At 44.3% G+C, this 118,531-nt stretch overlaps 1 protein-coding gene and 1 long non-coding RNA gene across 5 annotated transcripts; one reads left to right on the top strand and one right to left on the bottom strand.

Moving 5' to 3' along the window:
- Nucleotides 1–2,163: 2,163 nt before the first annotated feature.
- MTCL2 (microtubule crosslinking factor 2) lies at nt 2,164–92,691 on the top strand. Of its 4 annotated transcripts, none has more exons than XM_079978834.1 (15): nt 2,164–2,590; nt 30,218–30,442; nt 40,559–40,717; nt 53,815–53,877; nt 61,358–62,587; nt 63,585–63,755; nt 64,189–64,314; nt 65,756–65,986; nt 67,184–67,291; nt 69,006–69,176; nt 81,888–82,139; nt 83,465–83,536; nt 84,753–84,823; nt 86,781–88,233; nt 89,773–92,691. In XM_079978834.1, the coding sequence occupies exons 1-15, from the start codon at nt 2,168–2,170 to the stop codon at nt 89,920–89,922; spliced, it is 4,905 nt and encodes a 1,634-aa protein (XP_079834960.1). In that variant the 5' UTR covers nt 2,164–2,167; the 3' UTR covers nt 89,923–92,691. The 4 variants fall into 4 exon arrangements, with proteins under 4 accessions (XP_079834960.1, XP_079834961.1, XP_079834962.1 ...); XM_079978835.1 differs by having other exon boundaries at nt 63,582–63,755; nt 69,009–69,176; XM_079978836.1 differs by having other exon boundaries at nt 63,582–63,755; nt 83,471–83,536.
- A 3,749-nt stretch (nt 92,692–96,440) lies between these two features.
- Nucleotides 96,441–102,799, bottom strand: LOC307218148. The gene is made up of 2 exons (XR_013839824.1): nt 98,321–102,799; nt 96,441–98,266 (listed from the first exon to the last, which is right to left on the bottom strand). It is a non-coding gene; the product is annotated as an uncharacterized lncRNA (long non-coding RNA).
- Between the last annotated feature and the right edge of the window lie 15,732 nt (nt 102,800–118,531).

Below are 118,531 nucleotides of genomic sequence, written 5' to 3'. Positions count from 1 at the left end.
TCCCACAGTGGTGTAGTTGGCCTTTGAACTATTTGAAAAATATATATATTTGGATTTGTAGTATAATAATGCGCGCGCGCACACACACACGTGTTCAGTTTGATGGAAGTCTAGCTTAGGAAAGCCCAGGAGGCAGATTTATTTACACAGTGGTAACACAGCAGGATGCTTTTGAATTGATGCTTTTGAATTATGGTGCTGGAGGAGACTCTTGAGAGTCCCATGGACTGCAAGAAGAACAAACCTATCCATTCTTAAGGAAATCAGCCCTGAGTGCTCACTGGAAGGACAGATCCTGAAGCTGAGGCTCCAATACTTTAGCCACCTCATGAGAAGAGAAGACTCCCTGGAAAAGACCCTGATGTTGGGAAAGATGGAGGGCACAAGGAGAAGGGGACGACAGAGGACGAGATGTTTGGATAGTGTTCTTGAAGCTACCAGAATGAGTCTGACAAACTGCGGGAGGCAGTGGAAGACAAGAGTGCCTGGTGTGCTCTGGTCTATGGGGTCACGAAGAGTTGGACACGACTAAAAACAACAACAACCACACAGCAGGACATAGGAAGAAATGTGCGAAGCATGGAGACTTGGATATGAAAAGAGTTTAGAAGCCAGTTCTGATGTGGCTGGTTGCTTCTTTCCCCTTACTTTGCAAGCTACTACTTTCAGAAGCGAAAGAAAATCTGTCATAAAGGCTGCTTCCGCAGAAACAAAGGCAAACCGTATTAAATTACTCATGTTTTCTCTCCCTCCCCCATCTGTTCTGTGGTTCACCTGCAGGGTCTGCCTCTTGTCCGTTCTCCCGAATGCAACAATTGCAGGGCTATTTCCTGATTTTTTGCAATGATGGGCCAGATCCGAGATATTTCCAACCTGCTGGTCCTTTGGCTTTTTATAGGAAAAAAATCTAGCGGGGTTTGCAGAGACGGGGACATGGGTGTAGCCAAAATTTATTTTGGGGGGCATTATGTGGGGGGCCCCTAAAACCGACAATTAGTTAATTATTTCTATTTATTTACTTGACGGGGGGGGGTAGCTAAGCCAATGGACAGGGAGCAGCATTTTCCAGCCTAGTAGTTAGTTAAAAATACAGATGTGTCGAGGGCGCTCCGGCATATCCGGAAACTACAAATCCTGCAGTCTGGAAGGAAGGCGTGCCTCTTAATCCCAGATACAATACGAAGCGCCACTGTAGTGAAGCGAATGTACTCTGCGTGTGCTCAGAAGCACTCATTACCCTGCATGTTCCTCCAGGGCTGAACCCCGGTGTAAAATAAAAGCTAAGGGCTGAGAGCTCTGCTTGTCCCGCTTCTGCCCAGTCTGCAGGATCCCGGGAGAAATACGAAACAGGCCGGCACGCCATATTTCTCTCTCTCTCTCTCTCTCTCTCTCTCTCTCTCTCTCTCTCTCTCTGTTTTCCACCCACAGAGGGGAGAAAACTGCCTCGGCGCTCAGCCGTCCGGAGAAGGAGGTCGCTGTTGCCTCGAGGATCCGAGCGCCCCCCTCGGGCGCCTCTCTCCGCCTTTTGTTCCCAGACCGCGCGCGCGTCACCGGCTTAGCGGCTGGGCGGAGAAAGCAGAGGAGGGGAGGCAGGCGGAGGAGCTTGCTGCTGCTGCTGCTTTCGGCGAAGGAAGCACCGTCGCGGCGTGGCGGCAGCAGCGGTTTAGCGGCCAAGCTGACCCTGTTTCGCTCCGCAGAGACCTGTCCGGGGAGCGCGCAGCTCCGGAGAGAAGACGGAGCGGGTTTCCTCGGGCGCGAGGATGATAAGCGACTGTGACCCCAGAGCGCTCCGGGGGCCCCAGTGAGGAACCGGCAGCGCGCCTCCAGCCCGCCGGGGATGGCAGCGCCGGCTGAGGCGGAGTCCAGCCAGCCCCTCGCCTCGGCTGCGCCGCCGCCGCCGCCGCCTCCCGAGAAGAAGAAGCTCCAGCGAGCGCCGTCCCCGGCCAGACCCAAGGATGTCCCCGGCTGGTCGCTGGCCAAGAGCCGTCGCGGCAGCCACCCGGGCTCGCCCGCCTCGTTCTCCTCCGGGAAGCCGGGCGCGGGGGGCGGGCACTCGCGCCGGGCTGGGGGCGCCAAGGATGGCCGCGGCGACAAGAAGGGCAAGGCCACGCCGCCGGCGGGGGCCAGGGGCGTCGGGAAGGGCTCGGCAGGCCGCGCCGGGGCCCGCATGAAGGGGCGGAACCGCCTGGCCGCGGCGGGGGGCGAGGGGGCCGCGACCTCCGGCGGCTCCGCCAAAGGGTCGTCGCGCCCTCAGCTGCCGCTCGCCCTCACGGACAGCAGCTCGGAGGTGTCGGACTGCAGCGCCTCGGAGGAGGCCAAGCTGCTGTCGCTGCTGGAGCTGGGCGGGCTGAGCGGCGGCGGCAGCGACACCGAGTCGCCCCCGAGCAGCAGCGCCCCGGCCCAGCCCGCCAGCGCCTCCGCCGACGGCGCGTCCCCGCTGCCCGAGGACCCGTCGACGGCCGCCTCGCTGGCCAGCAGCCGCCTCCCTCTCAGCGCCTCGCTGGCCTTCTCCGACCTCACCGAGGAGCTGCTGGACGCGGGCGTCGCCCGGGAGCTGGAGGAACTGCGCTCCGAAAACGACTATCTCAAGGTGAGGGGCGCTGGGTTCGCTTCAGGGCAGCTCGGCGGGGAGAGAACGAGCTCTCGGGAGCTGCGCTTCCCCACAAAACACCCGCCGGTTTCCCCATAGCAGCATCGTGCAGCAGATCCCCTCCCCGACCCCAATCTCCGAGCCTCGTGGGACAAGGGAGCGGGCACCAAGCGGACCCAGGAGGGGCAGGCGTGTCCTCCTCCGAAAATAAGACACGCCCCTCCTCTCCAACACCCCTCCCTCCCCCAAAAGGAGGAACCCCCCTTAACTAAATTTTAAATTAAACAGGTGTTTTTCAGCAAAGCGAAACAGTGACACTCCCCTGCACAGGGAAGACATATTTTAAGCTTGCAGGCCGTTATCCCTGGGGAACATGTTGCGCATCCTCAAACATGACATCTCCCTGCAGCCCTGGTCTGCATGCCGAAAGTGCATAAGACAGCTTCATGTGTTCCTAAAAACAGCAAACGTCTCGCTGTGTACCACTGGGAGATCATTTCTTGCCTTCCCCTCTGTGCCTTGCATTGCATTACCGAAAAAGGCTTCTCCATCTTGCTGTGTGGTAGGATTAATGCCCCCTTTGTAACAAATCTTACGTGCCAGATATATTGTGACCTTAGGCAAGACCTGTTGCCACCCAGAATTTCAGAATGCTTCCTTGGAACTGGCGCTCTGTAATGAAAGATGATCTCCACGGCCCAGCATCTACAGGATGCTGGTTATGTGGAACATGCCCACATCTTCAGAGGCAGCACCTGCTGGCTTTCTAAAGCTCCTTGTAATTGGCATTCCTCTGCCTCATGGGGCAGTTCCTCCCCCAGCCCAGCATCAGTTCCTTGGAGCAGGCGCTCCATAGTGTCAATTACTTCTCTACTCTAGAATCAAATGGAATAGCTGCCCCTCGGTCATATGTAACTGAGGCTTTGCATCACCTTCTAGCACAACAGAGCCCCAACATATATAGAACCAGATGCCTCCTAGTGACATTAAGACCTTCTCTGGTATCAGAGAAAGCCATGTTAGTACTGATGCCTCTCATTCCTAAAGGAGGTATTGTATAGCATCATAAAGCCCCAAGGAGAAATATTCTTCATCTCATCAAACAGAACTTACATATCCTTAGAGGAAGATATCTTCTATCTTGAAATCAAAGCTAATTCCTCACATCCCAGCATTTATTTCAAATTTTTTTGCTGCCAGAATCAAATTCATAGTTGTCAGCATCATGCTCTTGTAATAAATAGCTTGACTCTCTAGCACAAGTCTTAGCCACATCAGGAAGGAAGGCGGACTTTGGGGCCTAATTAAGCAAATACTTCCAGGGGCTATGTGCAATTTCTTAGGGCTGGTTGCAGGTTATTTTATCATGGGAGACTACTTCCCTGTGGTGACTTGGTATCCAAGTTGTAATGTAAAGCACAGCCCCTGATTGCTGAAGAGTTTCCGCTGCAATACTGGGTGTTTCTAGGAATGCCTGGCTGTAGCATAGAGCAGTGTTTCCCAACCTTGGGCCTCCAGCTGTTTTTGAACTACAATTCCCATAATCCCTGACCACTGGTCTTGCTAGCTAGGGATGATGGGAGTTGTAGTCCAAAAACAGCTGGAGGCCCAAGGTTGGGAAACACTGGCATAGAGGGTCTGTGTAGAATCTGAGGAATCTGTATGATGAGTGTTACTGGTTATGACAGCTGGGACACAGAGTTGTGCAGAAGCCAGGTGAATGTGTTGAAGTACATCCTTTGACAGATGTTCCCAAATCTACATTTGCAAATGCCTGGTGTATATGGCATTTCCTGGGGAGAAATGGTGAAAAGGGATGTTTTAACCACTCACATGTCTGCAGATTTTTCTTTGTAAATTCCCACTGGAGACATTTTCCCATCCTCCTTTTTCTGCTAAGCTTACTTCTGATTTCAGAGCCTGTCTGGACAAAAATTGGTGAAAAATGACCAGAGAGTGGAGGGATTTGTATGGAAAAATTGACTGGTAGGGAAGACAGTGTTTGATCCTTGTGGGAGCTGGGGGTTATTTGCAGGGAAGAACCAGTGATTCTCTCCTGCAAGCACGCTCTCTTTCCACTTGCCAATTCTGTATTGTGAATGCCCTCCTACAATAGCATGATGAGTGAATTGTGAACCCAATGCTTCTATTGTAATGTGTGGTTCTCTTCTTAATTACACTTGATGGTGCACCTCTCAGTTCCATAATACTTAGTAGTTTTGAAATTCCCAATCTGGCAAACAGATGTCCCAATGAGGGGCAGCATTTGTATTCATCTCTATGTATCAGAATTTCCCATTTTGGAGGTAATTAAGTTTTTGCAGGGTTTATTTAGTCTCAGACACACACTTGGTCCTGTTGGGTGTGCGCCTCTTCCCCACCCATAAAGATGCAGTATATTTATACAGCTCTATAAACACTTTCAGGGCCCATCCACATGGAAATTTCTAAAAGTTTTAGAAGCACTTTTAGTATGCTTCTGGACTCTCCCGTACATCCACATGTTGTTGTTGTTGAAACTTCAGCATTCTCTAATATTCCTGGCTGTCCATGTGCAGATGGGCTGATCTGTCAGATATTTGCATCAGTCATGCATTCTACAATGTCAGTGCATTTTCCATCTTCAAAGTGGGGGAAATGTACCTGCTTTCTTGGAGGATGTTTTCCATGCTTCTGGTTTTTAGCTAAATTAATAGCATGGAAAGCTACTTTGCAGATGTGCAAATAGAGTGACTTGAAGGAATTGTTTCAGTAGTGTTTGGATAATGTAAGAATATTGCTTGACATGTATCCCTGTGGTTTCTGGAATGGTAGGGAGTGAAGGAGTCTTTGGGCTGTTGCCAAGCTCAGCTTTTGCCTTGCTTCTCTTGGTAGTACTACTGAGCAGTGATGGGTTTATTTTGCAGGATGATGTTGGCATGGCAACGGTAGTAGGTGTTTATTGAATGGCTGCATATAACAACCAGCTCAGATAGTGGATTAGGTTGCTGGCTGAAGCACAGGCTCTTAGTGCCTCTGAGAGGTCTGGCAGGGTGGAGAGCAAGAGTCCCTTAAGTGTAAGATTATATTATATAGTATTTGGAAAAAAGCAACCAATATGCTGGTCTAATCTGATTTATATAAAACTAGCTAGGAAAAAAATCATTAGGTATAGAAGATGGTTGCGCAACCATTTTTCTGGGGGATGCTTTATCTACCCAGGTCTCATTCTTGCCCTTCAGAACAGTTGTTCTCCACTCTTTTAGCTAGAAGAGCCAGCAGTGGAATCCGGCATTCGGTGGGCGTGCATCCATGTGTGGCATATCGCACCTGAGAAAGTAATCTTTTGCAACATCCATGGCTGAGAGTCCTTACTGACCCACTTGGTGACTCAGCCCTCCCCCATTTAATTACTGTGTTGGTCATTCCAACCCGCATATACTTTCAATCTGTGTCCTGGGTTTGCAATGTGCTTGATTTCTAACTACTGTGTTCAAGTAAGTGTTGGCTCCTATTTTTCCTACAGGCATTCCTTGTCATTAAACAAGTGCTGTGTCTGTTCAGGTCAACCTTACCTTTTGGGGGGGGGGGCAAGGGAGGAGTAGAACAAGGGTTGTTTTGATGGTTTAAATACAAAACACCTGACTTCACTTTCCTTGCAATTATTATCTGCATTCTAACTGTTGAAAGCATAATAAATAAATAAATAAATAATTTGTCCAGTAGCACCTTAGAGACCTGTTGAAAGTATGTTATTGCCACAACATTGGGGGTGATATTAAATTGCTTTACCCTGAGAAGACCCATTGGAATTAATGAACTTAACATAGCCGTGTTGATTAATTTAAATGGGCTTATGCTATGTAAAACATAGTTGAACACCACCCACACTCAGCTTTTCCATAGGATTAGGCAACTACACCCGGTGGCAGGATTCAAGGGACAGCCACATTAGAAGTTCCAGCATACAAATATTGGCTCCTGATTTGCCCCTTGCAGTTCTGACACTCTTAGTTCATGGATGCCCTTTCTCTGCCTCAAGGCTACCACTATGTTCTCCCTGCTTTTATTTGGAAGTTATGAATCTGAATATTTTTTACGCTAGAATTACACAGGCTTATAGTGTAAACCCATCTCACCCACACATTTTATATGCGTGCAGCTCATTCTGATTTCAGAGGCTGGTGAACTTCTGAGCTATAGGGCTGGGGACTGCTTATGTAGAGTCAGTTCATACAAAGCCAAATAAAGTAGTTGGTAATTTTCTTCCCTTCTAAGCAAACGGGAAACTGGCAGGAAGTCAAGACTCAATTTAGACTGGCCCTTCTTAGTATTCTGATATAAAACGGCTGTGCAGATTCAAAGTTGCCATGGTAATGTAATAACATGCCATGCTAATTAGAAATACACAAGGACATTCATTCTAAAAACTGTGGGCATGATTAACAGGGCAATCCTATATATGATTCCTTAAAAGTAAATTTTAAGGAGTTTAACTGAAGTTTCTTTCCAGTAAATGTGCTTAGGACTGTAGCAGAACACTGCAGTTCTATACATGTCTACTTAAAACTAAGTCCCATAGGGTTTAATGGAGTATAGGATTGCAGCTTAAGTCTCACTTGATTTTAGTTTGATATAATTAAGCATGCACTTCACACACTCACTAAAATCTTAGGGACATTTACTGTTGTTCGAGACTTGGCATTTCTACATGTTTGGCGATACGTCTGCTACTATAAGGGTTGATTTTATCAGCCTTTGAAACTTATCACCTTGTAGTTTGTTTTCACTCTAGTCAATTTCAGCTAAATTATTTTTTCTCTATAAATATTTATTTTGGTAATATGATTGGTGACTAAGATAAGAAAGACAAACTTTGCAAGAGCTGATCTACTTCAAAGCAGACCTATTTGCAAAATCTCAGTTTCTATTTGATTAATTGACATGATCAAGATAAGCTTTTCAAATTTACTAGAGCATAAAAACAGAGTAGTACAAAGACCGCACGTTCAATTCACAGTAGTCTTAAAATACTGTATGGCAATACAAAGTGTCACAATGGTTTTTTCCCCTGTCTAACATCTCAAGAGATCTGAATGAATACAAACTATTAGATTTACTTTCAGGAAGGCTAGCATTTCCAAGTCAAGTATGCTTGAGCTGCCAGTCTTGGCACTCAAAGCTGACCTTACAAAGAATTAAAAACAGACTCAAAAGTTAGTTGAATTGTAGCCTGTCATCTGCTCCAGTGTTGTATACAGATGTGATCCTGTTTGTTGCAGCAACAAAGCTTAGACTGGAGCCTCTATCCACTTACCATACTTAGGATTCACTTGACAGTGCTGCCCTCATTTGAGGGAACAGATTTCCCAAGTCATTTATTTTCCACATTCACCCTTTCTCGTGTATATGGTAAACACAGTATTATATATCCATCCTCTATAGCTGTTTTGCAGGTTGCTGTCTTAGCTGTCCAGTATACCTTTTGTGAAGGGATTGCTTGGTGGGTATGGAATTAGAGGCAGAACTCTTGACTTGTGGGGTGGAGACTTGATGGCACAGAACAAAGGTGGACATCGTTTTAGTGTTTGATTTCGTGCAAACTGGATGAGAATGCTGCAGTGTTTCCCCCCCATGATAAATTGTTGAGAAGTGAATTTTATGAGGCATCTATGCACAATTCAGATGCAATAGTAAATCTGGGGCAGTGTCTAGGTCATGGGTAGGCAAAATAAGGCCTGGGGGCCGGATCTGCCCCAATCACCTTCTCAATCCACCCCGCGGATGGTCAGGGAATCAGCGTGTTTCTATATGAGTAGAATGTGTTCTTTTATTTAAAATGCATCTCTGGGTTATTTGTGGGGCATAGGAATTCGTTCATCCCCCCCCCAAAAAAAGAAATAGTCTGGCCCCCCACAAGGTCTGAGGGACAGTGGACCGGCCCCCTGCTGAAAAAGTTTGCTGACCCCTGGTCTAGGTAGCCACAACTATACAAATCTGATGGGGAGCAAGGCCTAGATAGGATTTCCTAGTAAAGACAATAAGTATGGTGGAGATGCCAGTAAGTATTTATGCCACCTGGGGCACTAACAAAGATAGAATTTTGGAATATTTAATAGCTGTAAAAATAATGCATCTGCCCTTTTTAAAAAACACACAGACTCCACTTTCATCTGAAACCTGCTGTTACTTGGAGTGTACTCCTTCCTTGAGGATATTCTGAGCACCATTGCAGCTGCATCTAATCTAAGTATGCAGAACGGTGGGAGAAACCTGTCTTATGGGGCGGGCAATTTTTTTGTCACTTACTGCTCAAGAGCTGCATGGTGTCAGTGTGTGGGGATGCCTTTGTTGTTGTTGAGTAAATTTCTCCACCCACACACACTATACACAGCCTCCAAGCTTCATTATTACACACTCACTCATACATAGAGGCACACAGAGTTGAGATCCCATCATGTCTCCTCCTGTTCCCCCTCCTTCCCTCCCTCCCTCTGCTGATTGGTGCTGGGAACAGTTGAGGATTATGCAGATTAGGATGCTCCTCAACACTTCCCCCCCCCCCTTCAACTGGGAGGAACCTATACATCCCATTGTGTAGCTGATTGGCATTGGAAACAGCTGTGGAGAGAGCTAATTAGTGGCCTCATCAGCTTTCCCCAGTGCTAGCTATCTGGATCTCATCCTGCACCACCTCTTGTTTCCCTACTGATTGGTGCTGGAAACAGCTGAGTGCTGATTCTTATAGTCTTCAGCTGTTTCCAGAACCAATCAGTTGTGTTGCAGGCCACATGTGGCTCTTGAGCTGCAGATTGTCTCTATGTGAACTAATGCAACAAGGGCTAGAAGCTTATATGTATTTTGTTGCATAGTTCATTCAAAGTAATGGACAGTCTCTTCTGTTTAGTTGCTTACTTTCGAGTTCTCATGCATAGTCAAGTGTTTCCGAAGTCATAGTAGTGAAATGGCACAGTAGTTCTAAACTGTTTACACAGGGGGACCCATGGGCAAAAAAAATATTCCTTGGAACCTATTCTTATGACTTACACCTGGTACTGAGAAATCAGTCCCTGGTTGACTCCAAGGCGAGGGAATGAGTAGTAGCCTACCAAAAAGCATATGCTGTCTGATTATTCCTTTCCATCTTCATTTTTGGAGAAACCTAGTTTCAGAATTGTAGGTTTAGCTAATTTTCCAAAGACCTAAGCATTATTTTGCTGCCTCCTCCAGCTGGTCAGAAGCCCCAGATGGACAGAAATGCTCCACTGTAAACTGAAAAGGAAAGTAAGCAAAATGAAGACTATTGCTTGGTTGTTTCAAAGAAAGTGAAAAAGCTCCTGGGATGTGGTTGGTAAGCTGCTGTCTGCAAGACAGAGGGAGGGCTGGAGGTGAATTTTCTTGCCTTTAAAGGTCATCCCCCCATTAATGCTTTTGATAAATCACCCTGTCATGTCCAGCTTATTATCTGGGGCTTATGAAATATTTCCAAAGCCCAAGCACTTTGCTTTTGCAATGGCTCTTACTAAATATATAAATGAAAATATATAACAATCCCTGTGATTTAAAAAAAACACTCTTTCAGGTCACAAAAAGCTGCTTGTGTTTGAGAACATTTAAGCACAACAATTATTTCTTTTTGGATACAATGTTTATTTTAAAAACATGTTTCTCTAGGAGGAAACTGTTAGAGTTCACTCTTGATTGGTTTGCAGTAGGGGTTTGAAAATGTATGGTCTCCCTTGCTCTAGCTTCCTTATCTTGCAAGTGAGTAGCATGATTGTGCATGCACCATTATTCACAGAACCCTGGAGTTCTAGTGCACCCTGCCCACCGCGACCTGCGCTATCACTGCAGACGTTGCCTATAATGTGGAATTCTGCCTACAGTTGCTTCTCTTTAGAGAACTTTTTATAGGAAAGGATGGTTAGTGTAAACGTTTTTCAGGCTGCTTTTTAAACAACTGAACTCTTAAGCTTTTCGCTGGTGTCAACCTCTGAGTATAGTGAGGTGAGTGAAGATTCCCTCATGGAGTTAATAGCAGCTTTCAGTGATCATGGTGGGGAGCAGTTTTTGCCTGGATTGCAGCAGGAGAAGAAACTGTTGACTTAATAAATAAATAAAATTCTTGATACTGATTACCTGCCCTGGGGCCTGCTATTTCCAGAAGAAGAAAAGGGAATAACAATGCAACTTCAGATTATGTACATTTGAACTTTGGCAAAAAAGTGATTATCATTATTATTTTCCTTCTCCAAACCCAAGCTGCAAAAATGTGGACAAAGTCAAGATTACTCGGTGGGTTTTGGTTTCAAAGACTAGCCCTTGTTCCTTCTCGTGTCTAAATCCGTTGCTGGATTTTTAGTTGTATTTTTTGGGGGGAAATGCACAAATTTGTCAGAAACGTCTGTCTCAAAAATATCTCTATATGTTTGCTTCAATTCTATTGATCCGAGGAGCACAGTTTAGTCGTGTGTGGAAGCTCTGTCTAAGCTCTGTAGCTGAAGTTTTCCTTCCTGTTTCTGAGGAGTTATACTGATAAGGGAGGAGCAAGCTACTCCATTTGACTAGTAGAATAGACATGCAAGGACCAGCCACCTGCTTCTCCTTTTCTTTCTGGCTTCAAAGACCTGTTAAGAAAAGGAGATGGGAACATTTTCATGCTTGAGAGGCACTGTGCCTTTAAGAAGCACAGCAGCCAGCCATGAGCCACCGCCTTGTCATCCCAGTGTGGGGGGAACAAGAGCTCCGAGTCCCTGTTCAGCAGAATGGAAAATGTGAGATGTGATATGCCGGCAGCTGCAGAGGGATGTGAAGACAAAGAATGGCACTGGAGATTCCATTTGCAGCAAGGGGAGGAGAAATCTTCCAAGCCAATCACGTTTCAAAATAACAGGCATATGCCTTAGATAACTGACAGATGGGATTCGGAGTGGCCTTAGCCCAGGGGGTCCCAACTGGCCTTCTGCTCATCTTCCGATTCAGGCTTTTCCTGCTTGCCTTGTCTTCATACACCCCACATTAACGTTGATCACCTCATGCCTTTCCCTCAACCCTCCCTTCTTAGTAAAAAACAAAACTTGGCTATGAGTCTGCTTTGCTTTTTCTGTCTTCCCCAAATGTGGTAGGGATATACGCCAGAAGCCAGCAAGAGGAAATGTTGGTTCTCAAACAGCCAGTGCTTTCTTATATTATTTATGTATATCCAACCTTTAATCCATGGAAAGCTGCACTGCAAGAATCTCATAAACTCTAAGCTCCTAATTTATGCTTGCTTTTCCTCTTAATTTTAATAATAATAATAATGGAGCTATGGAGCCCAGAAGGCATGATAGGTGATTCAGAAAGTGTGATCCGCAGTTAGAACTACCACTTCTATAAACAATCTGGAAAGTTGCGTTTTAGAATTTTCTCATCAGTTTGCATTGCTTCTCATTGCATTGGTGCAAAAAACTAATAACATTTGAGTTATTTGTGTCCCTAATGCAGCATGTAATAAGAAAAGCAACTTGTGGCACCTTTTAGTTTTCAGATAGAGCATATTTGCAGTAGCATTGCTTGAAAGCTTGTGGTTGTTTGGTTGTTAATTTATACAGGAAGGTGTAAATCTGTGACATGATTTCCTCCCATCTCTCCCCTCCCCCACCTGCTGCTCCTTCTCATTACAGTGGTACCTCGGGTTAAGAACTTAATTCGTTCTGGAGGTACTATTTCTGGGTTAGCGGAGTGTAACCTGAAGCGTCTGTAACCTGAGGTACCACTGTATAACTTCTGAGCTGTCTGCTGTTTGTTGGCAAGATGTGGGCACAGTGTTATTGTAGGGTTACCATATTTCAAAAAGTAAAAAACCTTTTAGGAAGACCTCAAAATTGTTGAGCTCTTTTTAGACAAAGCCCAAAGTAGTTGTTGTAGTTTATACATTGGATTACATTTCTGGAGATGGGAGACAGACTCAACTTGGAAATTGCTGCATAGGATTGGATTGGAAAATCAAATCTGTGGTGGTAAAATTGAAGAAAGGTGGTCTATATTCTTTATACTGAGTCAGTTCGTATTTCTGCTAATTCAGTATTGTCTACACTGACAGTAGTAGCTTTTCTGGGTTTCAAGCAGCGTCTCCCCCCTCCTTCAGATTCAGTCTGGGACATTTTGCATATAAAGCATGTGTGCTGCCACTAAGCTGCATCCTTGTTGTTTAATAGGTCATAAAGTCCTTTGTAGCAGTTGCTGTTTGGGAAACGAGTCTTTTTTCACTTCATCACGTTAATCCACCTAACCTGGAGACCCTAAAACTACTGCAGTCATATGGTGGCCCATTTTAAGACTTCCCTGTGGAAATCTTTTCTTATCTTTGCCTTGCGTGAATTACAGTACTGTTCCTTCTGTCAGTCTGTGGCTGGCAGTTAATTGAAAACTGCTGCTTTTGTTCCCTTTAATCTCTAAGGAAATGTTTGCTTGTTATCCCTTGATACCAATTTCCATGTTGCAGTGCGAGATCATAAGAATATGAGTTCAGCCCTTGCCATACTAGGTCAGATCAATGCAGCATTCCAGCTTCCATGTTTTTCAAAATGTGGGCTCCCTGAATTAATACTGACTTGTGGTGGTGAGGGGGGAGAACCGTACAAGATTATTCAACAATACTATAGTTACTTCTCAGTGTTTCCTTAATGTTACTAGGTATATGTAATTTTCACTGACATTATGGATGTAATAGGCAATTTAACATCAGTACAAAATACTTTCTGATTAAGACCAAAATCATTCATTTGAATCAGAAGAGAGGGTTTCAGATTATGGAGAACAGAAGCATTTATTGAAACAGTGAGTAGCCGAGATCACTTCTTCCTAGTGTTAGAAACTGAGATATGAAAGCTAGGAGCTAAATGGCATCTTAAACCTAGGTTATGGGCGCAACAATGGAATGTCTAGGTGTGTTTTTATAACAAGAATAGAAAGCTGAAAATGAATGAACTGCAGTTAAAATATTATGTTCATTTTTCACATGGTCTCCTCCTTCCCCTGCCCACCCTTCTAATATTCTTAAGAGGGTCTCTTCTTCAGTCTTCAGAGAGTAGCTGGAAGTGGGGAGGTGGAAAAAGGTCCCCCTTTCCTTCCACTGCAGTTTTTATCTGAAATCTTAGGTGCAGTACTGCGCCAGGAGCTTAGAAACTGCTCGCACTAATGAAATTCCCTTTTGTAAAATGCACCTAGAACAATGGGAGTTTCTAACACTGCTTCTTCCATTTAGTTGGTCATAGAATCATAGAATTGTAGAGTTGGAAGGGATTCCAAGGATCATCTAGTCCAACCCCCTGCAAAGCAGGAGTCTCAACCATGAAAGATGGTGTACAGGAATCCATGGAAGATGGTGTACAGTTCCTCCAGTTGCTTCGGACTACAGCTTTCATCAGTACCAGGCAGCATGGCCAGTGGTACCAGGTATGGGAAGCCTGTCAACAGAGCCAGTGTGGTGTAGTGGTTAAGAGCGGTAGATTCGTAATCTGGGGAACTGGGTTTGCGTCTTACAACCTCCTCCACATGCAGCTGCTGGGTGACCTTGGGCCAGTCACACTTCTCTGAAGTCTCTCAGCCCCACTCACCTCACAGAGTGTTTGTTGTGGGGGAGGAAGGGAAAGGAGAATGTTAGCCACTTTGATACTCCTTCGGGTAGTGATAAAGCGGGCTATCAAATCCAAACTCTCAAACTCAAACCCACATGTGCTTTTGGGCCTGACGCCTTCTCCCAGGTTCCACTCTCTTCTTGAGGAGTAGACAAACTGAAAGCGGTTGTGGGTAGTAGCACTGGACACTGGGTTTCATATTGCTATTCTGTTCTTGTTGGAGAGAGACAATATTAAGTTCCTGTTTAGCTTCCTGGCTGGTGTGTCCTCTAATTGGGATCACCAATGGGCCTTGGGCCACTTCCAGGTGGGTCTTGGTGCAATAGACTTCCCAGTGTCTCTTGCCTCCTCCCTGCCCCAGTTTGGCTGGATCACTGCCAGCACCAGACCCCCCCCCCCATACTGTATAACACTCCTCTGTTAACTCCTGCCTAGCATGTTGCCTGCAGTGGTGAAGAATACATCAGGGAGCTTCTTGCCATTGATGTGGTGGGGCTGGTCCCTCAGAGGAATCTGATTTGAAGGATGCTGTCTTGGAAGGGGGTAGTTCAGGCGTCACTCTGGTTCAGCAGGCTTCAGGTTGAGGCATTGACTCTGCATTAGAATTTGGATCCAGGTTCAGCACTTCTGCTGCTGGTGTCTCTGACTCTTCTGATCTGGTTGGTTCCTCCTCCGAGCCAGATTCTATCTAGGCTGCTGCTCAGTCTAAACATTGTCATGGTTCAGGGTATTTAGGACTGGTTTATTTATTAGCTCATTCAATGCAGTGTTGTTTTTAACTGGCAGTGCTTTTCTTCTAGAAAAATAGGTGCTGGTATTCATCACAAAGTTGCTACAGTAGGTGTCACAATTTTTAACCCCTCCCCAAAAAAGCAGTGCCAGAACTTTTTAATCAGCTAATAAGTGTGGAAAGCTGCTAGCATGGCAGCTGAAGAAAAGACAAAAATTAAACACGGTGACTAATCTTGAAGTAAATGGAAGGAATATACAAAACCCAAAGGAGATTAAAGATTGTTTCCAGAGATATTTTAAACAATTGTATGCACAAGGGCCACAGAATGAGACCAAGATTGACGAATTTTTAGAAACAAATGGATTACAAAATATTTCGCAAGAGAACAAACTAATATTGAATGATAAAATTTCTGAACAGGAGGTTGAAGGTGCCATAAAGAATCTGCAACTCGGCAAGTCTCCAGGCCCAGACGGGCTTTCCTCCAAATATTATAAAGTGATGAAAGACTATTTAATTCAACCACTAATGGAGGTTTGCAATGAAATTATGGAGGGGAAAAGAGCGCCGGAGTCGTGGAAAGATGCTTATATCACTCTTATACCGAAAAATGAAGCGGAAAAGACACAGCTTAAGAACTACCGCCCCATTTCCCTACTTAATGTGGATTATAAAATTTTTGCAGATATTTTAGCTAAAAGATTAAAAAAAGTTTTGGCAGGAATTATACATAAAGACCAAGCAGGCTTTCTTCCAGGTAGACATATGTCAAATAACACAAGGAATTTAATTGATATTTTGGAAAAATTACAAGTTAATATCAATACAAAAGCAGTATTGATATTTATTGATGCTGAGAAAGCCTTTGATAATATCTCTTGGAGTTTTATGAAGAAAAATTTGCAAGGGATGGGGGTGGGAGAAAGGTTTGGAAACGGTATAGGGGCGATTTATTCTGAACAAAAGGCAAAGTTAATTGTGAATAATGCGGTTACAGAAGAAGTCAAGATAGAGAAAGGGACACGACAAGGCTGCCCAATTTCCCCTCTACTTTTTATTTCAGTCCTGGAGATATTGCTGAACATGATTAGAAGGGACCAACAGATTCAGGGTATACAGGTCGGAGTGAAACATTATAAATTAAAAGCCTATGCAGATGACCTAGTTTTGACATTACAGGAGCCAATCCCTAGTACTAGAAGAGCTTTGGAATTAATACAAGAGTTTGGTCAGGTGGCAGGGTTTAAACTCAACAAATCAAAAACTATGGTTTTAGAGAAGAATTTAACACAAATGGAGAAGGATAGGTTTCAGAGAGAAACAGGTTTAACAGTGGTGAAAAATACAAAATACCTAGGGGTGAACATGACTTCAAAGAATGTTAACTTATTTAAAGATAACTATGAAAAATGTTGGTCTGAAGTGAAAAAAGATCTTGAAATATGGACAAATTTAAAATTATCCTTACTGGGTAGAATAGCAGTTATTAAAATGAATGTATTGCCAAGATTATTGTTTCTGTTTCAATCGTTACAGATAATTGACAAGATGGATTGTTTCAAGAAGTGGCAAAAAGAAATTTCTAGATTTGTCTGGCAGGGCAAAAAGCCCAGAATTAAATATAAAATTCTTACTGATGTGAAGGAGAGAGGGGGGTTTGCCCTGCCGGACTTTAAACTATATTATGAGGCGGCAGCTTTTTGCTGGCTGAAGGAATGGCTACTTCTTGAGAACACAGACATTCTTGATCTGGAAGGGTATGATAATGCTTTTGGATGGCATGCATATTTGTGGTATGGCAAGGATAAAGTACAAAGGTCGTTCAAAAACCATATTGTCAGGAAAGCGTTGTTTAATGTCTGGGTCAGATATAAAGATCTTTTAGAGAATAAAACCCCAAGGTGGCTCTCTCCAATGGAGGCCAAGGCCTTGAAAAAACTTAACATGGAATCTAAATGGCCAAAATATTGTGAAATTTTGGAGCAGGAGGGAGATAAATGGAAATTGCAGAGTTATGAGAAACTTAAAGATAAGGTGCGTGACTGGTTACATTACTTTCAAATAAGAGAGGCCTGTAATTTGGACAGGAAAAATGGTTTTCAGGTGGAAAAATCGAAGCTGGAAACAGAATTACTAGAACCCAGGGCTAAGGTATTGTCGAGAATGTATAACTTGCTGCTGAAATGGAATACTGAGGATGAAATCGTTAAATCTGCTATGATAAAATGGGCACAAGATATTGGTCATAACATTATGTTCGCTGACTGGGAACGGTTGTGGACCACCGGTTTGAAATTTATGGCATGTAATGCCTTAAGAGAGAATATTATGAAAATGATGTATAGGTGGTACATGACCCCAGTCAAGCTTGCAAAAATCTATCACTTGCCCGATAATAAATGCTGGAAATGTAAAGAGATTGAAGGTACATTCTTTCACCTTTGGTGGACGTGCCCAAGGATCAAGGCTTTCTGGGAGATGATTTATAATGAAATGAAAAAGGTATTTAAGTACACTTTCCTAAAGAAACCAGAGGCCTTTCTCCTGGGCATGGTCGGCCAATTGGTGCTAAAGAAGGATAGAACCTTTTTTATGTATGCTACTGCAGCAGCAAGAATACTCATCGCAAAACACTGGAAGACACAAGACCTACCCACCCTGGAAGAATGGCAGATACAAGTAATAGACTATATGGAATTGGCAGAAATGACCGGCAGAATCCGAGATCAAGGAGAAGAGTTGGTGGAAGAAGATTGGAAGAAGTTCAAAGTTTACCTACAAAATCATTGTAAAATCTATGAGTGCTAAGGGCAGTGTAAATGAAATGATGGGGTTCTAGTGATTAGGATAAGGAAGAGTATAAAGGGAAAGATAAAGGATGAAAACGAATATGAATGAGCTTGCTGAAAAAACTTTTAAAGTGGAATACAAGAAGGGAAGGCGGGAGGAAGCAAGGAAAATAAGGTTTTGAAGACTATTAGAATGAACCAGAGTTTTCTTTTAAATTTTTCTTTTATTATTATGTTGAATCCTTTTTATGTTTTCCTTTTATGATTCTTGATATTGTTTGTATTTCTGATGTTTGTTGTTTGTTGTTTCGAAGTTTGTTATATTTTGTGAAACTTAATAAATATCATTAAAAAAAAAAAAAAGCAGTGCCAGTATTGTGTACCCTTGAGTACCCCCTGAAAGTACCCTCTCTTTTAGAAGCAGGTAGATTTCTGGGTTTTTATAATATTGTTGCTTGTCTGTTGCTTAACAAGGTTGTGGTATATATACTGGGGCAGCAGCTGTTGATGCAAGCCAGATATTGTAGCCCAATTGATGTTTGTAGAACTTACCTACTTCCTTTGCTCCTGTCCATTTCTTTCCAAATAGCTTGTGCATATAAAGTTTATTGTGGTCCATTTATTTGCCAAAAAGTGCATTGGATGTAGCGATTTACAGATTAGAATTATAGGGCTGTCTAGCTGGGGTTGTAGACAGGTTGATGGATTTATTATTGGCATTTTGGATGGCACCCAATCTCACAGTCAATCTAAGGCTGCTGTACTAACCCTTCCTAGCGTGTCCTCCTATTGACCCCTTTGGCAGCACATGCTAGGGCAAAACAAGCTTTGTCTAGTGGAGAAGGACTCAGGATTCTGGGTAGGTCTCTTGTATACAGCTGTTTCAGGATCTGATTAGTAGATTGATATTCCCTGCAGCAGTAGTTTAATATGTTAAAATACCTTTAGGGGCATGCATCCATAAATAGGTTTTAATATTTGCAACACCAATATGAGAGTTTCTGCTGTAAACTCTTAAATAAGGAAGTCTTGTTATAAATGTTTCTTAAGGGTTAAGCACAATTGTTAATGGCAATAAGGTTCTTGAATAAATTTGCTGCTCTCTGCATAGGGTGCAGTGAGAAGTATCACTTAATATCATTTGAGAATAAAATACTGGGTGCTAAAAATATGAGACAGGCAGAATTGAAGTACTTTTGAAATTTTTCTTTGCAATTGGGAGCCATGGTTGAGCATTAGAACACAAGTTTCATATTCATAGCGTCCAAAATCCAATCCTTGGCATCTCTACCTAAAAGGATCTCAGGATACAGGACTGAGAGAGACTTGTGCCTGAGATTCAGGACAGCCACAAGTAATCAGTTTTAAGTTTAGAAAAAAGGTGAGTCAGGGGAACATGACAGAGATGTATAAAATTATTCATGGTGTGGAGAAAGTGGATGGCCGCCAACTTGGATGGCTTTGAAAGAGGGTTAGATAGATCCATGGAGAGTAAGGCTACCAGTCATGATGCCTATGTTTTACCTCCACTGTGGGTGGCTGTATACCTCTGAACACCAGTTGTTGGGGATCACAAGTGGGAGATGACTGTTGCACTTAGGTCCTGCTTGTGGGCTTCCCATAGGTAGCAACCCCTATTCTCTGCCTTGGTCAGACCACCCATGGAGTACCATGTCCAGTTCTGGGTACCACGATTTAAGAATGATATTGACAAGCTGGAAGGTGTGAAGAGGAGGGTGACTAGGTTGACCAAGGGTCTGGAGATAATAGAAATCAATGTGAGGAAGCAGATATATGTCTAAGAAAAGTTCATCTGGATGATGATGATGATGATGATGATGATGATTTTCTGAATTCTAATGTCAGGCTTTGACATACTTCTTTTAGAGGAAGTTACATAGTTTAAGTGAACTGTTTGTTTTTTTTTTTAAATGTCTTGGAGTGCTACTCAGAAATAAGTGCCACTGAATTCTATGATGTTTACTTCTGTTTAGTGGATATAGAAATTCAGCCTTACCGTGGTCTTTTTTATAATGGTTTTGAAAACAATTCTGTTGAGAAAATGTTTTTGGAAAGTGTCAGATGGCTGTTGCAGTTGCTCGAGAGTAACCAGGCAGGACTCCTGGTTACAGGCTTTATTTTGGTGCAAACTATTTACAGTGAAGAGCGTCATAAGTTCATGTCTAGCTCAATCGCTAGCAGAATCCAGGAGTGGTCTGTTTTTGTACCTCCCCCAACATAAAAGTTCCGTCACCCCCAGCCTTTTCCGCCCCTCCCTGCACCTCAAACTACTGCACATGATGGGCGTTGGCAGGGCCGTGCTTCCCTCCTCTCCGGCTTGCTCAGGCGCGGTGTTAAGGCTCTTTCTAGCATCTTCTGGTCCTTCCACCTCTTCTCCACTGGAGGTGGGGGTTTCCTCCTCACTGGAAGAGGAACTGCTTCGCAAGATTTTCGGAGGCTCTCTATAACACAGCTCCCCCTCTATCTCTCGCCTCTGAGCTGATGGCAGTTCCCTGACAGAAAGGTTCTTGGTAAAATTTTAAACAAACAACAATAGTAGTGCCGCCATTTAAAAAGTCCCTTCTCCTTTCCCCAAACACATTTTTTAAAAAATATTTTTCTTATTAGAGATTTTCTTGGGTCTCCCCTAACACATGTTGAGATTGTTGGTGGACTCTTGATTTAACTGGAGGAAACACCAGTCTTAGGAGTTATACTGAGGGTGGTTTGGGTTTTTTTGCCCCCTTCCAATGTATCATTGAAGGGCAATGGTATGCACAACAGTGGGTGTTAGCAATAGATATAAGATTCATTCTGGCATTGCTAGTACATGAAGTCATTAGCCTTCTGCATACAAGCATCCTTTATGAATGGTACTCCATGTACCATTCCTTGTGCCACCCACCGTCCTAAAATAGTGTGCATGTAAGCATACAGTCACCATTCAAAGGGAAATTACTAGTGGTGGTGTACAGCTGCATCGGATGTTGTATACAAATATGAAAAGTCCTTGTTCCATAGCAGCTGCAAAAGAAAATACAGTTACGGGGAGAAATTTATATCTAATTGTAGGCTGGTACTTGTATGGTTAATGAAGGCTGCAAGTGAACAGTATACTTTACAGCAGAAATGGGAAACCTGTGGCAGGCAGATGTTCTTGGGCTACAACTTCCATCATCCCTAACTATTCGTCATGCTGACGGGTGTTGGGAGTTCAACAATGTCTGGAGGCCCACAGGTTCTGCATCCCTGTTCTATTTGAAAGCTGAATATTCCCACTTTTCACTGAGAAGCAAGAATACATTTTGAACCAAGGTTAGCTCTTGTCCTAGACACCTCTACTCAAATTCATATGTAGCTGAGAGGGTTTCGAGTTCTTCGGCATCCATTCCAGTTTGCAATAACTGTTCATATAGGCCTCCAAAGTGCAGATCCAGTCAATATGTCTTATTTGCTCGCCAAATACTTCGTTACCTTTTCCAAAACAAGTCTTCTTTGTCTGCTGTGTATGTTCCTCATTACCCCATGTCTGACTACTTGCATGTGTACAGTATTATACTTTTAAGATTCTTCCATTTCATAAAAACTGGGCAAAGGGCTACAAAAATATCACCTACTAAAATGCAGCGGAGTTGCTTTCCTTTAATGGATTTGACCTGGTGGAAATTTTAATTTGATTAAATGGCACCTTGTAACAGATGCAGTTCCCAAGACTGTTCTTGGGCATCCACGTTTTGCCACCAGCAAGACTTGATATGATGAAGGGGAGGTAGTTGCACAACTGGGGTTGCACAGCTGAAAAAAAGTCCTCTTATTTCTGGCTGCCTACATAGTCTTTAATAGTTGCACTCCTAGACTTCTCCCTGAATCCTTGGAGAACAGTTGCCAGTGTAGCTAGATGAACCAATACTCTGGCTTAGTAGAAGGCAGATTCCTATGTCCCTATCTTATTGCTCAGGCAACCTGTTTTAACTAATCGTTTGGCAGGGGTGTTTTTTTTGTTTTTGTTTTTTGCTATAGTCCTGGCTCTTTTTGAGGTTTGTCTGGCTTCTGGAGTTCTCTTTGCATGTTCAGGCTGAACTCTGCCCAGTAACAATTTCCTCCCCTCTTTTGTTGTTCATTGCAGCTGTCCGAACAGAGCTTTCTCCACCCACTTCCTCCCTAGAAATAAATACCTGGGTGCAATGCTTTGATGCTGAGGCTTCTAGAATGATGAGTTGAATTGCTCTGCTTATTAGTGTGGGGTTTTTTTTGGTTTTTTTTACAGTACCAGACTCTGCTTTGATATAAGTATCATTTATAATAGTGTCTTTCAAAGGAAGGTAAGCATCATTACAGACAGTATGGCCTTTAATTATACTTGCCGATTGAAACCTGATCATGGTTCATGCAAGGCATTTTTGCTGAGAGAGGCTTTGTGCAATAGCAGTGATCCCCAGACAATGTAGGTTTCTTTTCAGAAGCAATCTTCTTTCTGAAGTGTTTTTCAACAATGGACACCACTCACACTGTGTGCTTAGACATCCTGCCCCCTGGAATTCTTTGATCCAAATGTGCATTCTTTTCCCTGACCATTAGGTCCAGTCGTGACCGACTCTGGGGTTGCGGTGCTCATCTCGCTTTATTGGCCAAGGGAGCCGGCGTACAGCTTCCGGGTCATGTGGCCAGCATGATTAAGCCACCTCTGGCAAACCAGAGCAGTGCACGGAAACGCCGTTTACCTTCCCGCCAGAGCGGTACCTATTTATCTACGTGCTTTTGAACTGCTAGGTTGGCAGGAGCAGGGACTGAGCAACGGGAGCTCACCCCGTCATGGGATTCGAACCGCCAACCTTCTGATCGGCAAGTCCTAGGCTCTGTGGTTTAACCCACAGCACCACCCGCATCCCTTCTTGCTGAATGGTACTAATGCCTTAACTAAATAAGTTATCCAGTGGTGATTAACAAGATGAAATATGCATGTGGAACTGGTTTGTTTGTGTGTGTGTGCCTTTAACTAGTTTGGGATGCTGCTTTCAGGCAGCTTTCTTGTTCTTTTTCATATCTTAATTTAAAAGGAGTTGGGTGAGGAAGAGTGTTCTGTGATGGCAGTTTGCTAGGATATTGCAGAGAACTCTGAATCCTCTGGTGCCCTTGAATATAATGCCTCATTTCATCATTGGATGTGACATGCTGGCCGGGAGGCAGGTTTTCAAAGCCATTGTTTGTGTACCCTCTTTGCTTGCTCAATAGGAAGGCTTCCTAATGGGTGCCATTCTGTGATTGGCTTTCCTGTGTGGATCATCATAAGCAGATAAACCACTGATCCATGAAGTGCTAGAGGGGAATTATCTACCTGCTCTCACTCTCCAAATTCAAATGGACAAAAAGCCTGAAGGTCTCCCAGGGGGTGTAGGGAATGTGGCCAGCCAGAAGTGGCTAAGAGAGCTCAGCCCTCTTGTAGGAGAGCTACTGCCAGTGAAACAGGGAGCAACAGATGGCTTGAACCCCAGGGTATGAGCAACATTCCCTGTTGCTACTAGCAATAGGCAGAGGGGCTGGGGAGAGCACAAGCAAGAGGGAGTTGATACCATCCCTTAGCTTACAATATAGACTATCCCATGTACCATCTGGTCTTATTTTGTGATACCAGTATGTGGAAGTGATTTTGGATTTTCATTTCCTTTTATCTACATGAGCCATCAAATCTGATGCTCTGCCAGGCCACAGGCTCTATAGGACCAGGTCACTTGACTGGGTCTGTGCCATCTGGAGATGGTTCTAAATTGAACATGATACAGAATAAACCCATTGCTGTGTTGTTGGATTGGGGGTAGAGTGGCAAGCTGGTACGTTGGTCATCTGGAAGAAAATTGTTACTATATTGATATTAACTTTCTAAATAGTTCTTGTTTTGTGCATTTTGAGGGGAGAAAATTCCCATTCATAGACATACCTAGTGGTGTAACTAAAATTTAGTTTGGCTTGAGTAAACTACTTGGTTGGACCTCTAAATCAAGTCCCATTCATTTTTCTTAGTTGCAGTCCAGAGACAACTGGAGCAAGTCAGGTTTCTTCATGTTGTGCCTTCTGAATGAAATGCTGTGTCTTTACAGCTTATTCATCATACATCTGTCCAATAGGAAGAAAGGAGTTTCCCCCCTATAGCTGAACAACATTGTTTTGGTTTAGGTGTTCCTCCCACCTACTGAGGAGAATCCTATCCCCACCCACAGTTTCCTCTTTATCTCCCTGTAAAGTATTTATAGAAATAAGTCCTTTCTCTCTCAAGTGCCCTCGCTCTAGGCTCTTTGTGTTCAGCGTGTTCCCCTCTGATACTGGAGTTTTCACAGTTATTCTTCCAGGCTGTCAGGTCTGTTTTATGTTTTAATGGTTGATCCTCATGAGGGAAGGTGATGTGCTAGTTTTGCTGAACTGGTTGAAGTATGTCACTCCTGGGAGGCAGTAGGTTTAGTTGTGTATATGAAAAGGAGATGAATTATTGAACCAACTGATGGAGTTCAGAATTCATCCTTTAGTTTATAGGGACCATCTTCATAATTCAGCTCATGGCCCAGGATGAGGCCATGGTGAGGTGACTGATTGTCAACAATAGTCTCTGCAAGCCTCACTGAAATGAGCCAGAGCTTGAGAAAGAGCATTAATGCGCTCTTGTGCAGCTCTCATTCATTTCAAAGTGATTTCTATCCAAAATGAGGATTTTGTGGTGAAGTGTGACAGTGCTAAGTAGTGTGTGTGTGTGTGTGTGGGGTCATTTGGTTATTTCACTTTATGCCCCAAACTGTCTCAAGCCTGCTTTGATAGTGCCATACTTGCATAAAGAAGAGTAAAATTCTTCAATAGCTTTGGTAAACCTTTCTTTTGGTGAAACTATGTATGTGTGTATTCTTACTGGGTACCAGGACTCCTTGTAGGGATCCTGGGAGCTCTCACTAAATATCCAGTTGCGTTCATGAGGCATTTATTGTGGAAAAGGGTAGAGTTGTGCAGGCTGGGGTAGTGTGACATTTCAAAAATGTGACTTCTGAACCTACTCCTAAGGGAGCTTTGTTTACATCTGCACCAACATGTGAAAGTAGTCTGGTCAATTTTTAATGAAATGGTGCTCTGAAAACCACTTAGGGAATTGATAGGGAAACCACAGAATAGAATCCTTCAAACCAGTACAGTGGTACCTTGGGTTAAGAACTTAATTCGTTCTGGAGGTCCGTTCTTAACCTGAAACTGTTCTTAACCTGAGGTACCACTTTAGCTAATGGGGCTTGCTGCTCCGCCGCCGCCACACGATTTCTGTTCTCATCCTGAAGCAAAGTTCTTAACCTGATGTACTATTTCTGGGTTAGCGGAGTCTGTAACCTGAAGCGTCTGTAACCCAAGGTACTACTGTATTCTTTAGTAGGCAGTTGTTCACAGATAGGACAATATGAAAGAAAGCCATAAAAACATAGTCAGAAGCCCCTGACTAGTTTATGAATATGCAGATGTGGTGCCTGCTCTGGGCTGGAGGTTTTCCCCACATGCTTTAAAATGTGTATATGCACACACACTGAGTTGCATTTGATTGACCCATTGCACTAGAGGAAGCCTGTGCAATGGGTGTTCTCCTCTTTTCTCCCCACGCCCTGCATATGGCCCATGTTGTCCCCAGATAATGAATACAACCCACTGTGAACAGGCCTCAGTTGAAAGTTATGTATTAAAATGTTTGGCTATATTCTTCAGCCCCATTGTTGTTAGGGATCTGGGTACTAAGGCAATTGGATTTCCTGTCCCAGGCAGTCAGGAGAAAGGCTTTTGGCCAAGTAGGACTGTGTGCCTGGCACAGAGTCCTAGGGGATGTCAGGCTCCATATTGCTCACCAGTACCAGTTCAGGACCCAGGAAGCAGTCAGATTGGGCAAGAGTCAGATAGAGCAAGAGGGTAGGTCTTGCTAATTGAAGTTAAGCAAAGCAGAGGCCACAGTCCAAAAGGCAAACAAGCATAGTGGTTAGCATCCTGGATGGGTCCAAGTAGCACCTATATACTGGAAGTCAGGCAAGGCAGGCTTGGGTGTTGCTACAACAACCAGTAAACCCAGACTGAACCAGAACAAAATCTCCCTCTCACCAGCTAGCCCCACTGCTGATGAGTGAAGCCTCTTACTTTTCAAGGGTTCCAACCAGTTTTAGGAGGTATTTAGGAGTGGCATGGGCAAGGCTGAGGTTTCTAAGCTTGTAGTGCTTAGAGTCTGAGGAAAGTAATGGGACCTCTTCAGGCCACTGCCGTCATGGGCTTTTCTGGTGCTGGGACACCCGCCTGGGGAGGTAGGGATATTATAGGCTAATTCTGAGGGCAAATTAGGCTCCAAGGCCTATTTCCTTTAGGAGGAAGAGCCCTGACCATGACTCTTGGCAAGCTAGGAATTCAGGCTCTTTTGCCTTTTCAAGCATGCTTGGTATCAGATGCAGCCAGGAGCCAGTCCACTTCTGGAAGAATAGATCCATTATTAGCTATACCAGATGCATCACTGCCCAGGACACTGCATGCTGGTAGTATTTTTGACTAAATCTGAACTGAAAGAACTTTGTGCACTAGAGCTGCTGAAGTATTCTGAAGCTTTTATTTCATATTACTTTGCCAGAAGCAAACCTACTTTTAGCTACTCACAGGCTGCTCAGTCTTTCAACAGGGCTGTTCTGCTTCCCATTCCATTCCAGAACACTTGGAAAGGCTCCCATGAGGCCCTGGCATGCACCCATGTTCTCTGCCTCACTGACTTTGTTTACGTATATAATTCTTTGGGTGGATCTTCTGGGTTTTCCAGGATCAGGGAAGTACAACATTGTGGCAATTGGCTCTGACTCTGGAAACACAGTTACTGGAGAAATGTTTCCTATTCTGGTGCTTGATGTTTCTATACTCTTGAATGCCACTGCCACAATGCCACATCCCCAGTAGATGTGCTTCAGCATACAGTGGTACCTCGGGTTACATACGCTTCAGGTTACATATGCTTCAGGTTACAGACTCCGCTAACCCAGAAATAGTGCTTCAGGTTAAGAACTTTGCTTCAGGATGAGAACAGAAATCGTGCTCTGGCGGCGCGGCAGCAGCAGGAGGCCCCATTAGCTAAAGTGGTGCTTCAGGTTAAGAACAGTTTCAGGTTAAGTACGGACCTCCGGAACGAATTAAGTACTTAACCCGAGGTACCACTGTATTTCTGTAGCCTAGAAAGGGTATATTGGCTGAGTACAGTGCTCCAAAGGGACATAGGAAACTGTCTTGTACTAAGCCAGGCCATTGATACATCTAGTTCAATACTGTCTTTGCTCACTGGTAGTTTCTCTTCAGGATTTCAGACAGGGCATTCCCAGTCCTACCCGAAGATGTTGGGGATTCAGCTTGTGACCTTTTGTATGCAAAGTTCTACCACTGAGCTATTGCCCATTGCTTGAGTTTATGTCAGTGGCATTCAAGGTGTCATGTTGCTGTTTGGTATCTTTTGAATTCCCGGAGCTCTTAACCATACTTGTAAACACCACCTTCTTGGGGAAGTGGCTCTTTTCCCAAGAGCTTCTTTTTTCACTGCTTCAGGGTGCAGACTTCAGGAAATTTATTAACGTAACGGTTGTGGAGTTGATGGCTAAAGGTAAAGGTACCCCTGCCCGTACGGGCCAGTCATGTCCGACTCTAGGGTTGCGTGCTCATCTCGCTTAAGAGGCCGGGAGCCAGCGCTGTCCGGAGACACTTCCGGGTCACGTGGCCAGCGTGACGAAGCTGCTCTGGCGAGCCAGCGCAGCACACGGAAACGCCGTTTCCCTTCCCGCTATAAAGCGGTACCTATTTATCTACTTGCACTTAGGCGTGCTTTCGAACTGCGTCCCGGAGTTGATGGCTAGTCTTCACAAATTTCTGTTTATGTGTTAGTAAATCTGTAGTTTGAGCACCACCATCAGAATAATGCAGGAGCAGGCGTGGCAAAAGAAAAAAAAATGTAATACAATCAAATAGAATAGGGATCAGCAACCTTTTAAGATCAGTGGGCACATTTTGAATTTTGAGGGAGTGCTGAGGGCGCCAGTCACAAAATGGCCGCTGTGGGGCTATGGCATAACACAAAATGGCTGTTGGGGGACATGGCATAGCAGAAGATTAGAGAGTACAATCATTGCTAATTTCCTCTCTCCCACCCACCCTGACAATCTCATGGGAAATCGGCTATGTCTTGGTGGTCCTGACTGTGGAGGAAGAGCTATTAAAGGCACAAGAACACTGTTTTCCCAAGTGCAAATCCTAAACCAATGCCTCTGCTGCCATCCTGTAACCACTTACCTAGGAGTAAGCCCCAATAAATGAAAAGAGGTTTACTTTTGAAGTAGGCACGTATACCATTGTACTGAAGAGTTAACAGTTTCTCTGTGCTATCATTGACAATTATATAGCATGTCATGGGATTTGATTTAAAAAAACAAAACAATTCTGTGTGTGATAAGCAGCTGTACAATATATTAAACCCAGTTCTTATCATAAGATGAGTTCCAAGAAAAATTCATGATCTTGAGCATTGCAGGTAAGATGCTCAGGGGCAGACAGAGGAAGGAAATAACTTTGTGATCCATAAGGAAAAGTCTTTCCTCTCTAGGTAAGGTAAAGGTACCCCTGCCCGTACGGGCCAGTCTTGACAGACTCTGGGGTTGTGCGCCCATCTCACTTAAGAGGCCAGGGGCCAGCGCTGTCCGGAGACACTTCCGGGTCACGTGGCCAGCGTGACATCGCTGCTCTGGCCAGAGCCAGAGCCGCACACGGAAACGCCGTTTACCTTCCCGCTGGTAAGCGGTCCCTATTTATCTACTTGCACCCGGAGGTGCTTTCGAACTGCTAGGTTGGCAGGCGCTGGGACCGAGCAGCGGGAGCGCACCCCGCCGCAGGGATTCGAACCGCCGACCTTTCGATCGGCAAGCCCTAGGCGCTGAGGCTTTAACCCACAGCGCCACCTGCGTCCCTTTCCTCTCTACAGCACAATATATATTTTCTGATTTGTCATGTATTTTTTTTATAATGGCTGTTAATGACTTTATGAGCCATTTTGGAGTCAAGGTTTACAGTCTGCTAGCTGGGACAGAGCAGTTGAGACTTCCTATTAATTTGGGGAACCAGGAGCTCCAGAAAGGACAGAAGCCCTTTTGACGTTACTGTTGGTCTAAAGTCAGAAGTAAGGATGCTGCTGCAGGTATAAGGACAATTTCTCAGGGAGACAGCCTTGTGACTGGTGCTTTGTAGCTTTCCTCTTGCTGTGCAGTCTTTTATCCTTTTATGCATGTTACGCACTCAGTGCCTTTGCTTCTAACCTCCTAGGGCTAATTAGTTGGATTGGCATTGCTTGGCTGCACTCTAGTTCTGGGTGGTCTTACACAGGGAGTTCTCCCCCCCAACCCCCCAACCCCCCATTTTGCCTGTAAATGGTGGCTTTTTAGCTGTTAATCTCACCCGTTGCTTGGTGCCTAAATGTTCTGAATTATGTAGTGCAGACACGTGGAGGAATTTTTCTTAGTGCTGCAGTGGAAACATTTTCTGACATGTTCACAGTCCCATGTCAGGACGGCATTGGTTACTTCAATGCAGGTAGTTGTTTTATTTTTTATTTTTTTAAATCATATTTATTAAAGATTTTCAAATATAACAGAAAAAAGAAAAACATCCAAATTTAAGGCCTTATTTTCAATATCATCTTTCCAGGACTTCCCCCTCCCCACCCCCTCTTGTATTCCAATTCTTTCAAATAGATTCAACAAATTCTTACCCCAAATTTTAAAATTATTATCATTAACCCAATTTAAAAAATATTTTAAAGCATTCACAAATCGCTTATTTCCCCCCCACCCTTATAAATAGATGAAAAGGAAGTAACAGTAAACCAGTAGAATACTATTCTAATAATAGTATAAGAATAATTTACTGTTATATAGAAGTCCAGGGCAAAGCACTGTCCACATCCCTGGTAGTTTGGGTTGGAGGGAACTGCAGTTCTTCTTATTAACTCTTTCTCTTGCCCCTTCAGAATAGGGGTTTTAAAAATCAATTCTCCGTTGAAAGCTCCCAACCCACATTTTATCTATCTACTTACCATATTTATAATCAGGCCTTTAGCTAATTAAACCATCTATGGCCTTTTAAACTGTGAGGGGTATTGTTTTTGTTCGTTAATCTACTGGTTTTACCTCATAAGAAATAGCTTTGTAGAAGGACCTTGCTGTTCTGTTGGATCATACAGTAGTTTGTTTTAGGATTCTTAATGTGGTTGGTAACTAACTAACTAACTAACTAACTAAATAAATAAAGCAAGCAAGCAAGCAAGCAAGCTGCCTCAGGACTTTTTATAGTGGAGAAGCAGTGTAGAATATATAAACACACAGGTATTAACTGCCCTCCTCACTCCCTTGTCATATTCTTTTCTGATGTCCGTCACATGCAAGCTTTGTAACGCTTGCCCTGTCCATTCTTTGACCATTGTACTTTTCTTCTTTAGGATGAGATTGAGGAATTGCGGGCTGAGATGCTGGAGATGAGAGATGTCTACATGGAAGAAGATGTCTACCAGCTACAGGAGCTCCGGCAGCAACTGGACCAAGCCAGTAAGACCTGCCGCATCTTGCAATACCGTCTGCGAAAGGCAGAGCGGCGCAGCCTTCGTGTGGCACAGACTGGCCAGGTGGATGGAGAGCTCATCCACGGCCTTGAACAAGACGTCAAGGTAAGCCTGCAGTTACAAGAGAGAAGACATTTGAATGGTCCTGGGATTTTTAAAAAAACCCTGCTTTGTCCTGTTTCAGATTATTGGTCCATTGTGCTGTTTATTTTCACTACTGGTATCTCTCCAGGGCCTTGTGCAGAGGCCTTTCCTGGCTCAGATACCAAAAATCCTTTAACTTGGAGGTATTAGGGATTGAACTTTTGCTCTTCTACATGCGAAGCATGTGTTCAGCCAGTGCTGGGGTACAGGCTCTATTTGGTGTGCATTTAAGTTATGTTTTGCAAAAATAACTGCTTAGATATGACTTGCTTGAAAATGGATCTGTTGCCATACTGACCTAGAGGAGAACTTGGAAGATTTGTGAAATGCTGCTGTTGGGCACTGTAGCAATTTCCCAGAGGAAACCACGAGGCTTGGATTCCTTTGCACAAACGTAGTCCACCTCTTACTAAGTCAATAAGGGCAAGATAATGGCAAGTAAAGACAAACAGAGATTTGAGTTGTAGTAGAGTAGAGTCAATTCATCTACATGCCCTTTTGGATGCGAGTAAGAGGCAGCAGCAGATCAAGTCTTTTGTATTTTAACGCTTCCATAATTTTACTGTGCATACATTGAAATTTCCATTGGGTGCAGAATTAAGTATCCTGAGAATCTCAGCTTTTGAAAGAAGCATATTTCTGGCCCTTGTGACTGTGAAGATAGGCATGAAAGTGTGTGGGCAATGCTAAGTAAAATCTCAGAAGCCAAGGAGGTGGGGGAGAGAAAGGCCAGGGTTTCATTACCCGCCATGGCTCTATTCTCGTATGACCAACAGAAGCAGAATAGAATATGCAAAGTAAGCAACTATATGCAAGTGATTGCTAATTTGCATAGATGTCACGGAATTGATCATTTTCTTGCAGAATTTGAATTACTTGTGGTTTGTTGGTTTTTTTGATGTTTTTGGCGGTCCTGCACATATGCAATTCTGCGTAAGTTCTTTCTAGTTCAGGCCTTGGTGGTGAGAGTGGACTGCAGCTTGCTCTGCTTGAAATGATTCCTTTGAGGAGTGGGCCCCCTTTAGCTTTTAATTGCTGTCTAGTTTACTGTATAATGTTGAGTTGACCAATCCTGCAGAGAGCCAGGTTTAAGCTGGTGTTGCATTACACAAAGTGCAGGCTGAAATGGAGAGAAAACCCACCTCTTTGCTTTGGAGAACAGAGCTAGTGATGGGATCTATAGATTCCTGCACCTTTATCCCATACTTCCTTCATAGAGCTTAAGACCAAGCTAGATGTGACATTTGCTGTGTAATTGGTCTTCCTTGAACAAATAACCAGCACAGGGGCTCCTGAGCCAGATTGGGGCCATGGCATGGTGGGAGAGGGGATCCCCCCCCGTTTCCATTTTATTCCTGCTGTTTTCCTGATTGGACTTGACTGCTATTTATCTGTACTGGGAGGAAAGCTCCCATCAGGATTCTGATCAGGACTGTGGGTTAACCCTGCTCCAATTCCTCATGCTGTTATTACAATCTGGCTCATCGCATATCGCACGCAACCTTTGTGTGCATTGTCATAGCTGCATATCCCTTTGAACCTGGGCTCCCCAAACAATGTGGCATATTTTTAGCAGCAGCTGGACTCTTTGCTGTACTTCTGCTTCTACTTCACTCCCTTTTCCATTGCACAGACACTAGGCTTCTTGTGATGTGCAGACCTGGGAAGGGTTAGTGATAAGGATATGCTTTCTTGTCAGCTCAGTTTACAGTCATGGGAACTAAGCAGCTGACCAAAGAGGCTGAGCCCCTTCCCTGAGCTGCCCAAGGGCCTTAGCTAGCTCTTGATGATTGCACAGGCCAGCTGGGTGGTGCATATGCTGCTTAGGCATGGCACTTTATTGGCATTGCGCAGTAACACAATCTGCTGGAGGAATGCCTCCTTTCTTGCTGCCTCCAAGGCCTGTTCCATTGCTGTGGCCCTGTGAACAAAGCTGCATTGCCTAATGGCATAGGCCAGGGCTGAGGAACCTCAGGTCTGGGGGCCAAATACAGTCCTTAAAGCTTCTCTATCTGTTCCTTGAGCCTCTCCCTACACTGTACTCCCCCCCCCCCCAGCCATACCATTCACAGGATGCACTTCATATTCTCCTTGAGTGTTTTTTCCTGATGTGTCCTTGAACTCTGATAATGCCTCTCCCCTGCCTGGATGGAGGATAGAGAGAGGTTTGTGAGTGTGTGTAGAAACTAGCCTACTGTACATTTACATCTGTTGCTCCTCCCACTTTTGCCTCAGGCCCCACCCACCACTGTCACAAGGCCCCTGGAACATTGGCCCAAAGGGATTGTCTCTTGGGTTGCATTTGACAGGGAGTGGAAGCACAAGCAGCTGGGCTACCAAAGGGCAGGATGAGGGAGTCTGTAAAATGTTTAGGCATGTCGACGGCTACTAGCATGGTGTGGATGAGGGAAGAAAATGCTGGGAAGGTTGTGCTCTTTGCGGGGGGGGGGGGGGTGGCATTTCCCCCATGATTAACAAAAGCAGAAATGTTAGCTCCAAAGCTCCAACTCTTTGGATATTCTCGAAGGGCAACTTGGATGAACATCCTAAGCAAATAGCACTGGCTAGCCTTATTACTGTCTAAGCAGTAGAATTCGATTCTTTGAAAATACTTTGTTCTCCCCCTTTCCAATTAAAAATGAATCTGCAAGTTCACCTGCAGAGTTAGTTGTGCCACTGGCCCTTCCACGGGGCCTCTGTGTGAGTTCCCCTGTTGTGGTGCATAGATTTGTAAACAGGAGGCCTTTAGCTGGTACAATTATCATCTCCCTACTTATTCTGGTCACATATTCTGTGGTCTTTTATCCTCTGGGCTCACAGTGAGTGAAGGAAGGCAGGTTCCCTGGCAGTATGCTGTGTGAGAAGTTGGCCATCTCATGGCCCTACAGAGCTGGCAATTTGAGAAGCAACCCTTGTGCTGTCAATCCACATGGGCAAGCCCTTCAACTGGGCAGAAGTCCCAGACTCTGTGCATGGTCCCCCTTTCTAGTTGACTGGGGGAGAAAAGAGAAAACAGTAATAAAATGTAGAGGTAGTTTTTTTACTTGCATAGAGACATGGCAGGCAAAGTATGCAGCTCTTTCTGTGCAATCAACTGTTGAGCAATTTTAATTAACAAAATAGGTGTTTTTGAACCTACCCATCCAAGGAGAGAAGGGCAATCAATGCCCAGCACTGCTGGCCATTTCCCTGCGGGGGCAGCCTTTGCTTGTAACTCTTTCTGTAGCAGCACCTGTGCTTGTATTTCGTCATGACTCAGTGAGAGCAGCCTCTCCACTTACACTGGAATGCTGTTCTTCTTCAGCTACAAGACGCTTTTTCATTGTTGCAGTACCTTTTATCCCAGCTCAGCAAAGCCTGGGATTGAGCCAAATGGAAGCTTTTAAACAAAGAACTGAACCTGCTGCCAAGTGCCCCAAGCTCCAGAAAATGGCAGTTTCTGGAAATGAAGCCTGCCACAAGTGACGGATGACAATCTCCACCCAAGCATCCATCGCTAACTGCTCTGTAATTAAGAGGATATGCTTGTGCAGTTGTTTAAAAGTAAATGTAGCTACCACCTGGACCTGCTGGGGTCCAACAGAATGTATTCTCATCATGATACATGCACTGGAATGAGGTAGCAGATATCCTGCCCTACTAAACACTACTGTCCTCCCTGTTTCGATCCCAAGGGGCAATACTGCTTTGCTCAGTATTGTTGATTAGAGCTTTGGGCATTTGAAAATTTCCAGCTGCCATTATTGGGGGTGCTGGCAATGCTGAGTTCCATATGCCAATATCCGAGTCTGCAGTAGGATTTAATTTAGCAACTTGAGGAATGCAAGCTGAGGATTTAACCTGTATGCCACAACTCAGCTAGTTCGAAAAGAGAGAACTGCAGGGAACATGTCCTTAGAAGCTTATTTATGCAAATAGGCCAAAGCAAGGCAGGTGTTACTGCCTGATCACTGTAAAGGCTGCAGGTTTTGGGTTGCAGCCAACTAAGTTCTACTCAGAGTAGACTCATTGCAATCAATGGACCTAGGTTACTCATGCTCCTTAATTTCAGTGGGTCTACTTATGGACGCAACCCATTTCTTTATAAAGGGCCAGCAGTTCTGGTCCAAACAGCTCCTTTTCATGCGTTCTGCCCCTCAGTATTTATCTCACCATAGCTTTGAGAAGAGGCTTTGATACTCTGGAATGAGTGGGGCAATCCTAACCATTGATCCATACTGCTGGCAGGGATTAGAAATTGACACCACTGGCAGGGGAACGTGGACACCATGGAGGCCCTTTCTATGCCCACGGAAATGATGGAGGAGTATTTGCTGCCATTGGTGTTCCTGCCAGCAGTAGCTGGAATAAAACTCCGCAGTGGGGGTGTTTCAATGATAGGGTGGAAGCAGAGCAATGGCTCCTCTGGATCCAAAGCCAGTCCAGTTCCTGGTGAGGGACCTGATTTGGGTGTTTGTTGTGAGTTGGTGCAGCCGACATAGTTGGGAAAACTGCCTTCCATTTTTTCCTCCTAGCTAGCAGGAGCCAGTCAGGCTGCAAATGCCACGGAGAGTCCCTTGCTCCATGCCCCACCCCCACTCAGTTAGGGTTTCTGTCTTGGTGTGGGGAATGATAACATCTTGTTCCACAGCTTGTAGTTTTTTTTAATACATGGTTCTTCAAAGTATTTGAACATATGTTTTGACTATATGAAGCCACATGGTACTGAGACAGACCATCAGTGATCCATCTGGCCTAGTATGGTCTCCTCTGACTGCGAATGGCTCTCGGGGGTCTCAGGCAGAGGGTCTTTCCCCCCATCACCTCCTACTTGAACCTTTTTACCTGGAGATGTCAAGGTTTGATCTTTGACCTTCTGCATGCAAACTAGTAGTCATTCCAGAGCTTCTGAATGAGGACAAGGAGCACAGCCTAGGTCCCTGGAGGCAGAAAAACATCCCAGGTGTCCAAATGTTTAAGTGTAGCTATTGAAATGGGTTTTCTCAGTCTCAGGCCAACACCCTGCCAATTATGTAATATAGAGCTACCTTATACTGAGTTAAAAGGTGACAAAGGGCACCCCTTTGCTCCCTCAGCAGGCTGTCTGGGGAGGAACAGATTGCTCTTGCCAGAGGTCTGCAGCAACCTTATGAAATTGGGTTGAGAGCCATATGGAGACAGGTCAAGGGACACGTGCTCCCCCACTATAGTGTATGATGTCCAGTTTTATCAGGGATGGGGAACCTACAGCTTTCCAGATGTTGCTTGTCTGTAGCTCCCATCACTGCTGCCAGTTGGCTATGTGGGCTGGGACTGATGGGAGTCCCAGCAACATTTGGAGGACCACAGGTTCCCCACCCCTGAGTTCCATGCATGCTGTGTTCATCGAGTGTGATGCCTGGGGGCCGATTTCCTTAACTGGAAACATAGAAAAGTTACAAAAAACAACATTATAATACAGTGGTGCCTCGCAAGACGAAAAGAATCCGTTCCGCAATTCTCTTCGTCTAGCGGTTTTTTCGTCTTGCGAAGCAAGCCCATTGACGGATTAGCGCTTTTAGCGGCTTAGCAGATCAGCTGATAAGCGGCTTAGAAAAGGGGGGGGGAGGGAAAAAAAGTCGGAAAAACTCACAAGACATTTCGTCTTGTGAAGCAAGCCCATAGGGAAATTCGTTTTGCGAAGCGCCTCCAAAACGGAAAACCCTTTCGTCTAGCGGGTTTTCCGTCTTGCGAGGCGTTCGTCTTGCGGGGCACCAGTGTATGTAACAAAAGACGTTTAAGTGTGAAAATACATTGACATGTTAAAACCATGTTCACACTTTTTAAATAAAAAAATAACAATCAAGAAAACACGTTCACATTCCAGATGTTAATTACACCACCATTTGTATTTATACATTAGATAGCCATAATTAGTGATATACAAGCAGATTTAATCTCAACCACATCATCACATCATAATGAGGATATTAGGGATGTTAGAACTTTTGATAGCCATAGCTATCGATTCATGAGCTGATACATGTTGTAGGAGTATATGTTGCATTTCCAGAGAAGAAGGTTGTGTTTTCAAAATGTAATGTTTATTTAGTCTGTGGGTAGGCAAACTGAGGCCTGGGGGCCAGATCCGGCCCAATCGCCTTCTCAATCCGGCCTGTGGACGGTCCAGGAATCAGCATGTTTTTACATGAGTAGAATGTGTCCTTTTATTTAAAGTGCATCTCTGGGTTATTTGTGGGGCATAGGAATTCGTCGTCCCCCCCAATATAGTCCAGCCCCCCACAAGGTCTGAGGGACAGTGGACTAGCCCCTTGCTGAAAACGTTTGCTGACCCCTGATTTAGCCATTCACCCTTTACAGTCATACCTCGGGTTACAGATGCTTCAGGTTGTGCTTTTTCGGGTTGCACACCACGCCGAACCCGGAAGTACTGGAACGGGTTACTTCCGGGTTTCAGTGCGCATGCATGCACAGAAGCGCTAAATCGCGCTTTGCACATGTGCAGACACGACGCTGCGGGTTGCGAACGCCGCAGGTTGTGAACGTGCCTCCCGCACGGATCACATTCACAACCCGAGCGTCCACTGTAGTTTCTTCCAAAGAGGTCATTGCATGGACTGGCCCTCTTCTGAGCTAGATGTAGTGTGATAGTTGCCATATGCTTGTCACGGTGCATTTTTCTCGCTCTGCTCCTTCCCTGAACCCTGTAACAGCTGCCTCCTGGTTGCCTTACCATTTGCTATGATCAAGTGTTTTCCTTGCAGGAGCAAGAAATAACTGGAACTCCCCCCCCCCCCAACCTTGATGGTGTTGCTGGAGCCTCTGGCTAAGCTGATTCCATGCTAGTAGCTGTCCTACCATTTGTCTCTTTCCTAGCTCAGTTTTCAGTTCCCATAGTCAGGATGCAACTGGGAATTTGTATAAATAAGTACAAAATGTGGAACACAGGGTGACTTTTCTAGCATCAGCTGTGCACTGTAGGTCACTACATGCTTTTTTCCGTAATCCATTGTAGCATTCTGCCTCTCCAACCTGCCCTGTCCATCACGATTGCCCTGGTAATGCCTTCGGTTTCTGTCCTTTGCCCTTCACATCTTTGTGGTGTAAAACCCATGCCAGTTTCCTGTCTAGCAGGGAGAAAGCCCTGTCTGCACATGTCAACCGAAGTTCCCCCTCCTGACGCTTGAATATAAATGCAATGGCCTTCTCTAACCTTTGCAGTTTCTTTATCATCACGCAAAAGAAACAAAGGAGGTCCTCTGTACAGTGAGGTAGTGCCAGTATTAAGTGTGTATAGAGGTGTATGCAATTTTAACTGTAAGCTTGCTGTGGAAAGACTCTCATTTCTTTTTGGGGACATGTAACATTTTCAATACGCGCTCCCCCCCCCCAAAAAAAAACCCCACTCGGATTGAGCTCAGCAGAGACTTGTTCTTTGCACAGTACTGATTGGCTAGCCCTTGTGTCAGTCTCAAAAATGCAGTAAAAAACAGTATAAGTGTAAGAAACCTCTGAAAGGGGGGAGGGGAGTTGAAATATGATGTGGAATAATTTAAATTTGTGTTTTGTGTTTACTGTAAAATGAAAATATAAAGAAAAAATATTTTTTTAAAAAAAGAGGAGGAGGCAATCAACATTCATTGGAAGCTATGTGTTTATAATGGGTGAAGGCTGTGTGGGTGTGTGGAAAGCAGAACTCAACCCGCAGCTGGAAAACCCACTTATGTTTGCAGGTTTGGCTGCATACAGTCTAAAGTTTTATATAGGCTCAGTGGTGCTTCCTAGAGATTCCATACAGGTTACCCCTATTTTATTTGGGATCACACACTGCGGAGGGTCTTGAAATTAGATATTGATGTCCTGCCATCTGGTCTTTCAGTTGCTTCCCCTGCCCCCCACAAAAGTTCAATTTTTGTAAAGTTAATTTCCTCCTTCCCAGTGAAGAACCTCTCCTCTTTCCTTGGACTGTGATAAAGGACTACCTATGACCCTAATTATCAGATAAAGCCATTTTGTGAGAGCTTTATTGCAGAAGAGGTCAAGCCCAGAGGGTCCCTGGGGACCAGAATTCATTGCTTGGGATTTGCTGGAAAATGTTTGTGAACATAAGGTCATCAGGACTGTGAAACTACTTCCTGTGTCTACAGATGCATTAAGAGATATGCCCCATATTAAGAGTAATTCAGTGTTCCATGATTGTTCCATGGAACAGACAGTAAAGCTCTACCATGCCCCATTTTTGACATTTTCATTTGAAAGTCTGAATTCTGAGTCTCAGATAGTTTAGGTTCAGTATTATTCAGTCTGCTCAACGGATTCACATGAATTGTGTTCTTTCCCATTTTACAGCTTTGGCATTTGACTTACCCTTTTCCTCCTCAATGCTCTTCCTGGCTATACTTTGGCCGCACAATCTGAGTCTGACATGTCTAAGTGCCAGTGGCAAAGCCTGTTTGATGCTTCTGCACCCATGATAGAGAATTACATTTTTTTAAATATATCCTCACATAACAGTAGGAGGTATGGCTGGTGCTACTGTAAATGCTAGACTATCCATTGCACCATTAATATTGACATTAGTGAACCTGTTTCTAACTTTAATATTTGATTTATGCTCTTCAGTTCAATACATTAAAAAAAAATCTATCCTGGTTCAATGGGGAAAGCTCAGAGAAGATAATGTAGCACCACCAACTTGTTCCCCCTTCTATGCCTGTGGATTCACAGAGAATTATTAGGTGGTGACCTTGGTGCATCTAAATGTGTCTAGATTCCTTTAATTCTCATTTTGCACAGTTTCTGAAACTTGCTGATGTGCATCTAAAACCTGCCAGCCATCGCAGCGAACAAACTCAGAAGTGACTGGCATCTCAGTCTTGTATGTGACAGTTATTCCCTCTTCTGTAACCAGAGAAGCTGGCATTCAAAGCACCATAGGACATAAGATCATGGGCATAAGGACATAGAACTTTTGTGAAAGTTCTGATTTGGGGGGGGGGGGGGCTGTGCAGCAAAGCATACACCATAATGCCGCTGAATAACAAGAGGTGCATCGTTTACTACAAGGAAGAGGGAGTCAAGAGGATGTGGTTTTCTCCATACTTCTGGTTTTTGTGCAAAGATGGCAAGATGTGTACCGTATTTTTCACCCCATAGGACGCACTTTCCCCCCTCCAAAAATGAAGGGGAAATGTGTGTGCATCCTATGGGGCGAATGCAGGCTTTCGCTGAAGCCTGGAGAGTGAGAGGGGTCGGTGCGCACCGATGCCTCTAGCTCTCCAGGCTTCAGGAAGCTATTCGCAAGCCTTGCAAGCCCGGCGCGAGGTACCGCCGGGCCCGCGAGGCTTGGGGCGGCAGCCTGCAGCCCGAAGCACGGGGAGTCCTCCGGAGGGCTCCCCGTGCTTCGGACGGGTGTCCACAAGGCTTGGGGCTGCAGCCGCAGCTGGGGGGGGGGAATAATTTTTTTTTATTCATTTCCCCCCAAAAAACCGAAGTGCGTCCTATGGGCCGGCGCGCCCTATAGGACGAAAAATATGGTATATTCAGTGTAGGCACAACTCTTGTGCTCCCTTACAAAGAGTTGCACAAATCCTTTTGATATTGTCTGATAGCATCACTTTTGCTTCCTTTTTCAGTGCATGCTTCTAATGTGCAAAACCATGCTGTGTTCCCAAGATGGCTGCATTCTTCATTAAGAACAAAGTCTTGGGCCACATAAGAGGAGGGAGGGAACTGCAAAATGTGTCTCTTGCTAACATTTCGTATCTTGAACATAATTATGCTGGTACAACTTGAATTAAAGGATTAAAAATGAAATCTGTGCAAAATGCTTAGCTACAATTTAACGCTGCAAGCCGTAGCTCCTACTTAAGCAATTTTGAATGTTAGCATGCATTTTGGAAGAAAATCTGTTTCTTTCTAAATAGATCAGGAAAGCTAAATGCCAGTGAGGATTTTGGAAGAGGGACAGTCAGGTGGGATATATAGCCCTGATCAAAATAGAATCTAAAGCCCAATGTCAGTACTGCTGGTAATATTAACTTGTGCATCATCAGATCTGAGGACCAAACCTCATATTACTTTTTGCTGTGTTTATAGGTAGCCAAAGATGTCTCTGTGAGGCTCCATAATGAACTGGAGACAGTGGAGAAAAAACGGATCAAGCTGGAGGATGAGAATGAGGACTTGCGCCAACGGCTCATTGAGAGTGAGTTGGCTAAGCAGGTGCTGCAGAATGAGATGGATAAGCTACGGGAGGTAAGTACTATCCTAAGGGATTGCATTTCTATCTTCTCTTTTCCCCCAAGGAGCTTTGATCAGTGTTCCAGCTTCACAGCAAGCCCACAAGTTAGCTTAGGCTGAGGAGAAGTGACTTGCTCAAGGCATATAGAATCTACAACATTACATCTTCCCAGGTCTCCTGCTTACCTCTTTGCTACTAGTAAGTTGTGTTCTAAACATGTGTTGGGAAGTGGATGAAACATGCAAAAGACATGAACTTGGATGATCATCAAGTTGCTTGCTTGTTAAGGCTCCCTAAGGCTGTTTCTCCAAATTTGCACACATCTACTGGTACAGTACAAAGATCTGTATCTTTGGCTTCCCCCCTTTTCTTTTATTTCTCTCCTTAATACACTTTCAATGGGCCATTTCATGTGGAGCACATTACAGTAATCTAATGTTAGTGTGACCAAGGCATGTGTAGCTGATCTCCAGGAAAGGGCTGGGGCACTAGCCAAAGATGTACAAAGTTGCTGCAGTGGCTATCTGTGAGTGCCTAGGACAGGGGTATTTTGTGTTTCTTCCAGCCTTAGAGTCACATTTTCTAACAGGCAATCTTCTGGGGCCACATTACCAGTGATGAAAAGAGGCAGAAGTGAGTGGAGCAACATAGGTGATGCTTACCCCTGGGTTTACATTCCAGCTAAATGTCCTATGGGCAATGCCAGATGAAGGAGCACCCTCAAACTCTGATCCTGACTCTTCAAGCAGAGTGCAACTCCATTCAGAATGGGCTGTACACCTAATCCTGAACTAGTCTTCCTATTAAACAACAGCACTTCCATCTTGTCCGGATAACACATTTGCTCACATCCAGCCTGCAACTACGCTCAAACAGCATTTCAGAACTTCTACCACCTCCCTGGTATCTGCTGAAAAAGTGAGATGCTGATGGCACCCAACCCCAAATCCACAGACAACTCTGCTAGTGTTTTAATGTGGATATTAAACAGCAACAGAAGCAAAAGGAAGCCTCAAGGAACACCATAGGCTAGTGGCGATGCAGCCAAGAGTCAGTTCTCCAGCATCATGTTCTGGGAACTGTCCTCCAGATAAGAGCGGTACCATATCCCCTAGTTGCATCCTAGCCAGATGATTGAAGCTGAGGTTCTTTAGGGAGGGAGGGCTTCTCTTGAACTCTACATTATGAATCATTGGAATTGAATGGAAGCTGTAATTTCAATTCTGGGAAATCAAATGCAAGCAGTAAAAGAGAACTACGTATAGTCAACCTTTCCTACAAAGTCGAGGAAGAACAAAGCAAAATGGAGTATTGACCTGTGGTTGATGGTGATCAATAGCTTTAGGCTAGCCATTTAAAACACATTGTGGTCTTATCTTTTTCATGTCTGCCCTTTGGGTTCTTGTGTTTGCTGCTAGCAGCTGGAATGTGCCATATCCTTGCTTCCTCTAAGAGAAACTATGTATAGTTTAGGCACTTCTCATATCCATTTGATGACTTGCAGTCAAATGGGGTCATGGAAGTGTAGATGAATGGATCTCAGCCTACTAACGATTTCCTTGGCATCAGGTTCTGTTTCTGGTCTCTCAACATAACGGTCTTCTGGTACCACTATGCTGTATACTTCTAATGATGCTGTATTTAGGCACTTCACTGCAGGAAAGTGGCAGTGTAACATAAAATAGTTGGGGCTTGCTGAAGTGCTAGGTAGCAAAGCTGACAAAACATGCATGTTCAATAGCTCCCTACAGGATTATCTTAAGGGAGAGCAACCAGTTCTTGGTGCTTACAAGGTTGCCAAAAATGTGGTGTAGAATGGAACTGTGTGTGAGGTCAGGGCAGTAGGCCAAAAGGAATCTGGTTTCCAGTTGCAGTCACAGCAAGAGTTAAGTGTCTGCAACATGGAATTACCCTAGTTGGAGTCAGGCCAGGCAAACTCCCTTGCTTTTACTATCCTGATTCATTCTGCATTAAAAAATACAATGACCAGGTTTTTTAGCCCAAAGTTGACATACCTTGGTATTACCTTTTTTCTATAAAACTAAACCCTTCCGGAGCAGTACTCAGTTGCTCTTGCAGTGCTGTTTCTGTGTGAACTTAAATCTTCTAGCAAATAAAACTAACACATAGCAAATGCCCAGCCAGCCCTTCTGCATGTTGTAGGCTTTGATCCACTGGATCAAAGAGCATCTTTGAATCATTGCAATTGGGAAAAACCCAATGGCTAAAATGTTTTGATTTGAAAGACAGTTAAATTGATCTATTAATCTGCTCCTTGGTGATACCTGATGGGTGCTTATTTTTATATGTTTTATTACAGATATTGTGTGTGTGTGTGTGTGAGAGAGAGAGAGAGAGAGAGAGAAATTCTATTTTCCCTCCCTGAACTGTGAACTGCCCTAAGACCTGTGGGTATAGGGCAGTATATAAATTTTAATAATAATAATAATAATAATAATAATAATAATAATAATAATAATAGTTCTTTGCCCTGACTTAGAATTGCTGCTAGTGGGCAGTTTGGTTCTACTGCGGCATCTTGCCTTCTCTCAGTCTTCAATTCTCTTTGCAGATACATGGGGGTTTGTCCCTAATCATGTGAATGGCTAACAGACTTGCAACAGGCTCTTATTGACAGTTTCCAATATGCAATTATAAATGTGGGTATGAAGAAAGGCTGGTGTGTGCATAGGGAACACACAGCCGTTTCCTTGACCACAGCCATGGTGACAGGCTGCTGGAACCCCTTTCCTACACTTTAAATTTTTTATTCCTGAAGTTCTGTATCCACTTGCACAGCTGTATGGAGAAATGTTAGTGGGTGCAAGAGGACCTGCAAATCCCTGCAGTGATGCCTAGGACAAATTTCAGAACAGAGCAAATGGCCGCAAGGGCAGCTTAGAAGCCTCAGCCCTCCGTAACAATATTGGATAGGACTTGCAGCTTTTCTCTTTGCCTATTGTTCTCTAGGCAGCCTGTCTGCCCATCCACACAGCAGGCAGTACTAATGGGCATGAGATTGGTTTCTGAGCAGTCTGTGTGCATGATCTGAATAGCAAGTGAAAAGAAGTGCAGTAGCTGTCAGTGTGAGATGGGTGATGAAGGCGAGGAGAGGGTTGTCCTGTGGCCAGCATGCCAGACTGGAGTCACATGATGTGTGTACACAGAAACCCGAACAGTTGGTGTTGCATACAGATGACTTGGATGGTGTGTGTGTACACAAACACACACACAGAGGGAGGGAGGGAGAGAGTGTAGTAGCAGCTTCATTGTGAAAGTGAAGGACTGGAACACATTGCAGCCCAGTTTTTCTTTCTGCTGCCATGCCTTCCTCTTCTTCCACCCCTGGAATATATCTTGAAAAATGAGAATAGAACTTGTTGGCTTTCTGGATCACGTTGGAAAGCTCTTCAGTAGGTTCCCCAAGGCACTGCTATAGCTCTGGAATGGTGTGCGGTCTTGTTTAAAAAGCATCTGATGTGAACGGGATCTGTTCCGGAGCCCCGTTCGCACCCTGAACAGAACATAAGATGCGACTGCGCGGGTCGCGTTTTGCCGCTTCCACACATGCGCGTGACGTCATTTTGACCGTGTGCGCATGCGCAAGAGGCGAAACCCGGAAGTAACACACACTGTTACTTCCGGGTCGCCGCGGAGCGCAGCCCGAAAATACTTATCCTGAAGTGTATTTATCCCAAGGTATGACTGTACAGTGGTGCCCCGCAAGACGAATGCCTCGCAAGACGAAAAACTCGCTAGATGAAAGAGTTTTCCGTCTCTTGAGGTGCTTCGCAAGACGAATTTCCCTATGGGCTTGCTTCGCAAGATGAAACGTCTTGCGAGTTCTTGCGAGTTTTTTCCCTTTCCCCCCCTTTTTCTAAGCCGCTAATAGCGCTAATCCGCTAAGCCGCTAATAGCCGTGCTTCGCAAGACGAAAAAACCGCAAGACAAAGAGACTCGCGGAATGGATTAATTTCGTCTTGCAAGGCACCACTGTACTCCTAAGCATTGTGGCTGAAGCAAAGCCAGGAAACTGGAAGAGCAAGGCAAGTGTAGGAAGATCTCAAAATCCAAATTGCTGCTGAACGTCTGATGCCTCCTTAGGATCAGGTGGAGTAAAGTGGAGCTTTATAATGCTGCTGGGCTTTCGCCGGAGTGTTGTGTTAAGTTTCATACTTCTTAGTTAGCAGCCACAATGCTAGGAGTATTATATCCCACATTGAGAATTTATATCTTGGAGAGAAGGCTATTGATTCTGTGGCATTCCGGAGCAGAACTGTATATCTTGCACCATTAGAATCCATTTTGTATTCTAGGATGAGTGTTCCATAGTTGACAGACCAGGATGCTGCTAATACCCATTTCCCCCACAGAGCTCCATTTTTGTAAGGATGTGCTGGTGCTGTGGATGAATTGCATTTTCCCGCCTGCTGTTGGTTAGCACCTTTTAACCATGTATTTACAGTTCTGTGTCTTGTCAACTGCTTCCTTGTGTGCACATGCTGGGATTGCATCTGGGGGTTGAAAGCAGTTGATTCTGAAACCGTTCATTCTGAATTACCAGTGTCTGTGCAGGCAAAATTGTAAGTCTCTATGCTCCATCTAGATCCTTTCCCCACCTTCACTTCCTAAACCCCCAAATTTATGAAAGGCAGTGCTTTTGTCTAAGACAGGGGTCAGCAAACTTTTTCAGCAGGGGGCTGGTCCACTGTCCCTCAGACCTTGTGGGGGGCCAGACTATATTTTGAAAAAAATAATGAACGAATTTCTATGCCCCACAAATAATGTTTTAAATAAAAGGGCACATTCTACTCATGTAAAAACACCAAGCAGGCCCCACAAATAACCCAGAGATGCATTTTAAATAAAAGGACACATTATGTTCATGTAAAAATACTGATTCTTGGACCATTCGCGGGCTGGATTTAGAAGGCGATTGGGCCTGATCCAGCTCTCGGGCCTTAGTTTGCCTACCCATGGTCTAAGACAGCCTTTCTCAAACTGTGGATCCCCAAATGGTGTTGAACTACAACTCCCATCACCCCTAGCTAGCAAGGCCAGAGTTCAGGGATGATGGCAGTTGTAGTCCAACAACATCTGGGACCCACAGGTTGAGAACTGCTGGTCTAAGTGGTGGCCAACTAGCTGTCTCCATTGGCTCCAACCAGCTGTGCAGCTGTCTCCATTGACTACATATTTCATTGTTATTAATTCACTGTAAGACTAGCTCTATATAAGTTGGGTTTCGCACTCAAGAACTGGCACCTCCTGGGAAGACGAAGAGATTACTTTGCATCATCTAGTTGCTATGTCTTTCAATGGAGGGAGAAGGGAGCCGATCCCTAGCCTGCTGGGGACTTGGCAGGATTCAAGCCCAAGCACCAATTTCACCTTCTGTTTTCTTCCTTGCCAAGAGGCATTTGACTTAATATCTAATCACAGAATCCCTGTTTTGCAAAACAAACAAACAAACAAACAAACAAACAAACAGACAGACAGACAGACAAACAAACAATGCTTTTTATTAGTTTCGTTAGATATTACAAGTATTTAATTCATCTTCAAAACAACACAAGATACACAAAATACACAGAAAAAAGATCATGAAGAAACGCCCATACTTAATGAAAATCTTCAACACCATATGTCTTCAGGATCTTAAATCTTGACTAAATAGTCTTCTACTTTTTACAGGTGACTTCCATCTACCTCGGGGGACGCAGGTGGCGCTGTGGGTTAAAGCCTCAGCGCCTAGGACTTGCCGATCGAAAGGTCGGCGGTTCGAATCCCTGCGGCGGGGTGCGCTCCCGCTGCTCGGTCCCAGCGCCTGCCAACCTAGCAGTTCGAAAGCACCTCCGGGTGCAAGTAGATAAATAGGGACCGCTTACCAGCGGGAAGGTAAACGGCGTTTCCGTGTGCGGCTCTGGCTCTGGCCAGAGCAGCGATGTCACGCTGGCCACGTGACCCGGAAGTGTCTCCGGACAGCGCTGGCCCCTGGCCTCTTAAGTGAGATGGGCGCACAACCCCAGAGTCTGTCAAGACTGGCCCGTACGGGCAGGGGTACCTTTACCTTTTACCTTCCATCTACCTCACTGCGGGTCTTTCCCCCCCTTTTTTTCTCCCCCTCCCCTTTTACTGTGTTCTTTATCATAATCTATGTTATATCCAATACATTATTTATTAATCATGTAATCTGCGAAAATTAATCCAAGCATACTAAAGATTTTAGTTGGGAACAATGTTTTTTAAAATACACTCACATTCCTTTATAAACTTTTGGTTTGTTTGATTGTTTCTGTCATTTTTGCAAGTTCCAAATAATCAAACAATTTTATCTGCCATTCCTCCTTCGTTGGTGTTTTCTCTCCCTTCCAATGTTTGGCGATCAACATTCTCACTGCTGTTGTTCTTTCCAAAAAACTGGGTATACTTTCTCCTGGATTTTCTGCAGCTACTATGTTTTGCCATTTTTCAGTGACCTGCCACAATATGCAGCTGTCCCAAGATTCTTGTGTGTCATCTGAAACAAGTTCATTAAGACATAAGCAGCCCCCTCCACATATGTATTGCATGAAGGGGTCAGTTTGTCATATTTTTATCAACTTGACCAAAGGTTGATTATTTATTTGGGTAGGCTCCCTTTTAAATCTTTGCAAACCTGTTACTTTTTAATGCATTCCTTTTTCGGTGGGCAGGTAAGGCAGCTTCCTTTTTCAAATGCTGGTCGTGGGAGCCCCTTCTTCCAGGCTTAGGGACTCAGCATTGAATCGCAGCACAAATATTTGGGTGATGGCAGTCGATGAAATCCAGCTGGCTTCCCGGAAGATATTCACACCTTTCAGCAGCCTATTTATACCATCATCCTTGGCAATGGTTCCAAGTGCACCACCGTTCTAGTCTGCTCTAAGAAGAAACCAGCTAGGTGCAAACTTGGAGCAGTTGCATTTCTTCAATACATGTTTGAGGTGGAGACTCCGGAGAACAATCAGTTTAGGGTCTATTGCCTGCGGTGCAGCTTCAGTTATCCCATCCATTGTCTTTTGCTGTTGCCTGTTAACCTACAGAATGACGCTCAGGCATGCACATAGTTGTCAACGTTTCCCTTTTTAAAAGGGAAATCCCCTTATTCCAAATAGGATTCCTTGCAAGAAAAGGGAAAAGTTGACAGCTATGGGCATGCACAAACTACCTCTGGAAGGCTTCTGAGCAGTGGGAGGGGGCTTGCTCCTAAGGGGATTATGTGCTGATTATTCTCCAGCTGGAGGGACCGTCTCTGATAATTGGATAAGTGTTGGAAAGGCCAATTAATTGTCACGTGCACTGTTTGCACCTGTGGCTTCATTTGTCTTGCAGGGGGGAGGGATTCAGAAAGACTTGTTTATGCTGGAGCCTGGAGGGGTCTGAAAGGGAGCTTATGTGTGTGTCTGGTTGCATCAACATGGTAGCAGTCACATTTAATCACATTTGTTAGCTTTTGCTATCGAATGTGCACAAATTGCAGCAAAAAGGGGGGGGGGCACTGAAAACAGCAGGGCAGCCAAAGCAGTTATAAAACCAGCCAGATCCAGTCTGGCTTATGTTGGTGGCAGCCAACTCGGCAGCGCGATGCTGGTCATGGGAATTACTTGTTGTGATGACAGAGTGACCATAACTATTATATTGTCCTGCACTGCTGATGCAGCATGTCCATCAACAGGAAGTTCCCCTGGAAAAATGGGGGGGGGCATTTCCTTTTCTTACACCCCTCACTCATTGTGGAAAACCAGCTATTTGCTCTGCACTTGTACATATTCTGTGATAAAACAAACATTGGACTCCTGACTCATAGTGAGCAATGTCCTGTGCAAAAAACCCCCAACTTCATTCTGCAATTTGTTTTGCGTTTTGCACATTTCTTACTTTTTTATTTTTTAAAAATTGCATCCTTGCACATGATCACTTGTTTGCATCATTGTGTTTTTGGTAATCATGGTGAAGGTCATTAAAGACACCCCCCCCCCGACCACTGGAAATCCTCTGACCCCTTCTTCTGCTACCCTGTGCATTATTCGTACACTCTTCAGCTTTTTAAGAGCTAGGTATTCAGAATGCTGGGTCCTTTGTCCAATAAATAAACCATAAAAACATGCATTTATTTATTGCTTATTTCATATAATTTATACACCGCTGGTTGTAAAAAACCAAAACACTCAAGGCAGTTTACAGAAAAATATGACCACTGCATAATTACAGAATACCTGTGGCTCTGAGTGGAGACCACCAGAATGGGTTGCCATAGTCTGTGGAGGTTGGAAGTGCTAAAACACTGCAAGGAATACTAGACTACTGCAGAAGGGACCCCCCAAAGCTGTCTGTCCGGCAAACAGAGCCAGCTAGCCTCTATCTCACAGGCAGCTTGCAGGGTGTGTGTTCTTGGCCTTGGTGAAATTCATCACTGGCTTGTTCTTTTTTTGGCTTGTGTGGAAGGGTGGGAGCTGGAATGGCTGTCTCACCAACCTCATCAGGGATCATTTACTGCTGTTGTGCAAATGTGTTGGATTTCTACTGGAGATGGGATCAAGCAGCACCGTTCGGGTGCTGCTGTCTCCATATCCCTCCCTTGGACCTCCAGCTTGCTGTCTAGGGTGTGCCAAGCCACTGAGCGAAGCTGTGGCTTTTGAAGAATAGGTTTGTCCTTAATAGGAGTGGCCTGGATCTCTGAGCGTTGGCACAAGCAGCAGCTCACATTTCACAGCTGCATTTCTTGGCTATGGAGCTGTAGCACCAGCTTTTGAATATTTTTGGCTCACTATATGTGGACAGAACGGCGTCCAAGGGGCATCATTCTGACCTGTGTTATGACTTTTATTGATGCGTATCTCCCTGCTTGGTTTACTGAACACTTTGTGGGAGTATTAGAGGGTGGGAGCAGCAGACCAGCTTTTCATTATAGTGAGCTTTTTAATAGCACTGGCTGCATTCCGTCTCTCCTGCAGAGTGAGGAGGTGCTTGTTAGGAGGCAGAAGAGAGCCATAAATTAGGCAAGGAGAAACCTTTTATTGGCAAGTATTTACAAGATTTGGAGCTTCAAAAGCTGGCCCAGCAAAAAGCTATCATCTTACCTAGTAATAGAATAAATTTGAGGGCATCAGATGTCTTATAAGGAGAGCCGTGCTGGATCAGGCCAATGACCTATTTAGTTTAGCATCCTGTTCTCACAGTGGTTAACCAGGTGCCTGTGGAAAATCTGCAAGAAGGAATGGAGCAGAGCAGCACTCTTCCCGCTACTGATTCCTAGTGACTTGGCATCCACAGACATGCCTCCAACAGCAGAGTTAGAAGATAGCCATAGTGGCTAACAGTCATTGATAGCCCTATTCTCCATGGCATTATAATCCTAATCAAAACCACAGCAAATTTGTGTTTTATTTCAGACTTGCTGGTGGGGGGATGAGGCTTGGTGATGGCAGCATACCTCTTTCTGCCCAATGAATCCCTGGCTGAGCTGGAATTTAAGCCCAGGTCTCCACACTCCCAAGACAAATGAGGTGGCCAAAGCTTCACAATCTGTCCTTCTAGTGAGCACTCAGGGCTGATTTCCTTAAGTATGGATAGGTTTGATCTACTTGCAGTCCATGGGACTCTCAAGAGTCTCCTCCAGCACCATAATTCAAAAGCACCAATTATTCGGCAATCAGCCTTCTTTATGATCCAGCTCTCACTTCCATACATCACTACTGGGAAACCATAGCTTTAACTATATGGACCTTTGTTGGCCAGGTGATTCTCTGCTTTTTAAGATGCTGTCTAGGTTTGTCATTGCCCTTCTCCCAAGAAGCAGGCGTCTTTTAATTTTGTGGCTGCTGTCACCATCTGCAGTGATCATGGAGCCCAAGAAAGTCAAATCTCTCACTGCCTCCATTTCTTCCCCTTCTATTTGCCAGGAGGTGATGGGCCCAGTGGCCATGATCTTCCTTTTTTTGACGTTGAGCTTCAGACCATTAGGGCTTATTTTTGAGTAGACCTTGTTAGGATTGTTCTGTCATCTGTTATGAGGATGCCAGGGCTGGGCTGTGGGCACCAGTGTGAGGGCAAGTCAAGTAAGAAGCCATAGACATAGAGCAAGTCAGAAGTCAGGACTGAAGAACAACTGAAGGAATGTGCTATTTGTCTCCAGTTCTTTTCCAAAAAGGCTGCAACCTCTGAGTCCAGTGGTTCACCATATGGGGCAGCCACCCTACACATCCTAGCAGCTCCTGACAAAAGGAGGGAGAGGAAGTTCTGAATCAAGCACAGCCAATTTCTAAAGCCACTTTAAAATTGCATGATCCTTGTTCCTTCAGAATCTGAACATACATGTTATCTTGCTGAATCAGACAAAGGCAGGGTATGAAGGCAAGCAGCTCTGCCGTTGTTTATTCCCAGCATTGGATAATCAGAGGAATTCTGAACATTCAGCAACCCAGTGTGCCCCCTGCTACTTGCTTGGCACAGAATAATGATAGCTTTCATCACTGGATGTTACCAATTCCTATACAACATAATGCGAACACAACAGTTGGGTTCTAAATTGATGGCTTCATTGTCGTCTCCCCAATTCAGTGTTCTACTGGGAGAGTGAATAGAATCTCTCAATACTTCTACCTATTGTTTTGTTGGAAGACTTAAAATATAGGAATATTTAAATGTTATGAATCTGGTTTGTTAACTGTACCTGGCGAATAAGGCATTCCAATGATTACTAGGCTACTGGGGCATTAATTCAACCCCCCCCCCCAAAAAAAAGTGGTTTAAAGTGCAAATAGAAGGGAGGAGACCCTAGTTTGTGGGGAGCATAGTGACTTGGAAATATAAGGTTATAATCAGCTGCTTGCTTTTTGTCTGAGCCTTGCAAAGGTGGTTTTTCTGTAAAGCTTCAGCCAAGGTGATTAAGATGTAATCTTTTTTTTCATTGGACCTTGTGCTGTTATTCTTTTTTCCAACTTGAAAGCACATGTCTTGACTATGAATAGCCAGGCTGTGCCCATATGATCAAGAATCTTCAAAGCTTTCTAGCCCTTTATAAATAAATCTCGACCTTTGATATCTCAGATATGGCACCTTATTCTCTACAGTGCTTTCCTTTCCTTTGTGTTTGTATGTAGGATGTGTTTCTGCTGCTCTCCAAATGTCAGACGACACCACTTAGCTATAGAGATGTGTCGATTCCCATACGAAGTGGCTTCTATTTTCCAATTTTGTCAGGAAAGCTAGAGTCATTTGTGTATTCTGCTCTTTGCACACAGGAATTGTGCCTGCCCAGATCAAAATGAGAGTTTTCAACAAAAGTCATGCACAGATTTTCAAGAGCCTTAATTATCACTTGGGAATATCCCACCCACCCTCATCCGCTGGCTTCTATTAATGCATAGCAAACCTGAATACAAGTTGTGACATTTAAAGCTGGAAAAGCAAGCACCCAAGGTTGGATTAAGGTGATGGGGAAGACCCAGGTGCAGTTTTCAGAAAGGGTCCCTCCCCATCCCTCAAAGGAGTGCAGGAACTTAAAAAAACCCCAAAACCCATATTGAATTAAAATCATTTGTTAGTTTTATTATACATATTTGTATACCACAACAGACAGAGGTGGCAAGGCAGACAGTGAGTGCAATAGCAGTGAGTAAATGGAGGCAAGAAGGCCCCTTGCAGACAGACATAGGCTCTGGTGCAATTGTTCCACTTCTACCATTATGGTCCAGCCCTGTGGTCCACACTTACTCCAGTTTATGCAGAAGGCATGCTATGCTTGCCTACTCCAGATGCCAGTCCAAACTTCCTTAAAACTAGATTCAGATTAAATGTTGTTGCGATGTGACTGGTGATTGTTAATAATGAGATATACACTGCATTACCATGCTTTTCTGTCGCATGGCCATTTTCTTCACTGGCCCACCCTCACTGGGCTCCATTGAAAGTGGCAAGCTCAAGAAAAGGCTTCTCAGCTTCACTCCTCCTGCTTGGGTTCTCATGAAATGCTCAAAGTTTAGTGAAACCCTGCCAGTCTTAGGAAATGTCTTGTCAGATTCCTTTTTAAAAGTTAAGTACTACAGTGGTACCTTGGTTTTCGAACGTAATCCGTTCTTGAAGACCGAGTTCTGAAACTTTCGAAAACCGAAAACTCAACAGCCGACAGCTAGGCCTCAGGATCTCGCACCCGGCGAAAGCCGCGTGGCATGTTTGACTTCTGAGGTGCATTCAAAACTGAAATGTTCATCAACGGAGATGTTCGAAAACCGAAGTACCACTGTATTATGCATACTATTGCTGTTGGGCAGAAATACTCTCTTTTTTTTTAAGGGTGGGGAAGTGGAATCTCAGACTGTTATGGACTCCAGCCATGTCAGTTTCAACAGAAGTTTGTGGGTGAAGGATAATGCCCCGACTCACGGTGATAGAAAAGGAGGAGGAATATGTTAAGGACTTGTGCCTGTTAATAGCGCCTCAGCTCATTTTCTAGTTTTTTTAATTCCATTTTTGTGTGTGCTGAAAGATTATTACGAAGTTAATATCTGAGACATTACAATTTAATACAGCGCCATTAATTTTGTTGCTAAATTATATGTGTCATTCAATAAATACAAAACATACAGAATTAAACTTGTATATGATTCTGGGAGTAAAAATGTAGAATGCTAAAAAAAAAAAAAAAGAAACCCCCTAAAAGTACTCCCAGCTGGTGACTGGATCAACAAACTTTAGGAGTTGGCTTTAATGTCAAAATACTATATAAGTTCAAGAGAAATGGGCCTCAAATAGAATAAATTTGTAGAAATGCAGACTCTTTCTATAACATATTGCTTGGTATGGTTTTGATAAGTCCTGAAGAACAAAGAAATATATGGGTTGTAATAAAAGACAATATGGTAGGATATAGAAAGAGTGATGAAGTTATGAAAATAAATACTTTTATTAAATTTCCATATAATTCACAATATTTCATTAATGAAGGGCTCATATTACTTAAACGCATTGCCTCTTTAACAGATTCATCACTTAAAAAATAATTTTGATCAATGTGTGCAACGTATTGTGAAACTTTGCTGGGAATAAATTCAGTAAATAACTATCCTTTGCATTACCTCTTCTGTTTCAGAATTCTCTGAAGAAAAGAGGATCACGTTCTCTTGGGAAGACAGACAAGAAGTCATCTGTCCAGGTACCTAACACCTTCCTGCAAAGCAGCTTGCAAAATGCGCTTGCCATAAGGGCTGAACTGCTGGCCACTCGTGTAGTTGCTTCACCTTGTACCGGAGGACGACATTCTCTTTCTCTTAACCCCATCAAGGGAGAACCTGCAGCTCACTGGTAGAGCAACACACTTTGCATAAAGAGCGTCCCAAGTTCCATCCCTGGCAACTCCAGTGAAAAGGAACTTTGCTAGCAGGGCTGAGAATGATCATAACCTGGAGAGCCACAGCTAGTCTGAGTAATACACCAGTAGGTAATGGTCTATGTGCAACAGTGAGCTGACTTAGCATCTGGCTACTTCAAAATGTACATTTGGGTTGGTCTTCAATTCTTGAGGAACAGATATGTGGAATGTGTTTGCCTTAGGAAATGCATTTGCCTTAGTTGTCTTAACACCAGCTGTTGGAATGTATCTCCCTGGACTAGGTATATTCAGCTTATTGTGTACATGACCTGGCATGGGGAGCCAGCCCTATTCCCCCTAGCAAGAAAGCTGTGCAAAATTCTTTTTTCAAGATAAGAAGGGGATAGAACTGACCATTGCCCCTAATTATTTTCTCACCATAGAGGCCTGGATAGTGGACCCACCATGCTAGTATGCAGTGCAAGTTCGGGATCTGTTATTTTTTATTTTGTAGGCAAGCAAAGCAGAGAGACCTGCCTTGTTTCTCTTGCAAAGGATGCCACTTTTAGCAGTTAGGTTTCAAGCAGAGATGTGCGCTATAAGAGGAATAGGCAACAGGCCTTCAAATTTTCAAATGTTCCAGCATGTCCACTTGCTTCGGCATATTTACCAGTTGCAACATGCTCTGGCAAATAAATATTTTTACTTTCTGAAAAGTGAAAGGTTATCCCATATGCCCTCAAGTGCAGCTGGTACCATGATGCAAAGGATAAAAGCTGATGTTGTAACTGTGCACCAGTGGCATTTTTGTTTCTGTGATTATGCAATTTGTTTTTTTTATATGGAAAGGTACTGACCACATTTTAATCAGGTAGAAGAACAGGCTGGCAATTTTTATTTTTATTTTAAAATTGCCTTTGCATTCGATTCTTGGATTCTAGTGGTTAAATGCTCTGCATTGCGTTGGTTGACCCTGAGTAGCAGTGGAATATCTGGAATACATTATCCAGATCCCCTGTAATAATGCCAGGGGGGTGGCATTAGAAAGAAGCAGTGATGCAAAGGAAATAGCTTGGTGACAGAAGAAAACAAAGCTGGAATGAATTCCAGTCCACTGCGTTGCATTGGTAATTTTTAAATTGAGTTCCTGCCCCTCTCGAAGCCCCAATTGAAACCAAAATTAAAATTGTATTCAGAATACAACCATTTGTTACACAGATAGCTGGGGGAAATGCGCATGGTTCTGCTAAAACTTCGCACCTTCCTCATTTTGGCCAGTTAGCAGTGATCTGGCAAGTATAGAAGAAGAAGAGTTTGGACTTGATATCCTGCTTTATCACTCCCCTTAAGGAGTCTCAAAGCGGCTAACAATCTCCTTTCCCTTCCTCCCCCACAACAAACACTCTGTGAGGTGAGTGGGGCTGAGAGACTTCAAAGAAGTGTGACTGGCCCAAGGTCACCCAGCAGCTGCATGTGGAGGAGCGGAGACACAAACCCGGTTCCCCAGATTACGAGACTACCGCTCTTAATCACTACACCACACTGGCTATTCATGCTTTTGTCCAGATACCTTTAAGGAACAATAGCACCTATGCATGCTTATAGCACATGATAGATTGAAGCAGTGGTAGACTTATAATCTTCGCAGAAATAATTATAGGCATGTCTCCCTCAAATGCTGCTGTAACTAAGACCAAGGTTTGTCCTGTAATATACACTGCAGCTTTATATACCATAAATGTTGATGAAAGGATAGGGTCACAAGCATTAGCCTCCACCACACCCTAGGAAGAGTTCTGAACTGGGTGTGGGTTGATGGGTGAGTTTTATTAATGGTATTTTAGCAGAGCTTAAATATTAGGCAACGCATATGAAGTGCTTTCCATGTGGGAATTTACAGTGTTTGAAGCAGTCCTTTTGAAGATCCTCCATTTGTACAGTTATAAGAAGTACTATCTGAACATCTGGAAAGACGATCTAGTCCGTGTTGCATCAGTGCTTTTCCTTTTCTGACACTTCTATTATCAGGCAAAGAGAATAATTATCTGTAGGGAGGATGTAGCGCCCTAGGAGAAAGTTTATACACTGTAATCTGAGTCTGTTTGAATTCCCAGTCTCCTCACTCTTCCTGAGAGTTCTTAGACTTCCTGTTCACCTATGTTGGTCTGCTGCACTTAAATATATGAATAAGTCTATTATGTACACACACACACACTTTTGCAAGCATGCGCTGCACAACCCCTCTTTTTGGAAAAACATCTAGCTACATATAAATATATGATTTGTGTGAAATGAAAAAGAACCTTAGCAGAAAATTACAAGGTCCACCTACCTTCTCTGTGCAAATGCTTGGTGGTCATATGTTTAATTGGTGGCTCCAGGCTGATAGATTAGCAGTTGTTGAGTACAAGTAAAATATTGTAGCTAAACTTTCTGTGTAGATGTGCTTGGAATTCTATGTCAAAAACATTCTCTTTGGATAAATAACACAAATATGGCCAGTGTTCAAAAATCATCTCCATTTAAATGCTTTATTATGCAGTTTGCCAAATTGCATGTGGTCTGTGTTTCTTTAAATCCGAAAAAGAGGGAAAGGGATGGGAGGCATGAAGAAGTATTGTTGAGGATATGGATATATAGGGAGAGGAGAGTGGAGAATGGGACTGGGTCTGGGATTAAATTTGTGCTTTGTAAGGGTACCATGTCCATTTGACTCATACCTTCTTTTTGGACTCCTGAGTTTTATAGGATATCTTTCATGTTGTTTGTTTTGGATTTTAAATTGTATTGTAAACTTCCTTGAGTTAAATGTTCATGAAGGGTGGGGTAAATAGATCCCGGTAAACAGATAGCAGCTGTTGTTAGAAGGAACAGTTTAATACATATACAACAGGTCTTTTCCTCCCACTACCAAAGAAGCCGTATTCCATGTACAGTCATAATTGTGTAGATTCCTAGATCCCCTGCACTTAATCACCCAATCAGAAGCAAAGTTTTCCATGACTGTTACTGTTTTACTTCCACAGTGCATTCTGGGTCCTTTCAAAAGGGTTTATTCATATGAGGCATTTAAGAGGAGTGAATCAATTCACCTGCTCAAATCTGTATGGCTGAAGGAGGCTACTACTGCTGCTGCTGCTGCTGCTGCTGCTAGTAGTAGTAGTAGTAGTAGTAGTAGTAGTAGTAGTAAAATTCATCATTGCCGGGCAAGCTTCTTGATTTGGTATTAAATCTCCAAACTGGGAGCACTAAAGCTACAATACCCAGATCCATATGGCCTCAGCCTGAAGTCTTCTTGACATTTGAACCCCTTGAGGGATGTTCAAGCATTTGAAAACCAGGCTCCAAAAGCATTAAGTTTTGTAAGTTACTTTGCTGTGCAGGGTTTCCATTGAACCTTGGTGTGGAGGCTGTGCTTAGAATTCCAAAGCAGCATGAATGCTCACTTGCTTGCGTCAAAGGATAAACAGTCACTGTCTTTTCTTCTCTTTCATGTGAGATTTTTCTGTGCCTGGATCTGGTGCAGTGAATTTTTTGCATGCGCAAGGACAACAATGCAGGACATTCTAGAGAGTTAATAATAGCTGCCTTTTTCAACTGTGGCTGATGCAATGTCAGGCCTGACCGTTGCAACTGAATGTTCGCACTGTATTGGCCATCTGGAAAGGAGGCATTGAGTGCCTGGTGGAGAGTTTCTTTTCTGGGGAGGAATTTGTCAGTTTTTTCTCTCCCTCAGTGAGCTATGGAAACAGGAAATGAACTAATTTTATAACCAAACAGTCATTTCTTATGAGGTAATATTCCTTGAGGGGAAAATTCAAATCCTCAGAGTTCCACAGGGAATTTTAGCAAATAAGTCTCCAAACTGTATAGTATTTCCTAACAGTTTGGAGGGCAGGGGTTGTGGGGCGGGGGGGGGGAGGCATTGGGAGATCTGTGAGAGCAGAGCGGGGATTTCTCTCCACCCTTGTCTTTTGCAGGGAAGAGAACAGATTCAACCGTTAGCAATGTGTAGACAGGGCTTTAGTCACAGTTATTTGGCTCTCTTTTGGAATGAGCCAGAAACACACTCCCAACTGTAAAAGCTGACTTCCTCCTTCCCTGCCATGTCATGGGGCCTTTCAAAAGGGAAATGTTTTCCTCTGTTTCAGCACGTTGCTCCGTCTTTGAGGTGAATTCACACATACAAAAACCGTGCCTTGGTTTCATCTGTGGGGTTTATTTAGGAGCAAGCCCTCGTAGAACCTAGAAAGGTCAAAAAGGTTCTGTTTCCTTAACCTTACCCACTTCAACCCGCCCCCAGCGGTCCTACATAATCTTAGAGTTGATTCAAACATGCATTAAAAAATGTATTGAACAGGCTGCCCTGACTTTGCCACTTAGTACTAAATGCATCATGTTTTTTTGTGATCATGTGAACATAAGCATTTGGTGGGAGACTTGAAGATGACGCTAGGCTAGATGGAGAATTAGACACTTTGGAATTTGATCAGCTCTCTTCTGTTTGCTAAATCAGTAACCAATTGCAAGTTGACTCCTTAGAATTTTTTCCTTCTCTTGAAACCTGGAGCATGACTAAACCTTTCCACTACTGAACCTTCACCAAACTGGTTGTTAGTTCTGAAGGGTGCATAGAGCTACCTGATTTTTCTTTTTCTTTGCAGCTAATTGCAGCTTGGAGAGGAAGGATTCCCCTTGGGGAAACAGTTGATGGGCAAAGTGTTAAACTCTCAATTCCCCCACCCCAAGTGCAATTGTCCAAATCCAAATAATTCCCTGTGGCTTATTTTAGGAAAACGAAAAGGCATTGGGAGATCCAATCACAGATCACACACATCATATTTAGTGTGACTCTTGGGGCAATTGCTGAAATCTTAAGGAAAGGAAAATTAAGAAGGGGTAGGAAGAAACTACTGTGTGTTGTAGACAGTGATGGATCAGTTCATTTGCAGTTTGGGGACAGGAGATAATATAATGTTATGGAAAAGGATACATTTTGCTTCAGATCTGCTTCAGATCATCTCTGGTTCTCAAAGTCCTGTACTTTACCCCCTCAGAACCCAATATAGTCCATTAAAAATTAGTAGTACAGCTCTGGAAATATCACATATGCAAAATAGATTATCCAGAATGTGGGTGATTCTGGAGCATTTGAGGCTCATTTATAGTATTTCTCTTTGTATGTATACAATTGTTGCTTTTAATAGCTGATCAATTCTTTAATTTTGGGTGGAGGGTGTATTTCTTTTAGTATTTTGTTGGTGAATATATCAAAGGTATATGTTTAAAATTATTCAGATTGGTCCATCAGACTGACTGTCTCTCCTTCCCTAGCAAACCACCCTCTTCATTCTGGGTTAAGTGCAGAATCTTCATCTGTATAAGATTCAAATTTTCAAAATTATGGGAGAGACAAATCTCTCTTCTCCTGGTGGGAGTGGTGTTCCTTTGGCCAGTGTTCGTCTTAGACAGCTGGGCTCTTTTAAGGATCTGTTTAGAATTGTAGCGCCAAACTCCAAACTAGCAATAAGTTCAGCTGAGCATAGTGGGGCTTTGTTCTGAGCAAACACACATAGGAGTACACAGCATATGCATTTTCACATGATAGTAATATGAGGCAGGGGTAACTGGTGATCTGCTTGGGGAGTGACAAGTCTTCTCCACCCCAATTTTGGAGTTGGGGGACCAATCTTATTCCCCTCTCATCTCCCCTCAGTTATTGAACTTCAGGAAAGACCAAATACTTAAGGAGTTCTGTGACAAGGCTTTCTTTGTTCGGAGCCATACCAATAAAAAACCCCTTGTGTTTGAGCTGGCACTTTTAATCCACAGACAAAATAAGCCTTATTTTATTTTTTCTTGCAAACAGTATCACAGATTATAGATGTAAATTGTACAGCCTAAAAATGCAGTCTTTGTGTGTCAGAGTTTAAGCTAACCTAGAGATGTGCAGCACTGTGGACCCAGGGCAAAGCTGTTCTATTACTAGATTTGTTCATTCTGTTTATATTCTACAGAATGTAGCCCAAAGGACAAGTTTCTAGAAATTGAAAAGTGTGACCATTCTGCCCTTGAGGACTGAAATGGCAAGGGAAAACCATTTTCTATAAACTGTTGCCACTTGTGTCGGAAAGTTCCTGAGGGGGCTACCTTGGGGGCAGAAGGGACCAGATTAGCTAATGCAGGAGTGTCAAATCTTGTATCTGGAATGTCAAATCTTGTATTGTATCTGAAAACAATCAATCTGCAGTGTGTGTAGGAAGGCTCACATGTATATTTCAAAGGTAGTAAAACTAATACCACAGTGTACTTGTGTAAAAGGAACTGGTTCCGTATTGGGCAGGGCTAGCCAACATGGTGCCCTCCTGATGTTCTTGGACTCCAATTCCCTTCAGCCCTAGCTAGCACAACCAGTGGTCAAGGATGATGGGAATTGTAGTCCAGCTACATCTGCCAGGCAACACATAGGCTACCCCTAGCATTTGTTGTTTAGTCGTGTCCGACTCTTCGTGACCCCATGGACCAGAGCATGCCAGGCACTCCTGTCTTCCACTGCCTCCTGCAGTTTGGTCAAACTCATGCTGGTAGCTTTGACAACACTGTCCAATCATCTCATCCTCTGTCGTCCCCTTCTCCTTGTGCCCTCCATCTTTCCCAACATCAGGGTCTTTTCCAGGGAGTCTTCTCTTCTCATGAGGTGGCCAAAGTATTGGAGCCTCAGCTTCACAATCTGTCCTTCTAGTGAGCACTCAGGGCTGATTTCCTTAAGAATGGATAGGTTTGATCTACTTGCAGTCCATGGGACTCTCAAGAGTCTCCTCCAGCACCATAATTGAAAAGCACCAATTCTTCGGCAATCAGCCTTCTTTATGGTCCAGCTCTCACTTCCATACATCACTGCTGGGAAAACCATAGCTTTAACTATACGGACCTTTGTTGGCCAGGTGATGTCTCTGCTTTTTAAGATGCTGTCTAGGTTTGTCATTGCTTTTCTCCCAAGAACCATGGCTTTTCCCAGTATATATTTCCCCTAGCATAAGGTATACCAAATTTTCCTCCACTCAAGCAAAAGGGAAGCAAGACAATATTCCAGGATCATTGAGATAAAGAGGTTAGTCACGGGAAACAAACAAAATGGCCATCTTGGCTTGCCTGTGTGACATGGATGTAGATGTTACAAAGTTCAAGTATGTGGACTGTTAGTTTTAACCATCATGCCATAATAAAGGTTAGCCTCAGGGATAATCTGTTTTGCACAGAGCACCCTGCCCAAAGTGCCATTTTTAGTAATGCTTGCACCGTTTGTACCTTTCTTTTATGCTAGGAGGACAGCGCAGACCTCAAGTGTCAATTGCATTTTGCTAAGGAGGAATCTGCGCTGATGTGCAAGAAACTGACCAAGTTAGCCAAAGAGAACGACAGTATGAAGGAGGAGCTGACGAAGTACAGATCCTTGTATGGGGACCTGGAGAGCTCCCTCTCCATAGAGGAACTGGCTGACTCCCCTCATTCCAGAGAGGCAGAGCTGAAAGTCCACCTGAAGCTTGTAGAGGAAGAAGCCAACATCTTGAGCCGGAGGATAGTAGAGCTTGAGGTTGAGAACCGAGGGCTGAGGGCAGAGATGGAAGACATGAGGGGCCAAGGAGACAAAGAACTCTTAGGGCAAGACATCCGGTTTGCCTTCTCCATGACAAACTGCGGAGACTCTGGGGACAGTGTGGTGGAGCTTAGGCGGCACTTGCAGTTTGTGGAGGAGGAGGCAGAACTGCTGAGGCGCTCACTGATGGAGTTGGAGGAGCAGAACAAGCTCCTCATGAATGAGCTCAATAAGTACAAGTCAGACCATGACCTGGACATCACTCTGTCTGAGGACAGCTGCTCAGTGATTAGTGAGACCTCCCAAGAAGAGCTGGCCACGGCCAAGGTCCAAATCAGTGAGCTAAGTGGCAAGGTTAAGAAGCTCCAGTATGAGAACCGTGTCCTGCTCTCCAACTTGCAGCGCTGTGACCTTGCTTCCTGCCAGACCACTCGGCCCATGCTGGAGACGGATGCTGAGGCTGGTGACTCTGCCCAGTGCATCCCAACGTCACTTTGGAGAGAGGTGCCCATTGGGGGAGAGAATGATGCCAAGGAGAGAGCACCTGGCAACGGCTTTAGCAAGTCGCATGAAAGCAGCCCCTGCAGGCTTCTCAAGTCCAAGGACTTTGAGACCCTCCTTGACATCAGGGACCAGGCTGCGCTTGTCAGCAAAGCCATTGATGTCCTGATCTCTGATGCCAATGGCTTCACCTCCAGTCTCAAGCTGTGCATGGACAACGACTGTGCAGAGCTGGTGCTGAGCGAAGCCATGGATAATGAGAGTATGACTGACTCTAAGCTGATCAGTGCCATTTTGATGAGGCTTGGGGTCCTTCAGCAGGAGCTAAACACCTTCATGAGGAAGGTGGACTACATTGGAGACCACCTGAAAGACCAGAAGGACTCCTTGCCAAGCGCCAGCTCCCAGGATTCCACAAAAGAGGCTCTGCAGAAAGCTCATGGCTGTGAATTCCAGGTGAGGCTTTTCCTAAGATGTCAACAGTGACTCCCTGGCAGTGATTATTGCTTTATTTGCCCATGCTGTTTTCTCCTGCTTTAACAAATCAGAACCTGGCCCTGTTAATGTAACTTCCCTTTTCTGCCTCTCTTTTCTGAAATGACAACTAACAACTGGCTCACTGCATGGAACTGTGGCTAGTGACAAGGTAGGACTCTGGTTTAGTGGAGTGTGCATGAGGCAGGAGGAAGATTGCTTTGAGAAGTGGAAACCACATTACAGCTGCTGCTGAATAATTATTTAGTACCAGCTGCAGTCCATCATCATCTGGGGGACACTAAGTTGGAGAAGACTGGTCTAGGACAACAGCAGCTAGTGGAGCATCACTGCACACCTGGCCTCCTGGCAACTGATTTGCTACTGCTTGCAGGTAGTGGCATTGTATGGGCTGCATCGGCAACAGCACCGCATTGGTGCCACCAATGTGCCCACACAGTACCAGGCTCCCTTCCAGTTCATCCCTTCTGGTAAACGGTAAACGGTACTGCTGCTGTTGCCAGGAGGCCAGGTACATGCTGCTGCCATTCCCTATGGCTGCTCCTGATCTAAGGTAAGACCTAAGAAAGGGAAGGGGATCTGGGGAGGGGTCGCAACCTCCTGAAGCACACTCCAGTTTTTCAGAGTTCTATTTTTGTGCATGCTCCTGCCCCCCCCTTCCTCCCTCAACTAGCCCCACCCCAGGCACTGCATGGCACCATAACTGGTGTTTGCACATTTTTTCCCTCTCTCTCTTTTCCCCCCTCCCCAAACAATCCAGCCCACGTGTCTGCTCATTTTGTGTCTCCTTTTGTTTTCCACTTTGTCTTCTGCCACGGTAGTGAAGTTCCTCCTCCTCTTCATCCTTTTTGTTGTCTTGTAGCTCTTATTGTTCCTGAGACCCATTGTTTTGTTTGTTTTTTCTTTTCTTTTCTGCTCTTTTGGTTTGTTCTCATTAACTTGCCCATGCATGCAGCAGTCTGACTTTAGGGAGCCCCCCGACTGGGACATCACGGAGAGCAGGACCTCTGATCTCTACCGCAGTAGCAGCAGCAACAGCACCGCCACCATGGATGTGGATCCCAACATGGAACTTGACCGGAGCTACAAGTCATATCAACCAGAGGAGAAGGACTCCTATGTGTCTGAGGTAGGTGTCAAAGTATGTGATTATGTTCCCAAAGGGAGGCAAGAAGGCTGGAGACTCTGGGGAGAATAAGTTGACTGCAGAAATACTAGATCAACACATTTCATGTGGATGGGAAAAAGAATGGCATGGCCCATATACAAATCTTGTGTTACCTATCCCAAAGTCACATGACAAGTGAGAAACAGGTGGACGTGGCTGGAGACTGGGGAAATAGCCTAATGGGCCTAACTTGACCTACAGATCTGAGGTTCCTCACCATGACAACAGGGTGTTACATACAGGCCAAGGTCACTCCCTGCAAGAAGTTGGCTGTTCTTCCATGGGCCCTTAATAAAAACATTTTTTTTTAAAAAAAAAAAGACATGGAGAGATTAGTTTTTGACAGGATGACCTACCTGACTGTTGTTGGCTTTGATTAAACTATTCCCCGCAGATCAAAGAATTGCAACTGGTCCTTTCAGAGGCTAATGAGAGCTTGAGGGGCCTACAAGAACAGCTCTCCCAGGAGAGGCAACTGAGGAAAGAGGAAGCAGAGAACTTCACCCAGAAAATCTGCCAGGTCAGTGAGATTTGCCTGGAGCCACTCTCCAGGCAGGAAGATGAGACAGGCAGGAAGAGTACAGGAGGGACTAAAGGGACTAAAGGCACAGGGCTTAATCCCTCCCATTACTACAGGCACATCCTAGTGCAGCATTGTATGAAAGCACAAAGCAGCTGCTACCTTGTTTGGCTGCCAGGAAAGAGGCAAATTCTTCCATATGACCCCTCAACATGCTGAGAGTACATTATCCATAACAAGCATGCTCTGAAAACAAACCTGAACGCAGCAGTCCTCTAGCAGCCAAGCAGAATTGGTGGAGTCAGCTATGGGTTCTCTAGCTTCCATATAAAAATAGCCATTCTTTGTGAGACCTCTTCTGTCTCTCAAATCTCTCTCAAACTTGGAAGCTGGATGTTGGAAGATTCAGAACAGACAAAAGAAAGTACTTCTTTGCACAGCCCATATAGTTAAATCTTGGAATTTGCTTCTGTTGGTTATAGTGATGGCTATCAATTTGGATGAGCTTAAAATACTACTAGAGAAATCAATGGAAAATTGAGTTATTAATGGTTACTAGGCATGAAGTCTGTGTTCTGCTTCCACTCTTGGAGGCTAAATACTTCTGTTGCTGGGGATCCCAGGTGGAGAGAGTGCTGTTGTCCTGAGGTTCTGCTTCCCAAAGGCATCTGTTTAGCCACAGTGAAAATAGAGTGCTGGACTAGATGGACCTTCAACCTGATTCAGCAAGGTGGTTCTTGTTCTCTTGTCCACTTTGTTCTGAGTGATGAATGGCAATCACTAGAATCCTCTAGTCATGTCTGGAACTTAGCTATTTGCCCAGATGCATCAGCCACAGCACAAGTGCCAGTAAAATATTGTGGCAAAAGGTCATTCATGGGAGTTATTAGTCAGGCCTCTGCGTGTATTTTACCTGCGAGTATTGTATTTAGGCTACAGGCATGAATTGCAGCTGCCTGGGAAATACAGTTGATAAACACAAAAGTAACAACCCCAGAATTTTGGGATTTCTAGCTGCAGAAATTTTGGGAAGCATGTGAAGTGTCAGTGGAAAGCTCAAGACATTTACTGAGTTGTAAGTTTGAGGTGGGGATGATGATGACTATGTCCTAGCCCAGAAGCCATCTTTGTGGTTTTTCATTGATGTAACCCCTGACATGTGCTCATATACCAATGGTGCTTCTATCCTTTCTCTGTCTGCTATCATCCTGGTCCTTTCCAAAATACTCATTCCCCCCTAAAACTAGTCATAGCCCCAAAACTGAGCAGCTAAAGTGAACTTGTGTGGATGTGAAAATTCTTTTTTAGAGGATGTGAATGTCTGTGTCTCCAGACTTGGGAGTTTCTTTGCTCAGCAATCCTTGATTATTTTGGTGTACTCACCCTGTTACTTCACTCCATATAACAAACCTGCTTTCCATCTCTTCCTATCCTCTGTCAGTTGAAGGAAGATCACCAGAAGGCCCTCTTGAGGCGAGAATTTGAGCTGCAGAGCCTGAACCTACAGAGGAGACTGGAGCAAAAGTTCTGGAGCCAGGAGAAGAACCTTCTGGTGCAGGAATCCCAGCAGTTCAAGCAAAATTTCTTGCTCCTTTTCATGAAGCTCAAGTGGTTTCTGAAGCATTGGAGGCAGGGAAAGATCCTACAAAATGAGGGCAATGACTTCTTGGAGGTATGGCAGGCTTAGAGCATGAGCTTCTCTGCTGACTAGTCAAAAGTATACTACTGACATTAAAGCAGATAATTCTGATCTTTTTAATCATGTGTTTTTGCTTCTATTAATTGCTTTGAGTTTGTTTTTCTACACATCAATAGGTTGTGGCATAGATAGCCACAACCCATGTATTTTTGCTGTATCACTTAGAAAGAGAAAGAGTGAATGAGGCTGCAATAATAGTGTGGATGAACTACATCACAGGTGGCTAATTTGTGTCCTTCCAGATGTTTTGGTATTATAACTCCCAAATTCTTTGACCATTGGCTCCTGGGCCATATGGGAGGTGGAGTCCAACAACATCTGGAAGCCACACGTTAGCCACTCTTAGACTATATATTATATCTCCTAGATAGCAATGGGTGCTATCCTGGCTTCTTTTTTGGGCTCTTATCAAAACTTGCCAAGAATGAGGCTCATATCAGCTCCAATTTATCAGTTGCTTCCTGTCTTCCATATGACCTTTTCAAGAACTGCTATCTCGCCTTTAGCATGTAAGCTGCTTTCTCAACTGTGAATAAAGTTCAGCTTGGTGAAGGTCGGCTGCTGAGATACAAGGCAGTTTCACACATGAGGCTTAAATGGACTTTGTTTTAGATTCTTCATGAAAAAGTGAGGTTCTTCACAGAAATATGAAGTCTCTACATTGATCTCTTTGTGTGTTCAGTTTCTCCTCTGCTGCATGAACTACATTTATAAGTGATACGGAGAATCGCAAGAGAAGCATAAATGCACTTTTTAGGGTCACAGATTAAATTGCTCTAAGAGACTCACAAGGCATCTTTTCATAAACTTAGTGATTGAAGACTTGGGAACAACAACCTCTTGGTAAACTAGGCTAGCATGGAATCCAACAGATGGTTCTGCTAGGCACAAATGTGCAGAAAGGTACTTGAGACAGAAACACAAAGAGGAGAATGCTGTTGAAAGTCACTGTGATGATGTGACACAGAAGCATCTCTCGAGGGTGCACATTCCTATCTTGTTACAGTCTGTATCCTTTATCTCATTGTTAATCATCCTAAACCTGTTGCCTCTGTTTAAAGGATCCAGTAGGTCAGGCTACTACTGTTGGGTCCTTTTCTATGCACAAAGCACTAGGATGCAGCCACTGAAGACTTCCACTCACTACTTGCCCTGCCCTGTGCTTTCCAGGTGAACAGCATGAAAGAACTGTACCTGCTGATTGAAGAGGAGGAGCTGAACCCCCAGCAGCAAGCAGATAACAAGATGTGTATCAGAGATACCTGGTCTCAGGACTCGGTGAGATGTGATGAGGTGCCCTGCTGGGGGAAATTTCTTCCTGCTTGGGATGCAGTGAAGAAAGTTCCCCACAAAGAGCGCTCAGGCCTGTAACTCTGTGGCAGCTGAAGATCCGTGGCATCTCCCATTAAAAGGATCAGGTAGCAAGTGGTGCAAAAGACCTCTCATTTCCCGAGACCCTGGAATTCTGCCAGTCACAGAAGACAGTTCTGGGATAGGAGGACAAATAGTATGGGCTGAGTCCAACCAAGTTGTGCTGGTGGAATAACTTCTGTCTGTGTAACAGAAGTTCCTATCCCTCTGCTCTTCCCAAGTACCTTTTCACCCCACCCAGATTTGGAGGTGCAGACCTGTGCAGATCTGGGAGGTGGTGCTTGGGGAGAATAGAAGGAGGGGAAGTTCTGTTGTGCAAATCATTCCGCTCGCACAGCGACTTTATTGGATGCTCCCCAAAGGCCTGCATAGAAGGCAGCTTCCTATGTCTGTTCCTGAGACTTAGACCCTAGGTAATCCTTTGGTTTTGCATGGAGCACCAAAGAAGGGGAGGGGTTTGTGCAACTTTTTTTTTTTTAACCTTCCAGGATAATTTGCCCTCTCTTGTACACTGCACATTCTCTCCACCCCAGAGGAGAAGGGATGAGGGCAACAAGTGGTGCACTCCCTGACGAAGAGGGGCTCATTCTGTGAAGCTGATTGTAGCAGCAGTGCAATTAATTAATGGGTGAAGGGAAATAACGCTTAGATGGATAGCAGTGGTACCCACTGAGAACCAACGGAGGGGTAAAGCTGGAGTACAAGTTGCTCAGAAGACATGTCTATCCAGACTGTGCCACACTCTTCAGCCACCATAAATGCTAGAACTGTTCTCTGATGTTCACTGTGTTTTGTTTGTTTGGAGTATTTACTTTTGCCCCACTCCCTCCCAGAAAAATTCCTGCCAATGCCCATGTGTGCAAAAAGTCTTAGATAGTCATTAGATCACCTATCCAGGGAAGATGTTTTTCACCAGTATTTTTCTGGCCACTGATTCAGTAACTACTCTGTTACTCAGGTCAGTTTAACTTGGGCTGCTTTTTTCTCCTGCTTTTTAACTAATTCCCACAAACCACAGAGAAGTACTTCGAGGCTGGGCAGGGCACAGATGTCTGCTTTTGCTCACCCTAAACTGATTATCAGACTAAACTACTTTTCTCATGAACTCCCAACTCTGAGAGAAGTGGCATAGTTTAAATTCAGGTTTGTTTGTTTTTAAAAAAATCAGTTAATGAGCTTCCTTATTGCATTTATTACTTTCACTTCTCTATCATTTATATCTGACCCTTCCCCCAAGGAGCTAAGCATAGCAGGCCCCCTCCCACTGCTTTTTTTTTATAGCAATCCTGCCAAACAGGTTGGGCAGAGAGATTGTGATTGGCCCTTCAGAATGTTGAGTGTGGATTTGAACTTGGGTTTCTCCAGTCGTAGTCCAGCACCCTAACTATTACACACGAACACACACGGGCTGTCTTGGAGGGGGTTAGACTAGATGACCCTTGGTGTTCCTTCCAGCTCTACGATTCTATTATTCTCCCTGCCTTTAGTTCAGAGTGCATGCTTCTCCTTCAAACCCCCTTTCTTTTTGACTGCATAAGGATTCTGAAAAGTGATGGCCATTGTTTAGAACGTGGTGTGTGTATGTCAGTCATACTTTATTATGCATTTTTTGTATTTCTAGCAGGCCAATGAGTATATCAAGACCCTATCAGACATGAAGGTGACCTTGAAGGAGCTGTGCACGGAGTTGCGCGAAGAGAGAAGAGGCATGAACGAGCTGCAGCAACAGTTTGCCAAGGCTAAGGCGACCTGGGAAATGGAGAGAACTGAGCTCAAGTGTCTCATCGCACAGGTCAGATATCTAAGCATCACATTTTTACTCTCAAACTGCATAAAGTTTATCTTCACTCTAAACAGGCAGCAGCTCACATTCTCTGTGTTACCGTGCATGCTTCAAAACATGGGCTTCATTTAGGTTTGGCAAGGGGTGGGCAAGCGCAAACCATAGTTTGCCAATTTGTATGTAACAGGAAACAATGGCATGTCTGACCAAGAGTGAAGGGGGCCATCAGGGGTTCATAAATGAATGAGGAAGCACACAAGCCCAATTATGCCATCCTTTGGCATTATGTTTAGATCAGCCTGTTGCATGAGAGGTCTGTCACTGTATTGAGATCTTCAGTCATTTCTGATGATTTTGGGGAGTGAAATAAGTGATGCTTTACGGTGAGGTGGAATACTCAAACTCAGGGCATGTTTTGATAAAGTGGGAATGGGTCCCCCAGCTTGTGATTTGGAATTGGGCTTGGCTAACAAAAAAGATCCATTGTTTCGGAGACCCAATTATGAACCATTTTCATACTCCATTGTTATCCCAATGGAACCACTGGGAGGACAGTGTTGTATCTAGGTGGTACGTACATGAGATGGGTCGAGAAATGGATCAGGGTGTTCTGCTGCTTTTGTATTTATATATTTTTTCTTTCTGCTATATCTAGTATATTATGCAAGAAAAGCCTTTTTGTCAGCCAGGACTAACATAATCTGGCACTCTGCCCTAGAGTGTGTTCTTGCAAAAAGGTAATAAAACTCAAGCTTCCTGACTGTGGCTGTGTGGGAGCCTGCTGCAGAAATGGCTGAGTGACAGTGCTTCTGACCAAGAGCTCCCTTCAGAGGAGGCTGCAAGCCAGCCCACGGGCTTTCCTTCCATGTGTTCTCATTTCTTGGTTGATGCACGAGGGAGCCTCCAGATATGTACAAAGAAGCAGCTGCAAACCTTGCCTCTGGCATGATGCCTCTACACACACAGCTGACTCACAAGGAGGGTTTCCTTAGCAGATCCTGTGGCTTTCCTAGGCTGCCTCCGCATCAACTAAGAAGAGTCTGTCTGCTAACAAGCAGCACGGCAGCATCTGGGCATCCTTTGTCCTCTTCCCTCCATCCCTCCTGTTAATACAGTGGTCTGTTCCATACAGCCTAGGGGTTGTCCATAGAGTGTAACCTGTGTTGTTCTCATGTGTGCACATTCCTATAACCGCACGGCAGATGTAGCGCATGAACAGCACTGCACTGCTAGCTATTTTTCATGATCTTGGTGGCACTTTTTCAAGTTGTCATGACAACAGATACTGGAAGTTGCATTTGTATCCAGGTATGTGCTGGGTCGCACATTGCATTCAGCACATAATTGCACCCTTGGGGCAGTTTGGCAACAACATATACAGTATAGCAGCTTTGGCTTATGTGAGTTGGGCCCTAGTAATGCCACTATCCCCAGTGTGTTTGTCTTTTAAACCCTGATCTGTTAGGCAGGTTAAGGGTCATATAATTACTCTGGGAGCATGTGGCATTGCCAGCTGTCCACTCTAGTTGTTATAAGAATTATTTTTCAGAAGAAAAGTGTACAAGGGCATTGCTCTAGGGCCCTTATTTCTCACGCCCCCTCTTTGCTACCAGAGGTCCAGTGGTCTGTCAGTAAGAATGAAGGGAGGAGGCAGGAGACTCTCTCCTTCTCTTCTGCACTTTCACTGCTCTGTTTCTGATTTCTTGTGTTCTGGTTGTTCCTGAACTCCGTGTCCATAAGCTGGATAAGATTTCCCCTCTGGGATAGGAAAACACCAACACATCAATATTTTGATAGTATGACAGCTACCTCTCCACATCGAAGAACCTTTTTCTTTAATGTGCCTTGGAGTTGATGTCTGGAGTTAACGTCTGGAGATCTGTCACCCTGACATCACAGAGCACATCTTCTGTCTCAAGTGTATTCACAATCATGTAGGTGCATGCCCAGCATTAATGCTTTGAGTTGCTTATTCAGCAGCTTTCTAAATAACATGTGTGTTGAGCTTGGGGGAGCTTGGAAGGACGGAAGTGAGAAGAATGTGTCTGCCTCCTGGCTGGTTTTGTGGCTAAAATCAACAGTAACATCATCAGTCTTGGAGAAGGGTTGAGTCATCTCCCCTTCCACTTCCGTCACCCAGAAATAACTCAACCCAAGCACAAATTCACATCTTGCTGTGCATATAACACTTCCGGTTTTTTACCCATAGATGCAGAACAGCACTGGCAAGGACTCTGTCCTCATAAGAGCAGTGCCATTCTGTTCTCTCCTGCTTTAAATCTGGTACCTTTCTAGTAGAATGTGAGAGAAATCCCATGACTCTTTCTGCAAAGGGGAAAAACAAAACCTTGATATTTTTTTTTAAAAAAAGATAACAACCTGTTGTTGAGTTTGGGGACTTGGTAATCTCCTAAAGTTTTCCGGCAAAGCCTAAATACAACCATTGGATGCGATCCTCTGGTTCCTTTTTCCAAAGCCCCTGTTTGCTTTTGTCTTTATGCTGCTATCCTGTGCTATTGTTTTTAAAGAGAGAGTTCCAAAATTCTATTGAAAAGAATGTTCAAATGCTTAATTTCTGAACAAGCTCTGACAAGTCTGAGCTAGGCCCAATCTTAAGGGAAAAAGCAACTCATGAGTCCTGCCTGGATGGACCTGGGAGTTCCAGTGAGCCTTTGTCCCTCCCCCTAAACCCCCCCACTTCCTGTTTTGTTGCTCTTAGTCAGCTGGAGCAAGTGTGAATCCTCTTCTGTAGCTGGTTTTCGAGTGACTCTTCCTTCAAACAGCTCTTCTGTCTTACTGTCTTACTGTGGATTCCAAGGGAACTGGAGGATAAAAGCAGCCCAAATTTAAGAATACCACTGATGCAAAATAGTCAGGTGAGAAGTGAAGTGTGAAGTCAAAATGATAGGATACTCTGCTTTCTGTGAACACAGATTAAGTGGATCGTTCAGGTTAACATAAAATGTGGAAAGGAAATGCTCCAACAGAAGACACTTTATCTTCCTCCCTGCAACACTTCGGTATAATGGTGCTATATGGTTATCTTAGTGTGCTGCTTACTTTGAAATGCTAGAAGAATGACACATTCTCTGCTTCAAGATGGGGGTGGGGGGGAAGGACCATAATCCACAAAACACACTGCCAGTCTTGAAACTGATTCCAGAGGCTGCAGTCTGAACTGTGGCCTGTAAACCACCAGTGGTCTGTGAGTTTCACTTAGGTCTATGGATTTGTGGTTGAAGACAAGAGACAACACATCCATTGCATTAAATATTGTTGGCCAGGCTCCTTTGGGAGGAAGGAGGAGATATAAATTGAATAAATAAATGATAATTCATACAGATTTTTAATTGTATATTCAGCACTTCTTTCATTTCTTATATTGCATTTTATTGCATTACAATTTGAATTCAATATATAAAAAGAAGCAACAAAAATACAATTAAATATCATATAGCATTTAGCACTGTGCATCACAATTGCTATAGAAGGCAGAATAATCATTAAGTGGTCTGCCAAGACTCAGCATTTTTCAAATGGTTCATGGGGAAGAAAGTGGTGGAACCACTGAGTTAAAAGGATAGGCATGCTGGGTGTATTCCTTGTCTTCAAACCAACCAATTCCACTTTTAGTTGCCTTTTGGAATATACTCAAAGCTTGCATCAAGATAATTGATCTCACAAGATTCCTGGTGATGACTCGGCTTATTATTGATGATCTGTCTTCTTAGGTGGGCAAAGGGCCATTCCATTGTGTAGAAATATCTGCTTTGTGGGCTTTTCCCTTAAGGAAGACACATGCTTGGCCCCACCTTGCCTTCCAGCATCAATCACTCTTGTCTATAAATACTCATCTTATAGCCAGCCAAGTGATCAGCACCACACGAAGAATTTGGGTGCAGCTCTTAAGCTGTTTCTATTTTAGCTTCTATTACTAACATCACCAGAATCTTAATGGCAGCAATTGAAGCTGGCTTTATTCATGCATTTTATTGATTCCCCTCCCTCCCTGCTTTGACTGAGATGAAAGGAAAGATACGCAGCATTATGTGTACCTTACCCAGGGTCTTTGGGGAAATAGGTTTGTTCAGAGGCAATTGATAGAAATTTTGTCCTTGTTCAGGGTTGTAGGGATCAATACTGATTGCTCTGGTCAAGCTGAACTGAGAAACTTGTGGTTTGCAGCACTGAGAGAAGTGGAACATGCTCCTGAGCAGGAGATATTACTATAGGTGTGATTCACCCCTTCCAACAAAGCCTAGGAAGCACATTTGAGTTACATTACTAAGGAAGTGTAAGGCTCATGGAACAGCAGTGAACAATCCAAACAAGAGTCAATTCTATAGGCCTTGATGGGCAGGCCTTGCCAAAATATCACACACGCACACAAATTATATTCAAATTATAGATTTGTATATTTTCATTGCCAAACTCATTCCATGCCCCCCCCCCCAACATGGAATGAGATGCAGTTGTTAAACCGAGGCTGAATCTATTCTTATTTGTGCACTAATACCAAAGAAGAACCTTACTCTCTCATCATGACATAGAAGGAGGAGCTGCCATGAGCTGGGATTTCCTTCTCACCAGCATGGCTGACTAATTGAAGGTCTTGATCAATCTCTGATTGGGAATTTTATGGGGTACTAGTATTACTAATCATAATTCACCCTCAGGCTGGCATACAACAATCTAAGACACAGCATTAAAAATGTACACTTACAGAAAATGCAACCACAAAAAATTACAAGTTGATGGCTTGCATGAATAAATGTTCACACAGATCAGAGATAATGCACAGCTTATCTATTTGAAGTATTAGCCGAACAAATACAAATAGAGCCCTGCCACAACTTCCTCAGAGAAGAAAACAGACATAGACGCTTATTGTATTGGAGGAGAGCAGGCAGCGGGCTCCCAGTTTTCCCCCAGCCTAACAAATCTGACCCACTTCTTCCCCAGGTAGCCTTATATGTAGCGAACACATGTCAGCTTCTGCTTCTGGGAGATTCCTGCTTTTTAGGTTGCTAGCAATTCACATGCTACACATTGAGTAGTTTGAGGAATTTGGGCAGGGAGGAGGAGGAGGTAATTTTTGCAAGCACATAAAAGTGTTTAGACTGAGCCCCTCTACTCATGTATTTGGCTTTTCACCCAGATAGCAAAGTTTGTTAATGGACTATAAGTTGGCAAATAAGCTGCAGTTACCAGAAACAAATTCAGTGTGCCCAGACAATTGATAAATGTTGTGATAAAACAGATACTGCACCTACTAGAATAGTTTCTAGGGCATGTCCAAATGGAATTGATGCAGAGCCTTGGGAATGCTATCCCCCTGCAACAGAGCTATGTGGAACACTTCATCTTGCATTGGCATTGGACAGGATGCGCTTTCAATAGGAGCTCAGGTTGTACAGTGTGCACAGCTGACTCCCTATGCTAAGCATGGTATTATTCTAGGGCAGAAAAAGTGCCCAAGAAATGTAGAAACTGCTGCCTGGGTGAGTCCTTAGAACAGAGATGGGGAATGTATGGCCTTCCAGATGTTGGATTTCAGCTACTACCATTCCTTTCCATTGTCCAGCACAACACCAGGAGAGCCACAGGTTTTCCAGCATAGCATTAGAAGATAAAAGTAGTGCTGTAACCAAGATATCACTGCGTACGGTCATTCTGCAAATCCAGGAGCATTTCTTGTTCCTAGTGTGGCTCCTCTGCACCCTTGTTCTGCTGTTGAATAGGCAAGTGGTGGGTGGGGGTGGGGATAAGGAATAGAGCTGCTGACGCATTAGTCCTTCATTGTCATAATCTCTCCACTTACTTATACAATGAGGTGGCAGCTCGTGGTTGAGCCCTTGTAAATTGATGCTACTTTCTTTTTATTACAGCCTCATTTCAGCAGCTGCATGAAGACACATTAGGGTTATAATAATGAAGTCTCAAGTAATAACCCACTTGCTGGTACTTTGCTCTGGAGATGCCATTATTAGATCTTCCATGGATTCCCCCAGATGCCCATTATCTGTTTACTCACCCAGAATGGCATCTGCACTGAACTGCTGCTATGCATAAATGCAGCAAACATGTCCAATTATTATCTGATTAGAATAATCATTTCCTATTCAGCTGTCTGAGCTGTCAAGTGCCCGCGGGCCTGAGAAAGGGGGCTCCTAGAATGAGCTTGCTGTTCTCTGGAAGTGCAGTGCTGTGGCCTTTATTTTGTTGGGGCATGCATTTAACTTCCATACCTAGTAACGTCGTGCTTGCCTCTGATCTCACACAGCTGGTACAATGGGTAGTATGCAAAGTGTTAACCCCAAGGATTCTCATTGCCCTTAATGCTAATCTTCCAGACAGCAGTTATGTAACCAACTTCCTTGGCATCAGCATGCAGTTAGCTTGTTACTGGACACCCGAAAGCAGTTTTGGCAGAGGCTGCCGACTCACCTTCTGTCCATCATATACAAGGAAAGACTGTTGGAGAGTCTCTGACTCCTGGGTGACCACAACACCGGTATTCTGTTTGTAAGCTGATTACAAGAGCTCACTTGCTGAGCATCATGATTTGGTGGCCTGGCCTGCTCAGAAGGGAATTGATTGCACTGTTGAGCCAATCATTCCCAAGGCATTTGTCTCTGTGTCTGCTTTGGAAGTCCCTTGATGCTGGCTCTTCCTTGCTATAGTTCACGCTTCCCCTTTCAGAAATTGCAGTTTGCTGGGCAGCATGGCTTTTGCAGTTTGCTGGGCAGCGTGGCTTTTATTGAATATATTTAGATCCACAAATGAAACGCCCTTGTACTAGCCATGTCCTAATTGATATCAGTATGTTTGAGTAGCATGTTTCATCTAAAGATTCCACGGTTGCTGTGAGCTATTCTGTTCCGTAAATAATTTCAGATTTCATGTTTCTTCCTCCTTTTTTTCTCTGAAAAGCATATTACCTTTGGAGATGTTTACCACTATAGAAATGTTTTACTGCCATTATTAACGCACCACACTTCAGAAGCAGCAGTCTCTTTTGCACAATGTTTTAAGTGGAATTGAAGGAGTGCGGTAATCATCCTCATGGTCACTGTTACATACAGATAAATGAGGGAGCTGATTCATGGAGGTTTTCAGTAGGATTTAGCACTGTAGCTGGTGAGTCCTCCAGAGACCGTAGGTATTTCCAGAGACACCTAGAGTCCTGGAAGTATTATCGGCCTTTGCAGTGTCTCCCAAAACATCAAGCAAATAAGAAGCTCTAATAGGATTTAACACTATCCTCTATTTCTTCTCCAGTGAGCTTCATTTTTATTGGAATTTTATATACAACATACCACAAACCCCCCACCCCCAATACACAAATCCACCCTCATTAAACATGAACATAACATACAGTGAGCATAACATACAACAATATAAACAAACAAATAAAAGACTTCCTTTATCCTGTATCTGGCCTCCTTATTTACTACTTATGAATTGTTTCCTTTATGAATAATTATTCTAATTAAAACTTAAATATCCACAAAGTCTCCTGCAGACATTAATCGAAACAAGTCCAGGTATGTATTTTAGGGCACTCTTTTGTGAAGTACTCTCTGCATTTTCCTCATGCTTTTTGAAACTCTTGTCTAGTGTGATCTCTAATTGCCTGTTAATCTGGCCAGTTCAATATACTCTAACAGTTTATCTTGCCATTCCTCTTTTGTTGGCACAGTTTCTTTTTTCCAGTTTTTAGCATTTAGGATCCTTGCCGCTCCTGTGGCATAGAGGAATATTTTCTGATCTTCTCTTGCTATACCTGTGTCAGTTATCCCTAGTAGAAAAGCTTCTGTATTTTTCCTAAAGTTATACTTAAACATTTTTTTAAGCTCGTCATACACTATTCTCTCTTTCTTCTGCATCAGCAATAGCAATTAATCTATCACATTCGAAAGGGGAATATCATAATTTGCTTTCTGTTTGTGACAGTTTATGGTTAGTATGTTATGGGAACAAACTATTTCTCCAACAGCTCTCTGGCCTTGATCTTCATTTGTTATGGGAACCATTTCTTGATGTTATGGAACCTTGTCTATTATCTCCCTGTTTCCAGACAGCTGGTTGCTGCATTAGCTATGTGCTGATCCTTGAGAAAACTGAGTATTTTGCTCCTTAAAGTCAGTGGCGTAGCGTGGGGGGTGCAGGGGGGGCCGCCCGCACCGGGCGCAACATCTGGGGGTTAGGGTTAGGGGTAGGGTTAGGGGGCGCAAATCCACAGGTTAGGGGGCACAAATTACTTGCCTTGCCCCGGGTGCTGACAACCCACGCTACGCCACTGCTTAAAGTAACTCCTTCCATAAAAAGGGCTGAAGCCCAGTTCATACTCCTGCAAGCAGAGTAATGATGTGCAACATCTAAAAAGCTGACCTTTATAGCTCTCTCATGGGGTCCCAGACTCATGCTTGTTAGTATTAATTCCTGCTAGAAATAGGTAATTATTTAAAGCAGCAGTGCTCAGAAATGCAAGAACCACTGCTTGAATGAGAACAATCCGAATTAAAGGCAAGCATAGTGCCCCTTCAGGCTTACCCAGAGTCAGATTGGGACTTGCACTTCACTTGTGCAGTCACTACAGATGGAGATCATGGGGTTGGCCAGCTACACAGTCTCTGGCTGCAATTGATAGCTAGCTGTGCAGTCCAGGAGGCTGTCAAAGATGAAGCTGGAGATCATGGGGCTGGCCAGTCTCCTGATTCTGGCTACACAGAGCTGTCAAATGTAGCCGTGGATTGCCCCAACTTGTCAGCACCATGGTTGCCTGCTGCCCTGATCTCCTTTCCTCCACTGCCTGTTTCTTCCCCACCACACTTCCCTAAAATAAAGATACAGTTCCCAGAGTTCCCTGTGAAGAGGGATTGCTTGCTTATGCACACTGAGAACTGTAGCTCTGTGAAGGGAATAGGGGTCCCCTAACAACTCCCAGCGGGGACGCAGGTGGCGCTGTGGGTTAAAGCCTCAGCACCTAGGACTTGCCGATTGAAAGGCCTTAATCTTTGGGCAGGTCCACCAAAGGTGGAAAAAGGTACCTTCAGTCTCTTTACATTTCCAACATTTGTTATTGGGCAAATGATAAACCTTCGCAAGCTTGACTGGGGTCATGTACCACCTGTAAATCATTTTCATAATGTTTTCTCGTAAGGCATTACATGCCGTGAATTTAATACCTGTGGTCCATAACTGCTCCCAGTCAGCAAACATAATGTCATGACCTATGTCCTGTGCCCATTTAACCATAGCAGACTTCACTGTCTCATCTAATGTATTCCACTTCAACAGCAAGTTATACATTCTTGATAGATTCTTAGTATTGGGTTCTAACAGTTCTGTTTCTAGTTTCGATTTCTCCACCTGGAAACCAATTTTCCTGTCTTGTTTATAGGCCTCCATTATTTGAAAATAATGGAGCCAATCTTGTACCTTGGACTTTATTTTCTCATAGCTTTGTAATTTAAGTTCACCACCTTCTTGTTCTAAGATTTCAGAATATTTTGGCCAATTAGTTCTCATATTGAGTTCTTTACCTCCTTGGCCTCCATTGGTGAAAGCCACCTGGGAGTTTTATTTTCCAGTAAATCTTTGTACCGTATCCAAACATTATATAGTGCTTTCCTGACAATGTGATTTTTAAAACCCTTATACACTTTAACCTTGTCATACCAGATATATGCATGCCAACCAAAATTATTATCAAATCCTTCCAAATCTAAAATGTCTGCGTTTTCAAGAAGTAGCCAATCTTTTAACCAGCAGAAAGCTGCCGATTCATAGTAGAGTCTTAAGTCCGGCAGGGCAAACCCCCCTCTTTCTTTAGAATCGGTAAGTATCTTAAACTTAATTCTGGGCTTTTTGCCCTGCCAGACAAATTTAGATATATCTTTCTGCCACTTCTTGAAACAGTCCAGTTTATCAACAATTTGTAATGTCTGAAACAAAAATAACATTCTAGGCAATACATTCATTTTGATTACTGCGATTCGACCTAACAAGGAAAGCTTCAGGTTTGACCATGTTTCTAAATCTTTCTTTATCTCAGTCCAGCACTTATCATAGTTATCCTTAAATAAGTTTACATTCTTAGATGTCATGTTAATCCCCAGGTATTTTACACTCTTTGCCACCACTAACCCCGTTTCCTCTTGGAATCTATCTCTTTCAACATTTGTTAAGTTTTTTTCCAGTACCTTGGTTTTTTGTTTGTTCAACTTAAATCCTGCGACCTGGCCGAATACTTGAATTAGTTCTAGAGCTCTTTTGGTACTAGTGTCTGGCTCTTGCAAGGTCAATACTAAGTCATCTGCAAAGGCCTTTAATTTGCAGTGTCTGGCTCCGACCTGAATCCCTTTTACCAGCTGGTCCCCCCTAATCATATTTAGCAGAACCTCCAGGACCGATATAAAAAGTAATGGGGATATTGGGCACCCCTGACGTGTCCCTTTTTCTATAGGTAATTCATCCATAACCACATTATTTACAATTAGCTTTGCCTTTTGCTCAGAATAAATTGCACTTATACCATTTTCAAACCTTTGGCCTACCCCCATCCCGTGGAGATTCTTTTTCATAAATTTCCAAGATATATTGTCAAAGGCTTTCTCCGCGTCCACAAAAATTAAAACTGCCTTCGTATTAATGTTCACTGTCAACATTTCTATAATGTCAGTTATATTCCTTACATTGGTAGATATATGCCTACCCGGGAGAAAGCCTGCCTGATCTTTATGGATCTCCTCCACCAGCACCTTCTTTAATCTTTTTGCCAAAATGTCTGCAAAAATTTTATAATCCACATTAAGTAGTGATATAGGGCGGTAGTTCTTAATCTGTTTTTTATCAACTTCAGTCACTATTCTCTCTTTCTTCTGCATCAGCAATAGCAATTAATCTATCACATTCGAAAGGGGAATATCATAATTTGCTTTCTGTTTGTGACAGTTTATGGTTAGTATGTTATGGGAACAAACTATTTCTCCAACAGCTCTCTGGCCTTGATCTTCATTTGTTATGGGAACCTTTTCTTGATGTTATGGAACCTTGTCTATTATCTCCCTGTTTCCAGACAGCTGGTTGCTGCATTAGCTATGTGCTGATCCTTGAGAAAACTGAGTATTTTGCTCCTTAAAGTCAGTGGCGTAGCGTGGGGGGTGCAGGGGGGGCCGCCCGCACCGGGCACAACTTCTGGGGGTTAGGGTTAGGGGTAGGGTTAGGGGGCGCAAATCCACAGGTTAGGGGGCACAAATTACTTGCCTTGCCCCGGGTGCTGACAACCCACGCTACGCCACTGCTTAAAGTAACTCCTTCCATAAAAAGGGCTGAAGCCCAGTTCATACTCCTGCAAGCAGAGTAATGATGTGCAACATCTAAAAAGCTGACCTTTATAGCTCTCTCATGGGGTCCCAGACTCATGCTTGTTAGTATTAATTCCTGCTAGAAATAGGTAATTATTTAAAGCAGCAGTGCTCAGAAATGCAAGAACCACTGCTTGAATGAGAACAATCCGAATTAAAGGCAAGCATAGTGCCCCTTCAGGCTTACCCAGAGTCAGATTGGGACTTGCACTTCACTTGTGCAGTCACTACAGATGGAGATCATGGGGTTGGCCAGCTACACAGTCTCTGGCTGCAATTGATAGCTAGCTGTGCAGTCCAGGAGGCTGTCAAAGATGAAGCTGGAGATCATGGGGCTGGCCAGTCTCCTGATTCTGGCTACACAGAGCTGTCAAATGTAGCCGTGGATTGCCCCAACTTGTCAGCACCATGGTTGCCTGCTGCCCTGATCTCCTTTCCTCCACTGCCTGTTTCTTCCCCACCACACTTCCCTAAAATAAAGATACAGTTCCCAGAGTTCCCTGTGAAGAGGGATTGCTTGCTTATGAACACTGAGAACTGTAGCTCTGTGAGGGGAATAGGGGTCCCCTAACAACTCCCAGCGGGGACGCAGGTGGCGCTGTGGGTTAAAGCCTCAGCACCTAGGACTTGCCGATTGAAAGGTCGGCGGTTCGAATCCCTGCGGCGGGGTGCGCTCCCGCTGCTCGGTCCCAGCGCCTGCCAACCTAGCAGTTCGAAAGCACCTCCGGGTGCAAGTAGATAAATAGGGACCGCTTACCAGCGGGAAGGTAAACGGCGTTTCCGTGTGCAGCTCTGGCTCGCCAGATGCAGCTTTGTCACGCTGGCCACATGACCCGGAAGTGTCTCTGGACAGCGCTGGCCCCTGGCCTCTTAAGTGAGATGGGCGCACAACCCCAGAGTCTGTCAAGACTGGCCCGTACGGGCAGGGGTACCTTTACCTTTACCTTTAACAACTCCCAGCACCTCTAACAAATTACAGTTCCCAGAATTGTTTGTGGGAAGCCATGAGTGTTTAAAGTGGCATCATAGTGCTTTATATGTATGGTGTGAATGTGGCCCAAGTCTGATTTTTGCCAAATGGAAAAAGGGGAACATAACCAAGTTTTTAGTTACTTTGACATACCTTGTTCTGACTGTGTTAAATATTGGCTGCTTTGGAGAAAGGATATGAAGTGCTCCAATTCCTAACCAGTAATTCTGCCATGAATATATTCCATTGAACCTGTGCACCTTTCCAGCACAGCAAGCCAAACAGTCTCCCATAACCAATCTTAGACAAAGGCAAGGAAGCTGCGGCCTTAGATTTAATTGGGTTCCTTGACACAGCCTCTCCCTTTGTCCCGCACAGCTGGAATCCAAGCCTGGAAAAGGCTTGACAGAGCGAGCGCTCTCTGACTGGAAGACAGCTCTGAAGAGGGAGAGGGAGGAGCACCAGCACCTCCTGGCTGAGTCGTACAGCGCCGTCATGGACCTGACCAAGCAGCTGCAGATCAGCGAGAAGAACTGGGACCAGGAGAAGCTGGAGCTCCTGGACCGATTCAAGGATGAACGGCAGCAGGCAGAGCAGCAAGTGAAGGAGCTGCAGAACAAAATAAATCAGGTGAGAACGGAATGCATTTTGTGGGTGCAACTTGCCCTCCAAAGTCTCAGCAAGTATTTCAGAAAGTGTGAATATAATGTGCATTCCCTTAGCAGAATCAATATAGGCTGGCAGCAATGGATGTCCCTGCATGAGCATAAGTGTGGGTATAGATGCAGAGTGTTGTGGTTGATTCCAGTCCTGGATTTAAATCCCTGCCCAGCCATGGAATCACTAGCCTATTTCTCAAGGTGTTTGAGAGAAGGACAGCTCTGTATGCTTTCTGAGCATCATGGAGGAAGGGCAGGATAAAAGCATAATAATAATATGAATCAGGATAATGATGCTGGCCAACAAATGCCGATCCCCTAGGCTTCCTTGTTCCCATGAATACATGCATGTGCTTGCATGCAGCACACATGCTAGCGGGGTACACATAACCCCCTCTTGTGCAGAGCTGCCAACATGATTTTCTGGTTCCAGGTTCCAACAAAATTCGACTGGGTGATGCTGAGTAGGACTAAAATTCGATACAAACTTATATAAGAGGATAAATTTGCATATAATCTGACTGCACTTGGCATTATATGCAATTTTATCTCCTCTTTTGCAGATGGGGTACAGGGCCCAAAGATAAATCAGGATCCACACACAATTAATAAGCTGACTGGCAGCCAGAGTGTCAACATATTAAGCTTTCCCCATGATTTCCAGACTAGAAGAGGCTTGACCTGTTGCATTTCTGCCTGCCTCACAGCTGTTAAAGACACAAAAGCCCCGCCTTCCTTCCACCACCACACATTCCACCCCAAACCATGCAGAGAAATTAGGGTTCATGAATTGTGAACCAGCTATGTTACTGTAGATGCATGTGTGTTTTGGACTTCAGTTGGCTACAAATGAGGCACCTAAATAAAACTCGAGATCCTCTTCTCCCCCGTAGATTTTGCATGATCTGCAATGGTGGAATAGATCTGTCTGTCCCCCAGTGGCACACTGAACACATTCCTTTGCCAGCAGTTAATGTTTCATTGACTCATCCCCAGCCTGACCCTCTGTCAAAATGGATCCTAAGCAACACATCTGCCCCCAAGCTCCAGTTTCTCTATTAGTGATTGATTTTTTGAAACAGTGTCTCTGCCAGAAATATGTGGGTGCTGCAAGGAACACCCAATATCCCCTGAGTACTGTGATGCCAGTGGGATATCCCTGCAGGGGCTGAACTTTGCAGTGCACTCATTAGAAACTGAACAACAACAAAAAAAGGTTATTGTCCACTGCAATGCCACATAGAGGACAAATTGGCTCATGTGCAGGCCCAGCACTAGAATTGCTTTGTCTTTCAGCTGCAGAAGGGAGCTGACCTCTGGGCTTTGAAAAACTCTGAAATGGAGAAGCATGGCAGTAGCTGGAAAGAGGTAAGCTGGACAGGAACGGCTTTATCCTAACCTGTAAAATTCAGGCAGAGATGACATGTGTTGGGTGTGAACTAAAACCTTGCCCCAGAAAGGTGAATTGAAGCTGTAGAATTATGCTGGGGACAAATTATAAGGGAATGATCACATTTGATACTTGTGAGCATTCCAGATGCCTATGGTTGGCTGTGTGGTGTAGTGGTTAAGAGAGGTAGTCTCGTAATCTGGGGAACCGGGTTCGCGTCTCCGCTCCTCCACATGCAGCTGCTGGGTGACCTTGGGCTAGTCACACTTCTTTGAAGTCTCTCAGCCTCACTCACCTCACAGAGTGTTTGTTGTGGGGGAGGAACGGAAAGGAGAATGTTAGCCGCTTTGAGACTCCTTCGGGTAGTGATAAAGCAGGATATCAAATCCAAACTCCTTCTTCTTCTTCTTCTTCGGACACAGGGTTAGCTATACCTCCTCCTGGTTCAGCAAGGCATTCACTAAATAGGTTACATGTCTCTTATTACTTATGGTGAGGATATTAGGAATGTGTTTCCTGAGAGGGGCTGTGTGACAGACAGAAATTCAACAGGGTCAGCTATTTCCATCTCTGCACCTTTGTGCTGTGGAATGCTGCATCTGTAGAATTAACCTGCATGCATTAAAATATCCTAGCCTTGGTCATGATTGCTATTTTTGATCTCTTAATAGGACTTCAGATTTCAGCTAACTTTGAAGTGCATTTCAATGAAAACTGTAACACCTAGAGCAGGGGTCAGCAAACTTTTTCAGCAGGGGGCCAGTCCACTGTCCCTCAGACCTTGTGGGGGGCCAGAATATATTTTGAAAAATAAATAAAAATGAATTCCTATGCCCCACAAATAACCCAGAGATGCATTTTAAATAAAAGGACACATTCTACTCATGTAAAAACACGTAAAAACATGGGCCGGATTAAGAAGGCGGTTGGGCTGGATCCGGCCCCTGGGCCTTAGTTTGTCCACCCATGACCTAGAGCAATGAGCATTTTGACTGAGCTCCTGACATCTCACTGAATTCTGAAATTTAGGGGAAATCCCCACAGAACCCTTTTTTGCTGCTTAAGTGCCAAGTGAAGCCTTACATTCCTCTGGGAAGCTGACCCCTCTGCCCTCTTTAGCTAAGCTTCTCTAGGCCTGCCATGATGTTGCAAGGCACTACTGATGATAAAAGGCCTCTCTAATGTTCCTTTCAGACTCTCAATGAGAAAATCACCGACAAAGAAACTGTTTCCGAAACAGACATGAAAGGAAGCAACTTAAAAAGGTGAGATGTGTGCAGCTTCTAAGTTTTGCTTCTTCCTTCAACTCTTCACCATCTGGAAAACAGTCAGCCGGCTCCTCTAGCCATACTCAAGCTTAACAATTGGTGAGGAAAGCACATTGAGGCCATGGGGTGCGGTAACATGTGTTTTCCTTCTCTGTGCAAAATTGGTAGCTGGGCAATACCTGATGCCACATTGGGGCAGAAAATATAGACTGCTTGGTTGTTTGCATGTGAGCCTATCTGTATAATTTACCAGCTTCCATACCTCTGCCTTCAGCAAGTGTAAATATACATAATGCACATTACCATGGAACTATTTGACCCTCATTGCATCTTTCAGGGACAGAACTAAATGGTGTGCATGCTCTTATTTCTTAGCATGCTTTTATTCTACTCCCTTGTTGAAAACACAAAACATGTTACCTTGATAATGGTATTGCCTTTTAATAACTGTATGCTATTATTTCCCCCCCACCTGTCTTCTTTGTGTTCCCTGTAGGTGATTATTTAGGACAGGGGTAGGGATTCTGTGGCCACCCAGATGTTGTTAGGCTCCCAATGCCCATCAGCCCCAGTCAGCAAGGTTACTGGTCGGGGACAGTGTTAGAAACAGAGATATGAAAGCTAGGAGCTAAATGGCACCTTAAACATAGGTTATAGGCACCACAATGGAGTGTCTAGGTGTGCTTTTTTATAACAAGAATACAAAGCTGAAAATGAATGAACTGCAACTAAAACCTTATGTTCATTTTTCACATGGTCTAGGCCTCATTTGAAGACTGCAAAAAACAACAACACCAAAGCCATACTTCCCCTGTCTGCCCCCCTGATATTCTTATGAGAGTCCCTTCTCTAGTCTTCAGAGAGTGGCTGGAAGTGGGGAGGCAGAAAAAGGTCCTCCTTTCCTACCACTCTGCAGTTTTCATTTGAAATCTCAAGTGCAGTATTGCACCCAGAGCTCAGAAACTACTCACACTATATGAAATTCCCTATCACAAACTGTTCCTAGAACAATGGGAATTTTGAACGCTGGTCAGGGATGAAGGGCACTGTAGGCCAGGGATATTTGGAGAGCCACAGGTTCCACATTCCTGATTTAGAAAAAAATCTGTAAAATGCAGGCAAAAATTCCTAGTGAGCCTGAGCAAAAGAGTACCCCATAGATTCTTTTAGGAGATTCTTAGTGCAAAATGAGTTGTTTCCCTTTTCACACTGTATTGGACAATACTGGAGTGGGAAGTGGGACCTTCTGTTGAGCTTCACAGCAATTCTACTGCAAGAGAAGTGCTCTCTCTGTGTGGAGTCACGACACTCAGAGGCAATAAGAGCCTAGGACTAAAACTCTGTGCAAAGAATCACACTCCATGTAAGTGTGTGTGTGTGTGTGTGTGTGTGAGAGAGAGAGAGAGAGAGAGAGAGAGAGAGAGAGAGAGAGAAGAGAGAGAGAGAGAGAAACTGGATTAGGTAGCATTAATGTGAATGCAATGAACTCACCACAGTTACTCTCACTTCTCTTTTAGCCTTTTCTGCACATGCATTAATTATGGATCTGGGGGTCATTTCCCAACATTATTTACCCTACTCATAACTTAGGGGATAATGGAGATAGTGGGGAATGGCAGAAGACATTAGCCTTTGTAATGTCAGAATGTCCAAATGGAAGTTTGGAATGCAAAATTTGAAAGGCAGGTCTGCAGGCATCCATCTGTCTTCTGTACATTCTGACATTATTGAAGGCATGCCTTCCATCCTATTTTTCTTGTTTTCTTGGTCATCTTAAGAGATGACTTGGAAAATAATAGGAGAATTGGCCATCATTTGTGTAGGAACCATGAAGCAGGAAAGTAGATATAGCCCGACCAGGAAAAAGCTTCTACTTAGGAAGGACAGAGCCTGGAGGTAGAAATAAGACACCTTCCCTAATAAATGTCCTTGCTCCCTTCTCTTTTCTATCCAGGACCAAGTCAGTCTCCTCAATGTCTGAATTTGAAAGTTTGCTTGATTGTTCTCCTTATCTTCCTGGCAAAACCAGTCCCATCATCACAGACAACGTCCGCAGCAAAAAGGGCTCTCCAGCTACACAGGTGTTGCCTGACACTTTGAAGGACCCTGCAGGGTTTGCCCCCAATAACTGTGCCTATCTGAATAGTGAGCAGCCCACGCCAGAGAGCCTGACCACAGAGAAGCTGGATGTCTCGTCATGCAACTTCACCCAGACAAGCAGCTTCTCTGTGCAGGATCAGGCCCAGAAACACGTGCAGAGAAGCTACACTGCTCCCGACAAGACTGGGATCCGCATATATTATAGCCCACCGGTGGTACGTAGGTTGGAATCGCCCCTAGTACACAAGAGAGACGGGAAGATAATGGTTGAGCCTGGCTTCCTGTTCACCATGGCCAAGCCTAAGGAAGAATCGGACAGCTCCGAAAACATGTACAGCCGGTGGCTGTGCAACTTCTCCAAGCAGCACCGAGAGCTGCTTGACAGCAGTACTGTTAGCGAGAAAGCTGTGGCCCCTGTGCCCAGATTTCCGCCTTCCCTGCATGACCTTGAGATCTCCGGCAACATGAGCGATGACATGAAGGAGATCACCAACTGTGTCCGGCAAGCTATCCGCTCCAGCTCCCTGGAGAGAAAGGTTAAGAGCACTTCCAGCCAGACAGTGGGGTTGGCCAGTGTTGGTACCCAGACTACCCAGTCTGTCAGCATCGGTCTGCAGACAGACATGCCCAGGGGCAGCATACACAGCAGCAAGAGCTGGTCCCCACGAAGCTCCTCCCTTATATCCGTTCGCAGCAAGCAGATCTCGACCTCTCTGGACAAAGTCCACTCCAGGATCGAACGGCCCTGTTGCTCCCCCAAGTACGGCTCTCCGAAACTCCAAAGAAGATCATCTTCTAAGCTGGACAACTCCAAGGACCGAAGCCTGTGGAACCTCCATCAGACTAAACAGAATGGCTCAGCCTGGGCTCGTTCCACCACCACTAGAGACAGCCCAGTTCTCAGCAACATTAACGATGGCCTGTCCAGCTTGTTCAATGTTGTGGAACATTCTGGGAGCACAGAGTCCATCTGGAAGCCAGGATGCCAGGAAAGCAAAGCCAAGCCAGAAACTCCTAAGTACGGGATAGTGCAGGAGTTTTTCCGGAATGTGTGTGGCAGAACTCAGAGCCCCACTTTGGCTCCAGAGAAAAAAGACCTGGTAGGAGGAGACAGCAGCAGCAGCAAGAAGCCGGAGCATTCCTCCTCAGTTGTGCTCCAGCAGTCTGAAAACACCCCCAAGGTCCTTGACAAAAAGCCCTTGAAGCAGAGCTGCAGCGAGGAACCAAAGCTGTCCATCCCAGGCCAAGGTGGCAAGGACAGAGCCTTAAAGGAGCCAGACATCATCTCTGCTATTATTGCCAATGAGGTAGTGCTTGCTTGCTTTAAGACAGGGGTGGGAGACTTCAGGCCTGGGGACCAAATCTCTCTACCTGGCTCTCAGAACCAGAATATACCCCTTGCTGACCCTTCTTCACACCCCAAGTGTTTCTGCCTAGTTAAAAAGTATCTGAACTCTGATTACCCCTTTTGGCTGCCTGGATAGAGGATGGTGTGTATGTGTATAGAAACTAGCCTGCTGTACAAAGGTATAATTTACATCAGTTGTTCCAGCCAAAAGGTTCTCCACCGCTAACCTGCCCCTACCTTCAGCCCTTCTGTGAGCTGAAATGTAGCATAGCATTATCTCCTATCCACTGCAGACTTCAAGGGCCAGAAGCAAGGATGTCAACTACCGCCATCGTATATTGCTTTGGCCACCACTAAGCACTTAAAGAGACAAGGGGTCAGGTTTGGCAAGTGGACCCATTGGGGACACACCCTGATTTTAGTGTGAGACCGAGGGTGTTGTTAACTATCCGCACCTTTTTGACTCTATAGCTTCCTATTTGCAGATCATGAGTAGCTTATTGGATGGAATGTCCTACCACTGCAAGCATTGCAGCTTGCCAGGCAGAACAATCCCTCCTCTCCTTCCTTGTGTGCTGTTCTGGGGGTTCTGATCCCGCCCCCAAATTCTGGGGGCATCATGGGATAAGGGAGGGAAGCCCAATCGCACAAGCAGAATCCCTTGCTCAGGACTTAACGCTGACAGGACTCTGTAGGTGAATCTCACCCTAGAATTGCTTGCCCTGGTTTCTTGCAGTTTGTTTTTGCATTAATATGTAGGCAGATGATACAAATCTCCTCGACTGAATTGTAATCTAAAAGGTCACAGACATCATGAAATGAAGCAGACTTGGAAATCAAGTTGCACCTAAGCCAGGAACCTTTCTTGCAATGCATTCATATGGCTAAACAGTTCTGCTACCTCAACAAGTTTTAGCTGTGTAATGGAACTTCCCTGCTCTCTCATCTTCCTGTGTGTGCCATGTTCCAGAGGGTTGGGCTGTGTCAGCCCAGCTTGCACAAGGCATAGGTAATCAGAAATGTCTTGCTCCAGAAAAATCCACAAGGGTGGCACCAGGCAAACCTCCCTGTTCCATAACTAGGGTGCCACTACCAAAAAGGCCCTCTCCCTGGTAATTACCTGCCTCACTTCATTCTGAGGAGGAACTCTAAGCAGGTACATGTGGGAGAAGGCAATAACCTGGTCCTAAACTATTTAGTTAAAAACAGCACTTCACCTGTTGCTAGGCTTTTAATGATACATTTCAGCTATCCATCATGCTTCAAATACATTATCTTCATATCATCCCTGTGAAGTCCTACTGCATTATCATCTCCATATTGCAGATTTGTTGCAGGGGGTGGGTCAGAGCATAATGGTATACCTTAACAAGGCCATGTAGGGAGTTTCTTGCTGGGGCAAGATTTGAACAAGGTCCTTTAACTGCCGCACTGCGACAGATCTCAAGTTGCCTATCCTTTTTCACACGCTACCCTTTCCTTCTGTCTCTCTTTGCAGGACATGGCCTGTGATTGCAGCTCCCAGTCGCTGACTTCCTGTTTTGCTCGGCCGTCGCGCTCAGCTGTCCGCCACTCCCCTTCCAGATGCAAGCTGCACCCTTCTGATGGCAGCCGGGTAGAAGAGAAAGCAGGGCCTCTGAGTGAGTGAGAGGGCTGCGCTTGCTGCCGTGCTGATGGAAGAGCAACCTATGCGCTGGAACTGCCAGTCCCTCCGGCACCTCTGGGACTGGCTACTTCTGAGCCAGCTGCAGATGAGGGGCTCTGCTCTTAGATACCCAGGGTGACACCATGCATCTCCTGTCTCACCTTAGCTCAACAGGGATACCGGCAGCACAGAGGCTGTGCTACGTGGGCAGGGGACAGAGTGGGAGAGTCTTGCTAGAGGTGTGGTTTCTCGGTCACTGGAAACCTTTCTGTCCCTCCCCCCTCTCAGTGGGAACATGACCTACAAGAGCTGGATGTTGCCAGAGTCTCGTGAAGCAGTCTGTGCTGTTTCCATGGCATCGGGTGTGTGTGTGTGTGAGAGAGAGAGAGTGTGTGTCGCCAGTTTGAGGATATGCATCTCTCTTCTTTGTGAAAAAGGCATCACAGTGAGGGATTAGGGAGTGCAGTATCAACAAAGCTGCTTGGCCCTCCCTGCCTTGGTCTAGGGGTGGGGAAGGAAAACAGCAGTCCTTCAGGAAACACTAGACAGCTGGTTTCAAAGCCTTAAGAACTCCTCTCAGAACAGCTGTACTATAGGATTTCCCCAGAACGAGGCATTCAATATGGTGTACAGAGAAAGAGGGCGGGGGAAGGGTGCTAGCAAAATTGCCACCAGAACATGCCACCATAGCATAAGTGCTCCGGGCCGTTGTGTACAAGTAGATTGGAAAAGCCCTGGATTTGCTCTGCAACCATATTTGCATGGATAGTTTACCCCAGGTGTGCCCAGCATACAATACCAGCACTGGGCCATGTACCCAGCCTGCACTGTGGTGCACAGTATGGTCTATTCAGAGTGCTGACACTCTTGATAAAACAAGAGTACAGTTTTGCACTACCAGTTCTCCTGCACCTGACCTGTGGGAAAGAGCCGTGCAAGCATGGTTTGTGTTGCCTTCCTGTCCACGTGCATAAAACTTCCCATGATTACTGAAATGCATCAGTAGACCTAGACCTTTTCTTCTTCAGGCCTCTGATGCCATCTCCATGGCTCAGAACAATTGTTGCTTTGTATCAGCCTCTGTGCTTGGCTGCTGCGGTGCAGTTGAGCACCAGGAGTTCACAGAAAGAGTATGCTGAGTCCTCCATGTCTACAATTCCAGTCTGTTTCCATTTCTCCGCACCCCACACAGTGGGTATCTGTAGCTATTCCTAAGGAGAGTTGCTTCTGTCATTTGTTGTTGCTTGTTTTTCAACTGGAAATCTCAAAACCCTTTGTGATCAACTTGCCTCTGTAAGAATAGTTTAACAGAGAGGAAATTGCTTGAGTGCAGGGGTGAACAAGCACAGAGCCCATAGAATGAAAATACAGATGAGACAGTGAATGGGTAGAAGAGGTACCATCTTTTCAGTGCTGCAGAACATTCCAAGTTCCACGGGAGGCAGGGGGTTGTGTGCCTGCTGCATATCTCAGGGCAGAGCTCCTCCTATGTCACACTCTCCAATGGTTGCTGCCAGTGCTCTACTAAATATTTTGATGGTTGCTAGTTCCTGTGAGTCAACCCTGTTTTAGAGAAAAGGTATTAATGGGGATCCTTCAGCATCCGGTGTAATGCATTATCTGCTCATACAAACAACTTTCAGGGCTCCAGCAAAGGATCTCTCTTTTCATTGACTCTTCTGCTTTGCTGAGAGATTTGGGGAGCAGGCAGGTTTTGCTTCTCCCCACCTCCAGATTCAGTAGCACAGATTTGTGTGTATTGCAACACTTCTGCAGGGATGTGATCTGAAAGGTAGGACAATATGCGAGAGCAAGCCCTGGCTTCCTTGGAAGTACCCTTCCAAAGAGAGCTGGCTCTTCAGGAACTGTACCACTTGAGAATGCAGCTGGGGGATCAGAAGTTAGAGTGGTTGTCCATGTAAAAGAGAAAAAGCAACTCAAATCTCCCTGCCGGTAGAAAACTTGAATGTCAGGCAGAATAATCAGCTAGAACACACTCTACCTCTGACATGTCTGCTTTCCACAGACAGGACACATGATGTGAGCAATTGTTTAAACAAGCCACGTCACCCACTCATGAAGTGGTATAATCACATGGAAGGGCTGTGTACTATGTGGCTTTTAGTTTTTGTTTAAAAATATACATCAGCCTTCAGAGAGGATTTGGGAGGAATATTCTTTAGAGGTGCAGTAGAACCTGACTGATCCATATCAGAAGCTCAGTGGGTCAGTTTTTTGTTGTTATTATTATTATTATAAAACAGCAGGTCATCCTTATAGTCTGCAGAGAAGATTATCACAGCCACCTCTATCGGTGAGATTAAAAAAGAGGCTTGGAAAGCTGAAATGAACATGAAGCTTCTTAAACCCACAAATCTTTGCAAGCAGGCAACATTTTTAAAAAAAAACAAATATTCTGAAACCTGCATGCATTTTGGCTGACTTTCAATTGATACCTTGCAAGTCATAATTTTTAATTTGTATTTTTAATTTGAGTTTTAGGTTTTTGTCATATGTGTGATAAAATTCAGAAGTTCAATTCATTATGTAGCTAATTAGTAATGCAGCAATGTAAATGTCTGTGACATCATATTATTTAAAATAACTTGCAAAACAGGAAAAATATTGTTTATTTTATTTTTTGTAAACTTTTGACATGTTTACAACTGAAGAGACCATAATGGCTTGGTGTACTTTGTGCTAATTTTTTTCCTTCTAAATTCTGCACCAAGCTAAGTTGAATTTTGCAGTGAATAAATTCTGCTGACTATATTTGCTTATTTTTGCCTACTATTATTCTGCTTCTCCAAGGCATGGAGAGGGGCAAAGGTCTGGGCAGAACAGGGTGATTTCACCCTGGCACCTGGAGATCCAGCTCAGCCCCTTATTCTCTGCTCCTCAGAATTAACTAAGACCACTCGTCCCATTTCTCATATACTTTCATGCACATCCTTGCTTTAAGGACTAGAGTGGCCCTCATATGAGCTAGAACTGAGAGGTTTTGCTGTTGCAATCTCTCTCCATCCCCAACGAGGCATATTTCTGATTGATTGGTCTCAAATATTTGCAGCTCACTTATCACTAACACATCGTGGTCAATCTGCCTTCGTCCTTCCACTGAATCTTCTTCAATTGTAAGCTCTATTGTTTCTTTACAAAAACATTAGCTGAAAGAGACCAAGAAGCCATTCATAAAATGGTATTTGAGGAATGAATGATTCCTCTGGGAATCATGTCTTGAGTGCCTCTTACTCTACAGAAAACTACTGCTTGCTTTCTCATCAAGTGATGGGCACCTGATCCTCCTACAGCCTTCCTTGTCCTGAAGTGCATGTCTATTATGTTTATTATTAAAGGTCTATGGGTCGGATTCAGCTAGCCCATTCCGCCACCGGAAGCCAGAGCAAGGACTCCCACTAGCACATTGGGGCTTCTCCCCCTTCCCCCCATGGCTTCCTCCAGATCTGCTCTGCAAGGTCAGTGCAGTGTACGATGGGAGGAAAGCGGAGATCATTCTGTCGGGCAATAAATGCTTGTGCTGATGGAGTGGCCTCCATTGTGCTGTATTGAATTCTACCCCATGTTGCTATTTTTAGCAACAGAGATGCTTCAGGGGGACCTGCAACTTCATCTACCTGAGTTCTTTGTGCTTGCTTTCAAAGACGCGCACATAGGATTGCAGCCGAAGGGAGACATAACAGTTTCACTCCCCATAGCGTTGCTCTCCAAGATGTCTCTGTTTGGTTTGCATTAAAAGCAGGAAAAGGAAAACAACATCAGGGCTACATAACAGAAGCTTTGGTATTCCCTGCAGCCAATTGATCAGTTTAGTATACTTTTTTCCTGTGCTTTGGGCACCTTCAGAATGTATTAGCTAGTGATGTTAAACTAAATCCTGGCAAAGGCTCATTGAAAGCATCTCTCTGCTTCCTGTTTTGATGGAGCAACAGGCTATGTTGAGCACTGGCCAAGGGACAGAGAAACCAATGTAACTTTAAATCCTTGATCTCCGAAGGAGTTTCTTTAAATACTGCTATTCTCTAAATTTGGGAGCAGGGAGCTAGGTGAGGCAGGCAGAAGATGAGCTAAAATAAAAATACCTATTGGATTATGAGATTGCAGGTGCAAAGCCGGGGGCACTGTCCTTGTATGACAGTCTGTGGATCTGCTGATTGTGTTTCACGGGATACTTAGCTCATTCTCAGGGGAGAAAATCAGCCCTGACGTCTAATATGGAGCTGGTGAAAAATTATTTCAGGGGCCTGGAGGAGGCTGGAAGCAACTCTGCGGAATGCGGCCAGACATTCCCAGCCTAAGAACCTGTATGCTGGTAATTGCCTGGATATACTTGCTTGGCTTAACAGACAGGCTGCTAACACTGCCTTGGCAGAGCAAAGGAAAAAAAGGGCCAGCACCACATTGCCAGGTATAGGATTTTCTTGAAGCCAGTTCCTGCATTACTTGAACGGCATTCACTTGCAAAAGTGCAAGGGCCTTCCACATTCCCTTTGAGACGAAATTTCAGGGAATCTGAATCCCAAGGCATTACTGCTTCTGTAGGCAAGCACATTTAAAGTGACATAAGGATTGACTCTTGGTAAGCGCTGCAAGTCAAAATCAAAATAGCGTGCAGCTAATGGAAGACAATGGGGCAAAATACACAAGGAATGGACTCAGGCAGGAGCTGCAACAAGCACATTATAGCCCCCCCCACCCCCAACAATGTGGGACTCACATTATTCACTCTCAGGGCTGTGGGCTCAGAAGGTTACTTATTCAGCACAGCCGATTTAGCATTGATTCCTGTGAACTGCTGCAGCCTGTTCCTAGGTGGCTGAGCTGCTTCGTTTTGGCAAGCCAGCAAGATCCATGCAAATATCACATCTGTGGCCTTGTTCTCTGTCTCCATCCAACTGTGTGAGTGTTTCAGTTACCACTAGCAAACGCAGAGCTTGTAGCAACTAGGCTGTGCCGTCGCCACCAAGCGCCTTACTGTGCCAGGGGAACGGAGATGGTCTGCCTTGCTCTTGCTATCTTCCACATGCAGAGCTGGGCAGAAGCCGGGTCTATTCTCATCAATAGAGCAGAAATGCAAAGCAGACACTGGCAGCTGTCCGGCTCAGGGCTGGGCAGGATTTTCTGGGGCAGCCCCTTTCTATTCCTTGCATGAGTTTGTAAAATGGGGTGGGCAGGGAGTGGGGGTTAAAACATGCTTGCTAACTCCTGGTGTAAATACTTCCTTTTGAGATGGTTTTTAGCATTTTCATTGGGAACTCCTTTTTTTAAAAAGAATCTTCTACTTTTTGGATTGTGATTCCCACCCCCACCCCCCATTTTGACAAAAATGCCTTTTAATTATTTGCATATTCTTAAAAGTTTGTCTTACTCTGTAAATAACTGTGCTGGATATTTCTTGAGTATTGGAGTTTATGGATCCTGAGACACTTTGTCATTAGCAAGTAGCAGCTCTTGCTCCCAGGCAAGAGAAAACTTGCAGCGGCCCCTTTGCCAATAATGCTCCAATCAGCAACATGTCTCCATGCCCACAGCAGTTGGGCTTTACCTTGGCAAGGTTGGTGTGGAAGGCTTGTGACTGAGCACATCCTGAGATGTGGACAGAGGGTGGAATCTGATCCACAGCTTTGAAGGAATCTCAGCAGAAACTGGGCCACCCTGATCAACATCCCTAGGGGGACTGGCTGTTGTAAAAATTGCGCTATCCAATTTTTACAGGAGCTAATTCAACTACTAAGTTTCCTATGCTCACAACTGGTTAAGTTGGTCCCGTCCTATTTTCTAGTTCCCCCCTGTCTCCAAGAAAATCTGTGCATAGCTGAGGGTCTTGGCCTTACTCCATTCCCATGCATCCCATGTGTGCTCTCAGCCTATGCAAAACCCTGCAGCACTTAATGTACAGGATTATTAGTTATTGCCAGTTCAATTCATGCTGAAATCTCTGTCCATCACCCCTTGTTCTGATGCTTCCTGCAGGGATCCTAGCTCTGTGCATGCACAATTACTTTGAACTGAGTTGTGTACAACAGAGCACTTGTGTATGGTCTGAAGGCAGCTGAGGCCACAATCTTGCTGAAACTAAGCAGGTCTGGATGTGGTCAGTGCATGGATGGGTGACACCATCTCCAATCCCCCATGTATGTATGCCACCTTGGGAGGGGTGTCTGATGATAGTGAAAGGTGGCATATAGATGCAAGAAAGAAATAATTCTTATAGAAAGGATCCTCAGGAGGCTGCAATTCTGAGTGTCAAATAAATAGGATAGATACTTAACCCTTTCCATTTCAGCTGTCTTCCTGCTCAGAACTGCCTCCTTGCTTTTCCTCATGAGCAGTTCCAGATGTATATATACAAGGATAAATGAGTATCTGGAGCACCATAAGGATGAAGCAACTTGGGGCATTTTGAGCAGAGCAGCAAAATCCACAGTGAAAGGTTTGAGTTCCTTCTCCCGCAACTCTGCAAAAAATTGCAACTGTCTGAAGGTGTTTTTTTTGGGGGGGGGGGCACTTTACATATAATTTTTCATTTGCCCATGACACTGGCTTTTGTCAGTAGGGGAGGAGGGGGTCAGGGGTCTGTCTGAAAAAGCTCTGCTTGACATTTTCTCTTGCTTCTGCTAGAAAGCTGGTTTGCAACCATTTCTTCCCAAACTGGGGCAGTCTTCCCACAGATACCTGCCAACTCTTTTTATCTGTTCTGTCACCTCTTTTGCTCACTCTGCAACCCCCCCCCAGCCCAACTCACAGGTGAAAACAAAACTTCTCCACCCTACACACAATTATTATATTGAATTCTCGGTCCCAGTGTGTGCTGATGGCCACTGTTTAGCTTCAAAAGGCAATTAAATGAATTTGTGAATGGGGATCTTTATATCAGTGACCGTTCGCCATAATGGAACGCCCATGTGTAGATGCACTGTGTCACTGAATACCAGTTGCTGAAAGGAAATGGGAGGGGAGAGCTGTTGCCTTCACCCCCTGCTTATGGGCATCCCATAATTACCTGGCTAGCCCCTGTGGGAAACAGCACTGGTTTAGAAACTGTGGGAAACAGCACTGGTTTGTCTGATCCAGCTGGTCTCTTGTGAGTAAAAGGAAAAATAAATGGCACCTTAGAAAGAGCGGAGTGTTGAAGGCTTCTTAAGTCATCACCACTACAACTCTTTACACATAAGCAGCTTCCCATATGAGACTGAGGCTATAAATTAATTGTGTGAGGACTTTGCCGCTTCAACAGTCTGGGGCCGAGTACACACAATAAATTTCCCAAGTCTGAAAGGGCCATAGATGCCTGTATTATGCACACTTATCTGCCCCCTTTCCCATCCTGCCATAGTAAAATGGGTTCGCCAGATTTTTGAAGCACAACAAAACCAATTCGAACAGAGATCACAGGAAATGGCTACTACTAAACCATAGTTCAGCACTGTGCCCATAAACAGCAGTGAGTCTCAGGCTCAAGGGCTCCTGCTTCCTCTCCCGTGGAGGAGACAGAAAACTTTCACTTTCATTTTTAGCTAACCAACATTACTCATTATGTCTGAACTGAGAACTGTGGTTTGTGTTAACTGTGATGTAGGGAAACAAGCTAGGATAGGTAACTGTGGTTTGAAGACAGCTTATTTCCCTAAATCATAATTAACGTGAGGCACGATTTGTCCAGGTTTGGACAGAACAACCACTGTTTGTTGACAATGAAAAGGAAAGCTTTCAGTCTCCTTAGGCAACTGCAGCCGGGGAGGAGCTCACTGCTACTCATGTACGTAGCACTGAACGGTGCGATAATAAGACCAGTGTGTGTACTGAAGGGCACAATAATCACATACAAAACTAGAAGAAGAACTTTTCCATATTACAATACTATTAATCAGTCGGGTGGGTGTGCATCTAGGTGACCTACTGACATTGGGTGGGTTTTTTCTCCTCTGGAATTTCATCATGGCACTACTGTTGAACGCTGGTCCTAAATATAGCTAACCACAAGCAGACCATACCCTAAGCTTTGTGCCTCCTGCTGGTAGAACATGGAGCACTTGCAGCTGTCTGGTTTTTATAGGGAAATCCTCCCCTCTTGCCTAATAAAAGGGAGTCAAGTGACAACAGGTGCTCACACTTTATCATGTTGCCACCTTGGAGCTTAGAAGTGGTCAGGCTATGGCCAAACTCCTGTTACAACCATCCCCATTCCCATTCCCTAAAAAGAATAAAGGCAAGGGGGTTTGTCGTGTAAGGCAAGAATTCCTAGAGCCTCAAGTGGAAACAAGAGTCTATCCTAGCTTTCAGACTAAACTTTTAAGGAGAGGCATTTCTCCTCTTAACTTTTCTCCTCCTCTTAACATTTCTCCTCTTAACATTTCTCCTCTGTTAACTTTCCTATTCATACCCAGTTTAAACACGTTTCTGGCATGTTTTCAAGACAAACTGATACACACAACGCTGCATACTGCTAGTGCCATGATATGACTGCTTTTGCTGCCCCTTTCAGGTGTATGCCAGGGATCCATGGCCCACGTTTACATCTTACCTATGCTAAATGCCTAAGTGACTGGTGTCCCTGTTTAAACAGTGATGTCTGTCTAGTGGAATGCCATGTGGGTAAACCCTTGTGTCGTCGTTTTTAATGGGCTGTCACCATGTTTCAAACAGGTCCCATTCCCTTGGATTTTGCAATATCCCTTCACAGATTTTCAAACACATTTTCCCCCTTTTGTCTTCATTGCATTACCAAGCACTGAGTCTTATTCTCATTTGTTCTGCTGGCCTTTTCTTGCAATGTTTTGCTTTAATTGTACCCACTCTGCTTTGGCAGGTGCCTCTTCCTTTGTTTTCACTTCCTTGTTTGCAGTGAGACTTTCCTTTCATCCTTGATGTTGCGTCTCTTCTTTCATTTGACCATTTAATCTTTATTTGCCTTCCTCTCACTCAGCCTTTGCCAACCTGGTGCCCTCTAGATGTTTTCAACTCCCATCTTCCCCCTAGCCAGCATGGCTGGGGCTGGAGGAAGTTGTAGTCCAAAACATCTGGAAGGCACCAGGTTGGCAAAGGTTGCTGTAGCCCTCTTCCACTTCCCTAAAGTTTTATGTTCCTTGGCATGACGTCCCATTGGCACTCCTCATCTCCACCATAAGCACCACTGTGCTGTCTCAGGGCTGATTCAAATCACTAAATTTCACCACACGATCATGTACATGTAAACCGACTCTCTGATTGTGGCTGCATTTTTAGCACACAACTGCAGGGGGGAATTCAGCAGTGTGAACAGAGCTCTGTAGTCCCCAGCAATGTATATGTCTAATTTTTATTTCACGTACACATTTCAATGTTCCAATTTTATTATTTTAATCCTCGTATGTTATGTATCACATTCTTCCCTCTGTATCTTCCTGAATTGGTCCTGGATCCACCCCCTCTTCTTTTTCTTCCTGATAATCACCACTTGCTCCTTTGTCTTACCATTCATCTTTCTTTTTCTGTTGCTGCTTCTCTTTTCTTCAGCCCTTTGTTCCTCTTTGCAACTTTTTATTTAGCATTTTCCTTCCACCTCATATGCCTTCCATCCATTATTGCTTGACCACCAATCATGGTCCTTGGCTTTAAAATCATTGTTCCCTAGAAGGCTGAATTGAATCATTCCTAATTGGTTTGTGTTTCTTTCAAGTATACACCTGTAAATCTGCTCCATCCATTTTCCACATGAAACATGGTGGATCCCCAACCCTTCCAAAAATCTGCACCAATTCTATCTGTCTGTCTGTCATCTATCTATCTATCTATCTTTCTTTCTTTCTTTCTTTCTTTCTTTCTTTCTTTCTTTCTTTCTTTCTTTCTTTCTTTCTTTTATGAAGTAGTCCAAGGGCTGATTTTTGCTCATTTTTCTTCTTTTTAAACAGGTCGTAGCCACCCGGAGCAACTCAAGCCATACACATTTAAAACTGAGCTACAAGTGTCCCTGGGAGCAATGATACATAATAAGAAGTTATCCCTCCCAGGGAGATGGTATGAGGGAAAACATGGCTACTGCCATAGGGGTAGCCATTTTATATTTTGCACAATGGGTCCATGAGTGCTGTTGTGCTTTTTCCTCCTTAACAGTCTCCCTGGAAAGGATGGCACATCATCACATCCCCGTTCTCCCAGGGACATTTGCTGCTCCATTTTCAACATGTACAGCCAGAGCCATGCTTTCTAGCTACTTCAAGTGCCCGTTACCAGTTAAAAATAATGTGCAAAGCCAGGCAGAAGAGCACCTTGTGGAATTTGGTAAAGGTGTAGAATCCAAAGCAGACCACATTCCAATCTGCATATTGGTGCAGATAAGCTGAGTTGTCTTTTGATTTCAGAACCACCAAATTCTTCAAGCATCAAAACTCCCAGTTGTATTCCAGAGTCTGACAACTACTTAATCTTCTGCTCTCCTTGTTTTTGTCCTTTTCAGATCCTACTGAGCCACCATAATTGCTCATCGGGAAATGTATTTTGGCTTGTTGACATTTTCACCTTTGATGCTTGCTTGCTTACTCCACATTTTCAGAGAGCATGTTGTGCTTCCTCATCTCCTTCAACAATTCCATTACTCCCTCCTTGCACTTGATCATTTCTTCTTATTGTTTTGACTTCAACTTCTGCATTGCATACAGTGCGTGGCTTTTATGCCTCTTTCTTTCACAGCGTTCGCCAGTCATTCACTTTGTGCTTCCCTGTCTCCTTGTTCTCATCCCAATTTCCCTCTGCCCATCACATGCTTTCATGCTCCTCAATTTAATTTCAGTCCAGAGGCCCTGGCAGTCCTGAATTGTCTCTCCCCCTTGCCCTTCTCTTCCATCTGCTCCCTCCCTGAGTACATTCCCAACCCTTCCTCAAATGCCTTTCTTTTTTGTCTTTCTTGTTGTTCATTTCATTTATCAGTCACTTTCCACAAAGCATCTCAACTCCCCTTGAGTCATTTATCTTTCTCACATTCTTGTGGTTCCTCCCATCTTTCCTCTCTTTATCCTTCCAAATACCCCACCCCCCAGGCCCTTTACTGCTTTCAACACTTCTATCCTGCTTTTTTCTCTGGGCATCTTCCATGCACACAACTTCTATACTTCTTCAGTCATGTATCTCCGTTTCCCTTCTGTGCTTTTCCACTGTCCTTCTGCTTTAACCCTGGCTTCCCCAGTCCCACATTGCTCCCTGATGTTTTTTCAACTTACACTAGTACCCTTGTTCATATTCAGATGCTCTTGTATCTCTTCTTTCTGCATTTCTTATTTGGACCACCATCTCTTTACTGCTCTGTGATGCTGGTAATTGTGCTCCTTCAGTTTCATTGGTAGTGAACACACACAAACACACACTTATCATTCCCTTTTGTCCATGTGTGCACCCCTCCACTTTCCTCTTCTTATTTCAGATCTTACACATTTCTGTTATTCCAGGGATACGGTTTCTCTCTAAAATTAGCCTGTAGTGGTACTATTCCATATTTCCCATCACTCCTTTGACAGCTTTGACTAGCAGGCAAATCCCTCCCCTCCAAGTTCTTAATTTCTCTTCTTTTCCTGATTTCCTGGCTTCAGCTCAAAAGAAGCTCTGATCAAAATAGCACGCCACTTTCATTACACTGCAGGGTAGATTTAACAGTCATCCATATCAGGCACTCCTTGTGCTGTGCAATAGGGGAGGCATTTATTGCACACTCCCACTGCATAAAGGGTTGTCTTGTTATGCATTGCACCACTCTGTAAATTATCCTTTGTCCATATTCCGGTGTAGGAGGCAGCCATTTCTTCCTGGAAAGCCACATTCCAAAAATATGTCTTCAGTGCTAACACAAAATAACTGATATTTTACATTTTGTACTAGGGGCGCATGTCCAAGGAGAAAAAACATGCCCCATCAAGTATGAAGGGCGTACACATGCAAAGTTTGGTATGTGTCTCTTAACAAAAATCACACGTGTCTTCAGTTCTTTCCAGCTCCTGTTACAGAGTTGTTTTCTTTAAAAAGAAGACATCTAATCTAACATTCTGGAAACAACTGGGTTGTTTGTTGTGTTAAGGGTAGGATGCAGCTCATGCTTATGTATGATTCCCAGCTAAGATCTGCTGGATCAGACCAAAGGCCTAACATTCTGCCTGTGGGAAGTCTGCAAGCAGGACATGGGCACAATAACTCTCCCCTACTCGTGTTCCCAGGCACTGGTATTCTGAAGCACCCTTCCTACAGTACTAGTAGCTGTACATCTGTTTGATCCCCTTTTAAAGCTGTACCAGAGCTCCCTCTGCCTGGTTGATAGCACCATGAGCACAAATACTCACAAATTCACAATAAGAAGGGCCCCCAAATTAGTGGCCATCATTACATTTTGTGGTAGTGAGTTCCATCGTTTGCACGGTGTGTAGATGCCACCTCCAAAATTCTAGCTCTTCAGTTTGGAAGAGAAACCATTTCCACTATTGCTGTGATCCATGCTGCTATAGTCCAGAGATTCAAATTGGCCTTCCTGGTAGTTGCACCTTCTCCTTGTTATATTCTGACCTAGTTTTGTGTGAACATGGCAACCATGTGCCCAGTCAACTAATGCCTTCGCTTGCCAAGAGGATTGTAAATATTCACTTTGGATTGGGGCATGTCTTGACCATTGTTTTTGGCAAAGGGTTTCTGTGGGAGGCTGTTTCTCCAGTCTTTAGGTTGAAAAGGTTCTGTCTGGTCAATTTCTTCAATGTCCACAAGCTGGATTTTTTTAAAAACAAACAAACAAAAGAACTCCAAGTTCTCAAACACTTGTAAATGGTCTCGGGGCGTTTTACACTGAATTGTTGTAGAAAATGAGAGTCTAAAATCTGTTGAAAGAGCCATTAAAAAAAAACTCTATTAAAAAAAAGCCTGTCTCCATTTTGTCATTTTACTTCAGTAGTCATTATGTTGTTGCTTTCAACCTCAAGTCTGACATCTGGTGTCATTGTGGTACCTTTAGGATTCTATCACTCATACATGAAAGAAAGAGGTAGAATACCCAGGAAATATCACTGCTGTAGTAACACATACATTATTTTTTAGAGACATCCTCTGTGATTCAGAAGGACTCACTTAGCTCTCTTCACCAGTGTTGTTCTACGGCGAACAAAGCTATAGAGAAAATGTCAACATATAGGTAGGCACAGTACAGAGCCAAATTCACTAAACCAACAAACAGGCAAATTTACCTGCAGCGAAGCTGTTTTTAAATTATATATCAATGTTTTACTAGCACTTTAAGCATTTGGAACCACAATCTATGCTTTTCTAAAAAGAAGTATGTGCTAAGAAATGTTGCAACAAATCTCACCATTTCTGGTTTACAAAATGTGCGCATGGAGTAGTAGGAGAAAAGTATTTATTGCTTTAGCACTGCTCTCAGTCTACTAGGAAATAATGAGCTACTGCTGTGGCTGGGAGCAACTACATATAACAATCTTGCATCCTACCTCCCAGTTCTTTAAAAATGGTTGGAGTCTGATCCTCTCCTTCCTCCTTGGTCTGAACAAAGACATTGGATTCTTATCTCATTATACATGACAAAGCCATTTTTCACCTTCACACCCCTTGCTTTTTCCTGCAAGACCTATTGCAGTCGTTAAGAGTCGTCAACAGGCTCATCACAGCTATCTGCCAATCACCCAATCCCACCACCCTTCTGAGTAATACCCCTCCCCACCTTCTCACTATATAGAAGGGTCTGGTGACTTCTGTTTCAGTGTATCTGAGGAAGTGTGCATGCACACGAAAGCTCATACCAAGAACTAACTTAGTTGGTCTTTAAGGTGCTACTGGAAGGAATTTTTTTTATTTTGTTTTGACTATGGCAGACCAACACGGCTACCTATCTGTAACTGCTGCATATAGTCACTTTGCTCCTGGCTCTCTGCATCTGTTGCAAGATGGGTGCAAATAATGGACTCAGCTGCTCTTTGTTTGCCAGCAAAAAGAACAGGGTGGTGGCCAGACTGCTCTTGCTGGGCAAGGAGCTCCACAGTGTGGATGCAAACATGGAAAAGGCTCTGCTTCCAGCATTCAGCGGTGCAACCTCGAAAGCTGGAATCCAAAGTGGAGTCTCCTCAGTGGACCTCAGTGAATGGTAAGGAATATGTGAAAGATGGCTCTTTAAGGCGAAATATGGAGAAACATGGTATCCTAGGGCAACCGCTTGCCTATCAAAAAGATGGCACTGATTTGAATGAGTTCATTCATAAGTTAGATGTAAATTCGGAAATAATTACTATAATTTAAGTAGAGATACAATGCCTCTCCGTGGGTAGCACTCAAGTCTGCCATCCTGCTGCTAATGCTGATGGGCAACTTTAAGACTCCTCCCGCTTTCCCTTCCTGTGTTTCTTGTAAATCTAATGTGGACTGGACACCCCTTCAGATAGAGGACTGTCCTCTGTAAAGTTGCGTAAGTGGCCACTCTGTTCCTTGCAGCCTGTTCAGCTTAAAAGGTGAGCCAAAGAAATTGGCACCAGCTGCAGCTTATGGGCCAAGGGCTGCCCCACACAGAGGGGCTTTCAATAATCCAAGCAGGATTGTTTTGCCATTGGACTACTTATTATATCCCAGCTCTCTGGGCAAAATTTGTATAGGTCCTTAATCTCAGCATTGTGCTGGGAGGCAGAGTGGCCAAACACTAGATAGTTTATTTTAATTGGAACAATTTAGAAACTGGATCCGGGGAAGGAATTTCCACAAGTGCCCTGGGCTGTTGCTTCCAATATAGATGATTAGTACAAGTAAAGTATATTCACCCCCAACCCAGAGGAAGATGCACATACTTCTATCTAATCTAAATCACTAATGCAGCAGTTGCAAAATGGAACAGTTTGACTATAGATGAGGATTACTCCACAGGAAGAACTATGAATGGGTAGAATTGTTTATTTTTAATGAACAAAAGCTCTTCAGAGTAGCAAGACAATGGCTAAAATGTTGAACATGCTGAGAAGTGTTCAAACAAACCTACGAAGGGAACATCCAGGTAAGAAAGTTCCTGTTTAATGGGAGTTTTTCACATGACAATAAAAAACGATGCAAGTTCTACAGATCTTACATGAAAATTCCTTTTTAAAAAGCAGCAGCAAGCCCTGGTATGCATGATACACTTAAAGTGCATGACTTTCTGCAAAAAATTGGGACAACTGTAGTTTACTCCTCACAGCTACAGTTCCCAGGAGTCTTTGGGGGAAAGTAAGAGGATTTAAATGTGCTTTAAATGTATGGTGTGTGTCATCTTAAATCCCCATACAGCACTGAAGATCCAGAAAAGCAAATTCAGTCCACCCAAAAGGGTTGTCACTTGCCTCCCAGCCTGGTATAGCCGGTGAATGAAGCTCTGTGGTGAGAGCATCCCTTTGGGAGGAATACCTAGATAAACAATAGAAGGGAGTAGCTCCTGCCCTCTGACCTGCAGTATATTGTAAGGGTTTGTGGTGGGTAATTTGGCAGTGGGAGTGGGAGAGTATTTCCACCAGGGGAAATGCAGGGGAAGCCCCGTATGGGCAAGAGCCACACATGAAGCCGCTGGGAGGGAGGCTGTAGGGGCTTCGGCATCCCCACACAACTGGGCCAGGCGCCGCAGATTATTGTTAAGATTATTGTTAGGGAAGCAGCAACACCTCCCTATCAATTCATTCAGGCGGCTGCATTAGCAGTGGGTGGGCGCAATTCTAAAAGCCACAACTCTACAGGGATTTTCAGCTCTTCCCCCCCCCCATCCCCTTCCATTTCTCCTTTGCTCCTGTTTCCATAGAAACAGAGGTGATTGTTTTGGATTCAGCTGCAATGAAAACAAATGTGGGGAACCTGACAGAGCTGAAAAGGCGATGGCGAGCAGGCAGCGGAGGAGAAAACAATCCAAAAGAGAGGCGCAGGGTAGGCCAGCCTGAGGAAATGGAGCTGGAACTGGAATGGACAACGGGAAGAAGAGTGAAGGGGTGCAGAATAATGAGGGGGCCTCTATACCTAACAGCTGCCTTGTTTGACCTGCTATATTTTGACAGGGGTTAGGTTAGGGTGGTTTTAGCACAGCATGGTACAGGAGAGCAAGAGTACAGGCCTGGGACATGCAGCTGGTGGAGGACCATCACTGCCCCACTAACCTCAGCCTCCCCTCCGCTACCTCCCACTGGCCTGCTGCCCTACTGGCAACCAGTTCAGGGGGTGGCACTGCCTGTCAGCTTCCTCCTCTCCAGACTCAGTGTTGCCCCAGTGTAACTCAGCAGGAAGTATGAGAGGGACAAAACTAAAATTAGTTTACAGTGGTACCTCAGGCTACATATGCTTCAGGTTACATACGCTTCAGGTTACAGACTCCGCTAACCCAGAAATAGTACCCTGGGTTAAGAACTTTGCTTCAGGATGAGAACAGAAATCGTGCTCCGGCGGCACGGCGGCAGCGGGAGGCCCCATTAGCTAAAGTGGTGCTTCAGGTTAAGAACAGTTTCTGGTTAAGAACGGACCTCCGGAATGAATTAAGTTCTTAACCAGAGGTACCACTGTCATTGGCTCTGGCACCACCTCCTCGCCTTCTACCCTTCCAGTCTCCACCAGCACTAGTCACCACTGTGTACAATTCTTTCTTCCTTCCTTCCTTCCTTCCTTCCTTCCTTCCTTCCTTCCTTCCTTCCTTTCTCTTTCTCTCTCTCTCTTTCTTTCTTTCTTTCTTTCTTTCTCTCCACACCCCAACTCTTTTTCTTTTTCTTTCCCTGCAATCTGACAGCTGTTCCTGACTCAGTTTATGGCAAATGGGACTCTTCTGGCTTGATCAGCAAGAGATAATAATAATAATAATAATAATAATAATAATAATAATAATAATAATGATGATGATGTATGTTGTTTTGTGCACCAGCCCAAGCCATCTTAGTGGGGGCTAAGAAATGGCATGCAGATTTTTAGTTCTCTTTGTGAATGGGTCAGGAGACACATTTGCCATAAACGGGGAGTGCAAAGTTTGTGTCAGCAGATCTGTTCCTTGGCCCAAGCCAGTAATCACAGATAGTCCATTCCATGACTTATACTAGACTAGAGAGGACAGAGGAATATTCTAGAATGAAGATATGGAAGTCTGGTTGTCGCTCTGTGTGTGTGTGTGTGTGTGCGTGTGTGTGTGTGTGTTATTTAAAGCATTTATTAATGCTTTTCAGGAGAAAAGGCTCACAAGAGTGGCTTATGTAAGAGCAAGGAAAATGAAATCCATGCCTGAAAGCTAACCATCTAAAAGCCACAACACAAAAGGAAAAGGGGGTTAAGAGGGAGAGGAAAACTCGGGTCATGTCCTACAGCCATCTGTGTCAGAGTGCACAGGAACCAAGAGTTATTCTTCCTATTAGATTGCTAACTGGGACCAGACAAATGGAACACATCTCAGAAGCCTTGGAATAGCTTCACTCACTTCCAGTCTGTTGCCTGGCCAAGTTATTGATTATAACCTTCAAAGTCCTAACAGTTTTTATATCAAGGACCATCATTTCCTACGCAAACCTGCCAAGATCCACATTACAGGACCCTGAGTGGATCCTTGTAGTTGCAGGGAATTATCTGGGACAGGACCTTTTCTATTGTAAATTCCCACCTTTGGAACTCATTCCTCAGGAAAGCTCACTCATCTTTGCCTCTGTTACTTTTTCAGTGCCAAGTTAATATTTATTTTATTCATGAAGGCTTTTTAGGATATGAGTTTGTTTCAAAGCCCTTCAGAATCTTTGCATTGGTATAATAATCTCATCAAAGATTCATTTAGTATCAAAAACAATCACATAAATAAATCATTCTATGTGATATTACAAAGAATATTAGATGCTTATGTGCGGCAGTTGCTTGGTGTGGCAAAAGACTAAGTCTTACCCTGTTTGTATATTTAAACCAAATATAGATGTCCAGATAAACTTTGGGCTTAAATCTCAGAACAGCTACTGTTTTCTGCTGAATTGTGACCTTATGGGAGTTTTTTTTCTAGGAAGCGCTGATACAGAATAAAGCTTGAAATGTGACCTTAACATAACCTAAAGGCCAAAATATAATATAAAATTACATACTTGAAAGGGTGAGCATTTCTGCACAGATGACATATGAAGCAACTGGCAGAAGACGTGGCTGTTTTTTTTATGTTGTTGCTCATGGCAAACAGATCGTTTGAATTGTTTGCCACAAGCAAAAGCTGCAATTTTGCATCTGACCCCAAACCTGTGTGTATATTTAGGGACAGCAAGATTCTGCTTATACATCTGCTCAATGTGAACTGCATAACTAACATATAAAGTTGCCACACAGGGATGCCCTACCATCAGTTCAAGTTTGGGGAACCTTTCCCAGCCCAAGAAGAGGTGCATTGGCTTCTCGGTCACATGCCCAAGAAGGGCCAGAAGCAAAAATGGGAGGAGCAACAAATGTAAAAATTTGCCTTTGTCCTCCCTGTCCTCCATCCAAGAGGGATGATCAGAGTTTAAATACACATCCCAGCAAGGCATAAACACCCTTGGGAGGTGTGAAGGACCATTCCTGGGGGAAGTGGGTAGGGCTGGGGAGGGCCTGGGAGCACACTAGGCCCCTGAGCCTGAGGTTCCCCACTCCTGCACTAGACCGAGGGAGGTGGCTACCTCAGGTGGCAAATGCCAGCGGTGCAGGTTTGATCCCCGCAAAGGACAGCTGCATATTCCTGCATTGCAGGTTGCTGGACAAGATGATCCTCACAGTTCCTTCCAACTCTATAATTCTATGAGATCTACACTGGCTCCCAGGACGTTTCCGAGCACAATTCAAAATGTTGGTGCTGACCTTTAAAGCCCTAAACGGCCTCAGTCCAGTATACCTGAAGGAGCATCTCCACCCCCATTGTTCTGCCCGGACACTGAGGTCCAGTGCCGAGGGCCTTCTGGCGGTTCCCTCGCTGCGAGAAGCAAGTTACAGGGATCCAGGCAGAGGGCCTTCTCGGTAGTGGCACCTCCCTCCTGTGGAACGCCCTCCCACTAGGTGTCAAAGAGAAAAACAGCTACCAGACTTTTAGAAGATATCTGAAGGAAGCCCTGTTTAGGGAAGCTTTTAATGTTTAAAAGACTATTGTATTTTAATATTCTGTTGGAAGCCACCCAGAGTTGCTGGGGAAACCCAGCCAGATGGGCAAGGTATGAATAATTTTATTATTATTATTATTATTATTATTATTATTATTATTATTATTATTATTATTTAGATTCCCCTGCCCTTCCAGAGTCCCGTAAGCTAGCTTTCTTTCCTCAGGTATATGATGAAGGATGTTGCGCCACTGCCATTGCTAAAGATTCACTTGCAGCCCGGTCAGATTCTGCATGTGGAATGAGGGGGCTGCTGCCCCACACAACCTTGTATATCAGCAAGGAGCAGCACTTTCCCAATGAACAGCACTCTATGGTTGTACTTTACTAAATCACCAGCTTATAGCTTGAAAGTTCCCCTAATACGTATTTCTTTTGTGTTGTTCGTGAGGATTGGCCAGGAATAAAGTAAGCACAGTCACAAAGCTGTCCAGTGAAAATGCTAATTACATGCTTGCTGCCTGTTCTTAAAATCCCATCTGAAAGGAGGTATGTGAAACAAATTTCTAATTCTGCACTGCCCCCTGGCGTTCAGCCAGCATAAGCAACCTTCCTTCAAACAGGTTATAATAATAATTTTATTATATATACCCCGCCCATGTTTCTGAGTTGCCCCAGCCACTCTGCCCTAGGCTCTGCAAACTAGGTGACAAACTAGGGTTTGTCAAGGTGATAAACTAGGGTTTGTCAAGGCAGTGGCTTTCTGTGCTCTGTGGCGGAGTATAAAATCATTGCGAGGCACAAGTTAGCTGTGTAATTTACCAAGCCCCACAGTGAACACAGCCTAACATTGTGACACAGAATTAATGTTAGTACAAGAAGCTTACTATCCACACCAAGTGCTGGTATGGATAAGCCCTGAGTTACTATACTGTAATGGAAAATCTTATATGGTCTCTTTGGGCCAAAACAAAACACTTCTCAGGTGCAGACTATCCTAGCAAAAGCTGGATTATGTCTTCATTTATTAAAAGCATTTATAAACTGCTTAATATTTTGTAAAAAATATCTTAGTGGTGTACAACATAAACCAGAAGCATAAAAACAAATAAAAACAGGATCTGGTTGTATTTATTTTCAAGCATTTATAAATATTAAGGGTACTTCATAACACTATAGTATCTTTATTGATTTATAAAGGTATTTATATACTTTCCTCTCATAAATTTGTGAAGCAATATAAGAACTCTAAAAGAAGGAAAGAAAATCGCTACAGAACAATCATTAAAATGATTGCCTACTCATGAAACTTGTAAATAGCCGCAAAGGCCTGTTGACATAAAAAAGTTTTCAAGAGATGCCTGCAAGTCAGAAGTGAGGATGCCTGTCTGACCTCTGCCAGAAGAAGTTTCCTTAGTGTTCTGGCTGAGGTCAGCTGGGTCTCTGTCACAGGCAGAGCAACTAACAGCTCTCCTCTGGATGATCTCTGTGATCAGGCTTGGGTATAAGGGCTGCACAAGGCATCCTCTTAACCACTTTTATATATATTTTAAGATTATCCTCGGATTGTCAGCATTTTGCAGGAGTGATTCAAGTACATAGCAGGAAATTTAGGTTTTTGCAATTGAAAGTGGATCAGCCACACTAGTATAACATACAGATAGATATAGATATAGATTAGATATAGATTAGATATAGATGATATAGATATAGATATAGATATAGATGGCCTTCTGGTTAAAAATGTGATTGGAAATGTATTGAAAAAAGTGTGGGATGAATGAATGATTAAACATCCTGCAAGCAAATCAGGATAGATGCGGGATAAATGAATGCTCATTGTTTGCTGGTTTCACTTAGGTTTATAATAGCAATGTAAAGTGTGCATTGACCAGAATGCTTCTCCTCTGCATTCTTGTCTACAGAAACACCAATCAGATAAGAATAGAATAAGAGAGGCTCAAAAGTGATTTAAGCATCAGGTTGAAGAGCCAATTCGTCATCAGGTTGAAGAGCAGGGGTCAGCAAACTTACCGCGCCTCGGGTCGGTGTCTCCAGCGCCAATTGCGCAGCGGGCCGGAGGGCGGGGGAGCGCGTGCCCATACGCGTGCGCACACACTATTTCCGGCGCATTTCCAGGTTGGAGGAGCACCAGAAATAGCTTGTGCACATGTGCACGGGCCTCCTCCGACCCAGATGTGCACTGGAAATAACACTTGCACATGCGCAAATAATGCTTGTGCATGCGCACAAGCTATTTCCGGTGCTCCTCCGACCCATAAGTGGGCAACTGCGCAGCACAGCGCCGGTAAGAGTGGGCGGTGGCAGCAGGCAGCGGGCCAGATAAACGACTCCCTCGGGCCTTATCCGGCCCATGGGCCTTAGTTTGGGGACCCTTGTTGAAGAGCTTGCATTTAAGCCAATTCGTCAAATACTTTGCCTTCCTGCAGAATCTGTATTTCTCCAACAGAGGGCAGTAAACCCCCACTTTTTCTGTTGATAAGTTGACCATGCCGTTCCTATACAAATGTCTCCTCTGTGCACATCTACAGAAAGCGTGTCTGGTCAAAAAGCTACATTCTGGTAGCTGATTACTTCAGAACAGAAACAAGAGAGTTAGGTGATGATGCTGTGTTAAGTCCAGATTCTTAAGACTGACAGCTTTACAGCAAAGCCAACAAAAGCTTTCTTCAGAAGTATCAATTGTGAAGATGAAATGTGTGAAGGAGCCATGCTAACTAGCCCCACTTCTATCTTTGTGAGGAATGGTTGAGGGACTTGGGTACATCTAGCCTGGAGGAGAGAAAACAAGAGAGGTGATATGATAGCCATCTTCAAATATGTTAAGGGCTGCCATATGGAAGGCGGACTCCTTCATCTGAGATTTTCACACAGAAGTTGGATGGCCATCTGCCAGGGATTCTAGATGATCCTTGGGACCCCTTCCTACTCTACAATTATATGATTCTATTATGTCTATGGCTGCCAGGTCAGGAGCATCCCAGACCCTGGGATTTCAGGGCCCAAAGCTGCATGCAGTCCCCTTAATAAATAAATCCAAATTTAAGAGGCACCCTTCCCAGTGGGAAATTTAAGCCCTCTCCCTGTCACTTGGTAGTGGCCAGGCAAATCTGGAGACTTCAGGTCAGCCCTGGGGGAGTCTGACAGCCCTACTGATGATGCTCAGGTTTGCATTGCCGACTGGAATCTATGTACACAGTGTGGATGTCTGCAACACAGATGCGTTTGCACAGACCTTGGGCCCTTCCCACACCCCCTACTTCCTATCTGCCAATGTCTCCCCAAAGCCACTTTCTCCCACCTGGGTTCTGGAGTCCAGAAAAAAAAGATCTAAAACTAATGGAAGAGCAGAATGACTTAGAGGGGAAGAGTTAAGCATGTAGAGCCAGTGTGGTGTAGTGGTTAAGAGTGGTAGACTTGTAATCTGGGGAACGGGGTTCGCATCCCCGCTCCTCCACATGCAGCTGCTGGGTGACCTTGGGCCAGTCACACTTCTCTGAAGTCTCTCAGCCCCACTCACCTCACAGAGTGTTTGTTGTGGGGGAGGAAGGGAAAGGAGAATGTTAGCCGCTTTGAGACTCCTTCGGGTAAGTGATAAAGCAGGATATCAAATCCAAACTCTTCTTCTTCTTCTTCTCTTCAGCTCTGCATTAGGATGTTTCCATTGACCCTCAGTCCTGCAAAAAGGACGACGATATGAAAGCCCCGCCTGCAATCCTGCTGAAAGTTTTATCTTCTACACACACAGAAACAACGGTCAGCCAAATGAAAGGTTAAAATCAGGAAACCAGCATTATTTATCATTCCTTTGGGTACCTAAGCAACAAAATAAATAAAGTGAGGCTCTCCTTGGTCAAGCTACTTGGGGGCCACATGACCCCCCCCCCAGCCATAACATTATCCTCCCTCAGCAGTTTGGGCAAAGAGAGTTCATGCACCCACTCAGGAAGTTGGCAGGAAGGAGTAATCGGAAAGGCAAGTCAGGTTGACAGACACTTCACTGTCTCTTTGTGTTTCCATCTATTGCCTTTGTTTTGAAATCTTTTGTGCACCATGTTCATGCCATTGGGATGGATGTGTGGAAGGAATACATTAATTACATTGGACAGCAGTTCAGTTAAGAAGGAAGGCTGTATTTATGCCATTGGTATGGAGCAAGGATAGCCAATGTGGTGTCTGCCAGATGTTGTAGGACTTTCACCAGCCCCAGCTGGCTTCAGGGATTATCAATGTTGTTGTCCTCCAGAAGCTGTTGGGTGTGATGTTTCCTCTAGTATCCACAGGAAACAAGAACCCAGCCACCCCACTCAGCTTCACTGTGCATTGCTATTCTGCTTTCATACAGATCAGCCTTTCTAAACATTGGGTCCCAGATGTTGTTAGACTACAGCTCCCATCATCCCAGCCTAGCAGGACCAGTGGTCAGGGATGATGGGAATTGTAGTCCAATAACATCTGGGCACCCAAGGTTGAGAAAGGCGGATCTAGATGCTCCCACTCACAAGAAGGCTCACAAGAAGCTCCCTTGATTCTTCTTATATGCTTCCACACGTACAAGAAGTACAAGAGCGGAAACTTACCAGAAGAGACAATGGAAACACAAGTCTATTTCACTTAACTAACCTTGACAGTGTCCTTTCATCTTCACTGTCCAAGCAGTAAATTGATACCATCTCATAGAGGCTCAGCTTGGCCTTTCAATAGTTCTCAACTGTGGAGTCATGTCAAGCATTTGCCGATGTCAGTCTAAATTACTTCCAGTTCCCTTGATCTTTTATTCCTCAACTCACTCAAACTTGTGCTGCACTTTTCTTCTGGTCTCCAATTCAAAGGAATAACATCTCTGCATCTAATTCTTTAGTTTGTAGAAGTCCTCAGGTGCATCACACAGGCTATTTCAGTCCTGGGGAAGCTCTCAAAGGCCACTAAAAGGTGCCTTATGTGAATGCAGCTGCTGGCGTCTGACAGCCACATTAAGTGACAAGGTCCTGTCCTGAGCAATGCTCTCAGCCATTTCAGTCTATGCTGAACAGAAGGATGTGATCAGCCCTAAACCACTGTTGACAGCAAGGTGCAGAGTGCAGGCATCTACAGCAAAGTTCTGCAGCAGAGTTTTGGAAGCCGCAATGCTTCTGTATACCAGCTGGAGGAAACCAGAGGAGGGGAGAGTCCTCTTGCGCTCAGGTCCTGCTTGCTGTTTTGCCATAGGCATCTGGTTGGCCTCTGTGAGAATAGGATGCTGGACTAGGTGGACAGTTAACCTGATCCAGCAGTCTATTCTTATGTTATGTCCAGACCTTTCTGAGCTGGGGAGGTGGGGGCAGAGAAAGAGAAACCGCAAAGGCTGAGAAGAAGAAGTAACTTTTGCCAGTTCAAGAACATCAAGGTTCACATGAGGTTGCCAGTATAACATCCTTAGCAAAGCCAAGTCTTTTCTTTTTAAAGTGTTCTATATTTATTACCTTTGGCTGTGCAAAAACCATACATTTAAAATACACTTCAGTGAATCGTAGCAACTATAGTTCATCCCCCACATTGTATCCTCACTACAAGGAAGGCTAAGCAGAGGAACAATGATTTGTCTAGGGTCACCTAAACATTTTCTGAGTTGGGATTTGAATGTGACTCTCCTAAATCTAAATCCAGCCCTTAAAAACTTGATTCCCATCCCAGAAAACAAGAATCAAGTCTGGGTACTGCAGTAAAGGGAACCCCATCAAGTATAAAAGACTTCTACAGTCTGCAAATGTGACGTGAAGGCTGGGAATCCCTTGCAGATGACGACAGTTGCCTGGAGACAGAGGCCATCAGTTGTGCAGCCATAGTGGTGACCAGAGGAGGAATGACTGTTGGGAGAAAATGCCATGGTGCATCTGCAGCAGCGCAACTGGACACCTTCATCTGCTCCAGCCGCAACAAAACATGTCTCTCCTGTATCGGTCTCTACAGCCACAACAGGCGTTATAACCTTCTGATAGTCTGACTCCACCCCCAAAAGTGCACTCCTCGATTGTCTCCCAAGACAGATGGGTGCCAACAACAAGACCTCAATAACTCTGCTCCTGTCAGGCATCAGGGAATCCGATCCCCCCACGGTAGGCTGCCAGGAATAGATAAGACAGGGGAAGTTCTTACCAATGTCTTTTATTCAATATTCACACAGAGAGGCTTAGAAATGTAGCCTCTTGGAATAATGGTGTTGCTCCAAGTAAATCTCTCTCTTTAAAAAAAATATTTTTTAATCAAGAATTTAAACAAAACATATTATCTTAAAACATATCATCCTTGATTTCCCTCCCTCAGTTTCTCCCTCCCCCCATAAAATAAACCCACCCTCCCCTCCCCCCTGACTTCCCTCAGCTCCAATCTCTGGTTTCTCTACAAATACTATTCTCTGCATGTTACAAAACTGTATAAATCCTTAATTTATCTGATTGGTTATTGTCAATAAAAAGTTTGTGTTTATTCAAAACCTGCCAAGGAGTCCAATTCAGTTTGTTGTTTCTTTAAATACTTTGTAAAAGGTTCCCATTCATCTTTTAAAGTCACAGTTATCCTTGTCCCATAGTTTATGTGTCAATTTTGCCAATTCTGCGTAGTCCATCAGTTTCTCTTGCCATAGTTCTTTAGTCAGGATTTCCTCGTTCTTCCATCCTTGTGCTATTAAGACTCTCGCCACCATTGTCGCATACATGAAGATATTTTTCAGCTTCTTTGGCAGGTCTTTCTCTACAATCCCTAACAAGCTCCGAGTAAATCTCCACCCCCCCTTCTCTCCACTTCCTCAATCGTCAACAGCACCACCCACCTTACGGTGGCTGCTTAGGGTCATTTGTCTCCAAGCCTTTTGCTCTCCTACTTTCAATGCTGCTGGGTTCTGGGAGAAGGGGGGGGGGTCTGGAATGCTTTCTAGTGATAACGTGTCAGCCAGCTGCTCCGGCTCTGCTTCCTCCTCCTCTCCCATTATTTCCCAACTTTGCCCTTCATCTGCCTCTGAGCTATGATCTCCTGCAAACCACTGTTATAATTCTGAAGTGTCTTCCTCTTCTCTGGAAGGTTCAGGATGGGGAGGCAATCTTCACCACTCCTCCTCTGTCCAGTCCCTGACAGTTCCCTTGTTACACCACTTTGCCTTATTTTGACTAATGCCCCGTCCTTTGTCACACAATTTTGCTTCCTTCTGCTTCTACGTGATGCATTGCATACTTTACAGTCAATTTCAAAATGCCTTCAGGGACTGGGTAGCCCTGCCTGCTAGACAAGTCTACTTCACTGTAATATCACTGAAGCATAGGAAATATTTTCATGCAACAGTCTTACGAAGTGTTGCTAATTTCAGTAGTTATTATGTAATTTTGTTCATTCCTTGCGAACTTTCTTCTAAGAAGCTCCAAGTACATTTCTTTCTAGTCCTCATAGACCAATAAAGCTTGGCTTTCAAAACACAGAAACATTCCAAAACTCTTGCAAAGAGTCTGTATGAGAGTTAGGAATATAAAAAGGGTGGACAAATCTGATAAGAACTCCTTCAGCATTTAAACGCCCTCATCACAAACACTATTTGCTCTTAATAAATGCTCGTGTTGTACCAAAGAAACCCAAATGTGCTTGCTACATAAATTTCCGCGTTCAGAAGTCATTTTAGGCTTCTGCAACAATGTCTAACTCCAAAATAATGTCTTCAGGGGGGAAAAACTGCTACCCATACAGAAAATGCATGATAAACAATTCCTCTGACAGCAGATTGCAGAAATAAATGCACGTACAATTTTCGGGAAGTCAAATCTGCATGCCAGATCTGTGAGCTGTGGAATACACATTGCCATGGTTACAGACTATCTCACTTAAGGTAAAGGTAAAGGTACCCCTGCCCGTACAGGCCAGTCTTGACAGACTCTGGGGTTGTGCGCCCATCTCACTCAAGAGGCCGGGGGCCAGCGCTGTCCGGAGACACTTCCGGGTCACGTGGCCAGCGTGACAAAGCTGCATCTGGCGAGCCAGCGCAGCACATGGAAACGCTGTCTACCTTCCCACCAGTAAGTGGTCCCTATTTATCTACTTGCACCCGGGGGTGCTTTCGAACTGCTAGGTTGGCAGGCGCTGGGACCGAGCAGCGGGAGCGCACCCCGCCGCGGGGATTCGAACCGCCGACCTTTCGATTGGCAAGCCCTAGGCGCTGAGGCTTTTACCCACAGCGCCACTCACTTAGGGCACTGACAATATAGTGCCTCCCCACACTCAGTAAATGTGTGAGCAAGGTTATGAGGAGAACCCATGACTAGGGCTGTGTACGCACACCTTTCAAAGCACATTTGAAGCTCATTCTTTACTTCAAAGAATTCTGGGCACTGTAGTTTGTTAAAGGGTTGCTGGCAATTGTAAGAGGTGAACTACAGTGCCCAGAATTCTTTGAGGTAAAGAATGAGCTTCAAATGTGCTTTAAAGGTATAGCACTGTGTACAGATCCTACGTCAAGTTGACTTGGCTGAATCTGCACCTAGACTGACAAATCATGTAGGGCTGCTGCTTGAATGTTGAGTGAACATGCAGCTAATTCGGGCTGAGGTGGTGATGAGTGGGAGAGTCTGGCTGAAATGTTTGTGATGGAAATTTCCCTATCTCATCCTCTCAGCATCCACTACCAAAATTTATTCTTGGCACGTGCTTACACACCACGCAAAGTTAGAAAGGAATTTGAATATACAGGATCAAAGTAAGGGAGCATTTTTTAAATTGTTGTTGTGCTTGTAAGTTGTTTCAGGGCACTTTTATGAAAAAAGCGACTAATGAATATAAATCATAATATCACACTGCTTGAGCTTGGAAGACCTCCTCTGTTTCTCCCAACACTCTTGGGTGTTAAGATTAGCACAAAGAGTTTTCTTGAGAGTTCCTTCACCCTCTGAAGTGTGGGGAATGGTGTCCAAAGAGAGGACTTTCTCTGTGGCAGCCCCTAAATTGTGGAATTCCCTCCCTACAGACATGTGTCTAGCATCAACATGGTACAGCTTCTGCCACATGTAGAGGACATACCTTTTTGCCCTGACCTTTGGCACTTGAAATAAACATATTTTGGGACTTACCTTATTCTTCTGATCATTCTTCTAACTAATTTTAATACTTGTAATTGTTGTAACCTGCCCTGGGACCTTATGATGAAGGGTAAGAAATTCAGTAGAAGATTATGCAAATCCTCTACCTTTACATGCTGAGATCTAATTGCTCCAGCAGGTGGCAGATGATCTACAGTGTGTTGATATGTCAAAGTTTATCAGGGAATCTGACTTTGCCCATCCTGGTGGCCGGCTAAGAGTGTTGCTGAGAGCTGCAGCAACTGTCTTTGTCTTAGGATAGGATCAAAGAGTGTATGTAGTCATTGGATTTGCTAAACACACAGGAGGAGCTAAAGGAAAACAATGGGGTTACTCTCCCTGTTTAAAATACAGAGAGTGATTAGCAGGTCAGTTAGAGAGTCAGTGACTTGCTGGGGTATTTCTAGTTGTGCCCAGTTCCTGGCAGATGATGGAGAGTAGATGGTGCAACTA

Source organism: Podarcis cretensis (genome assembly GCF_951804945.1).
Source record: "Podarcis cretensis genome assembly, chromosome: 6".
NCBI classification, from domain to species: Eukaryota; Metazoa; Chordata; class Lepidosauria; order Squamata; family Lacertidae; genus Podarcis; species Podarcis cretensis.
This window is presented reverse-complemented; position numbering and strand designations above follow the sequence as displayed.

What these genes read in the sequence shown, in the direction of transcription:
- MTCL2 (XM_079978833.1), top strand. Translation starts at nt 2,168, where the DNA reads ATGAAGGGGCGGAACCGCCTGGCCGCGGCGGGGGGCGAGGGGGCCGCG. An exon ending in AGATGGATAAGCTACGGGAG is followed by an intron (nt 40,718 to 53,814) that starts GTAAGTACTATC and finishes CTTCTGTTTCAG; the next exon opens with AATTCTCTGAAGAAAAGAGG. An exon ending in ATACCTGGTCTCAGGACTCG is followed by an intron (nt 67,292 to 69,005) that starts GTGAGATGTGAT and finishes TTGTATTTCTAG; the next exon opens with CAGGCCAATGAGTATATCAA.